The sequence below is a fragment of the Gigantopelta aegis genome, chromosome 6, assembly GCF_016097555.1.
Source record: "Gigantopelta aegis isolate Gae_Host chromosome 6, Gae_host_genome, whole genome shotgun sequence".
Lineage (NCBI taxonomy): Eukaryota > Metazoa > Mollusca > Gastropoda > Neomphalida > Peltospiridae > Gigantopelta > Gigantopelta aegis.
In genome coordinates, this window is record NC_054704.1 from 15963002 (window position 1) to 16084897 (window position 121896).

Consider the following 121896-nt stretch of genomic DNA (forward strand, 5'->3'; position numbering starts at 1 on the left):
TCTGTGTAGTCCTTAACCATATGTCTGACGCCATATAATCGTAAATAAAATGTGTTGAGTGTGTCGTTAAATAAAACATGTCTTTTTTATATATATATATATATATATATATATATATATATATATATATATAATACAAATATCAACAAATAAGTCGCGGACCAGCAAAAAGTATTTGATTTTGAAAATAGACTACCCAATGAATTAACACCCATAGAAATATTCACCATGAACACTCATATTACCCAGCTGGTGAAATTGGTTAAATATCTGTATTGAATCGGTTGCATTATTTAAGAAGGTGCTGGCAAGGTACTTACAAGTGGAAGTAACGTAAAGCTTTTTTTCTCTCGGTAACCATGGTCTGTTATCTGTAAACGGCAACAAAACCCGTAATCTCACTGGTGACGTATAGATATTCGTATCTAAGTCCTCTTTAAAGTTTAATAAGTTTAAATGCTTTAGGCAGAATTTAATAACTTGCTTTAGCAAATTCGTTAGCAGTATTTTAGCTTGGGTGGTGCACGTCAACCCTTTCGTTAATTCTATCTTTTGAATGCTATGGCTGTTAAGTTCATTCGGTGATGGCCTAGCATATGCTTGTGTAACCGAAGCATTCTAACACACCAGTTACGGTGAACATTTTTGGCATTTGATTAATTACACACTTTCGTAGATAATTTGTAATGGTCGATAAAACCCAGTAATAAAGTATATATCCATTATTAGAACACATTAGAATAATAAAACTATAAACATCAGTCACTTGTGATATGTCCATGTATCACACCAAGGTTTGCACTGTAAACTACCTAGTCATGCAGCTTTACTTGTAGATATTTAAAAACAACGAAGATTGGAGTACCTTTAAAACTTAGCAAATAGTTTCAAAATGATTGCTTTAGTTGATGATAAATATATAACGTTTTAATTTCTTTATTTTTGCAGCCATATGTTTATCGGTTTCTATATTGGATTATCGGTGGTAGAAAGTGAATGCTAGAAGTGAATTCCTTGCTACCTAAAACCTTGTATTTTAAGTATAAATTATTTTGGGGATAAAACAGAATGTAAGAAATGGCCACTTCTTACGCTTGGTGTCCGTTTTCCTGGCCATTGTATAATGTTTTTAGAGAAATTTTATTTAACAACGCTGTCTTAATTAATGATACTTTTAATGATTCTAATTCATGCAATAAAATGATATTTTTATTTTCCAACAAAGATATAATGAAAACTTGTGCCATAACCGGCGCCAAGATTTTAGGAAAAAATGAAGTCTATTTATTTTTTAAAATGAGTGATTTTAGTATTTTATTGCTTTCTGATTACTTTTATGATGTCTTGGTTGTATCTCGTATTTCACAACTCGTAATTTTTTTATTGAGCATAGCATTTTTTAACCAGACCCTTGTTTGCAAGATTGTGGTTTCGAGACTATAATGTCATTCTGGAAAGTAATATTCTCGAACCAGGAGACATCAACACCTCAAGAACATCACACGTTAAATTTGTATAATCCCCATTCTGCGGTCCGGCTTAACAGATGATGGCCGAATTATAAAAATTCAAGCAGTGTTGTATGTTCATGTAGACATTTACAACAAAATCCTAACTGTCCGAACACAATCGTTTTGCCCTTTACGCCTGGGTACAAATTTACCCTAGTGAGCAAATATGATGTACGTAAATATATAAATATATTTGGTTTGTCCCGGGCTTATGTAATTCGCAATCGTGTCGTCCTAACTATACCGACTATACAGTTTCGTTTTATAAAATTTAAATAAACAAATCCTGTGCAAGTGGAACCTAACAGACTCATAGACAGCTTGGGTTACCCCCTCCATTATATAATACTATCTACATGTTGTCCGTTTCCATTTCTTAGAAAGAAAAGAAAACTACTGAGACGAGAGATATATGTGCGCTTTGCTTGTTTCTGTTGGCGGGGGGGGGGGTGTATTATTGTTTTTTTTATGATTATGCATGGTTGCTGTTGTTATTTCTTTATTGTAATAGAGCCTCTGGCAAATTAACTTAATGTTGCTAACTAAATGTTGTTGTTATTAAATAAAACCTGTAACATTAAACATTTAATATGACATAGAAATCAGGCCATCACGCTGTACACCCTGAAAGTTCGTTCCACGAGGAAAGCGCTTATTCAGAGCAATGCTATTATATTTTGTCACGTTTTGAACATGACACTGAGCAATCGAAATCCAAAGTGCTTGTTACAGTATAGGAAATGAAAAAGAATGCGACTATACTAAACTATTCCATAGTTTAACGATGATTATTAAAATTCGTAATATGCTAAATTATGCGCATGCATGTTAGCAAATCATTCTGATTTCGTTTTGTATGTAGCCTATATTACGATGATAATTAACGAAATGTATGTCATTTGTAATACTTTGGATATTTGCTTTCATCAAAATTTAATACACAGCAACATTTTATTAATATATCTGACGAACAATCGTAATTATATACTTACAAATGCTATTTTGCCGAGTCATTTTAAACATATACGAGTGCTTTGAATATATGGTAAGCATGTTTCAGTGTTGTCAGGAAAAATGAAAACACGTAACACTTACAGGAAAATAAACAACTAAAATAACCCCTCCTTCAAATTTGAGAAGTGCACTTTTCGCGACGTATTTGAATTTATCACAAGACCAATCAAGATTAGAAGGCAATTGTAGGATCTCTGAATCTCGGATATTGCGAAAAATGTATATTATGACCGTAAGACATTTGAAAAGACAATAGGTTGTTACTATGGTGCCCTTTTAAAATTTCATTGTGCCTTTTTCGTTCTGGAACCCAACCCCTCCAAAAAGGCTGTATCTGCCCCAGAAGTGTTTTTTAAACTTTACACTGTTCCCTAGAAACGTCACATATCCGCCCCTGAAACATTATCTTCGCTAGTAACTGATAACACGGTTATTTCACTGATAAATATTTAAAAGATATTTTACTAAAATATGTAATAAATACACTAACCGGTCATGGTGAAATCCACTCTGCAGATAGAACATGATTAGCCTAGTGAAATAGCCGCGAACCGTTTTGACTCTTTTGCCAACTTTAAGACATTATAAATGCATACCAAGTAATTTAATGTATCCTTGTACAAGTTAAATATGCTCATAGACGTCAAATAGCGACATTGTTTACATACTCAGGGGCGGATCCAGGAATTTTAGCAGGGGGAGGGGGGTCCAGTCTTGAGCCTTTGAAGGCCCCCCCCCCCCCTCGATAGGAAATTTTTATATTTGAAGATAGCTTTAGATGGATTTGAAGTATATTCCCGTTATCAAAATCCTGCTTGTTGGTCACGAGCAGTGTGTGGGGGGGGGGGGGGGGGGGTCCAGATCCCCTCCCCCTGGATCCGCGTCTGATACTTCTAAATTTAAGCTAAATTCGGAAGAATGTACGTATAGCAACTTTGGCGTCCATAATCACATTGAAACGTCATCGTATTGTTGACGTAATAGTTAAGTTTCCGGTAACGTCCGTAATATACGAAAACTACCGATATGCCATTCAAAGTTTTGTTTTTGTTTTTTAAAGTTTGAATAAGAAACCACAAATAAACTGAGGTGAACACTACGCACAGACCTACCTCTCTAGTTTTATATATTAATTAAGACAGGAATATACCCGACACCGCTATAGACTATAGATTGCATAACATTTGGTAGATAACATACTAAAATATGCACACACTAAACTCGGGGCAACGATTTTCCATCTTCTCGTTTTAGAGAAGGGGTTTGTTGCTATTGCTGGTATTATTATTTTTTTTTTTTTTTTTTTGGGGGGGGGGGGGGGGTCGTAGTTTTGTTTATTGCTTAATTTTATTTATTTATATACTTATTTATTTATCATCTTCATTAGGCCTACAACGTTGGTCATGCAGTTTTGTAGAACATAAATAGCCAACTGTCCGAACCGAAATGTTAACAACTAGCCTACGAAAAATTGCTCTCCTACCTTTATTTTTCGTTAGACTTTACTCACATTTTGTCCTAACAGAAATCTAGGAAAAACAATTGCAATGACACAGATTCCACATACTAGATGATAACCATGTCACCAATATCGACTTCGCCGAGATCGCATAGGGCAAAAAAGCATGTAATTTTGGGCCGGCTGCCATTTTGACTTTTTATGGAATATTCTCCAAGAGGGGTAAAAGGATATGACTTAATCTAGCAACGTCATAACATGTTATGATATAAAAGCAAACGTGATGACGTCATATTAATTTTTTAAATTACTTTTTGTTTGTTTAAAAAATCACTAAATATTGATTTTATATTAATTATGTCACATACTTTGGCGGCTTTCACCCCTCTTGAAGAGTATTCCATAAAAAAGCAAAATGGCAGACGGCAGAAAACTGCATGTATTTTGCCCTATGCTATCTCAGCAAAGTCGATACTGGCGACATCGTTAGTCTCACATGTGGAATCTGTGCCACTGTAATGGGGTTTTTCACAAATTGTGTGTGGACAAAATTTGGGGGAAATGTAACGGTAATTAGAGGTAGGCGAGTAATTTGTTTGTAGTTGTTAACATTTTGGTTTTGACAGTAGGCCTAAGTCCTGATTATTATTATTATTATTATAAGCGTCGAGGACGAGACGTAGGCCAGTGAAATTTAACGCTCGCCCGATACGTGGTTGGTTTAGGATCGATCCCCGTCGGTGGGCCGATTGGGCTATTCCTCGTTCCAGCCAGTGCACCACGACTGGTATACCAAAGACCGTGGTATGTGCTATCCTATCGGTGGGATAGTGCATATAAAATATCCTTTGCTACTAATGGAAAAATGTAGGTGTATGACCTCCATAAAACTATAGGTCAGAATTACCAATAGCTAAAGATTAATACATGTACATCAATGTGCTCTAGAGGTGTCATAAAACTGTATTAGGAGTGTTAGAAGTGTCAGAAGTGTGTGTGTGTGTGTGGGGGGGGGGGGGGGGGGGGGGCGGCTCTTTCCAAACTCTGAACCGAGGTGGCCAGAATGTTATGAACCCCCTGGTTGAAAAGTGAATTAGTATTTGCTACAGGCTTATTTCCCTCTTTTATAAATTCAAATAAACAGAATTCAACTTAAATTTTATAGAACAATTTATTATGCACATGCAAACAGAATGTTAGTTCAAATGTATAATTATCACATATGCTTTCTTTTATAATAGTTTCATGTACACTACACCACTATTAACTACATACAAAATATACATCAAGTAGAGTAGCTATTCATCACCACCCACAACCACCTCACATACCACACTCCTTATATTTAATGCATGTACCATGCTCATTCAATTCATACTGGACAGTGTGTTTAATTTTATTTGCATAGCTGCCTTAATAAAAATTAGATGACAATTATTTAAATGTATCAATAGACACTCTTAAATAGTTTTCATTTAATTAGTTGCATATGAACCCACCTGCTAAAAATTCTGGATCTGCACCTGAATAAAAACCTACTATATGGACAGTAATTACAAATGACTACTGATTATGCTGTTTATGAATATGAAATATGCCAATTATAGCAAATAACCACAATGTCTAAATATGTTTATAACATATTATGAAAGAAATACAATATTGGTAAAAATTGTAACAGTAATTAAAATACATGTCGATGCAACATGACATCCTGAGAACAGCAATCTTAATAAAAATCAAATGCAATGGTATTTGAAAGCATCTTGGTATCATAATAAAAAAAATTAAATACACAGACATACATGTATGTAAATAAGATTACAAATGACATGACTCAGTCTAACCACTCAGTTTGCATACATTAAAACAAAAGGTAGCAAAAAAATATATATATGTTTCATATTTAATGGCAAATAATTAAAAAATGTTATTTAATTAAAACTTAAAACTGTGTAAAAGAATTACTGTAAACAAAAAGATTCTTTAACATATAAAAACTGTCTTTGTCCATAAATTTCAAAAGCAAACAATTCATAATAATTTGATCAAATGGATAAATATTTTAAATTTTCAGAATCATTTAAAAATCATACTAACATATGTTAACACATGATTTGCTGTGCAAAATATATATCATATAGAAGCAAATACTTTTTAAATAGAGATTCATCCAACTCCTGAAAAACACCCCGTAAGTCAGCAATCAAACTAAAAACAATACATTTCCATTATTCATAATATGTAGAATATACCTAAAGAAATTAGACTATGTTCTGAAAACTGTCAAAAAAGAGAGCACATTTTCACGATTATCTCATTAACAGCTAGTTTATGTAAATGTTTACCATGATAAATAAACAATTGTCTTTAAAGCTGTTATATTTTTCTGGCATAACTATTTTTATCTTTATTTCAAATTAAAATTAAAATAGCCAAAAGAACAAAAACGGCCATTAAAATGGTTTTACCACCGTGTTTAAAATAATTAATAAAAACTAAGAAACATATGTTAATTCAAGACAGACTTCACAGCTCAAGACTCAACCCATTAAAGGCAACACCCATCTTAAACAATATCTATGCACATTACTAGTAGTCATTTTAACTTACGCCTCATAAAATAAAAAAGTTAATGAGCGTGCTGCCCCACCCACCCCCAAAAGCCCCACCTGAGATTTGTTTTACAATGTAGCTTCAAGTTTTGACACTAATAATTTAAGGGGTGGGATATGGCTCAGCTGGTAGAGTGCTTGACTTGTGTACTTGGGTCAAAGGGTCGAATCCTCTCAGTGGACCCATTCTTTGATTGTTTTCCTCTATCCCAACCAGTGCCAAATGATTGGTATATCAAAAACCATGGTATGTGCTTTTTTGTCTGTGGTAAAGTTAATATAAAAGATCCTCTGATGCTAAAGAAAAAATGTAGCGGGTTTCCTTTAAAGACTATAGCTGATAATTAATTAATGTGCTCTAGTGGTTTTTATTAAGAAAAACAAACTTTAATTTTTCAAGTTTTAACCTACTGCCATGACCAATGTCACTCTTCAAGAACAAAGGACATTGTAGAAATTTCATGGAAGATTTATTCCCTCAAACATCACAATTAAAAACTATTTACGAACATGAAATAGTGAAGAAAGTCATCCTGTTGTGAGTGCATGCTTTCTACAGTATATTCCAGATAGTTTATTTATTTATTTTACAACAGTTTAAGTTGTAAAATCAACTCACTATTAATATGCAAATTAGTACATTAATGTCCGACAGTCAGCACAGACATAACCATTTTTCTGCTGAAAACTATTTAAATTTCTTGTACACAATTTCTTTCTCAATATTTTTTATTGATACTTAGCCTTCACTAAAGGATGATTGTTGATAGTCTTTATTTTATTTTGGTCAATAACCCCCACCCACCCCCAAAAAAGAGAGAGAAAAACGAATTATATTCCCTCAATATTTTATTTTGTACAGAACATTCAGGCTCATGTAGGCTCAGTAAATACAGACTATTTTCAGTCGGTGTACATGTGCCTGTGTTACTCAGGACTCGGTTACTCAGGGTCAAATGAACCATTTGCTAATTTTTATTCTAAGTGGCTACAACATTTAGTCTTTGAGTAATAAAATATTTTTTAAATTAACCACATATTAATAATTTTCAAGGAAATATAACTTTAACAGATGTGTTCCAGGGATCCTAATGAATATATGTTTGTGCAATGTACTAACAGAAATAAAATATTTGCTTAAGAATGATTAAACCTACATAGTAACCACCCACCCACCCTGCACCATTTACTTAATAGGGTACTCATCAACACAATGGAAACTAGGTTATCAACGGAGTACAATCTAATTTTATTGAGTCCACAATTGTAACTTTAAAAATTTTAACAGATTTCTGGCATCTTGAGTGCCAACCAGCACAAACATTCTGAGACTACTACTAAAGCAATACATGTCTCCTACCAGGTCCAAAAATGTTCCTATTTTCCAATTTCAAGGGCCATAACTCTGAAAAAGGGGTAAATTGACATAAAGATGAAAGTTAAACTTCATCTATGATTTTCAGATATGATAAAGCTATATACAAAATTTCACATTAATATCTTGAGACACATCAATTTTTTTTTTTTTTAAATTGGGAAACACATGTTCGTATCTCCTGAGTTCAACGGTCATAACTGTCTAAAATGGATAAATTGTCATGAAAATCAAACTTGATCTGTAACAGTACATGATAAAGATATACACAAAATTTCATCTTAATACAGTGAGGCACACTTGAGTCTGGGAAACAAAATTTCCATATCTCCTAAGTTCAAGGGCCATAACTCTGTCAAGAATAGGTAAATGGTCATGAATTTGAAACTGGATCTGTAGTAGTATATGATAAAGCTATACACAAAATTTTAACTTAATATCCCGAGGCATTGGGGGAAAAACCACATCCAGAAAGCTATATGTAGACAGATAGACGGACGGACACACACATCACTGCCGTACAGACAGACAGAATGACAGAGATAAACATATAGTCCCCTCTGGTTGAACCAGTAGGGGACTAATAAATTATTCCTGATTTTGTATAAAGTTGCAGCCTAATGTTCTTTTTTCTCGTTGGACAAACATATTAAATACATCAGTAAAAAAGATACAATACAGGATGTCCATATGACATGGCTAAATGAATCTGTACAACTGATGCCTTTAAAAAAAAAACCCACATAAATATGACTAAATGAGTATCATACTAGCAATTAGATTAACATAAAGATCACAGGTCTTTTTTTTCTATCACACATTATAGGGCTCAAACTTAACGATGGCACCGATGGCAATTACCGTTGTTGAGATATATATTGCCGTAGGCAGAGATCATGACTGATGGCCATACTGTGCCGGCGGTAAAGCCACTCAACAATGGCAAAATGTATACACCTGGTGTACATTAACTGCCAGTATTTAACATTTCCACATTTGAAATGTCTTCATACAGCAAAATAACCTTTTAATCATGTTTATTTGCTGCAAATGTCTTCTTTTTTTTTTAAATTGCCACAGGCAGGCTCAAAATTGCCATTGGTGGGCTGTTTCACTCATGGAATTCTTTTTAAAAATTGCTGTGGAAGACAAATTCTTAAGTTCAAGCCCTGCATTATGAAATATGATTGATAACTTATCAATACATAAATAAATATGACATCAGGCACCTAATTCACTAACATTTTACAACCTTTCGATCATGCAGTGCAATGCAAAAAGAAACTTAGATATATGCAAGGATGCTGCGCTTTTGCTCAAAAGAGCTTCGTCAATTAAGCCCTTTGCCTGTACATTAACTTTCAACATTCTCTGTCCTGGTCAAAAAATCACTGGTATATTACGCTGTAAGCCTAGTTTTGAACATAAATTATGTAAATCTCTGACTAGAAAACAACTTTTGTAAGTTTGAACAGTACAAATTATTAATTTAAAAATACATGTACATATAAACCATCAATAAATCTTTTGTGATGTCTTTCATAATGGTGCAATATTTTATATGAAATGGATTTTAAAACATATAAACGATTAAGTGTGTGTGTGTGTGTGTACTTTCAAGTTTCATAAACACTGGAATCCTTTAGACCATGCAGGTGACATAGCCGCAAACCAAATAGCTGGGGGTGGGTGGGGTGGGGGTGTTTTGGGCACTGTCTATGAGCCATGTTAAAGGGTGACAAGAAAATATAAAAAGGTGGGGTGTACGAGTGCAGGGAAACAAGGTATGATTGGGGGGGGGGGGGGGGGGGGCATGTATGTACATGTTTAAAGGGGATGGATAAGCTTTTAATATACATTGTGTGCAGCTATAATGGTCTCTTTTACCATTTGGTGAAGGGGACAGAGGCATAACTGATTTTAAAATATAATATATATATATATATATATATATATATGTGAGTATTCTGTGGACTCTTGTAAAGTTGTTTTAATGTGCTAATTAGAGATGTTCCAGCAACTGATTATAATTGAAAATTGATTGGGTTGGGCTCTACTGATCAATCTATTATAAATATCCATATTAGGCCTCTGAAAATTGCGAGTTGGTGACGCTTAAGTATAGTTTACGTAACATATTTTTCGTATGCATTGAGTATATGTCATCATTTACATGGTCATGATGTGTTACGTAAAAACAAAATGGGTTACCTAAAATTGTTTTTGTGTAACCCATAAATGGTTTATGCAAATGTTTAATTCTCAGAGGCCTGCATATGAAAATGTTAACTTAATTTGTTTATACAGTTGAGATGTCTGAACGGGTATAATAATGCATGTTTGGGTATAAAGAAAACGGATACTGAATAGCTATTAAAAGTAAAATGACTGATTTGTAGGATCTGTCCCTGTAACAACTATACATGGAGGTGCATAGTCCTAATACTTCAAATCCTTTTGAAAGTTCATATAATTCTAACTGATTGTATAATCAAAAGTTAATCGGTTGGTGCAAACTGATTTCCCCCTTTTCTATTTAAAAAAAAAAGTCATAATATCTCTAAAATTACCCACTAAAACAAAAATGCATAAAACAATACTGCATGTGGTTCAATGCCTTCACTGTTCAAAGTCTTACACACTAGTAACACACTTTAAAATAATTTAAAATACAAGTCGCTGTCTCTTCAATCGTCGACTATGGAGGTCTTTCTCAGTCTCTCCATCTCTATTATCCTGGAGTAAGTCATTCCCGACATTCTTGCGCTTCCTGGAACTAAACACAAGTTTACAGTCTCCCGTCTTTCTCACCTGCCAAAACATCTTCAGATTACATTTCTGCTGCAACGGAGTCACTGAAACTTTTAACAGCTTCAACTTCGTGTCACTGGTCTTGCGACTACAATAGATATTACTGTTCTCTTTATTTTTATGTTTTACTTTTCTTAACTTCTTTCGGAACTTTTGTGTAAGAGGTACCGATTCCCCATTTCCATAAACCATCTTGAGTTTCAACTGACCAACATCACTTGTAGTATTGTCGTCATGGCAACCTAGTGACAAAATTGGAGTTCCAAGAGACATTGGCAGATCTATGTTATCATGCATTCCAGTGCTGCTATAGCTACATGTTGTACCTGAATAATTCTCTAAATCTCCGGGCACAGTAGGGCATGTTAATGTGGGAGTATCATTCTTCACTGTTTGAAGCTTACATAATGTTTCAGGATGATGCTCTTCAACACTGGAGGTAAGTTTGGTGCTGTCCTGTAATGTCCAGTTTGACAGGAGGTCTTTGAGAACGGTTGATGGCGATTCAGACTGGGAAAAGTCTGAAGAAAACATTTTTGGCCCAGGATCAATGTTCAGAACATGACTGTCAAACAATTTACCACCTGTAAACTCCTGAAGAGGGATGGGTTCTTTACTGAGGGGTTCGGAAGATACTGTTGAGCCAGTGTCTATGTTCATAACATTACTGTCATACAATTTATCACCTGTAACATCTTGAAGAGGGATGGGTTCCTTATTAGGAAACACCAACTCTTTGGAATCAGAACTTGTAGTGTTTGCAGAAATATGACTTTCTATTGTCAGTCCACACATGCTTTCATGGATTGTAGAAGTTGGGTCAGATTTATGGAGCATTTCGACTTCTGATGGTGGTTGATCATTATTGTTTTTGTTATCAACACTGAAGCCACTGCTTGGAACAAACTTTGCCAGGAAGTTGCTAACAGTTGGAAGCTGACTAACAAGGGTGTCCAGAGTAGAGAAATTGTCTTTGTTTTTCACAAACTTCACATGATCAGAACAGTACATGTGTTCCTTTAATGTTCTAGTAAACCAAATGGCACACATTTCACAGTAACCACCCTTTTCATTGGTGAATTTTCTTCCTTTCATTTCTTTGCGTACCCCTGTAGTTTCTGACTGAACTTTGTGCAAAAATGTTGGTCCATCGAAAGGCGAGCCGCCATAGTTTTCGGTGTACAATGTTGGAATATTTTCCAACTGTCTGAAGATAGGTCTGTACTGTTTTGACATGTCTTCATATTTGATAAAGTTTTTATCATCCCACTTCAAAGGTGCAAAACCACTCAAATCTTCATTTGTTTGCTTTTTCCCCACTTTAAAAGCAACTCCAACATTTTTACACTTTCTCAAAAAGTTTATAGCATGTTCAATTTTCAGCCCCATCTGAAATGCCTTTGTAACAGCAGAACTAGTGCAACTATTGAGACCATCCACCGAATTATTGGTACTTTTGGAATCTTTGCTGCTGTTTTCTCGGGCTTTCATTAGAAGGGCCCGTCCCCGACTCATCACTGAAACGTTCTGGCTCCCCACCCCCGAGAAATGCTGACCCTCCGTCCCAGCGGCCGCGGAATAGTTTGAAAGTGAAATATCAGTCGATGTGGTGGCCGTCGTCGAACTAACATTTAGGTTCTGCTTCGCCAAGCAGTTTTGCAAGCGAGAAGTTTTCGCGTCAGTTATGAACATAAATATGTCTTTGGACAAAAAACTTTCAACCGTACCTCCGAGTTGTGTAACTGCGGACGAAACTCTGCTGCGCATGGATTTCGTCTTAACGTCGATGTAGAAAGTTTTGTTTTTGTAATGTTCATCGCAGAACTGTAGCCTTCGTCTCGCACCGCCATCTTCCATTGTTGACGTCCCGGAGTGATTTCTCACAATGATCTTCGTATTTCCCTCTCTCGTGTCACGTGGAGACAATAAATAAAAACGGTGTCCAGGCCCGGCGTATGTCGTCAATTCATCATAGTTTTACTTTTGTGCCAATGAAGTAAATTGGGGCTGGTTAAAATTTACCTCGAGTCAAGCACATAGTTAAAACAACAGAACGATGGATACACTGTAATTCTGTAAACCTATCATGTAACAGATCGCAGTCCATGCCAGAAATGTCAAATCACCTCCAGGCTAATTGAGAGCACTGACGAGTCTATTATTACATACGGGGTAGATTGGTTAAGTATGTAATTATGGAAGTACGTTAAAAAAAAAATATCCCTTTAATATTCTATAAACTAATTCTATTATATTTATATATATTTATAAAAATGCAACAGTTACTACATGTTCTTAATACAGGCGCATACGCGTGTAACATACAAAAATGCGTAGTTCACCCCTATGTGCGTGACGTAATAGACTGTCTCATTCTTAAAGTGTTTATTGGCGGTGTTTATTGCTGAAAAAATCAAAGGCAGCTGCGTCAAGCTCCGTTGGCGTTGAAGCATATCTTTATCTAATACTTTAAACTCAGGGGTTGAATGGGGGGGAGGGGGGAGGGGGAGACACACCCTTCATATATTCTAACAGTATAAATACATAATTAAATCAATCAATAATAATTAAAATAATATATACATATATATATATAGAAATTATAGTGCAGTTCAAATATGTATTTAATTTCAACACAGGTTTTACAACGAAACATTTTTGGAAGTTCTAGACTAATTATAGCCGTTTTAACTTTATCATAAACAAATTAACATTTTTCTTTTTTAGATAAAATTAATTAAATTTCATCAGATACTAAAATTTGTTCTTATTATGTTAACTTTATGTCTTTTTATGTTTTTATTTGCAGTATAATAAGAAAACCACCACCACAGGGGACAGCCAAACCATGAATCAATTTCTACTTGTCAATAAAGACCTTCAGAAATAACAGTGTGTTTGCACCAGTGTGACAGAAGTGTACAACACTTATGAGATGTCAGCTAAAAATAAATGCGACTGGCAAAGAATGCCAACATGTTATAATTTTTAAAAACCCAACTAAAAGCCATCCGATTTCTTCATTATCTTAAGTATTAGTTTGTAAAGAAATGGTTTCTAAGCAAAACAGTGGGGAAATGAATTGGCAGGCGCTGATCCAATGATTTGTGAAGGGGTGAGTGTGTGTGTGTGTGTGGGGGGGGGGGGGGGTGCTGAGCATGGTAAGAGCTTTTTAAACAGGCTTTTGTTTGTTTTTTCTTTGAAGTCGGCGAAAAAGGGACGATGGGGCCATGTGTATCTCGGCACCTCCCTCTGCCTGGATCCACGCCTGGTTGCGGAGACACCAATACTGATATTTTTATGCCTGGTTGATCTATAGTCTAAAGTCAACCGCACACGAGAGATATTACTTGAGCAAAATTTGTTTGTTTTGTTTAACAACACCACTGTCGACTATTGGATGTGAAACATTTGGTAATTTTGACAGTCTTAGAGAGGAAACCCACTATCTTTTTTCCCATTAGTCCAGCCAGTACACCACGACTGGTATATATCAAAGGCTGTGGTATGTACTACCCCATCTGTGGGATGGTGCATGTAAAAGATCCCTTGCTGCTAATCGAAAAGAGTAGCCCTTGAAGTGGCGACAGCGAGTTTCCACTCTCAATATCTGTGTGGTCCTTAACAATATGTCTGACGCCATATAACTGTAAATAAAATGTGTTGAATGTGTCGTTAAATAAAACATTTTTTTTTTCCCCATTAGTACCAAGGGATGTTTTATATGCACCACCCCACCAACAGGATAGCACATAGCACAGACTTTGGTATACCGGTCATGGTGTACAGACTGGGACAAGAACTATCCCAATGGGCCCACTAACAGGGATCGATCCCACCCCGACCATGCACCAAGCAAGTGCTTTACCACCGGGTTACATCCACCCCACCCCCCCACCCACCCCACACACACACTTGAGCAGTTTAGAGACTTCACCATCAGCTGATAACTGGGAAATTGTGGAAAGCATGTATGCCAAGGCCCATACAAGGAGTGTATTTGAAAGTTGGCAGCCATTTCACTTTCATGATCTGAGGTATGAAAATACATGTATTTAAAGGAACAAACCTGTTATGAGGGATTTTGGGCATGCTTCCATGAGAAAATTGTGTACTTTAGGTGTTAATACAGCATTTCTAGCCTTCTGAGAACAGTAACAGGGAATAGTGCATGGGGGTATCCCTTATCCTCACCTCTATGGTCCGTGTGTGTACACACCCTAATCCCCATACTACTTGTCACAGCAGTTTACTGGTAGTCATCTAAACATATCTGGCTAAACATTTAATTGAACCAAATGAGAATTATTCAACAAAAAGTCTCTTTTAGCTTTGATTGTCCACAGCATTAAATTAATTTGTAGAAGTCTTGATAAAAAGTAATGAATCCACCTTCATTTTGAATAGTGAACATTTAAAGTGGACTTGGTCAGGTCAAGCCATCAAGACTGTTAGGTTTTGGGTTCGCATCCCGGTCCTGGCTCCCACTTAGACCACGTTTTAATGACTCAGTGCGCAGGTCTACACCGATTTCTCTCTCACTAACAGGGGCAAGACATAGCCCAGTGGTAAAGCGCTCACTTTGTGCGGTCGGTTTGGGATCGATCCCCGTTGGGCTATTTCTCGCTCCAGCCAGTGCACCACGATTGGTACATCAAAGGCTGTGGTTTGTGCTATCCTGTCTATGGGATGGTGCAGATAAAAGATCCCTTGCTGCTAATCAAAAATAGCAGCCTATGAAATAGCGACAGTGGGTTTCCTCTCAATATCTGTGTGGTCCTTAACCATTATGTCCGACACCATATAACCGTAAATAAAATGTGTGGAGTAAGTCGTTAAATAAACCATTTCCTTTCCTTTCCTCTCACTAACACACTAACCCACTGTCCTGAGGTGTGTGACAGGACAGCATGCTCAAACCTTAATTGGATATGAGTACGAATATAATTATAATTATAAATGAACGAATCTATGATATTTTATATAGAAGTCTTGATAAAGAGTACTAAACCCATCCTCACTTTAAATAGCGAACTTTTGTCACAACGGATCACTACTTTGCGTGATAGACAATAACACTAGAAACAGACCATGTATGTACTTTATTCCCAACACATTTTACAACTATAAACACTGGAACAAACTGCAATAACAAAAACAACAGAACTGCACGCAATCGGACAGAAACAGAGAGGAAGAAAAACATAAACACATTCTACCAAATTCCGTTTTAATCTACAATAAGATGGTTAGAAAGATTGCTTATTATGTTACCAAGGTAATGATCTAAAAATTAGTAAAAAAGAAAAGTGATTTAAGTTTGGTTTTGGACATACATGTATATATATTTGCTTGATTTTCCTCATAGTCTGGTAAGTCAAAGTTTCTAAACATCTTGCTTTTATGAGAATAAGAATGAAAGAAATATGGAAGAAGTTACCTGGATTAGATAATGGATCCCTGCTTATAACTGGACTCTCAAGTTTAATATCAGACGAACTGGATACAGTTAAATAATTTTAGCCTTCAAATTTCAGTTTACACCAAAATTATTAAAGCTACACTCTCGGATATATTCACTTTATTACCTATAACACAGAATCTCCACGGTTACATTTAATTATGTACTAAGCTTTGGTGGCGTAGTTAAAGAATAATTAATTATCTATGTGAATTACAGATTATCTGTCCCAAGCCAAAGTCTCAGGTTTACAACATTAATTTACTAAGGAAAGATAATTTGTAACTGCTTACAGCAAGTTGGTTATTTTTTCAATTACTCATCACTTTTAACTTTTAAAAAAATAACATAAAAACCCTTTGAAATCTGGTGACATCATTACATAACTTTTTTGTAATTATTTTTCTATATTCTAATAGCCACCTGCTTATAAAAATACACCATTTTATGAAGCAAATCGGTGGAAGTTTTTATGTGTAGATTATATAATGTATGTTTAAACTTAGTCAGGAATGGAAAGATTTTATGAATGAAAGTGAAAGTTTCGGCCACAAGGAACAACCAACCAAATGACTTCATTTGTAAACCAGCCAATCGGTGGCTTTAGAATCAATCTGCACACTGCAATTATATATTAACATATTTTTACCATGGATATCTTAGCCATATGGGAAATAAAGTTAAAGTATGACACTTAAAACTGCTAGGTATTCGGTTCAGTACCTGCTTCAATCCACTGCGACTTTTAAGTCTTAATAAAACTTCTTTTTTTTTAATCATAATTAGCACATACATCAATATAGAAAGTGTACATGTTTCTTAACACTGTAGTTGTGTTTGTATTTCACTTTATGAAACAATGTAATATATGGAGATGGTATCTTTAAAAGTTCAACAAGCTCAAGCCCAAGTAAATTAATGATTTTTGTAACCACACAAAGTAATTAAGAATAAATCCAGCAGACACACAACATGGCCCCAGAAACATAGCGTAACAGATCTGTTTCTGTTGCATCTGGCTCTGCACTTCTACAACTTTAAAGTCTAGAATCAAATCTCTATATTTGTATCGCATTAGAGTCTGAGACTATTAGAGTTTAGAGTCTAGACTCTAAAATTGTATAAGGACATTGGAGCCCAATGATGCAGTAATTAAAACAGCTGTTTTATGTTCACACCAACACAGTACTATTGGGAATGCCTACATAATATTTTATTTATAAGTTCCAAACATGAGGTGAAACTAGGCAAGTCATCTACCATGATGATCTAACCCAATGTCAATGGCATCTGTTTTTATTCAGATTAAATCACATCAAACAAAAACATTCTTTGCAATATTCAACTTTCATTGATGGTTTTTCTCAACTTTCATCAAGAAGTCACATCCACCATACTAAGAACTTTGCTGGCTTTCTCTCGAACGTCCCACACGCCATCTTGAGAAAGGGTAGACAACTCCTGTACAAGTTGTTCTCTAGAAGTTGATATTGTCTCCAGTCGATTTGCTTCTGTAAAAATTATAAAAGATTTTAGAAGTAATGACAGTTTTACCAGATATAAAACTCAAGGTTTAATATTATGTTATGCACACTTGATACTTTTTTTTTTAAACACACTGTTTAAAGGAAACATGACACGAGACCATATTATAGCTCATTTTAAAAGAAAAATGATATAAAAATAATATACAAATAACTTTATAATAATAAAATACGTGTAGTTAACTTAAAATGAAGAAATTACGCTAATCAGTATCAAAGTACGATTTATGCATATTTCTTCGTGAGCGTTCGGAAAAAAAAGGGAAGTGACGTCAGAGCCGCTGTACTCTTCCATTGTTGTTAACTGTTTATATATGGAGTAAGGGGCTTACGATCTTTTCAGTCCAACAGTGCCGTACTGCGCGGCCTTTGGGTGTAAAAATAAACACTTTAAACGATCGGGATTGTCTTTTTATGGTTTTCCAAAGGATTGTATCCGAAGAAAGACGCGTGTATTTTATCGCAAAAGAAAAGATTGGACACCAACACCGCATAGTACTTTGGTGTCAGCCTATTTACAGCCCGGAGCCCGAACGTTACCCGGAGACAAATACAGTACTCGGTTGCGAATGCCGAGGTGTACATTGTACATATTTGGCACAAAGATACACCTCAGCATGATGTATTTATATATGTTAAAACAAAAATGTAGAATTTTTTATTTATTTATTTTTTTGGAAAAAAAAAGATTTTTATGTTAGGGCTGTAGGCCTACATAACAAAATCTGTATTCACCGTCCGAAGAAGGAAACGTCAATAAGTAATTAAATATGGCATATACAAACATGGGATTTGGCATGAGGATACATCTCAGTACGATGTATTTAAATATGTTTTTAAAAAACGTGTAGAAAACAATAATAATTTTAAATAATGTCTTTAATCGTCACAAAAACGTTCCTCATCGCCCGAAGCCCCAAAGCAACACGAAGTTCAATACAAAATAAACCACTACTGTCGGTGTCGAAATAACTATTATGTTTCATCCACGGGCTGACTTGAGAATCGGAGTGTTGTTTTAGTTAATTGGTCCTTTCTTTCCGTGGCCTGCACATGTGATTCCTGATTGGCAGGTGTATATTGCAGGGTATCGACCAGGTAAGTGATTACCACGGTCTAGACATACGTACAAAATACGTGCCAGTTTTTTTAAGATCACAGGGTATTGTGGCGTAACCTGTCGCGACTATAGTACAATGTTAATGGACATTATCAGCCGCCCTGCTTCATTACTGTAAATAATGCTGTAAAACCCTGATTAAGTAGACTTTCCCATCTAAAATTACAAAACTGACCAATTACGTAGTACCAAAGAAAAGAAAATTATCACTTGGGTATCGTGAGTGGTCGTTTTTACTCTAACGCACCCAACCAATAGGCCTAATAATATGCTACTTTTTTTTATGAATGAAAAATACTATAACCCCATTTCGTTCTATTGATGCAAATAGAAATATATTTAGTTTAAAAGTTGATTATACTCTCAAGTCATTTATGTTGTTTTACAAGTCAGGTTAATTAAAGTGAAGCGCCTTGTCGTAAATTAGAGCGTTTGTTTACACTGTGCATACAGATTTCATTATGTACAGCCCGAACATAAAAAATGCGATATTTTTTAAAAAAACCCACCCAAAAATGTTTGTCCTACATATATATTTTTTTACATATTTAAATACATCATATCGAGGTGTATCTTTATGCTAAATATGAACAGTATACACCTCGGCATTAGCATCCGAGTTTTGGTTTTGTCTCCGGGTTACTTTCGGGCTCCGGGCTGTAAATTGGTCGACCGGTCTGGTCTGGCACCATCAGTTTCTCCACCCTCCGACTCGCTATCCGTTTTTTCTTCAGTATCACTGTTGTAAGTAAATGTGTGTCTTTCTTCATTTACTAACAGCTCATATTGATACGGCAAAACGTTTTGCGAACGAACACTCATTGTTTTGGTAAGCTGTGCAAGTCTTAGATTCTTTATGCGTGGTACGGACTAATGCTTTTAAGTGTAAGGCGTCAGATCAAGCGACGCGTCTCTGACGTCACGGACCTCGTGATTGCCCTGCTCATTAAAGATCGGCAATTTCCGCTAAGAGCTCGTATCTGGGGTTCTTTTATGGAGATATTTTAAGTAATTAATTTTTTATAATTTTTTTTTTTAGGTGATTCAATTTATAATTAATTGTACATGGTTGGTGCCAAATATGGTTTACGTGACATGTTTCCTTTAAATTGTGTTTGGCTAGTCAATGTGGGTGGGAGGGGATTAATGTAATAAGGTTCAGAAGCCATGTTACAATATAAATGGTTTGGGGGATTTTTTTTTTTTTTTTTTTTTTTACAAAATTGCATCTTGCATAAATCAAATGGCAATTGAATGCATGTATGCAAATACACATTTAGTTGGATTATTTTACCTATAGTTATTTTATAACATGTTGTCCCTCTTTGACTACTAATGTTCTTCTCATTCTAACAGCATCCCGTATACACTTTCTGGTCATCATGTTTTTAAGTTCAAATATCAGCTTTTATCAGCAGTTGTATTAAAACATTTTAAGAACAAACCTGATGCTAAGAGGCACAGTGACTACATATTAATACAGTGAAACCTGTCTAAACCGGATCATGCTGAGGACCTAATATCTATCCAATTCTGTAAGGATCCTGTGTTTAGAGGTTCACATTTTAGAATTTAGAAAATTTGGGACAAGGAAACTTGACAGAATTTCGGATAGTTCAGGGTCTGGTTTAGGCAGGTTTCATTGTATCATGTAATGCTAGTGTTTAGTCTGTATCTAGTAAAGTGTGTGGGGGAGGGGTGGGGGGTTGTGTCAACAGAAAAATTATTTTAAAGTCCCATTTTATTTTAAAAGTGTAATTTTTGCCTAGCAGAGAAGACCCTATATTGCAGTGCCTGAATTGGTTTTGTTATTTGTTAATTTTTTTACTGCTCCCACTAATTATTTTAGGCTACGTATGACTGGTGTGTTATGTGACAGATGATTGAAGACGACACATAAACATACCTGTGAGCTTCTTAAGAACTATCTCTATCACAGCTAGGCTTTCAGAACGTATCACAGTGTATTTCATGTTACCTGAAAAACAACAAAAACAAACATTATTAACTAAGTATCACAGCTAAGTTTTCAAAATGTTTTAGTGTATTTCATATTTTAGAACTTTAACAGTTCACCCCCCAAAAAACCCCCAACAGTATTACTATTAGTATTAGAGTAACAAATCTTTGGGTTCCAGTGTAAAGAAAAACATGCATTTTTTGTTTTCGATGTTTACACTTTATAACTTGAATAAATTTTCATCGGTAGGTATATTAATGTCATGGATGGGTGAAAGATTACTGGTGGGCAAGTATTTGTTATTGAAATATTGCATGTGACAGCAAAACGAAAGAATTAACTTGTAGATATTTCGTTTTGTTTTTCTATGATCGTAGCGTTGTAGATTTTTAAAATGTTGTTTTGACCCTTGGTCATCAGGATTGCATGAAGTAATTTTTAGTGGCCTGAATCTAAAATCCACTGGCCTCGGGCATCAGGCCACCATATTCTAGAACCTCTGGCAAATGTCTCACATTCAATTAATTTTTGTGTCATTAAACAAATAGTTGTGCACAGTTTGCCATCGCGTCCACAATGTAATTGAATTGATCATGTGTTGTGAGCTGTCATGATATAAAAGGGTCAATAAATCAATGTGCTCTAGTACTGTCATTAACTAAAACAAGCATTCTGAGACTACTCCTAAGCAATAACAGGCTCAACACATTTTCGTATCTCCTAAGTTCAAGGGCCATAACTTAGTCAAAAATAAGTAAGTTACTAACAAAGTCAAACTTGATCTGTAACAGTACTTGACAAAGCTATACACTACATTTCAGCTCAATATCTTGAGGCATTGAGAAAAAACAGCCCATAAACTATATTGGGACAGATGGCCAGACAGACAGACAGGCTCCTACGGACTCACCTAGTGACGGTATGACAGCGGCCACAATGGTCTGGATGACCCTTTCCACCGCAGCTCCATGTTCGTTATCATCGCTGTCCAGACCACACAACCTGCACAGCACAAACTCACAGTTAAACCACAAACCAGTGTCAAATGTATAAACACACTGTCCCTAGTTATTAGGCAGTGTAAAATAGTTTGGGCTATTATTCTATAGTTAAGTTGTATAAAACTTGTAACGTATTCCTTAAATGATCAATTTTGACAAATGCAATAGTGGGTGCAAAAATATAAGTCATATAATTGTGAGTCCAAGAAAAGATGGCTCAATATTTACTATAAATAAATAAATACTAAAAGTGTTGTATTTAATTGTGTGATGAATACTTGTGTCATAAAATTAATAAAACTGTAACAAACAATGATCCATTATTAATCAATCAAAGGCCATGACATGTGTTTCCAGGTGAACTTAGAAGACCTCTGTCATTAAAAAAATTACAATCTCGAATAAGCATTTAGAGTAGATCATCTTTTTGCCTTTGTCACTAATCTATGTCACATAAAAATGTATTAATATTTATTTTAAAACTCATAAGCAGGGGTGCTATTGATTGCCTTGAGGATATGACATTAAGTTTATCAAATATGTACCTGTCAATAAACTTGTTGATTGCCTTGAGGATATGACATTAAGTTTATCAAATATGTACCTGTTGACAAACTTGTTGATTGCTTTGAGGATATGACATTAAATTGATCAAATATGTACCAGGGTTCACCCGACCGGGCGAAGTGAGCCCAAACTTTGCTCTAACCAGCCTGACTTTGCCGTACTAGTCACCGTAAGGCGAAATCTGTGTTGCCTTTTTAAAAATAGCCATCACTTGCAATGTACAGAATCACGGATGAATGGTGAAGAACTTGATCTGTTCCGATAAGGCTTTAACATGATCATGTACCACGAAGGTTTCGAGCATGTTCGCCTCAGGGTTCGGCCTTGAACTTGAGGAACACCTATTCACAGATAATAATTAAGTGTGAAGTGTGAGAGTTTGAAGAGACACTGGTGCCACAATATCATGCGACAGACTCGTAGATAGACAGTCTAGCTCAGACAACGCCCGTGTCTGGCACTAATAGTTGGGAGTAATTAACTAGTTTTATGTAGACTTTGTCATAATGAATAAATTCAACATACAAAATAGATGTCAAAATTATAAAACAGCGGTGACCTGTCCTACACACCCAACGGCCACTTAAATTAAATTCTTTAAACATTTTTTTAATTGTAAACAAAAGTGACAAGATGCAGCAGATAAGCAATGTTCACACCTTCACGAATACTAGTACCCATTCAGTCTTACAACTCCACAGTGTATCAATTAAGAAACTGTGACGGTGGAACGGATTTAATTGCCTCTGGGTAATCTAAGCTTGACCATGGTAGATTAATCTACTAGGAAATACTCTGCATATGGAGTAGGTATTAAATGAAATGAGAAGACAAACTTGTAAGAAAATGAATTCTAAACGGTTAAATTAGTGCTTTTCAATTACATTTCATTATTTCTAAAGAAGGTGACATGTGGAAAGGTGATTAAAAACACACCTATAGAGCACATATTCATCAATTAGCAGTACAGACGGTAAGCAAAAAAAAAAAAAAAAAAAAAAAATACAGATTGTAAAAGTTGCACCTGTATTAAGATAACTGTTGTTAAAAACTTCGCCCTCTCTAAAGTTTGAGAGAGAAGTGACTTCGCCCTATGATTTTGACCTCGCATGAGGCCTGTGTACCTGTTGACAAACTTGTTGATTGCCTTGAGGAAATGACATTAAATTGATCAAATATGTACCTGTCGACAAACTTGTTGATTGCCTTGAGGATGGTGACCTGAACTCTCCACGTGTTGAGAGGAATGGCTGTGCAGAGCTCAAGACTGACACCTGTCTGGAACTTTACTGAAAATACACAAAACAACAGGAACAGATGACACACACAGGAACCAACCAGAAGTTGATTAAAACAATATCTGTTAGACATGGAGTCAAAATAAATATTGCTCTAACAATCATACTGTCACATATTTTGTAACAAACAAATTGGACAAAACTTGGATCGTTTTATCTTTTAATGATACTTATTCTGACCTCTTACCAATTGCATATTCCCAATTCCCAACAGACAGTGAAAATGGCTAAACTCTTCCAATGAGCCTGGCCCAACTGATCCGATCATATGACATTTAGTTCCTCGTTTTGGTTTCGGTGTCTTTTTATTTACAATATGCAATTAGTGAGAGATATTAAAAATAAATAACAATATAACGTCAACTGTCAAAGAACTGCTTCTAATATTACAGATACTCTCCACAGTAAGATACTAGATACATAAAAGCATATACTATAGCAAGTATAACTATAGAAAAGACAAATCATGTATATCAAGTATTGGTCACTGGAACCATTTGACTAATTAACTGAAAGAAATGTTTTATTTAACGACACACTCAACACATTTACAGTTATATGGCATCAGACATATGGTTAGACTAATTAACCGAGTCCAAGTTTCATGGTTTAGTACAACCAAATACAATACAAAGAATTTCCCTTCTAGATCAATGGTACTTGATGGACTTATAAATTAACACCATAGCAAATACCTAAACATTTAAATTATTTTGTCCAACAGTCATTTAAAAGTTTTAATGTTCAAAAAACATAAAGTGGTAAAAAGATTTAGAACTCCAAAGTACAAATAACTATTTGATTGATGACTGATCAGTGCATGAAAATTGATGATCAACCACAAAATGTTATCTGATTCCCAACACTAGTAACCAACATACATATAACATTCACAATTTTTATACATTTTTGTACCTAATCATGTTATCTGGGGCGGAACGTAGCCAAGTGGTAAAGTGTTCGCTTGATGCACGGTCTAGGATCAATCCCCGTTTGTGGACCCATTGGGCTATTTCTCATTCTAGCTAGTGCTCCATAACTGGTGTAACAAAGGCTGTGGTATGTACTATCTGTGGGATGGTGCACATAAAATATCCCTTGCTGCTAATTGAAAAGAGTAGCCTATGAAGTGGCGACAGCAGGTTTCCTCTCTCAATATGTGTGGTCCTTAACCATATGTCTGATGCCATATAACCTTAAATAAAATGTGTTGAGTGCATTGTTAAATGAAACATTTTCTTCCTTCCTAATCATGTTATCTGTTGATGATCTTTTATCGTGTTAAAGCCAAACCTAAAAGATGACACACTATGTACCTTGAGTCTCCAGTGTTGTGGGCCACGTCTGTCCCACAGTGGCGTACACGCAGTCCTTCATGGCCTCATTGGTTGCACTGGACATATCCTCATCCTGGTCCTTCGCAGAACTCTTACTCTGGAACAAACACAAGACAATATGTTATAGGTTGTACTATACCAAATAAAATCCCATAGGCGACCATGTTAACGTTTGTGCTTAAAAACACTATACAGTGAAACCTCTCAAGACTGGACCCTCTGTAAACCGGAATTCCCTCAAAACCGGACGTTTTACAGAGTATCTTTTTAAAACAGTACAGAACTAAACCTCCTGAAACCGAATCCCTCTTAATACCGGACAATTGTCTTGGTCCCATGGGTGTCCGGTTTAGAGGAGTTTCACTGTATATATGCAATATATCAACCAAACTATGACCCATAAATATCAGTACTACAACCCCTACCCCAAAGTATTAATTGAAGAAAATGGTACCTTTCATGGATCATTTTTGGTATAACCAGATGATTTAAAAACACCCCTAATTTCGCACAAAATTTGAGTCCTTTTTTGTACGTGTTCCAAGCACACAGCTATTTGACACAGTGGTACTAGATGAAATAAAATTGCATACATTTTTAGCCCAGATGAAACTAATTTTGTTTACAACCAACACACTCACATTTATAACCAATCACAGGACTTGTGGTGTTCACTTCTCTTTGACCCAGCCCGAAATTATTTGGTTTAGTTCTACCTATACTGGGAAATTACACAAGTTTCAGTAATTTTTCAACTGTTACTGTATCAAATGGATGGAAAGTTTGTTTTGTTTTGTTTAACACCACCACTAGACCACATTAATTAATCATCGGCTATTGGACAGCTGGATGGATGGTTGGAGTTACTTTGGAGCTTTTTCATCAAAGATAAAAGACAAGAACAAGATCTGTGCTTATAAAACTTTAGAGTCTAGACACAAAATTTTAATGGCATCTCATGCATGCACTTTGTGTGCTTTGTTATGATGTTAAAGTTTCAAGACCTATTATAGTTAGAGACTTCAGTCTAGACTTTTAAAAGTTTTATAAGCATGGGTCCTGGTTTCCAGTAGCACTAAAATCATCTGGAATTCCATAAAAATCTGGACAATTTTCATCCATATATTATGAAGTTCATTAAAATATAGACTGAAAATAAGGTCTATTGTTATATTGACTGTTTTACGTCTATTACAAACATGGTTTGGATTTCAATTTGTAGTGACATTGTAAATCAAAATTAGTTCATAACTTACCTTCTGTATGATGGGGTCAACGATTTCCCAGACGTCTGCAAATCTGTCTATGTTGTATGTTTCCAGAATCTCACTGAGACACTTCAGAGCTTCAATCCTGTAGGCAGGCTTCTCTTTCTTACATTCTTTTAACACAGCCTCCACAATCTACAAGAGAAAAACTACATTAAACTTGCTTTTCTTAACACAGCATCAATAATCTAAAACTATGAAAACTTTTCTGAACCTGCTTCTCTGTTTTACATAAATAATAACAGATTAACGAATAGAATATCAGCTTCATCATGTAAAGATAAATATGGAGAACTCTGTGAGGACAAAATTCACCATTTGACCCGAACAGAATAAAGTCAACATCCCATGGAATTAACCTGTTATAAAAGTCTTAATTCATAAAATATATTTTGTTATGTTTACCATGACACAAAATGTTATTTTCACATACCATACTGAAATCAATATAAAAAATCCCTCGATAATTCTAATCCGAAGTACACAAGTTGAGTCAGGCTTACGTCACGTAAATTGTTAGCAACAGTTTATAACATTCCTTAAACAGTCATCCTGATTTTTCACTACAAACTGTGGTTGCAGGATAAATTCTTTTAACACAACTTCAACAATCCTGATAAAATGGCCAATAACTAGAAAAGATTACGGGGGCAGTGGTCTTTCTCACATTACAAGAAAAAGTGTCCTTTTTCATTTACATGTGTCCTCTAAGTCAATCCAGTGAATACCGTATATTATTGTGCCCTGATTCGGGTTTTTTTTCCATGACTCTTAGTAATGATACAAACAGCTGAATTAAACCAGTGACAAAACATACCTCTTCTATTGTTGCTTGACCCGCTTGACCTTTTGTGATTGCTTCTCTACAAAAAGAAAAAAGAGTCGAATTTACATATTCAGATGATTTCTTGTTGAAATGTACAACATGGAGATACTTAACATAATCAGTAGATTTGAATAATAACTAAGCTAATCAGCACTTCCTCACACAAACACATGTATGTATAATATATTGGTCATCAAACTGCCTATTTCATTATGTTTTAACATGAAATATTTGATTAAACACCAGTGTTTTAGTGCATAATTACAATATTGAATATTATGGAACTGTCCATTTTCCACATGATTAGGTATTAACACATAATACTTCACTATGGTATTCTCAAACATCAGGCTTTTTGTTAGTCACAGAGATAAAAGCTGTTCCCCAAATAAATGTCCAAATTAAGTATAAACCTGGATACTACTATGTCAAATCTATTCAAAACAACTGAAATATTCAGCCTTTTTTAGCATAAAATAACTTAAAATTAATTTCTGAATATTTACAACCCATCACAAGATAGAAGCATAAATGATCCCCCATTCTCCCAAATGGTAATTACATTATAGGCAATAAAACAAGACTTCACTGTACTCAGAACAAACAAAAATAGATGCTTTGCCCAAATTAGTGATATCCAAGGCAATGCTTGTGTAAGTATCACTAAATATGGTATGAATATTTTATAATATTTAAGACAGTTCACCATTACTGTTTTGTTTAAATAAATACTTACTTGCAGGATGTACAAACAGTAGATAAAGCTTGTAGGAGAGATTCCTTGAAATTAATAAAAAAAATTAAAAAAAATTAATATCAGCATAATGGTTAACAGATACAGATTTACAATAGTCAAAGCTGAGTGTAATTTATACATTAATCTCATCACCAATAACAAATACATATTGACAATTATAAACTGACAGTAACCCATCACCATATATCATAATAAATATATGGATCCTACAAGGAAAGATATATTTTTAAAGTATATAGTTATCGTGGCACTTGGTCTAGTTAATGAAAGAGAAAACCCATTGCTACCACAAAAGCTGCTGTTATTGAATAGTAGCAAGGGATCTTTTTATGTACTTTCTTACATACATGACAGTGCATACTGGGACGTTTGATAAAACAGATGTGTTGTGAGATGCCAAACCTTAGCTCCCCTCTCCCCTCCCTCCCCCCAATGGGTCCACAGTGGGTGACTGATTTTATGCCTACTGCACCTCAAGTGAGCACTCTACCACTGAGCTATGTTCCACCCCTGAAGCACGATTATCAAGCATTTCCAAAATTGCACACATTCTTCCTTTTTCCAATTCTCCGATTAAAAACTCTACCTTTCCCTCCCACGTGCGTCCCTGCAGCCCAGTGAGCAGGGCTTTGAGGACGACCCCCAGGTGTGGAGATCCGAGGTTTGAGCCAAGTTTGCTGGCCACGGTGCTCATGGCAGCCGCGGCCTGGGCCTTGGTGCTCCAGAGCTGCGACTCCAGGGAGGTGTAGAGCAGATCCACGATCTCCGTCAGGTACAGGCGCAGTCCCGCCTCCGTCCCCGGGGTCACCTCCTGCCACACCTCCTCCCACACACTGTCACCAGTCTCAGAACTCTTGTCATCTTCAAATATGACACAGAAAGAAAGAAGGAATATAAAAACTGAACAAGCATTAACTTTTTAGGCATTGTGATTTGAAAGTTTATGGGAAATACCTTTTGGTTCTGTGTTCTGTGATCATTGGAACTAATTGAACATTGTTTTACAGTAATCATTACAGTGGTGATTATGTTACATAATAATGGGAACCAGATTTTTGGTTCTGTGATTTTTTCCTGACATGCTATCAACACACTATTGGAAATGATGATTTCTGTGAAATCTTTATTAGATTGTATATCTGTAGACTATTACAGGGCTTAACTTAGAGAAATTACAATAGTACAAGATAAACATAGAGAAACATTATTAACATTTATTTCCTAAACATAAAATGACCGATATGGCATTAAGATATAAAAATGTGTATGAAATATCTACATATATATGTCTCGGTTGTCAAGCTATTTGAACAGCCTAAATGTCTTTCACCAGTGCTATATTAAATTACATACTAATGAGACTTAAACATTTCTTAAGCACAAAACTGTGAAAAACACATAATAAATGTATATTTATATATCCCACATATTTTAATAATCTCATAAAAGTTATTCTAATAGAATACGTGTATGTCTATAGAACTATTATTATGGAAAAGGTGGCTGCACTGATGCAATCATTACAAACATGTCTATAGAACTATTATGGGGAGATTGGTGGATTTAATAATGTAAATATTGCAAAATTAAATCACAATATTTCACACATTTTACCTTTGTTTACTTTCTCGTGCATAGCGAAGAATGCGAGGGGCATGGCAAGAGCTGCGTGTCTCCGCAGGGCGTCAGAACTGTGCTGACTCATGGCACGCAATGTCAAGCCACACGCCACGTGGAACACTTCATCTGAAAATAAAGTCATCAAATGTTTTAAGGCTATTGCAAAATTTATCATTGGGGAAGGGGAGGTGGTTGGTTGGTCTACTGCATTTTCTCCCCTATGCCACCCCCACCCTCTACCTAACATCCAACCATATTTTAAATGTCAATGACAGCTTTGGTTTTTAACATACAATAAAATTAGATGCATATTGCAAAAGTCCATATCAACTACTTATAAAACTTTAGTCAGGTTTAAAGACTCAAAGCTGTAAGTCTGCACTCAAAAAGACCTTGCAATTTATATTGCACTGAAATGCAATTTTACACACTTTAGTTGCAGAACTTTTTACATCAGTCCTCATATAAATGTGTTTCTTACCTTCTTTTTCCAGGTAGTAGGATTTTAATCTGGTAATTAGTTTCTCCAGGCTGCTGTCTTTGGCAATCTGTCAAAATACAATGTTGTGTATAGAGAGTAGTACATGAGAATGACTCTGATACAAAATTTACAGAACAAGTTTGAAACTTAGCTTAGTATTTCTTTTTAAAAAAAATATTAAGGGCTAAATTTATGAAATATGTTCTTCATAAATGCAGATGTTTAAACATTGTAAATATATGTAGTTACATGTGTTTAAGACAAGAACAGGCATTGTAAAATATGGCCCAAAGTATTCTAGAGAGTATGAAAATATTTCTGTAGTAAATAGGAAGGTCTACCTTTGCAAGGTTGCCAAGTGTTGATGCGTATGCTTTGCGCACAGACAGGTTTCTGTCAGCTAGTCCATGCAGAAAAGCTCCCATCAGTTTACCTTTAAATACAATTCAATATTTATGTGAACAACTTGTCCTAAACATATATTTCAACAGAAATAACCACTTTGTTATTCATAACAATCATGTACTCCAACATTTCAAACACTGACTGAGTTAACAGACAGTGGAGTTACTTTATCTTGTCAGGTACTGACTTTCCAGTGCAACACATATAAAATGGAAGGAAAAAGCATTAATATATTTTAATAATATACCACAACATTGTATGTTCAGTGCTTTTAAGGTCTCTAATATATGGAAATGGTGACAATGGTCTTGAGAATGAGAGAGAAAAACCTGTTGCCAATTAAAATTCATTCTGAATGAAGCCAAAATAATGAGTCTATTGGAATATGAAGGAGTCTGTATTTTCTCATAGAGAGAACAGACCATGCTAAAAATATTGCATTAAAAGTTGTAGTGAAATGGTGTGAAAACAGATAATTGAAAAAATGTAACTTACCTGCATGAGGACTCAGATCCTGCGGACACTGGTGAATGAGAGACACAACAAAACTTGCACAGCCAGCCTGCATAGTTAAAAAATACATTTATTTACTAAAAATCATTGACTGCATTATATTTAACACATAAAAAGTGCATGAACTACAGATACAAATGTTGTACAGCCAGCCTGCAAAAACATCACTGAAAATCATTGACTGCATTACATTTAACACATAAAAAGTGCATGAACAACAGACACAAATGTTGTACAGCCAGCCTGCAAAAACATCACTGAAAATCATTGACTGCATTACATTTAACACATAAAAAGTGCATGAACAACAGACACAAATGTTGTACAGCCAGCCTGCAAAAACATCACTGAAAATCATTGACTGCATTACATTTAACACATAAAAAGTGCATGAACTACAGACACAAATGTTGCACAGCCAGGATATAGACTTAAACACCATCATGATTATATTACTAAAATGACTAACTGACTAATATATATATATTTGTGTTCTGTAAGTAAAGGGCACTGATATTTTGGACACTCTGTGTGCATGTCCCATGTTCTACCAAATGAGTTAATAAGGAAACTGTCACTAGTTACTGCCAGTAGGAACACTTTAAAGCAACACGACTACACACTTACACACTGCCCACTTTGTCTCGAAGCTGTAGGACACAGGCTACATGTCCTCACTGGGTCATACTAATTTTATTTCTTGTATTCTTGAAGTTTGTCTTAAAAACACACAATCCCCACATAGCTCCATATATTGAAGATCAACTTATCACTTATGTATGACTGTCTTGTCCAAAGTGGTTTACATGATTGAAAGGATAAATAAGCTAAGCATAATAAAATTTAGGCAAGTTAACAAGTAATTACTTGAATATGAGTACAAAATAAGATGACTGACCTTAGTTCCCACTCCAATCCCACTCTTGATGAGCTCCGTCAGTCTGGGAACAAGTTCGGGCAGCACAGAGTCATCTACATACTGCACACACTGAAAGTGAAAACAATCTTTGTGAAGTGCAACCAAAATATAAATACTTCACAATAAAAATCCATTCCACATTCCAAACATTTTGTATCAAAGTTTGTCAATTATAAATTGTTAATGTTTAACACTGTTAACCTTTTGGTTGATAATCCAGTATGACTTGATAAGAAAGATATGCCCGGAAACGAAAAGTTTATGGACAAATGGGTATTAAAAACATGTATGAATTTGAAAACATTGTTACATATACTTATATAAATAACATTAATTTTTTTTATGAGATCCTAGTCTGAGGGAGTGAAATGTTTTATTTAACGACGCACTCAACACATTTTATTTAGAATGTGTTATATATGCACTATCCTCAAAGAAAACCATGTGAATGTTACCAGCCCTGCACTCCACAATGAGGAACAGCACATACAGGGATGCACAATATCACTGCAAGCTCAAAACCAACAACAAAGGATTTTGTATTGACTTTAGGATTTCAAAGAATTCAAGATTTCATGATTCTAGTCTATATAACTGAACTTACTCGGTTAATGGTCTCCATCATTGGAGACATCTTGGAAGCAGCGATCCGTGCACTGTCAAGCTGAAAATGAACAAAAAACCAACTAAAATGTAGAAATGCTTGTTTTATTAGGCCTATATATGCATCAACTACATATACTTGAAATCCACTGTGTATCCCAGTACTTAAATAATTATTACCTGTAATGATGTCTTTTATGTTTGATCAGTGGAATTCAGAACGGTGTAGATGAATTGTTTTAAAACAAAGCTATTCAGTGGAACATACATTTATATATTTGATCTTAATAATCAATGAGGACCTTCTTCTATCCCTAAAAAATATGAGTACAAAGTTTACAATAAAAAACAGTCAGCCTTCAATCAATGAAAGCATAATTTTAATATTGAATTGATTTCTAACAGCATATATTGTCAATGAAAACAAACAAACAAAAAACCCTCCCCTCCAAAAAACAACAAATAAAATGTTTCAAATTGTAGAGATTAATATATGTTTGAGAGATTAATCAAGATAAATAAAAGTGTACCTTCAGTGTTATCTGGTTACACTGATATAGTATGTGTGTGGGAAGTAGCAAGTGTCAAACATTATAAAGTTTACCTTCTCCTGTGTTGCCTGACTGCTGACGTGGAAGCTGAGATAGTTCATGACCTGGGGTTCGAGTCCACTGACCGCCTCCAGCAGCGCTGTCACCATGATGGGGATGTGCGGCTTCATCAAAACACCGGCATTCTTACTGATCTGAAGCAGGGTCGACAAGCTGGAAACAATATGTGCACATGTGAACAAGTTAACTCAACACAGGCAAGTCAGTCAGTCAGTCTCAGTCTAAAGTCTCTCTGACCCAGTATCATTCTGTCTCTCTATCTCTGTTAGTCTGTCCGTTATTCTGTATTATATATCTGTCTGTGTATGTTGGTCTCTCAGTGTCCCTATCTGTCTCTGTTCCTTTCTCTTTGTAACCAACTAACCCAATCTCCCTGCCCCCATTCTTCTTTCTATAAATCTTCTGCGACATGCTTGTATTTATATATGTAAATCCATCTTGGAGAGGACTTAACCTTCTGAGTACTGCAGGTGAGATATCTCGCCCGACGTCACGTCAGTCGATATACTGTACACTGTATACAGTGTATTCCCCAATTCATATTTCCCGCCGTTTTGCACACGACACTCACCGGAAACAGAAATATAATTAAAGAAAAAAGTTTTTTTTCAGCAAGTATTTTCGCTTGACAACAATGGCGGTCATTTTCAGGGATCGATATCTGATTGTGACAGCTAATTTCATAATAAATTTGATCGATTTACCAACAACAAAAATTACCAAATATTGCAATATGAATCGTAGTTCGGGTTTAAAAAAAAAATCTGGTCAGAAAACCACTGTTATCGGGAATAATGGATATAGATACTGTAAGTAAATGCAACTTTTTCGATTTTTTGCCTAATTTTAATCACCATTAGCCGATCTAAATAATAAAAAATTACAAAAAAGACACGAAAATAATACTTACCGATTCATATATGAACTTTATTTCATGTATTTATAAAACATTTAAGTGAATATATGTGAGTAAAAATTATAAACTTGTACCCACTCAACGTGGTTTTTGTTAAAAATTAATCCAGTAGTCTAAAGGTTAATAAAAGCAATTCTATAGCAACTGTTCAATATGCTTCCAAATCATTGCATTCAAATTTGATTACGTCTAAAAAGACTTTAAAACAAAACAACAAAAAAACCCAGAACATTTTATTATTTTTAAATTTTAATTTATCTTCACAACCAAATCATACCCCATCCTGTGACTAGCCATAATTTATCACATTAAAACTTTCTTCAAGTTTAAGAATTAAGATAAAACGAAAGCCAGATTCTCACCCGATGGCTCTGACTTCGGGTACAGAACTCTGCAGACTGTTGTTGAGTAGACACGGCAACATGACGCTGGTGGCCTTCTCACCCACACTGCCATGACTCGGGTCACAGATCTTCACTGACACCTGCATACCAAACAAAGTACAACTCTCAACAAAACAAAGTTAAACTCTTTACAAAATAAAATACAACTCTCAACAAAACAAAGTACAACTATTAACAACAAAGTACAATTATTAACAAAACAAAGTTAAACTCCTTACAAAACAAAGATAAACTCTTAATAAAACAAAGTTCAACTATTACCAACAAAGTTCAACTCTTAACAAAAGTACAACTCTTAACAAAACAAAGTACAACTCTTAACCAGGGATGTGATACTTATTTAAGAATAAAAGCTGAAATTATCAAAATGATGAAAACTTTATACCATACATGTAGTTAAATAAAGGCAATTTCTTTAGCATGTCAGATCAAATTCTATCTTTGTGAAACCTATTTTTATGCAAAAAAGATGTATTCAAATAAAAAAAACTGGACATCACATCCCGGATAACAAACAAATTACATACTTTAAAATTTGTATCTAATAACTAAATTGAATAAGTGGAATTTTACTGAAACAGTAGCAGCTGTACTCCAAATACAAACAAGATGTAGGGTTAATAATAAATAATTAACACAACCAAATGTACAGAGGACAAGATTCATGTATTTATGTGAATAAGTGGAATTTTACTGAAACAGTAGCAGCTGTACTCCAAATACAAACAAGATGTAGGGTTAATAATAAATAATTAACACAACCAAATGTACAGAGGACAAGATTCATGTATTTATGTGCAAACGGATAAACAATAAATAAATATATCCTAATTATATGCTATGGTTCTTTCTAGAACAAATAATGCCAAAGGGTTGAACATTAAGTTAACATTAACTACAAGAATTGTTAGAAAACTTCAATTTTTGTTTTAAATTGGTATTTATTCTCAAGAAGGGCATAACAGAAATAATAAACATTTTCTATCTAAATTATTAACAGCCCTACAATGGATTATTATTTTCTTACCCGACTCAAAGCCTTGCATGCTAAATCAGCCGCATTTCTGACAGATTCCTGAAACAAACCAACAAACAATGCAGATGATGTCAAAGCAAATCTTCACAGAGTAGATTATAACTTTGACCACATAAGTTATTTTCTAACATATTATATTTATCAATAACATTTAGGTCTCATCAATTATTAAAACAGAAAGCTTGTGGAGCTTTAGAATGCAAAGCAAAAACACCTCACAAAATAATAAAGTAATCAATGAAAAATTTTTAAGAGTTATAAGAAAGAGAAAAACTTCAACTTAATCAAAGTGATATAAGTGCATAAATGTACTGACAATACATGATAAAGCAGTATCTAGACTTCAACCAAATATCAAGAGTAACTTTAAAATAATTTTAGCTGATATTTACAAAAGACATATAATATATCATGATTATTATACAAGCTTGTGTGTCGTACTGGTTTTACGAAACAAGTGTCAGGATTATTGTATTACCTAAGCGAGAGGTACGATTCACACGCGAGTGTAATAATTTCTTTATTATCCACATTATCCAAAATATTATTTTTGTGAATAACAAGCTAGGACCATGTCAAAACGGTTCAAACGTAACAAAAAAGAACCTACAAAACAACGTAATTTTCCGAAATGACATCATTTTGATAAGCGAATACACTGTGGGAGCCATATTAAGTTATGACGTCGCTTCACAAAATTACATCATTCGTTGTGCACGTGAAATCGTTGACACACGTGGGTCATACTGGTTATATTTCCCTGAATATCTTGAACTATGTGGATAATAAACAGAAATATGCACAAACACAGCTAATCATTATAATGTAGAACCCAGTAAAATTTGCAATAGGTAGTTTATAGATATTCCACCACTATTTAATATTGAACTGTGACTAGTGTCATGCATTGATTAATCAATCACCTTGATGTCATCTCTAACTTTAAGACACGTCTCCCAGAGTTCGGGTAACAGGTGAATGATTTCATCAATCTGACGACCGCGTAGCAGATCTGTCACAGCCAGACAACTGAAACATGGAATTAAAAAACCTAAATTAAACAGGTGAATTGAAATATAACAGGCTCATTCTTGCACCAATACCTCATATAAACAATTGCATGTTACAAAATGTATGCTGCAGCCAAAGTATACTAAAGTCAACCCATGAAAATGGACACTTAGTTTGGTTAACCTACAAATCTGTAACACATCTGGATAAAGTTACAATAGAATGAAACAAGAGTCTGTGACGTTGAAACGGAGAAATACCCTTAAAAATAGACTAAAGCTCATCTCCATAACCATTACTTCTCAGAGGTACGTTTGTTTTTTAAAATATGAAAAATGCATTTCGTGGTATTAGAAAAACACCAGGATGACCAGAAACACTTCACATGCATGGAAATAGATAATCTAACAATAAAAACCGAAGTAATGTCCGATATCAATTATCAAAAACTGCTTTAATAGTGAAAAATATGCTGTAGTGTTTAAAAACTAGTGTCTGTCACTTTATGTTATCATGAATAAAACATTTATTATTTGTAAACAGCTAATGGTTAACCAAACATATTGAAGCTTTTTTTTTGTTGTGTAAAAATATGAGACACAAACCTAGACTCTCGTATTCGCCACTGATTGCTGGTGAGATTCTTTAACAGGTCGCCCATAATTTGCTGGATGTACTTATCAACCTGCAAAATAGCATATAAATATGGAGATAATTAATTTCTAACTTAAGATATGTTTTAATGCGACAACCTGTCACTGTGGTATTGTTGTAAAATATCATAGCAATTTTAGTGGCATTACAATTTGTGAAGGAATCAAAACTACTATAGTCTGTCCCATCTTCCTACAAATTTTGTTTTGGTAAATAATTTCAATTTAGAAATCAATCAACTCAGAAATAAATAACTTGTAGTAAATTCCATAGTATGATTATGAGAACAGGCATTCCCTGTGAGAAGGACTATATAACTCAGCATATTTTATGTGCAATTTATTTCATTCACTGTTAAGAAAGAAACAAAATATCAATATTTAGCACAGAAAAATTTATTACATTATCAATCAGATCTAAAAAATTAAAATATATCTATCTTATATGTTGGATAGTCAAGGGAGATAATTCTGGAGCAGAGTCAAACTTCTTTATATAATTATCTGCTGTCCATGTTGATTAAGTATAAAGTATTTCAGTTGTGTAATATGTGGGAAAGATCTTTATATGGCAATGCCTGTTAACCAATCCCATCTGCTAAACATCAACAGATATAAATTTTGTTGAAACCACATAGTAAGTGCTAGTTTCCTTTCATACATTGCAGCTATGGATTGGTTGTTGAGATAAAGAAAGAAATGTTTTATTTAACGACGCACTCAACACATTTTATTTACGGTTTATTGGCGTCAGACATATGGTTAAGGACCACATAGATTTTGAGAGGAAACCCGCTGTCGCCACTTCATGGACTACTCTTTCCGATTAGCAGCAAACAATCTTTTATTTGCACTTCCCACAGGCAGGACAGCACAAACCATGGCCTTTGTTGAACCAGTTATGGATCACTGGTCGGTGCAAGTGGTTTACACCTACCCACTGAGCCTTGCAGAGCACTCACTCAGGGTTTGGAGTTGGTATCTAGATTAAAAATCCCATGCCTCGACTGGGATCTGAACCCAGTACCTACCAGCCTGTTGACCGATGGCTTAATCACGACGCCACAGAGGCCAGTCCTGTTGAGATAAAGGTCATGGAGAAAAGGGGCAGGCCCGTAGGAATGATACTGGAGTAGGGGGGCAAATTTTTGTAGTGGGATTTTTATAAAGTAGGTAAAAAAACAGAAATGATAAATTAATCTTTTTTGAACGTGAAACATTTTACTGTAAAAAGTAATAGACATGCACATTAGAATAGCAGAAGTCAAGGGTTTATAATCTTATTTAACATGTTCACGGATACTGTCAACATTATTGCATTTACTGCACTTACTGTTTTCTTGTTGTCCTGCACTAGGGCATTCCAGATGCTGCTCATCGCCTGCTGGATCTTGGGGTTGGGGTCGAACTGGTAGCGGTACAGCCGCGGTACGATCTGGGACATGTAGGGAGCCAGCTGCTCACCTGCCTGTGCTGCTATTGTGGTGAAGCCAAACGCTGCTCCCTGGACCAAACAACAAGTTACACTCAGTTTACACAACACCGACTTTCTCATGTCAGGGCTTTAGACTGCATCAGACATAAACACTGTGCCCAAAGTAAGCATAAACATGTTGATTTCTAAACCAATCCCATATTAACTTCAATGACACATAAATATTAATTATCAAAATGCATTTCTGAACATCTACAGTCTTACAGACCCCTGTATCCTCAATTGTTCATTACACTTAGAACAAACAAAAATACATGCTGAACCCAAACTGGAGAGACTTAAAGACATGCAAATTTGTAATAAAGAGAACTAATTTACTCTTAAAGATGGGGATTTGGAAATATTTCAGAATTTTTACATAATAATTGATCAATTCAATAGTATATTTAAGAATTTAAAAACCCAGGAAAAAGAAAGAACTATATAATCAATATATATTTGTGTTTTAAAAATTATAATACTAATATAAAGTCCATGGTTGGCCTATTTGTACATTAATTTAACTTCAGGGCTGTAATTAGCTTAAAATATTGGGGGGGGGGGGGACCATAAAATATATACAGGGTCTTCAAAGGTTGACAAAAGGGGAATTTTAAAACAAAACAGGCCTCCTTTTCATTTTGTTTTGGGAGGGGTAACTACCTCTTCACTAGATATGGCTTGAAGTTTTAATGATGTTTAAATGAACTAAAAGACCTCAATATTTCACTGTCACAGAGATATAAAGACAAGCAGGTACCCGTCTAGAGTTCCACATGGCGTTGTGGTTGGCGAGGTGCATGAACTTGTAGATGAGGTCTGGCTGGTTCAGATCATTAGCGATGGCACACAGTTCCTTGTACGTAGACAAACTGCTCCTATACAACACAAATAAAACCCATATATCAATGTGTTCTACTATAAAACATCTTGCATAAAAATCTTTTATAGATACATTACCTGTCCTTAAGGAGCACTTATTGAGGACAGGTTATGTTGAAAAGAAATATTCCTTGCTCTTAATCATGGTGGTCCATATTGCAATAATATTTCTGTCTGTATGTCTGTCTGTCTCCATCTCGCGATCTCTCTCATTCTTTAATATACTTTTCACTCATTTAACAAACACTGCATTCCTTATCACCACTAATTATAAATTTCTTTAAATCATAATTAATTTTTTTCCTGGTTTTATGTTTGTTTGTTTTTTCTTGCAAACAAATTAAGATTTTTCTGTTCTATAATTGCATTTCAGTTACAGGTAGAAAACATGATTTTTACCCTTCCGGTGTTTTCCCCAGAGCCCCTTCTTGGAATACTTGAGTTTCTCCAGTCACCTCCTGTTGTGGTCTAAAACAAAAAGTACAGTGTAATTTCTATATCCACTAATTAAATATGGTGCTAAGTAATATATGGTAGGCTGAGAATAGATAAGATAAATGTGTAAATTACATATAGCTAAGCTGCATTAAAACAAGAATAAACTCTGAAAATCTAAAATATCAATATTTAACAGTAAATGAATAAATAAAATGAGGTAGGTATCTTTTCCTTTTTTTTTAACAAATAATGTACTCTTTCAAAATTAAACGTTTTTTTTTATCAGGGATTCCTTTTTTATTTATAAGAACAACATGTTGCATTATGTTACACGATTGTGGATAACTAAAAGATGGACTCTTAAGACAGGTGTCTTTTAAGACATGTTGTACTGTAATTGACTTGCATATTAAACAGTGGCCACTTGTCTTAAAAGGCCATTTTTGAGTCTCCCTTTGGTGGCTACTTAACTCAAGTTTAGCTGTACTGTCTTTGCAGTCATGGCAGTAATTATAATGCTATAAAGGGTTTATTTTAAATACAAACCTCTTGCCCGTCATGAGCGTATCCACCAACTCTGACACCAGTGAGTCTTTCTGTTCTGGTGTACACTTCTCATACACCACACCCAAGCCTTTAGAAGCTACATCCTGTGTGATTTCTGGGGGGGGGAAATAATAAAATAAATCCTAATAATCATCATTATAAAATGTTCTCTTGGTTGATCAATAAAAATAATTTGGCATGAAGATCTCACAGATGGTATTGCTTATATTAATCATATTACACACAATATCCAGTATATGTTGGATATCAATTTAAAGACATCTAATTGGTTGCTCCAAATTCAAGTTATCCATTGTAATTAACTTTATATAGAGAGATTTCTACTATAACTGTGCAAATTTTTTTGGAAAACGTGATTTAATTTAAATTTTTCTTACAACTAATTTAACATGTCCAACTAGCTTTCACATGTTATTAGATATGTTTTGAAACTCACAAGATAGATGGCATCTAATGACCATTCATGTATTTTTCTCTGTATCTTTAGAACAGACAAATGCTCCATTGGAAGGCACACTAAACATGTTTAAAGAAACAAGTTATGAACTTACCATCATTTTCAGACAGCAGTCGCATGAATGCTCGCTGCACCTCCTTGATGTGTTGCTGCAAGGTGTCATGGGAACCACACTGCTTGACTAGAGACAACAACCAAATACACGCAGCCTGAAAAATATTACAAAAAAATCCAGGTTAGTGTGTAATTAGACTAGGTTTTCTCAGTGGTGTAGTGTGGGAGGGGCCACCAGGGCGGTTGCCCCAGGTGCAAAATTCTGGACTGGTTGTAGGGACTCTGGGAATGCTAACAGTCCACTGGTTAGGGGGCATAATACTTGCCTTGCCCCGGGCACTGGCACCCATGCTACACCATTGGGTCTTCTTGAACACAAACAATCAGTTCTGTGAGATGGTAAAACGTATGTCGACCTGTAATTCTCATCAGTCTCAATATGTGTTAATCCCTTCTTAAAAAAAAAAAAAAATTCTGCCATAACAGCTTGTGGTTTTTTTGGTGTTCCGTATATTATAAACATACCATACTTGTAACACTGCTACTCTAAAATAGATTGATAATTACCTGTCTGAGATGAGGATTAGCATGACAGACGTAGGTGCTGAGTAGTTTAGTCAAATACCAGTCCACATCATCTTGAATTCCCTGCACTGTCATCTGCAACGTGTAAGTAACATCTTTTATTACGTGCATCAGACCTCTGAGAATTGAATATTTGTGCAACCCGTTTATTTTTGTGAAAATCATCATGACCATGAACATGATGTCCCAAATATAGTGCACACTGTGTAACAAGTACAAATCAATATTTGAATGGTGACCATTATTCAAGTGAACTAGTCAACCGATTGTGTTTAATAAAATCAAATTTATCGGATTAAATTTTTATAATGTGTCATTAACTATAATTTCTTTCATCAACACCATTTTATTGAATAATATCTGATATGCCGACGTTAAAAACACAGGTTTAGAATTGAGATTTGTTTGTACTTCCAAGACATGTTTTAATCCATGCATGTCAATGTTCTAAATAACCAAATAATTCATAATTCATATAAATAAATACATTTATGCTATTATTTCATTCATATATATGGTAAATTAAACTGCTAATTACAACTTTTTTTATTAATTGCAAAACCTACAGAAAAAAATATATTTAACTTTTTAATATTAATAAAGACAAAACTAAATTAGTGACAAAAGTGCTCAGGTTTTTCTGCATCCTCAAACTATATTCCACTGATTCATGTAACCATAATTGTTTACTAGTAGTTAAAAGTGTGTTTCTTTTGTTTGATGACACCACTAGATTTATTAATTATCAGCTATAGGATGTCAAACATTTGGTAATTTTGACATATCTTAGAGAAAACCCACTACATTTTTCTTTTAGTAGCAAGGGATCTTTTATATGCACCATCCCACAGACAGGATAGCAGATACCACAGCCTTTAATACACCAGTCGTGGTGCACTGGCTGGTACAAGAAATAGCCCAATGGGCCCACCGACGGATCTATCTTAGACCGACCACACATCAAGTGAGAGCACTTTACCACTGGGCTACGTCCTGCCCCCAACTGCCCATCAAGTGAATGCTTTACCACTGGGCTACGGCCTGCCCCCAACTGCGCATCAAGTGAGAGCACTTTACCACTGGGCTACGTCCTGCCCCCAACAGCTCATCAAGTGAGAGCACTTTACCACTGGGCTACGTCCTGCCCCCAACTGCACATCAAGTGAGAGCACTTTACCACTGGGCTACGTCCTGCCCCCAACAGCCCATCAAGTGAGAGCACTTTACCACTGGGCTACGTCCTGCCCCCAACTGCCCAGCAAGTGAATGCTTTACCACTGGGCTACGTCCTGCCCCCAAATGCACATCAAGTGAATGCTTTACCACTGGGCTACGTCCTGCCCCCAACAGCGCATCAAGTGAGAGCACTTTACCACTGGGCTACGTCCTGCCCCCAACAGCCCATCAAGTGAATGCTTTACCACTGGGCTACGTCCTGCCCCCAACTGCACATCAAGTGAATGCTTTACCACTGGGCTACGTCCTGCCCCCAACTGCACATCAAGTGAGCACTTTACCACTGGGCTACGTCCTGCCCCCAACTGCTCATCAAGTGAATGCTTTACCACTGGGCTACGTCCTGCCCCCAACAGCGCATCAAGTGAATGCTTTACCACTGGGCTACGTCCTGCCCCCAACTGCGCATCAAGTGAGAGCACTTTACCACTGGGCTACGTCCTGCCCCCAACTGTGCATCAAGTGAGAGCACTTTACCACTGGGCTACGGCCTGCCCCCAACTGCGCATCAAGTGAACGCTTTACCACTGGGCTACGTCCTGCCCCCAACTGCACATCAAGTGAACGCTTTACCACTGGGCTACGTCCTGCCCCCAACAGCGCATCAAGTGAACGCTTTACCACTGGGCTACGTCCTGCCCCCAACAGCGCATCAAGTGAACGCTTTACCACTGGGCTACGTCCTGCCCCCAACAGCGCATCAAGTGAACGCTTTACCACTAGGCTACGTCCTGCCCCCAACTGCGCATCAAGTGAGAGCACTTTACCACTGGGCTACGTCCTGCCCCCAACAGCGCATCAAGTGAACGCTTTACCACTGGGCTACGTCCTGCCCCCAACAGCGCATCAAGTGAACGCTTTACCACTGGGCTACGTCCTGCCCCCAACTGTGCATCAAGTGAGAGCACTTTACCACTGGGCTACGTCCTGCCCCCAACAGCGCATCAAGTGAACGCTTTACCACTGGGCTACATCCTGCCCCCAACAGCGCATCAAGTGAACGCTTTACCACTGGGCTACGTCCTGCCCCCAACTGCGCATCAAGTGAACGCTTTACCACTGGGCTACGTCCTGCCCCCAACTGCGCATCAAGTGAACGCTTTACCACTGGGCTACGTCCTGCCCCCAACAGCGCATCAAGTGAGAGCACTTTACCACTGGGCTACGTCCTGCCCCCAACAGCGCATCAAGTGAGAGCACTTTACCACTGGGCTACGTCCTGCCCCCAACAGCGCATCAAGTGAACGCTTTACCACTGGGCTACGTCCTGCCCCCAACTGCGCATCAAGTGAATGCTTTACCACTGGGCTACGTCCTGCCCCCAACTGCGCATCAAGTGAGAGCACTTTACCACTGGGCTACGTCCTGCCCCCAACTGCGCATCAAGTGAGAGCACTTTACCACTGGGCTACGGCCTGCCCCCAACTGCGCATTAAATGAACGCTTTACCACTGGGCTACGGCCTGCCCCCAACTGCGCATCAAGTGAACGGTTTACCACTGGGCTACGTCCTGCCCCCAACTACGCATCAAGTGAATGCTTTACCACTGGGCTACGTCCTGCCCCCAACCGCGCATCAAGTGAACGCTTTACCACTGGGATACGTCTTGCCCCCAACAGCGCATCAAGTGAACGCTTTACCACTGGGCTACGTCCTGCCCCCAACTGCGCATCAAGTGAACACTTTACCACTGGGCTACGTCCTGCCCCCAACTGCGCATCAAGTGAACACTTTACCACTGGGCTACGTCCTGCCCCCAACTGCGCATCAAGTGAACGCTTTACCACTGGGCTACGTCCTGCCCCCAACTGCGCATCAAGTATGAGCACTTTACCACTGGGCTATGTCCTGCCCCCAAATGCGCATCAAGTGAGAGCACTTTACCACTGGGCTACGGCCAGCCCCCAACTGCGCATCAAGTGAACGCTTTACCACTGGGCTACGGCCTGCCACCAACTGCGCATCAAGTGAATGGTTTACCACTGGGCTACGTCCTGCCCCCAACTGCGCATCAAGTGAACGCTTTACCACTGGGATACGTCCTGCCCCCAACCGCGCATCAAGTGAATGCTTTACCACTGGGCTACGTCCTGCCCCCAACAGCGCATCAAGTGAACGGTTTACCACTGGGCTACGTCCTGTCCCCAACTGCGCATCAAGTGAACGGTTTACCACTGGGCTACGGCCTGCCCCCACCCGTGCATCAAGTGAACGCTTTACCACTGGGCTACGGCCTGCCCCCAACTGCACATCAAGTGAACGCTTTACCACTAGGCTACGTCCTGCCCCCAACAGCGCATCAAGTGAGCGCTTTACCACTGGGCTACGTCCTGCCCCCAACAGCGCATCAAGTGAACGCTTTACCACTGGGCTACGTCCTGCCCCCAACTGCGCATCAAGTGAACGCTTTACCACTGGGCTACGGCCTGCCCCCAACTGCACATCAAGTGAACGGTTTACCACTGGGCTACGTCCTGCCCCCAACTGCGCATCAAGTGAATGCTTTACCACTGGGATACATCCTGCCCCCAACCGTGCATCAAGTAAACACTTTACCACTGGGCTACGTCCTGCCCCCAACAGCGCATCAAGTGAGCGCTTTACCACTGGGCTACATCCTGCCCCCAACTGCGCATCAAGTGAGCGCTTTACCACTGGGCTATGTCCTGCCCCCAACTGTGCATCAAGTGAACGCTTTACCACTGGGCATTCACTAATAGTGTACATACAGCAAACTCCTCCTCCGTCTGTGTCCACATGCTGCGAGCGGCTGGAGACCGACAACCAAGGGCCGCACACACAAGAGAGTCGGCAATGGTGAAATGAAGCTCCACCTGCTTGTCCTGTAATATAAATCAAGAGAGGTCATGAGAGGTCACGTATTTATAACAAACGAGAGTCGGCGATGGTGAAATGAAGATCCACCTGTTTGTCCTGTAATATAAATCAAGAGAGGTCACATATTTATAACAAACGAGAGAGTTGGCGATGGTGAAATGAAGATCTACCTGCTTGTCCTGTAATATAAATCAAGAGAGGTCATGAGAGGTCACATATTTATAACAAACGAGAGTTGGCGATGGTGAAATGAAGATCCACCTGCTTGTCCTGTAATATAAATCAAGAGAGGTCATGAGGACACGTATTTATAACAAACGAGAGTCGGCGATGGTGAAATGAAGATCCACCTGTTTGTCCTGTAATATAAATCAAGAGGTCACATATTTATAACAAACGAGAGAGTTGGCGATGGTGAAATGAAGATCCACCTGCTTGTCTTGTAATATAAATCAAGAGAGGTCATGAGAGGTCACATATTTATAACAAACGAGAGAGTTGGCGATGGTGAAATGAAGATCCACCTGCTTGTCCTGTAATATAAATCAAGAGAGGTCATGAGAGGTCACATATTTATAACAAACGAGAGAGTTGGCGATGGTGAAATGAAGATCTACCTGCTTGTCCTGTAATATAAATCAAGAGAGGTCATGAGAGGTCACATATTTATAACAAACGAGAGAGTTGGCGATGGTGAAATGAAGATCCACCTGCTTGTCCTGTAATATAAATCAAGAGAGGTCATGAGAGGTCACGTATTTATAACAAACGAGAGTCGGCGATGGTGAAATGAAGATCCACCTGTTTGTCCTGTAATATAAATCAAGAGAGGTCACATATTTATAACAAACGAGAGAGTTGGCGATGGTGAAATGAAGATCTACCTGCTTGTCCTGTAATATAAATCAAGAGAGGTCATGAGAGGTCACATATTTATAACAAACGAGAGTTGGCGATGGTGAAATGAAGATCCACCTGCTTGTCCTGTAATATAAATCAAGAGAGGTCATGAGGACACGTATTTATAACAAACGAGAGTCGGCGATGGTGAAATGAAGATCCACCTGTTTGTCCTGTAATATAAATCAAGAGAGGTCACATATTTATAACAAACGAGAGAGTTGGCGATGGTGAAATGAAGATCCACCTGCTTGTCTTGTAATATAAATCAAGAGAGGTCATGAGAGGTCACATATTTATAACAAACGAGAGAGTTGGCGATGGTGAAATGAAGATCCACCTGCTTGTCCTGTAATATAAATCAAGAGAGGTCATGAGAGGTCACATATTTATAACAAACGAGAGAGTTGGCGATGGTGAAATGAAGATCTACCTGCTTGTCCTGTAATATAAATCAAGAGAGGTCATGAGAGGTCACATATTTATAACAAACGAGAGAGTTGGCGATGGTGAAATGAAGATCCACCTGCTTGTCCTGTAATATAAATCAAGAGAGGTCATGAGAGGTCACATATTTATAATAAACGAGAGAGTCGGCGATGGTGAAATGAAGATCCACCTGCTTGTCCTGTAATATAAATCAAGAGAGGTCATGAGGTCACATATTTATAACAAACAAGAGTCAGCGATGGTGAAATGAACATCCACCTGCTTGTCCTGTAATATAAATCAAGAGAGGTCATGAGGTCACATATTTATAACAAACAAGAGTCAGCGATGGTGAAATGAACATCCACCTGCTTGTTCTGTTAAGTAAATCAAGAGAGATCATGTATACTGAGAGAAACAAATGATGAGGGTTCTCTTTGCTGTTAGTGTTGGTGTGATCCCTTATTTCGTTTTATCACTATATTTATAAGAAACATTTATGTTGCTTCTCTCTATCCTTCCCTAACTTTGTTATATATGGGCATAAGGACAAGCTATCAGTACAAAGAATGATCGGGGGAGTGTGTGTGTGGGGGGAATTATAATTTAAAGTTAAAACCATGGCACAAGAGAGTAATTTCTTGCCTTTCACCTCTGTCATATTATATAATCAAACAAGTGACATATAAGTTCCTTTGTACGAAGCTTGATTTATACAAAGAAAAATGATGTATATTTAAATGCAAAAACATATATCACATCATTAACAGAAGATACACTTGTATCTCGACTATTGCAACATTTGTCCTAAACTTTTTTTAATATTATATACAGTAGACCAAGCATAAAATTATAATTATGGTGTCTCCATTCCCTCCGACCTATCTGAAGAATTTTGGAAGACCTCTAATTGAAAAGTTACAACTCCAGAAACCCAAAGACGTACCTGAACTGCATTAAGCAAATCCTCAATGATTTTCCTCCGGTGAGGAAACTCTGGGTCTCCTACACACATGTAACCCAAGCATACCACCGCTCTTTCTTTCACCTGAAATATCGTGCAAAGTAACATCATTCAAGTTTGTATTTAAGGAATTGTATGAAAAAATTATATTCCATTCAAATTAATGTTTAATGAATTACTAAGTATATGTCAATATTCAACTTTGTTTAATTTATTAATTTGTTAAATCTAGTACTAGTACCAACTTATTAATTCTTATGTATCGCAGTGGTGTGCAGTGCACCTTTAATTTAATTTTGTTGTATGTTGCTTGTTGCAATTAATATGACTACACAAAAAGGTCTAGTCTGTGAGGTCATTCCAGCACAGACATGAAAAGGTTAACAACAATATTTTTAATTCTTAATAAACTTTAAGTATGTTTTCCTATAGTTTTCTGCTGCTCTTAGGTGTTTTATCACTCACAAAAACAACATCTGATCCTTTACCTTTGCAGTTTCTTTGCTTGTTTCAATAACATTGATCAGGTTTTTCACCAGGGACAGCTTGGTTGGAGTCTTTTCCTCATTACTATCACCATTTGGGAGCGGCATGACTCCATTCCGACAGATTTCACCCAGTGCTACACAAACTGACGACAAAAGACTTTGTTCACTGGTCTTAACCATAGATGCTGGAAAAACAGTTAATTTTTTTTAATTCATCTGAAGAAAAGCAAAGTTACTAGTAATTCGAAATAAATAGCAATGGGAGGCTTTTTATTATTATTCAGTCAGTTCCAGTTTTTAAGTATTAACAATACAGAAATCAGTTAACTCAACAGTTTACAATCAGTTATTCTAAAACACATTATACAGGGCTCAAACTTAAGAATTTGTCTCCCACGGCAATTTTTTAAAGAATTGCCATGGCTGAAACAGCCCACCGATGGACATTTTGAGCCTGTCTATGGCAATTTTTTTTTTTAAAGTGACATTTTCAGAAAATAAATATGACTGAAAGGTTATTTTGCTGTATGTAAACATATTTCAAATGTGAAAATGTTAAATATTGGCAGATTATGTACACCTTGTGTATATGTTTTTCCATTGTTGAGGAGTTTTACCGATAGCACAAAAGTGCCATCAGTAATGCTCTCTACCTATGGCAATTTATATCTCAACGACGGCAATTGCCGTCAGTGCCATCGTTAAGTTCGAGCCCTGATTATACCTTAATTTAGTGCTCTACTACTGAACAATATCCTGTTCTACATAAACATCTAACCTCAACAATTTACAATCAGTTATATTCTGGACTTACCAATCGTGAAAACAGCCGTGTTAATGTGTGCCTGCAGGACACTGACCGATCGCTGGTCAGCAGAGTCAGTTTCCATGTCATATGACCGTCTCCTGATTAAATGACCAATCAGATAGCCAAGTCCTAGCAATGAACCATGCTGCTTCACCACATTCTAAAAGAGAAACAAAACAAAAAACTCATATCTTTTAAGATTTGCATTTAAGGGCATAAAGTAAGATAAACCCCCAACTATCTAAATCTATATGTACATATGGAGTGAAATACTGGTGTCACCCCTCCAGCAGCATGTTCAGGGGGCCAAGCACTCACAAATAATTTCACACATACACACCGTAGCTCAGTTCTTTAGTCATTTAAAACTGTATGACGCATATTGTTTAATTGAGATGATCTCTTTTTATACCATACCTAGCCTAGCATAACTTGGGGCAGTAAAAAGAAGGTCACTGTAATATAGAATTTTTATCAGGTAGACGAAAAGTAGCACTTCTGTTTGCTCTACCACAGCAACTCTCGCACTCCCTCCTACTGAATGGAAACAGCTCTGTTTACATCAGTGTCCCTCACTGACTTTGACATTTACCTTACTGTTGAGATTTGAGGTAAACTCCTCCAAGGCCTGCTGAATCAGGTCGTCTTTTCCACAGTACATGATGACAATAGCAAAGAGCTCAGCCGCTGGGTCACGGATGTCATCTTTACTTGACGAAATGAAGGTCTTAAAATATACAACAGAACATTTATACGGCCAGTGACTTGACCTGCAACACAATTATGAATACAATCAACACATATCTGACAAATCAATCCATTTTCTTGTGAATACTTAAAAGTCACAATTAATGATGGAAATTTGGACTAGCTGTTCGTAACAGTCAACAGCTCTATATGTAACCAGACATAACATCACCTAGACATTAGGAGAGCTCACCTTGATCCAGTTAGTATGTTCCACAAAGTTTGGAGCAATATTATTCGCAGCTACAGCAACCACTTCCAACAAACAGTACATCACTTGGGGAGCTGAAAACATCAAGTATAAATATTTCTACACATTTGATGTGATAGTAAAAATATAAATAAGTCCAAATAACACGCTCGACAAATCTGAATAGAAAGTCAGATCTAAAGTTGAATCTTAAAACAAAATTCATCCAAGGAAAAGAAAGGAAAGTTTGTTCTACAACAGATCAGCAAATGTAGAAACACAGTCTTTCTGTGTCTATATGACGGTTGTTACACCTGGTCTAGTATTGAGAAAAGAAACATGCTATTGTTATATAGGCTACACCTACCAAAGAGTGGCACAAGTTATTTTGTTTTATTTCAATGTTTTTTCACTTACCAAAAACATATAAATACTGAAATGTAAATGATTAATGGACTTTGCTCAATATTGAACTAATAATTATTTTAATGGGAGTGAAGCTAACCTATAAGAACTGCACCCAAGACCACAGACAACTGCCACTTTGTGTCTGCCCCATACTAATTTCAAAGAAGAGTTTGAAAATAATTTGCAGAAGCAGTGTCATATGAATCCTAAGCCCTCCCAACTAAAAAACCTGTATACAAATCCCTTTCGAAGTCCATCCCTTGACATAACATGGTGAGGGGGCTGGCATGCCTCAACGACTTAAGAGAGCTATGCCAATAGGACCTTCAGTTTCTAAGGACACCCAAACTATATTGGTCAATGGGTAAAGCCTAGAATAAAATGAGGTAACCCTAAAATGTACTGGGCTGCAAGGTGCACTATGACAGACCACACTCTCTGTCATCAAAAGCTTCTACAGAACGGGGGTTTTGTCTCTCTTTTTTTATTTATTAAGATGACACCACTGGAGATTATATATTTAAAAAACCACCAACATCATATACCAAGAAAGGTACTAATTAACATAAATCCAATATGGCCACCAACACCAACTTTGAGTATTTTGGATATAATATTAAGAGGGGGTCATCATAACAATATCAAACAAAAGCATATTCTGTTACAATTTGTTCCAGGTTCAGCGACATTATTACTGGATTACAAAGACTACTGTACAAACTAAAAGGCCCCACTCACTGGTGATGGACGTCAGCAGGTGTCTGAGCATAGCCACGTATCGCTGGATGGGTCCGCTCGAGTCCGGGTACTGCGTCATCAGATGGTTCACATACCTGGAGATCCTGGGAGCCTGGCTTTTCATGGTCGCGCCGTCTTCATCGGGTTTCACTCTGGCCGAGTGCAGCAGACACTTACGTAGATACAACATTGTCTGGAATACACGTTATGAATTTGTAGAATATCATGACAAAAGAAGCTAAAGGAATAAAGAAAGACATCCTCACACAGAAAAGAGTATTGTTTAAGATCTCTCAACATACTGATAACCATCATTTTTCAACTAGCAGCAATGTGTCTTTAAAAAAAAAAAGAGGTTGTTTTGGTTAACAACACCACTAGAGCACATTGATTAATTAATTGGATGTCAAACACTTGGTAATTCTCATATGTAGTCATCAGAGGAAACCTGCTACATTTTTCCTAATGCAGCAAGGGATCTTTTATATGCACTTTCTCAGACAGGAAAGCACATACCACAGCATTTGATTAGTTGTGGTGCACTGGTTGGAATGAGAGAAAAAACCAATCAGTTGAATGAATCCACTGAGGTGGTTCGATCCTGCAATGCAAGCATCTCAAGTGAGCACTTAACCGACTGACCTAAATCCCGCTCCATGTTTTTTATATATATTTTTTCGCACAGAGCAGCACCTAATGCTGTTATTGCAACTTAATGTCATTAAATGTTATATTATAGATACAGTGTAGTGTCCAGAGATAAAAAAAACAAGTTTGTGAAGTTTTGTGAAAAAAGGAAATTCACAAACAAGGTTTCAAAAAATGTGTGATAGATTAATTGTTTTATGATGTAGAATTACCTAAACACAGATAATTACTTTTTATTCATGAGCGTGAAAACCTTCAATGAGGTTGTCAAACTGAATCTGACCGAACAATAAACCAAGTGCATGTTAAGAGTTGCAGTTTTTATCGTATTCTATACTATCACATTTAGTTAACGTTAGGCTCCAAAACATCCTGGCGAGCAAATGCAAGCAAATAACTTCCAAAACATGCTTAAGATGACAAAGCTGTATGAGCAGTCTTAATAATAAGTGTTATACCATAGTTTTTCCACCATGTAATTGAACCATATAGCTATGAAGTGAGTGAATGAATGGTTTACTGACAAAGGCAATTTCTGTGTGACAGAGTACGATGCACTCACCTCAGCGTAAGCAGTTGGGTTGAAAGGCAGGACTTTGTTTCCAGACACGTATCGGTGAGGACTCTTCATCCTCTGATTAGCCTAAAAATTAAATACACGATATGTTATGGGGTGTGGGGGTTTTCCTCCCATCAAATATGATTTATATCTCACTGTGAAAAGTCTGCAAAAATATCACGAGCTGTACTTGATCATATTTTACAAAGAAAATATGGATAGATAGAGGCTATTTCATGGGTTTTTTCGAATACGATTTTTATGTCAACGAGTGATGTGTGAAAACCATATTTTCACGAATTGCTAAGCAATGAGTGAAAATATGGTTTTCACACATCACGAGTTGACATAAAAAATTGTATTCGGAAAAACACCATGAAATGGTCTATTTATTACATAGAGATTTCCTGATTTTTGACAATAACTTTCGCTTTTTGGTAACATCTTTTGCTTATCCTATTGAAAACACGTAATGTCATGATATATTTCTTCCTTTGGAATTTATACTTTTAAAAAGAAATTTGAATAAAAATTCTCTTTATTAACATTTATTTAACAATACTGCGGTGCAAACATACCTGACAACGCGATCCTCTAAAAACTCCCACAAAAACAAAACGAGTCGAACGCCGTTAAATTCTTACACTTACACTCGATGACACTACATTGTGTCATCATTATGCAGCTTCGTATTCAATTCGTTTTATATATTTTGTCGTAATTGCACTTCGTATCCCTTTTTTATAGGTGCAGTTGTTTAAATTACATTTTTCATTTTTTACATTCGGTCAGATGCATTGGTAATCATCAGATTTAAATACGAAGAACCGAGACAAAGGGAGATAATTTAATCATGCACTTTTACAAAAAAGTAAATACGATTTCTACATTTTCACTGTAGCTAAAATACAGTGAAAATATGACTTTTCACCGGATGACTTTTATGGTTTCCATAGATCTATATATTTCATTCTATTCTATAAATTAAATAATTTTTAGCATTTTACTATATTTTAAAAAACACACACAAAACCCCCACCACAAATCCATTATAAACCATGAAATAAACCAATGACATTATTTTCACAAGTGACGAAACTAGTAGTGTTACCTGTTCATGAAATTAGAACTGTGTATTACCTGTTCATGAAACTAGAACTGTATGTTACCTGTTTATTAAACTAGACCTGTGTGTTACCTGTTTATTAAACTAGACCTGTGTGTTACCTGTTTATTAAACTAGACCTGTATGTTACCTGTTTATTAAACTAGAACTGTGTGTTACCTGTTCATTAAACTAGAACTGTGTGTTACCTGTTCATTAAACTAGAACTGTGTTACCTGTTCATTAAACTAGAACTGTGTGTTACCTGTTCATTAAACTAGAACTGTGTGTTACCTGTTTATTAAACTAGAACTGTGTGTTACCTGTTACCTGTTTATTCATTAAACTAGAACTGTGTGTTACCTGTTCATTAAACTAGAACTGTGTGTTACCTGTTCATTAAACTAGAACTGTGTGTTACCTGTTTATTAAACTAGACCTGTATGTTACCTGTTTATTAAACTAGACCTGTGTGTTACCTGTTTATTAAACTAGACCTGTATGTTACCTGTTTATTAAACTAGAACTGTGTGTTACCTGTTCATTAAACTAGAACTGTGTGTTACCTGTTCATTAAACTAGAACTGTGTGTTACCTGTTCATTAAACTAGAACTGTGTGTTACCTGTTCATTAAACTAGAACCTGTTCTGTGTGTTACCTGTTCATTAAACTAGAACTGTGTTACCTGTTCATTAAACTAGAACTGTGTGTTACCTGTTCATTAAACTAGAACTGTGTGTTACCTGTTCATTAAACTAGAACTGTGTGTTACCTGTTTATTAAACTAGAACTGTGTGTTACCTGTTCATTAAACTAGAACTGTGTGTTACCTGTTCATTAAACTAGAACTGTGTGTTACCTGTTCATTAAACTAGAACTGTGTGTTACCTGTTCATTAAACTAGAACTGTGTTACCTGTTCATGCAACTAGAACTGTGTGTTACCTGTTTATGAAACTAGAACTGTGTGTTACCTGTTTATTAAACTAGAACTGTGTGTTACCTGTTTATTAAACTAGAACTGTGTGTTACCTGTTTATTAAACTAGAACTGTGTGTTACCTGTTTATTAAACTAGAACTGTGTGTTACCTATCTATTAAACTAGAACTGTGTGTTACCTATCTATTAAACTAGAACTGTGTGTTACCTATCTATTAAACTAGAACTGTGTGTTACCTATCTATTAAACTAGAACTGTGTGTTACCAGTTCGTAAAACTAGACCTGTATGTTACCTGTTTATTTAACTAGAACTGTGTGTTACCAGTTCGTAAAACTAGACCTGTATGTTACCTGTTTATTTAACTAGAACTGTGTGTTACCTGTTCATGCAACTGTGTGTTATTACCTGTTCATGCAACTAGAAACTGTGTGTTACCAGTTCGTAAAACTAGACCTGTATGTTACCTGTTTATTAAACTAGAACTGTGTGTTACCTATCTATTAAACTAGAACTGTGTGTTACCTATCTATTAAACTAGAACTGTGTGTTACCTATCTATTAAACTAGAACTGTGTGTTACCTATCTATTAAACTAGAACTGTGTGTTACCTATCTATTAAACTAGAACTGTGTGTTACCTATCTATTAAACTAGAACTGTGTGTTACCTGTTTATTAAACTAGAACTGTGTGTTACCTATCTATTAAACTAGAACTGTGTGTTACCTATCTATTAAACTAGAACTGTGTGTTACCAGTTCGTAAAACTAGACCTGTATGTTACCTGTTTATTAAACTAGAACTGTGTGTTACCAGTTCGTAAAACTAGACCTGTATGTTACCTGTTTATTTAACTAGACCTGCATATTACCTGTTCGCGTATGTAGGCCATCATGGCGGTGAACTCAGGTAGGCTGATTGATTTGTCTTCTCTGTGTTCATCTCCTGACCGTGATTGTCCATGCAAACCTTTCAGCGCCTCACTGTGAATGTCCTCCTTTCTGAAATCATAAGCAACATTTTAATAACAACTACCTGGGTTGGTTACAAAACACAGGCAATTTTACACTATCATAGACTGTGCAATTTTTAACAAGTTTTTACCTTTTTATTTTCATAGCCTAAACTTCAAAACAACTTAAAAGATGATTATCATAACAAAAGGCTGGTAGATTCCAATTCAACAGACAAAAGTTTCAGTTTGTTTTGTTTAACGACACCACTAGGGCACATTGTTTTATTAATCATCGGCTATTGGATGTCAAACATTTCAACAGATAAAAGATTTACTATTTGACAAACTGTTTGATATGACATTTTCTGAACAGTTCCACCTCTTACAAAATAAAGGCATAAAAACTAGGTTCTGTAAGAAATGCACCGCTAGTCAACCGGCCTTGGTAGTGTCGTGGTTAAGCCATCGGACATAAAGCTGGTAGGTACAGGGTTCGCAGCCTGGTACTGGCTCCCACTCGGAGCAAGTTTTAATGACTCAATAGGTAGGTGTAAGATCACTACACCCTCTTCTCTCTCACTAACCACTTAAAACAAACTAACCCACTGTCCTGGACAAGACAGCCCAAGATAGTTGAGGTGTATGCAAAGGCCTTGAACCTTAATTGGATATAAGCACAAAAATAAGTTAAAGAAAGAAAAAAAAGTTTGTTTTGTTTAACGACACTACTAGAACACATAGTTAAAGAAAAAAAGAACAACTAGTCAGTGTCAAGTTGTACAAGTGCTAAGAGAGAGAACTTGTGTAATACATACAGGTCTCCAGTTGCGAGGAGCAGCACATATCGTGATGGGATATGATCTGGTGGGAAGACGACCACAGCGTACTGCACTGCTACAAGACGAGCCTGAGGTTCCGGCTGAAAAAAAAAAAAATAAAGAAAAATATCAGAACTAAAACAAGCAATCTGAGAGTAGTTTTAAAGCAATACATGTCCCCTACTGGGCCAAACAAATCCAAAGTTCCAGGACCATAATGCTTGAATAAATTCCCATGAAAGTAAAACTTGATCTCAAACTCTAACCTTTACACAAAATTTCAGCTCGGTATCATAAAAAAAAAAAAAAAAATCTGAAAAACTATATGTGGGACAAACAGACAGACAGACAGACAGACAGATGGCCAGACATATAAACAAAAGGATGGAGATGAAATCTACAGTCCCCTCCAGTAGAACCAGTAGGGTGCTAAAATATAGTTTGAAGACTATATTCAGAAGAGAAAGAATCTATTACGAGTGGCTTTGGACATCTGTGTGAAAAAGTAATAACCCGCTGTCACATAAAGACTTTAAGCCAAATAAAATCACTTGTTGTAAGCCATGAGCTACTGCTATAACCAAGATTAACATGTCACCTTGTCTATGCTTTGCATGATAAGCGCCTCCATGAGTTTTTTGTTTGTGTCGTCCAGCTGTTTGAATGCTTCCGACATCATGGACAGTGCCTCCTGCACAGCTAGCCTTGTTTCAGAATCTTCCTGTTAAAGCAATGTGCCAAAATAACCATATGTTAGACACCAAATAGCCCTATATTAAAATGTGCTGAGGTATCATTAAATAGTAATTTTTTTCTATAACAAAGAATTGAAATAACTATAATTCTATGTTAGTCACTAAATAGATCTACATTAAAATGTGCCGAGGTGTAATAAAACAAATATTCCATGCCTTTTCTATTAAAACAAAGTGTTGAAAATAACCATAATTCTATTTTAGATACTAACTAGCCCTGTATTTCAGTGTTGTTAAACAAATACTCCCTGCCTTTTCTATTAAAGCAAAGCCATGATGGATTATTCAATAGATACAGTTGGCATGTTCGCCACACATTTTTGATTAGACTGCTGCTTCACATTAAACAGATTTTCTGAAATATTCTTCCTAAAGCTGAAATTCTAAAGAACATTCACACAATGTTCAAGTAAAATAACATTTAAAATCCATTCATAAACTTGGTTCACAAGCACCAGTTTGTATATGGACAGAACTAAATATGTAGTCTAAAAAGAGCAGAAGGGTATAGAGCTTTACCAGGGATAAATAAACAGCAACAAAATACAATTTAAAAAACAAAAATGAAATGTTACGGAATATTTACTAGAGTTTTAAAGCAGAAATTTCAATGTTTTGCCTGTCATGTATTTCTCACACAATTCTGACATACATTCATTGTTCCATCTTATCACTATTTCTATCTAATGGAATAAAGCATTACGTGTTAGTTTTAATGATAATGAAAAATACAGTTCTCCAACAAACCTGACACACTGCGTTAAAAAACTGTTGTGCCAATGTTATGTCTTTGGTAACTCGTTGAGGAGATTTCCGTGCTATTTTACCAACAGCTCCATATGCTAGACTTCGCAACTTTGGGTCCTGTGAAAAAACAAAAAAACACACAATTTACTTTTTCACTTGCTAACAAAAGAATTTTACTAGACATAAAAAAAACTTTTTTAACGTTTTGCTATAAGCTTTCTTCAGATAGTGAAGAAACAATATAAACAAGCATATTACTTGTTTAAGTGGTCTATATACATCTCAAATAAATTTTTATAAATTGATAACAATTCAGCAACAGCACAGGTAAGTTTGAATTTGGCAAAAACAAATATTAATTTGGTTAACAGCTGTTTTAAACTTACTTGTGCTGTGCACACTAGTAAGTAACTATTTATTAACATGTTAACCAACTAATATCAGAGATAAGAAAAAGATGTAATATGTAAGTATCTTTTTAACAAACCTACTTTTTAACATTCAGTATATTATTTTTGAAATCGGATAAAAAAAAATATTTTAACATGCCAAGAAAATAACATAATTCTGTAGTGCAATAAAATTAAATAGAAGCTTTTTATTTGTCATTTAGCAAAATGAAATGAATGAAGCTATTAAAACTAGAATAAATCCAGTTGTTATTAAAGGAACTATTCTGACGTTGCTCCCATTGTAATATGTCAATTATTATCAGTCTTTTCTATTACTAAAATTACACATTTAGCAGTGTTCTCATTGGGTGAAAATTAAAGGAGGGTGGCCCCGTGGCACCACGCCCATTAAAAAAAAAGTACCCCCCAACCCCAAAAAAACACCCAACAACCAAAAAGCAAAAATAATAATAATAAGTTAGGATATTTTCTTGTTTAGAATATCAGTGTCTGTATAAAAAGGTGTTTGTTGTCATCCTAATGTTTGTAGTAACTCAAACCAAGTTTACCTCCCAATAATTTTGTGTGTATCAAAAAATATATATTACGAAGTAAAATGAAGAATGACTATTACAAACATTAACACATTACCACAAACACACCGGATACACTGGTATTCTAAACAAGAAAATGTATTTAATGATAAATTTAGTTGCCAAAAAGGCTCTGTTAATCGGCAACATCTTATAATGGCTGCAAACTCAGAACTGTCCTTTTAATTATTAACATCCACTAACTCTAACATATGGTGAATTGTTATTTATTTACAATCCTGAGAACTAATTATCAAAACATGTTTTAAATTTTTTTATAGGCATTGTATGTATTGTCAAGACATTCATAAAGCTTCAGCTACAGTCATTTTCAGAAGCAGTTCACTATGAATCAACTGAATGGACAAACTAGCAAATTAAAACTACATACTGATCCAAGCAAGCTTCCTAAAGGTGTGTGTTAGGTACACAGTTTTACTTTACTTTTCAACACATGCATCTTTAAATGCAAACGGCTAACATTTTTGACAAACTAATTACAGACAAATAAACTGGAATAACTATACTGCAAAAGCACTGGTTTAAATCAGTTACTTGTAAAAGGAAATAAAATAAGAAAAAAGTGGGAATATCTCAGTTGAGTATATATGAAATATATATTTTTTATATTAATGAATACCGGTAATTGTATTTTTAAAACTTTTATTAAAAATTGTAATGTTCACCATTTACTGCAAATGTGTTTTGAACATCTGAATAAAAATGTAATTAAAATAAATAAAGTAAAAAGAACTTTGAAAAGATTATAAGTAAATATTTTTTTAATGTTGTTTTTAAAACACAATATTTAAAAACAATTTTCATTAATTATGATTCATTTTCGTCACCTAATAACTACATTTAATAACCACCAACTATCCGCATTTAGATAAATCTGAATAAAAACATGATAGCCAACAAGAATATCAAACACATCAATGGAAGATGTTACAACAGCATAATTATTATACCAGCAGAAATTCATATTTATATTTAACTTGATCTAAATTGTCCTACACATTTTAAAGAAAATAATTTGTTCTGAAGGGGAATGCAACAGGCTAAAAAGTAGTTTTTCAGCAATGGTGGACCTAAAAATACTAGGTTACAGTTTACTTGAAAACCAATGCTTGAATAAATTTGTTATGGACACATACCAATGCAGGTGGAATGAAGGACATACATGACAAATGGAAGGATGGATGATTCAATTCAATTCAATGGGGATCATTTTTCTTTTCAAATGACTGGGTACAAATGTCTACATGTACATACATAACAATATTTTATATACTGTGCATTTAAAAAAAATAAAAAAATATATATATACATATATATATATATATATGTATATATAAAATAAAATAAAATAAAATAAAATAAAATAATTAATTAATTAAAACTTGTTTTACAGCAGTTTTGGATCATCGTTAGTTGACGCAAAACATATTGTACTAATGCACACCACTGAGGTGCTTTGAACTGGAAGTGGATTTCATGTCAACCATTGACACACAGGCCGAAAAAGCATGTCAAAGTGAACTGGCATGCATATAATAAATAGTTATGATACATCAGGAGGGTCCTGTTGCTTTCAAATAATGTCACAGCTGAGACTGTATCATTGCTTTTGTACGAACTGATGTCATAAACTGAAAGTGAATCGAACCGCATTCTCTCATTCATAGATGACACATAAAAAAATACAACCACACAGAACCGGAAGTGTATTCCAACTTCCACATATGGATTTGGAATGGGTTGAGAGTGCATCGATGTGCTTTATAACTGAAGTTTATGTAGCGACAATTGGAAGTAACCATATTCAATTTGCATCTAAGCAAATTAGGTGTTTGAAGAGTCAACTGTGTATCACTCACACATTTACTTACTCACACATTTACTTACTCACTCGCACATTTACTCACTCACACATTTATACAATTCACAAGTTTTGGTGAAGTGATCTGGAACTGCTGTAACATCTATATACTTTAAAAATGACATGTTACTATTATGTACAAATGTCTCTTGGGCTTTCATGTACGGAAATATGACTGTGTATATGTGGAATAATGAAATATGACCATGTAACTTTACTACAAATGACCTGTAATCTTCTGCCTGATAAAGTAACCTGCAACAAATCAATAACACTGTAATTAATTTTTAATGAGTAAACTCAGCACTCATTATGAAGCCATTTCCTATTTTTATAATTTCTGTTCTTAATAACTATCCCATAATGCTTTACATATACAAATGAACCCATTTCAGGGAACGATATTTTACATAAACCGTCTGTATGTTCATGTGACAGTTACGCAACATTAAATTAACACAAACTGCCAATCACTTATGTGGTGAACCTTTATCTTCTAAACTGAAAAGTTACAAACTCCAGAATAATCCAAACTTTATTTGCTATGCAATTATAACTAGTGTAACCAAACAATTGGTTATCTAGGTAAAAGAAATTGCATGAACTTTGTTCCAGTTACCTAAGATTTTGACTGACAAACATGGGTATAACTGAAAACAGTATGGACCACATAGTGTGTATTTTTGTAGTGGTCTTTCATAATAGTGTGCTGTTTAACCATGCAATTGTTGTAACCAGTCTCAGTGGTGTCATGATTAAGCCATCAGACATAAATAAGGCTGGTTGGTACAGGGTGCACAGTCCGCTACCAGCTCCCACCCAGAGTGAGTTTTAACAACTCAATGGGTAGGTGAAAGGCCACTACACCCTCTTCTCTCTCACTAACCACAAACAATTAACAACTAACCCACTGTCCTGGACAGACAGCCTAGATAGCTGAGTTGTGCGCCAAGGACAGCGTGCTTGAACTTTAATTGGATATAAGCATGAAAATAAGTTGAAATGAAAAACAATGTTGCAACCTGTCTTTTGTCTATAAATAATCTATCATGTCTGCATATCAAACTGGGATATAAAACAGTAACAGTAACCCCATATTTGAGAATAGTAATTAGTCACATTTATGAACTTTAAAAAAAAAAGAGACTGATTAAAGGTAGCCACACTATTTCAGAACCTCTGAGTCAAATGAGTATGGGGTGCACAAATAAGGTAAAGTGTGGTATTTGGAACATCGAGTGAACAGGCAGTGGGTTGGAATTGTCTGCGTTTGTCCATGGTCAAGCAAGCCATGAAATAACTAATGACACGTTCTCGGGTATCCTGCATGATAAAAGGGGGACCACTGAGGCAACACTCCCGAGCATTTCTGATTTTCACTGTTACTTGCCTGGTACACATATCTACGCCTCTGTCTTTTAACCTGAAATCAATGTTTTTTAACAAGCAAGATAAGCAACTATGTAATATGTAAAACTATTTTTCAAATGAATTTGGTGTTATTTTGTCTACGACAGAGGGAAAATATCTACAACTCTCGTCTTTTAACCCGAAATCAAAGTTTTTTAACAAGCAAAATAAATAACCATGTAATATGTCAAACATCTTATAAACAAAGCTGGTGTCATTTAGTCTATAATAGAGGTCCGTGTTTCTCAATCAGTATATACTGTGACATTAACAAAGGTTTGCCACAACAGTGCTTCTTATACAAATTTGTACTTCCCATAACTAAAAACTTACTAATTACTACACCGTTTGATGTGCCTCCAAATTTGAATTTATATTTTAGTGTTCCCTTTTTTAGCAGAAAAGGTTGAGAAACACTAACCATACATGACCCATCAATGACTGTTATATCTATAGGGACTAATTAAATTCAACATAAATAATTCAGTCACATTTGGTTTCTCATATGCTGTGGTGGTTAATTAACCACCACAATTAATTAACAATTAATAGATGTGATACATATTTTGTTTTTTAATGAAATAAAAGAATATGTTTCTAGTCTTGGCAATTAGCTGCTGGAGATGCATTACCATGGGCCTAATTTACTAAACTCTCGCAACTTTGCGATCTCGCAGTGCAATCCTAAAAGACTTGCAAAGATGATGCTTTGTTGTCTAGCAGAGTCTAAGAGAGCTTTGTGAATTAGGCCCCATGTCTACTCTGACCAGCTCATGATGGAAACCATAAATACAAATTACATAACATCTGATAAGTCACATAGTTCAAGGAATAAACCGTCATATTGTATTATTCCACAGCCTTTTTGGTTCCGAGAGAATCCTACCTCTCAGTGCTAATATATAACATTTTTAATTCTTGTTTTTTATTTGTTAATTTTTAAAACATTTTCCTATATAGCACTTTATAAATAGTGACCTAATCCATGTTCATTTTATTAGTGGTCCTTTTGGAGGAAGGAAGAAAATGGTTTATTTAACGACGCACTCAACACATTTTATTTATGGTTATATGGCGTCAGACATATGGTTAAAGACCACACAGATATTCAGGGAGGAAATACGCTGTCACCACTTCATGGGTTACTCTTTTCTATTAGCAGCAAGGGATCTTTTATATGTACCATCCCACAGACAGGATAACACATATCATGGCCTTTGATGTACCAGTCGTGGTGCACTGGCTGGAGCAAGAAATAGCCCAATGGACCCACTGACGGGGATCGATTCCAAACCAACCACACATCAAGTGAGCGCTTTACCACTGGGCTACGTCTTGCCCCTGGTCCTTTTGATTACTGGTTTTCCCCTAAAAAAAATTCAACACTCAAACAGTGATTTTTAAACTTAAACTTGTTTTATACTCGACAAAATGAATTAAAGGCACGTAGACTTCTTGGTCAGTTTTTGCTAGTGTTATATTATATTACCATGTTTTGATGACAAATGATTTTTAAACATTGTTCAAGTACATTTTGATCAGTGATGCATGAAACAATTGTGCACAGTGTAGGTTTTTCAAATTTTGTGCAATATAAAATGCTAAAAATATCTAGTCCATTGATTAATTTTGTTGAGTATATTAAGACTGCTACACTGAATCTAATGACCATATAACAATATAAATAAAAGTGGATATACACTTAATTTGCTAAATGTTAGTAAAAATACCACTGCTCATAACATTTAATGTCCAGTCAAATTTTGTGTTATATGCAAAAGAAATATACCTTAATTGTCCATCATTGCTATCAGTGTACAGTACCTCTTTAGCTTCATCAATTAATTTGATCATTCCAGACAGGAGAACTGCATCAAACATCTTGAACTTTACTACATCACAACTGGAAAGTAAAAGAATTGGAAATAAAAAGTACAGATGACCTAAAGCCATCAAGTTCTAAAATATTATCAAACAAAACATAATATGGCTGGTTATTTCAGTGATGTTATTGCCACATTATTAACCATATTGAAAGAAATCAACTAAAACTACCATTGGTTTATATTGAGACAAAATAAAATAGGGTGCACTTAATACTGTAGACCAAATTTCAGTCACTATTAGCATTGTAAAGTGGAAATGAATGCCAGTGATGTGAGACTGAATGTCAGTAACATAGTCAATTGAGGCTTTTGGTTACAATCACTCTCTTCTGTTAGTGTTGGTGTGATCCCTTATTTTTTTCCATCAGTATTTATCAACAATATGTTTTTAAAAAATACACTTTCCCAGTGAATAGGAGAGCTGTAGCCTTTAACAACAGTTACAGAGTAATGGTGAGAATGGAGCAACATCCAAATGTCTCTGTTGCACACATATGAATAATCTTTATACTGCATCATATTTATAAGTAACTTTGGACAATTCTTGGTTTTGAACAGCAATTTACAAATAAGACATACACCATTTGACACTGGTAACTGACAGTAAATGTACGCTTTTAATTGTGACAATGCTTGTGTGGAACTATGGCAGTATTATTGTTTTACTGTTACAGACGTTTATGACAGTGTTAATTTTTAACACTCACCATGTTATTATAATGAATAATAATACATTAAATATTTATGTGGATATGCAACCTTTAAAAAAAAAAAAAATGTTTTACCAACCTGAAACAAATATGGTGCACAAACTGTACTGCCATATTTCTTAGTTTCTGGTTAGGATTGGTACCGAACAAACAGTCAAACACCACCTGTAGATAAAACACAGTTATCTTAAACTATACTGACAGAGCAGATAAATGAAAACATGATGCAGATTTGTATACAATCAGATCCATATCCCCAAAATAATACAATTAAAGTTTCAGCTGTCATTCAACAATTTACCAAACTGAATTTTAGAAAAATCTATATGTTTTACAAACTAATCAAACAGAAAATCGCCAACTACATCTTTTTTTTAAATGTTGTGCTATCGAGTTAGAATAACCAAACATTGCCAAATCTCTAATACTTGTTTTGATCCAGCTCACACCTTGTTAAATTATGTTTTGCAAAAAATAAAATTTTATGTGCAAATAATTTCTTCTTACAGTTAGCCACAGATCCAAGTTTCAGTCTGTGAAAATAACTCCAAGTTACAATAAAGTGAAACAAGAGTCTGTGATGCTGAAACAGGCAAATATCCTCTAAAGTTTTACTAGAGTTCAACTCTATGACCGTTCCTTCTTGGAGGTATGTGCATTTTTAGAACTATGAAAAATGCATTACAAACACCGGAATAACAAGGAACACTTCAGATGTACAGAAATTAATAATTTAAACAATAAAATCTAAGTAATGCCTGTTTGCAATTATCAAAAATGACTCCATGAGTAAAAAATATGCAGTTATGTTTTACAACAAGTGTCTGTAACTTTAAGAACACAACACTGAATAGTACTAGCCCTCATTAAACATAATATACAAAGGTTACAACCTGAATGCATGCTGGGAATGTGTTGGCTGCTTCAGTGGACTTGAGGAAGATAGGAAAAATCTTTAATCTGATCCGAGTGCATGCTGGAGCTCTCCGCTGGTCGGCCTTTACTTCCTGCAAACAAAGTGACAAGCGGCCAAATATCAATAGAAACATCAATTGGGTCATTATGTCACACTCGTGATTTTTTTAAACTATTAATATCAGTAGACCCTCAGTATAAAATATGTATTTTTAACCATGTGTTGTAAAATATTATGTTTAACATAGCAGGGCTATTGTGGCACTAAAACATTCATTTAAGGCGTGTTAAAACATAGAACTGATACCCTTCATAGTAAACCGGTTTGATTTTTACCTAGTTTTGTGTCCATCTTCTACATTTGGCATATCAGCTACACCTACTGCCATTTATGAGAATCTTTTGACAAAACTCTTCAAAAAGAAATTTTTTTTACCAAAAGAAAGTTGATTGATATACTTTCTTAAAAAATAAAATAAATTAAAAAACCCACACCATTATCAACATTCGAAAAAATCTCATATGCTGTTATTTGTATTTAAGCTAATAGAGTATTTGCTGAGATATAACTATTATCCAAACCTTGCCCTTCACTATAACAGTTCCTTGGAACACATGGAAGAGCTTGTTGATTATTTCACGTGAATTCCAGTCAATGCTTCTGAAAACAAAAAAAATTAACAATGTTATTTTCAAGTTATTAACTGTTATTAGAGTTATTAGCATTATATAACAGACAAAAAGGTTTATATTATCCATATCATTATAATTTAGAACACTGTTGGCCATAACAAGATTGTGTAAATATGTGCAGCTTTTTTTTAATAACACAACAATCCCAAAAATGTAAGATGAAAAATGTCAGAATTCAGCAGATTCACAAAGGATTCTTGTCGACCAGAAATTGTTCTGAAAACTATGGCATCATTCCCATCAACTTTTAATTTTGACTGAAAATGTTGTTTAGAATTCAGTTACAGCAATTACATTTACGGCTATATGGCGTCAGACATACGGTTAAGGACCACACAGATTTTGAGAGGAAACCCGCTGTCGCCACTACATGGGCTACTCTTTCCGATTAGCAGCAAGGGATCTTTTATTTGCACTTCCCACAGGCAGGATAGCACAGACCATGGCCTTTGTTGAACCAGTTAGGGATCACTGGTCAGTGCAAGTGGTTTACACCTACCCATTGAGCCTTGCGGAGCACTCACTCAGGGTTTGGAGTCGGTATCTGGATTAAAAATCCCATGCCTCGACTGGGATCCGAACCCAATACCTACCAGCCTGTAGACCGATGGCCTAACCACGACGCCACCGAGGCCGGTCAAAACCTATTTCTGTTTCTTAACAAGATTCGTTTCATGGCCTAAAAATGAGTCTGGTTTTTATTTGGTCTAACCACTACACCACTGAGGCCGACCCTTAGCATGTGAATTTACAATATCAATATGGTAATATCTTAAATGGCTCCCCATAATCTAAGTTAGGGAACAATTAATCACTCCCCTCATTTTGTTTTCACAGCGAGGTCTGCAGCTAATAACACTCACCCTGTGATTCTCTTCAACTCCATGTCAGCTTGTGTGGCAACACTAGAATACAGTAAATAAAAACAATGTGAACACAATTTTTTTTTTAATCTCCTTTTGAAAATGTGAGAACATAATACATGTATGGTAGTAATTTATTGATCAGTCACACTTGTTTTTAAAGACCACAGTGTGAAAATAAAAAGATACTGGGAGGCTATTTAAAAAATGGATTTATATTTTCACAATTATCTCCCTTTATTAATTAACTAATTTTCAGAACCAGCTACAAGATATACCATGTAAATAAATAAAAATACTGTAGCATGATTATAACACAAGCATCTTTGTATCCAAACAGCATTCCACTGGTTAAAATATCAGAATCCTCTTTCAATAAATCCCATACAATGGACATTATTTGGCAAGTTAGATGGTCCTATTTGAAAAATTACTTTGTAAATGTCTTTATAACTGTGGCATCTCTCAAAGTTACTTTCCGTTCATGTCAGTTTGAAATTAGAGTCTGCATTTATGTTGAGCTAGAACTGTCAAATCATCACAGGTCGACAACCTCTCTAAGGGTTGAAAATACCCAATACATTCTGATGATCTTTATTTTCTGGTAAATGCTATCTTATCTGTAACATATACATTTCAATATCTGCTTCATAATTGCCTAAAGCTGCTAATTATTAGGTAGTGCAAAATGTTGAAAGCTATTATAGGTTTTTTTTACTATTATCTTAAACATTACTTACACTTCTTGACATAAATTATAAATTTTGGTAATTAAACGTGTTTCTGGTTGTCCTGGTGTCTGCAGTAGCTCAAAATTAATTTTGTGTTTAACAATAAAAAGTATGTACCTCAGAAACTCAGTGGCTCTAACAGTGGCTTTAACAACACATTCCATCTGTCAGTTACCTGTGTCTGGTGTCGGAAGATGCAATCACATAATGACACACAATGTCGTGTTCAGGGAAAATGTTGGCACCGAGGAAATTAACAATGCCCAGTTTGGCCTTCTCCAACGCATCCGGCGTGAACGGATTTTCTCTCAGCCTCTTGAATGCGTGTTCACTTAGACCAGGGGGAGGCTTGATGGGTGGGGCTCTAGACGCTGGGGCTGAGGCTGATCTCTGTGACTGGCTGTCAGATTCGGTCCTTTCTATCGTGGCTACATGTGAACTGAAACATGATGATAAACTTACACGTGAACTGAAACATGATAAACCATACACATGAACTGAAACATGATGATAAACCATACACGTGAACTGAAACATGATGATAAACCATACACATGAACTGAAACATGATGATAAACCATACACGTGAACTGAAACATGATGATAAACCATACACGTGAACTGAAACATGATGATAAACCATACATGTGAACTGAAACATGATGATAAACCATACACGTGAACTGAAACATGATAAACCAGCAAATTAAATAACATGATTTCTCAGAGAAAAAAATACATTATAACAGACGATTTAGTGCTGTTTATTTTTGTTTCAGATTTTTTTTTTCACTCAGCAAATAGAACTATTTAAAGAATTACCTTGGAAAGTGAACAAATAAATAAATAATGTTTTTAGAAAACTTGGATCATTTTCTCTTTTAGGGATACTTAGCCTGACCTCAAACAAATGGAATTCCCCCTCTCGATAATTGACTGGTCCAAGGATATCATAACAGCCAATGGGATGGTTTAAAATCTTCCAATGAGTCCTCTGCTTCCTGTTCCTGTCACATGAGATGCTGCTCAGTGGAAAGATGGAAGCTTCAATCATGTGACCAGAACAAGAAGCAGAGGATTTATTGCAAAAATTTTGCCATCCCATTGGCTGTTAGGATGTTTGGACCAGTTTACTATCATATGGGTAAAATGCAATCTGTTTGAGGTCAGGCTAAGTTGAAAATAAAATGTAGTAATATTGCAAATAGTGAGACCAACGGTTTTGACAGTCTCTATATATTAAAGTTTGAAAAAACAGGAAAATGTTACAGAGAATAACAACAAAATTATATTTTTTCACAGATGTGGTCAAATATACACTGTTTTCAAAACTCTAGCATTGTGGGTACCTGTATGTAAGAAGAAGGACATCCAGCATGTAATCTAAAAGAAGTTTGCTGATTTTCGGCTTATCTCCAAAACCAAATTTAGCGCTGCGCTCCTCCACGTTCTGTGGCATTTTCAAGTGTTGGAGGGCGGGAATCAGCAACTGAAGTATACTGAAACAGAACACATACTGGTTTATAAGCTACTTGATTACCAGGATAAATATGTATTTAAAATCAATTACATTATGTCTAAAACACTGATTGGTAACACAAATTAGTTTGTTTTATCTAAAAGTCTCTTCTCCCATGTCTGACAGCTCCACATAAAAACCAAAGAAATAAAGCACTGTGGATACCATATTAAAATACATACACATGCAAGAAATATAAGCTTGTACAATTCTGTCTTCTAAATCATTTCAATTTGTTCAATCCTACACCAATCCAACCAAAAAGCATTAAATACTAAATATCATCCAAAGAACTCAACAAGATTTACCACTGTCCCTAACAAAAAAATATTTTTAAAAATTTAAGCAGAATATATATGAAATTTACACATCAGTGACTCTTCACTTAGGTGGAGGCTAAATAACAGTTCTATATTTCATGCAGACTGTTGTACAAAGATATAATACATGAAAGGTCTCATACCCAGTTTAGTTTCTATGAACCGAATCATTCTTCATTTTTTAACCCAGTGAAGTGTAACTTTATTTTATCCTCATCCTAGTCAGATGCATATGCTAATATTTTTAACCCAGTGAAGTGTAACTTTATTTTATCCTCATCCTAGTCAGATGCATATGCTTATAAAATATTTAATGTCCAACTTACAATCTTATCAAAATGTCCCACATACCTCTGTCTGACATCTCACAGGCAATGTGTTTTATTTGTTTCTGCTGTTTTTTCATTCGTTTATTCATTAATTTTAACTACCCATTGGGCTATTTCTCATTCCAGCCAGTGCTCCACAACTGGTGTAACAAAGGCTGTGGTATGTACTATCCTGTCTGTGGGATGGTGCATATAACATTCCTTACTGTTAATCGAAAAGATTAGTCCATGAAGTGGCGACAGCAGGTTTCCTCTCTCAACCATATGTCCGAAGCCTTATAACCGTAAATAACATGTGTGGAGTGTGTCGCTATATAAAACATTTCCTTCCTTCATTTTAACTATTACCTGTCTTGGTGTTGCAGAGGTCTGCCATCGAGACAGTTAACGAGTATTGGAAGCAGCTCGGCTTGTTTTTCGGGAGAAAGTCGTGGATAGCCCATCTTAATATACAGTATCGTAAAATTCTGAAAACAAACATAAGAAAATCACTGCTGGGCTAGCTCCGGGTGATCAGAAAATTTTGCCAAATTATTTCAAAAATGCAAAACCTAAAGCTATTTCCCAAAAAAAAAATTCGCCAAATTAAAATAATTTGGTGATGGCAGAGCTAGCCCTGCACTGGTTCGTTTAATACAACACAAACATAAAACACCAGCATGACCCATGACAACAATTAAAGTATATTACTTGTATATGCACAATGAAAAGGAAAAAGGACACACTGGCATGACCAGAAATGCAATAGTTATAAAAATAGTCAAATATTTTTAGCAAGAAGTAAACATATTGGAATTTTATTTATTAAAAAAATCTACACTGGCCAACCTCACCCTCTGCTAAAAAAACTAATAAATAAAAATTTAAAAAAAAAACCCACCCCAAACCAAACCAAACTTGCCACAATGGCTACAAACTCAGCAGTCTATTCACAAAAACAGCTAAAAATAAACAATTCAATGTGCACGTCTTACTGTAAGAAATGGCGTGGCCTGTGGATCCTGGTACTGAGTCATCAATGCTTCCACCGGCAGCTGAACCTTCGGTCTGCTCTTCAAACGCTTGTTCACATGGACAAGCAACTCCATCACCTAAAATATGAGAAAATTTTCTCCCTTGAAACAAAATTCAATAAATGACTATATGTGATGAGGCTAACACAAAAAAAGAATTGTCAGACATGACCTGCCCAACTCTATTACCTAAATTTACCCAATAGTACATGTACTAGTAAAATAACAAATATTACAAGTTTACCTCTAATTCCAGTTTTTAAGAGTCCCTGAGACTCACTCATTTGGAGAAATAGTAGTATATACAGAAAAACCTTACAATGTTTTTGTTTTTTTTAATCTTGAATTCATTTGACTCGAAGTGCTGGCAGAAATACCTTTTTTCTGATTCCATCTTCTTGACTGTTTAGTTTAATAAGAACGGGTGTAAGGAACTTTCCTAAGGCTTTTTCAAGCTGTTCATCTGTTTCTGCTGATCCAATTCGTAGAAACACTCGTTCAACTAGGACTGAAATATATAGAAAAATATAATGAATAGAGAAATATAAAACAAACTACAGGCACTGCAAGATACAATCAACAATTACAACATAACACAAGTCTGTAAATGTTACATTTGAATGGTTTCATTATTTTTCACGGTATCATACATGTATTATACTGTGTGTACTGTAATTACTGAATCATATTCAGTGTTGCATATTAAAGTATCATCCAGACATGACAATCACTCCCCTGAGACTAGTTCAAGGAGAGTAATTTTTAGCTCCATTTGCATGTGAATGTATATGGGAATAATAAGATTATTATGAATACAAACTAACTTTACAAAAAGATAGCAAAGTTTGAATTAAACCTTCCCATAGTGTTGATAATCTGTTGGAATTTCATCACCAACCACTGGTAACGGTTTCTGCCAGAGGGAAAAATGGGTATGACGCCATACCCAAATTTGTTTGCAGATTATTTTTTAAAAGTTAACCGTTTAACAAAATTAATTACAATAATCATTACTGTATAATTTTCTTAGCACCAACTCTAAACTTAACCCATTTTCTTTCTGGGGGAGCCCCCCCCCCCCCCCCCCCCCCCCCCCCCCCACCCCCTGTTGACTGTGGTTGCATTCAATTCCATAGCGCCATACCCAAAAATTTCCTTCTGGCAAAAACACTGCTGGTTATATAATTAGATGACCCCAACTGACTAATTTTCAATTATACAATCAGTTACAATTATATAACTCTACAAGAATTTGAATTATTATATCCATGCATTTATTGTTGTGTTAATCTGGATAGATCCTGCAAATCACTCATTTTATCTTTAATAGTAATACAGTAACTTATTCAGTATCGGTATTCTTTTAAACAAACAAAGCCCAGCATATTTATTAATTTAAAGCAATTGCATAACCTAAACTGTAGGACTGGCCTCGGTGGTGTCGTGGTTAAGCCACTGGACATAAGGCTAGTTGGTACTGAGTTTGCAGTTTCTGTAACAATTGATTATGGACTTTTATAGCTCAAGCCTCATCCCTTATTGATATGTTGTAGGGGAGGGCTAGAGGTGACATGAAGAAACCAGATGCCTCAATGCAAAACGAACCTGCCCTGCACTTTCTTGTGGTGACACAGAGCAAAGTGTGTGCCCACGTGACATGTCGGTACTGGTTAACAGGTAAATTTAATGTCATGAAGCTCTGTGGCATCAGATTTAGGATTTTTTTTTTTTTTTTTAGATATAAGCGGACTACCATTTGTTCATTGATTGCCGAAGTACTACACACAGTCCTCTGTAGCCCTTCCATAAAACATATTAACCTTCTGAGTACTGCAGGCGAGATGCCCGACGTCACGTCAGTCGATATACTGTACACTGTATACAGTGCATTCCCCAATTCATATTTCCCACCGTTTTGCACACGACACTCACCGGAAATGGAAATATAATTAAAGAAATGTAGTTTTTTTTCAAAATGGTGGCTTTTGTTTTGATTTTTTCAATTGAAAATACCTTGAAATTTTGAGTTCAAAAAGTGGTTTTCGGCAAGTATTTTCGCTTGACAACAATGGCGGCACATGGTGGTCATTTTCAGGGATCGATAGCTGATTGTGACAGCTAATTTGATAATAAATTTGATCGTTTTACCAACAACGAAAATTACCAAATATTGCAATATGAATCGTAGTTCGGGTTTAAAAAAAAATTCTGGTAAAAAACCCACTGTTATCGGGAATAATGCACATAAATACTGGACAGCTGGCCACAAATGCCCGTAAGTAAACGCAACTTTTTCTATTTTTTGCCTAATTTTAATCACCATTAGCCGATCTAAAATAATAAAAATTACAAAAAAAAGACACGAAAATCATACTTACAGATTCATATATGAACTTTATTTCATGTATTTATAAAACATTTAAGTGAATATATATGAGTAAAAATTATAAACTTGTACCCACTCAAGGTGGTTTTTGTTAAAAATTAATCCAGTAGTCTAAAGGTTAAGAAGGGGAGGACTAGAGGTTACTCAAGCTAGGATTTTTATAACCAATCATCACATCTGTAGTGCCCAACCAATGAATTTGACAAATTAAAATCAATCATTCGAACATCACAAAAATTTACTGATTGTTTCTTTATTAAGTTGACGCATACTCTAGTGAAGGTGAGCGAGCTGTTGATCACTCTCCTAAAATGGTGTTAGACGAGCAATCACATAAAAAAAAAAGTGGAGTGATCACACTTGCCTTTCCTGGAGCTAAAACTGCAAGCCGTTGCCTAAGTAACAGTGCTGTCAAGTCTTACGCATTCGGCGTGAAACTCACGCATTTGAACGTTGTGTCACGCTCTCACGCCGGTACATGATCTTCTCTCGCATTTTAAACATTATAGCAAAAATATATATATATATATATATACATATATATATGTTTTGTTGTTCATTCGATCTCAACGACCGACAAACAAGCCTGCGAAATCTGACCGGCCCGGTTAGGCATTATACGGCATTAAAATCATATAATAGGTGTCCACGTTGTTTATTGGTCAGAATCTCGAACCGTGACCAATTGTCAGCACGCTTATTTCCTGCGCCGGTTTATTCAAAGCGAGCGGACCAGACAAAACTTCACTCCCTGCAAAAGTTCCAACTTGTGAGCTCTAAAATAGTAAAGCTGACTTTGACAGGGTCTTCTGTTCCTGGAGTATAAACTGAAGTGTTGGCTAATGTTTCCATTACAATACAGTAATTAGCGTTGCTCTGCTCGATATTGCAGCTTTAACTACAACTGAACTGCTTCAGTGCTTAGCCTTATCATTTATGCCCACTCAGTTGCCGAAAAGTGGATAAAAAGCACAATTATGTGACAATATTCTAAAAACAAAACATTTAGGGCCTATATAAAGTTTCCATTTTAAAAAATAAAATAAAACGCACTGCGTTCATCCTGACTGGAAGCCGACCCTGCCATTTGGAACGTGTATTGACGAATCTTTTAAAGTTTATGTTTAAACGGGAGTTTGGCTATGACTTGTGTTTTGCACTGAAATAAACAAAAATAAAATTAAAATTGTGGATTGACAGAGTGTGCGAAATAAGGCTAATAAATAATTTTGAATACTATATTTAAAAGATATATCCTAATATTAAAAAGGGGAAAAATAGAGAAAAAGATCAAATACGGTTTGAAACACACTATATGTGATTTACACGTTCAATTTATGTACACTACTTTATGAGACCAAAACGAGGACTACTGTTATGTAACGTTTATTTTAAAGACGCAATCTCGCGTATAAATTTGTTTGTATTTAACCATTCAGAATATATCATCCACATATTTTCCCCCTTGTAACACACTATTGTCCTTTGAAAAGTTAAAGTTTGTTTTGTTTAACAATTAATCATCGGCTATTGGATGTCAAACATTGGTCATTTTTTAAAGTAAACTCTCTACATTTTTCTATTACTATTAGGAGCAAGGGATATTTATATGTATTTCCCTACAGACAAGACAGCACATGCCATGCTTTGATAAACCAGAGAATGTGGCCACTGGGGCACACAAAACTCAGGTGAGTGCTCCAGATAATGACTGAGGGCTCTAGATCACGCCACACACGAGTTTATTAAGATCTATAATCCAGTACTTGTTTGTATTTTATCCTCTGCTTTTTTTTCTGTGTTTGTTGTTTGTTTTTGGTTGTTTGGTTTTTTTCGGGGGTTGTTGTTGTTGTTTTTTCGGTGGATTTGGGGGTTGTTGATATTTTGTTTTAGGGTGGGTGGGTTTTGGTTTGGTATTTTATGTTTGTTGTTTTGGTGGTTTTGTGTTTGTGTGTGTGTGTGTGTGTGTGTGTGTGTGTGTGTGTGTGTGTGTGTGTGTGTTTTTTGTTTTTTTGTTGTTTTTTTTTTGGTGTTGTTTTTTTGCTTTTGGGGGGTTTGTTGGGGGGGGGTTGTTATGGGGGAGGAAACGGTTTCAACGATCAGCATTCGTATAATATTTTAATTTCCATTTTATATGTACTAATATAATTTGATTGACAGTTGTCGTAAAGAAATACGCAATATAATTTCAGATATAATTTGGTCAAAGATAAACATATAATATGACTTATACAATAAATGAAATGTTAATTTCGAGCAATATTTGTTTTTAATAGATAACAAGATTTTACGACTATCGTGTATAACAAGATTGGAGGAGGCCGATTTTATTCGGAACACATCGGTCGATTACGGATCGCAGTTCCTCAAAATTTTTGTTGTGCCCTGTACTCGGACCCAGAAGTATGAATGTTGCTTTCGCTTCCGCTTCCTTACCATGAGGATATTGAAATAGTCAGACTGGAAAGTAAAACTAATAGGTGTTCAAATTCAAGCATCAATGTTGAATAGTTCAGCTTCAAAGACATCAGGTATACTTTGCATGAAATACTGGAAGGTGCAGTTTGGGGTGGGGCAGGGGCATACAACAATTACGTAACAGTGTAGAAGGAAAAGGGTAACATGGAAAATGGAAGGAATATTTGTTTAAAAACTGCTTTCTTAGTTTTGGCACTGTCAACAGTAACAGAGAGGAAACCTGCTGCCACCACTTCACTGGCAAATTACCAATAATGCAGCACGGCATTGTTTTATGCACTTGCCTATAAACAGGACAGTACATACCGTGGCCTTTGATGTACCAGATGTAGGGCTCTGGTTGAGACAGGGAAAATAACTGAGTCCATAGTCTGGCATAGAGCCGGGTGATTGATTCTGCAACCCATCACACCTCATGCAAGGACTTGTGTCACTGCATGAGCTAAATCTCACCCTGAGTATCATGGGATGCGTCATGGAACATTATGGGGGAGGGAAGGATTGTTTGTTAAGAGTTACGTCTCCTGTTCATATATATTTATAAAGTTAAAATCAGCAATTCATTGCTGTTTTGAAATGATTTTCTATCTAATTTAGTTCTTACCAAGGAGATGGCCTCATAAGTTATGTTTTCAGTTAGCCAAACAATCAAAACTAATTAAAATTTTAATCCAATAATATTCAAAGGAGAGGACAAAGGGGGTTCAAGTGCCCCTTTTTTAACAATTTGTTTACAGTTTTCATTTCACAAATGTGAAGCATTTATTGAAGAGTTATTTTCAATAGTTGGACTATGTTCCCTTTTGTCCTACCCTAAAATATTTCCTGTGTCCACCCTTGATATTGGTTAAATTAAATTATATGATAGTGACAGGGTAGGTGGGGGAAGAGGTATTAATGAGCATTTCATAATTTTAGAGGGGTGGAGTACACTTTTTGCATACATAATTGTTCAATGGCCCCTTAATAATTACTTTTCACAGCAATACAGAGTTTGAATGTGATATTAAATGTTTTCCAGCTCTGCCAAAATTTGCTAATTGTAAATTTTAAAAGCAATTGGCAAATTTTATTTTTATTTGGCGATATAAATTGATGTTAATATTGATAATTTGCTAAAAAAAAAATAATAATAACTTGGTTTCTAATGAAGAAAATATCATCAAGTGCATGTGCTAGTCTTTGAAAATTAGTCAAAGTGTTCGCTGGTCACTTTCATCAGTATCCTGTGTCCGGTCATGTGATCACATACTAATTGTTTCCTCTGAGCAACCAATGGAATTCAAAGCACTACAGTTACATTGACAGAAATATTAATTTCATTAGTTTTCTATCCATTTTTAATGTATTAATTATTATGTCTTTAATTAGTGTTGCTGAGCTCTGTGACACTAACTTAGTTTTTAAGATCATATAAAAATTTATTAGGTCGTATATATTATGAAATATGGTTCAGTTTCCACATGTCATTACTTTATATGAGTTATTGTTATACAAAAATCAATGGGTCTGCACAGTCCATTTTGAAATAATTTGAGGAGAATACTAAGGTTATATACATGGTATATATTAATTAACATACAGAACATATAAAGTATTGTTAAATTTTGAAAGCTGTGATTGATTAAACAGTGCTGTGGTGTCATTAAACATTCCTTTCCTTTAATGTCGCTGAATACATTAGTATTGTAATGCATTATATAAGGTGGGACGAATAATTAATAAAACATTTGGTACAGTCACATGTTTTTCCTTTTCATAAATACTTAAATATTCTCTTTACCATATCATTATATAATTAGTTGATGGTATCAGTAATTTTTTTAGAACATGTACGGTAGTGACATATGACAGTCATGGGACCTGTAACCAGAAGTCAGTTGAATGTTAAGGTATGTGGGCTTGCACTGCAGGTCACACATACTGTTTAATACCACTGACAGCAGACAGTGGAGATGACTGAAGTGTGTCCTAATCTGATGACACTGATTATCATAAGAGGGTAACATCACTGTTAACAGGTAATCATAGGTTTCATAATGTGTATCAGTAATGCATGAGGAAAAGGCGGATATTGCTAGGATAAGACATCCAAAAATTGTAAAGAATGACAGATGTGATGGATCATACTGATTTAAAAAAAAAAAAATCCCTTACAAATGAATATGCATATACTGCAACGACCCAGGAAAACTGGGTGTCTGGTAAATGGTCAATTTACTAATGAAGGCAAAAGATCACCAACAAATGTTCAACTTCATCAACGTTTATTAATAATTAATTGATTTTAACAGGTTAACAACTTGTTGAATGTATATGTATATGTCTCCCTTAGTAATTAAATAATCAATAATAGCTATATACTAACACTAAATTATTCCAGGGCTAAATAACTAACAATATATTCTACTCAATGTATTTAACAAGTCAGGTGATGACCTTAAAAGACTTGAGTTCAATCATCTACTAATCTATAACTAATTAATTAACGAACTCGACAGACTGAGTCTAAAAAAATACAGATAATGAATTTTGTACTCAAAAATCCACCAACGCTTCACTAGAAAAATACTGTAGTTTACAAACAATATCTCAAGTTGTTTATGACAAAATACTATAGTGTTATCGGAAATAGAATAAAAATTATTTTCGTCGATTATTTCTTACATATTGAACCGAAAAGTAAATCTTTTGTAAATATCTATTTAATTATAGTCTACCTAATTTAGCATTTACTTGTTTTTGCTCTCATTGATGTACAAGGTGGTGTTTACTCTTGAAATTAAAATTTTGGTCAACATAAAAAATATGATGTCAATTTCATTGCTGTTACAATATGTGAGTGACCCTTTTTGATGATGGTTTACCCCTATTCCTCTCCAAAACAAAATATTTGTAGACATTTATAAGTAACTTTTGAGCAAAACTGTCACGAACCATTTTGAGCTTGTGATCTATTTTCCGGTATTAAAGGTGCTATCTCAAAGTTGCATTATGACAGCTATTGCAAATCATGTTTTTATTAAATTTTGCTTTAACATTTAAAGACTACACCTTTAACTATATGCCCATAAATGATTATAGGAAATGATTTTATCTACTAATAGAAAATACATTTTTATTGGAGAATCTTTATCACAAACAGATGCATACATATAACTTCTGATGTAGCACCTTTAAGTGATTGCAAGATTGTGTAAATTTCTACGGTATTTATATTGAATTTATATTCATTAAATATGCTGGTCATAATTAATAATTTATGCTGCAGTTCAAAATAATCAGTTATCTTGCAGTTATAAATTAAAAGTTTGTTTAAGGGTAAATGAAACTGACACATCCATCAAGCTGTGTTATAGTCTGTTCTAATAAAGGTCACAAATCTCCTGTCTACGGACATCTTTATTTTAATTTCAAGAGTAAACACCACCTTGTACATCAGTGAAAGCCCAAACAAGTAAAGGCTAAATTAGGTAGAGTATCATTAAATAGGTATTTACAAAATAGTTACTTTTCAGTTTAATATGAAAGAAATGATTGACGAAAATCATTTTAATTCTATTTCTGACACTACTTTAGTGCACTTGCACTTACTTCACTAGTACAAAACAATACAAACAATCCGTTTACATGCATAAGCCTCATGTGTGCACACTCTGTTCTTGTAATTGAACTTGTCAAATAAATATCCACAATACCCGGGACCTACACCTTTATGTGCTGGGTATTGCTTACTCTATTCCCAAACTTAATTAGAAAGAAATGTTTTATTTAACGACGCACTCAACACATTTTATTTACGGTTATATGGCGTCAGACATATAGTTAAGGACCACACAGATTTTAAAGAGGAAACCCGCTGTCGCCACTACATGGGCTACTCTTTCCGATTAGCAGCAAGAGATCTTTTATTTGCACTTCCCACAGGCAGGATAGCACAAACTATCGCCTTTGTTGAACCAGTTATGGATCACTGGTCAGTGCAAGTGGTTTACACCTACCCATTGAGCCTTGCGGAGCACTCACTCAGGGTTTGGAGTCGGTATCTGGATTAAAAATCCCATGCCTCGACTGGGATCCGAACCCAATACCTACCAGCCTGTAGACCGATGGCCTAACCACGACGCCACCGAGGCCGGTCAAAACCTATTTCTATTCTTAACAAGATTCGTTTCATGGCCTAAAAGTGAATCTGGTTTTTATTTGTTATACTAAAACATATGCTAAATCTTTATTATCAATTACTACAAACCCACCTAATGGGACGGAATACTGACAACAACCTGACTGACTATACTATGACATGATTACAACCACACTAGATGACGCGATTGACCAGACTCAATAAACAGACCAAACATTTTTGTTTGATTCTATTAAAGGGTGCATTATCTTCCAATACGAACGTCAACAATAATGCAGATATTATTTATAAAATACACCACTGGTAATGTCACACATTACCAAATCCTTACATTACAGTGATACATGTATACTATTTAATATTAGTATTTTTATGCTATCTATGTAACAGATAAAAATCAACCTCCACTGAGAGGATTCAAACTTTAGACTCTTTAATACGAGAGTCCAGTGCTCTACCAATTGAGCTAATAGAGAAATTCCCACTAGCTACTGCCAGGAGCACTTTATACCAACACTACTACATCTATATATCCATATATCTGTCACATTTGTATATCATGTGTTATATATTATATCTGTCTTTTTTATAGAATGATTCAGTATCCGTCTATGGTAATGTAAAACTTTCCATCATTAAACTTGTTCTACATGGGCTAGGTTTCCTTGACAAGTCGTCCATAACAAGGATGTAGAAACAACAGTGACATCTTTTTTCGTCAAATTCCATTTGTTGGGAAGCTGGTTGTGTTGGTGATGATGATAACTAGTTTAACGTGCCCATATACCACTAGGGTTTCGAACATGCCCATCCCGAGTCCGACCTCCGATAAGATCGGTGGGCAGAATTTTGAAAATAGCAATTAGTAAAAAAAAGTTAATAGATTAAATAAAAAAAATAAAAAGGTTACAAGCCAAAAAATAAAAAAAATTGACTGCTCAGCCGAATATTTATATAATTTGGAGCATTTTAGAAGGACAGTCCAAAATTAAATAAGAGAAAGAGGAGAGGATTGGACTATTTAATAATATAAATAAAAAAAAAGTAATTTCGACATAAAACTTTGAACGCAGATCTAAAAGTTTAAAGTCCGATCGATATGTCCACGCGAGTGGCCTCGTTAAGGCCGTTTGGGTGCACATCTTAAAGGGACGAGATGGGTTGCATCCCGTCAAGAAAACCCCTAGATTGACAGTCGATAGACGTTGAAGGTGTAGTGCTGTGCTGAAATACAGATCTTGAGAAGCCGGATCTGTCTGAACGAGAGGGTATCAGACTAGGGTATAGTCCAGTCATCATGGGTTGGTATAGTGGTGTGGACAGGCCTGACTCTGGAGGATACGAGATGGTATCACTATAAAGCAAGGTAAAGTTTAGAAAAAGAGTAGTAGGGGCCGATCCTGCTTCCTATTTCTTCTTAGAGTGGGGCGGTCAATCCTAGTGTAGAGACTAAATGTGAACAGCCGTGGCGTTCTGCAGAATGGCCGTCATACGAGTCACGAAAAAAACTAGTCGATAGTCAGACGGAGAAATGACGTGGAGGCAAGGAATCTCGCTAAAAAAGAATCCAACCTGGTGGTGCAGGCTGTCGAAACGAGAAATGTTCCAGCGTTCAATCAGTTCCAATGGCCGCATGTGTTGGGGGGGGTTTTCAGTCACAAGTGAACAAGAAACTTGACCATATAGATAGTGAATGAGGGAAGTTGTCAAGTTTGGAAGGGAAATGAAAGGAATATTTTATTAATGACACCTCAGCACATTTTAAATTATGGCTATGTGGTGTCTAACATATATGGTTAGTTAATAGAAAGATTTAGGTAATCTGTTTTTGCCAAATAGGTTACTCCTATTGGTATTTAAAGCAGTAATGGATTTTTTCATATGCACTTTCCCATAGACGAGGGGTGGGATTTATCTCAGTCGGTTGAGTGCTCCCCCGAGGTGCTTCCATCGCAGGATCAAACCACCTCGGTCGAATCTTTTCAGCTGATTGGTTTTTTTTCTCTCTCGTTCCAACCAGTTCACCACAACTGGTCAAAGGCCGTGGTTTGTGTTTTGCTGTCAGTGTCTGTGTCTGTGGGAAAGTGCATATAAAAGATCCCTTGCTGCTAATGGAAAAAGGTAGCAGGTTTCCTCTTTGGACTATGAGTCACCATTTTCAAATGTTTGACATCCGATGATTAAGTAATCAGTGTGCACTAGTGATGTCATTAAATAAAACCAATGTTAACTCTTCCCATAGACAGGACAGTACATCAGACCTTGTGATGAAAAATTTTGAGGATTGCGATTAATGCTTCTCTAACTTAAGATATTACCTTAATGATACCATATCAATTCACATGCTAAGGGGAACTGAAAATTCCTTTCCTTGAATTAGTCTCAGGGTAGTGATGGGGAGCAGAATATTGTTAGCTGTTCTTAAATGGCAAGAATTGGTCTTTGATGTGTCTGTAATATTTGGGTCTCTGGTTTGGATGGAAGAAACCTGAGTCCATTGAGGGTGATCGATCCTACGACCCATCATTCCCAAGGTGAAAATACGATCACTAAGGTACATTCCACCCCTTTGTCAACTTGTAACAACAGAATCTCAAACATTAAGTTCCAAACTGGTTGATCTTTTTGGACCAGTACAAGTATGAAAATATTAATTGCTTGGTGTTATTGTGGTACCGGCCTTGGTGCCATAGTGGACTTGACATTAGATTCAAGGCTGGTATTACTTGGTTTTGTATTTCATTTGAAGATTTAGATTTTTGTTGCTGCTGTTGTTGTTGTATCAGTAGTGACTAATGCACAGCAAGTTTACAGACTCAATGACTCAGGTACAAGACCACAAACATCAAATTTACAGATGACTGTACATATATCTTGAGTGGAAGGAAAGAAGGAATGTTTATTTAAAGATTTACTCAATACATTTTAATGACGTTTATATGGTGTAGAGCATATGGTTATGGATTACATATAATGAGAGACGAAACTCCCTGCTGTAATGCAATGGGATACTCCCTCTGATTAACAGCAAAGAATCACAGACAGGGTAACACATGCCAACGACCTGTTACACACTGGCTGGAATGAGAAATAGCCCAATGGGTCTTGATCCTAACCTGATGGCACATCAGATGAGCACTTTACCACTGTGCTACCTCCCACCCCTCAAAAGTGGAAATAATTACAGCACTGAAATAAAAATTTTTAAAAGGATTTAACATATTGAAATTATAGATTTAGAAGACGGTGGGAACATGGATCAAATTGCTATAATAACATAACTTTTAAATATAATATGATGTAATTCATTTCTATAAGAACTAGAATAATCAGTTTGTAATAGTCTTATTCAACTTACCGTACTAGCACAACAACAATGCTATACGACCCTGAGTTATAACCTCCACTGCAGAATTATCTCCCCTTGCCGGATGTATAACCTACACCCGCACATGGGTTGACCGTATATCCTCGTTTTTGATTCTGCAGTCCTCCATTGTTATAAAATATTTTTTTTTTTTAGAATTGGATAACATGGCGAGTGTGGAAAGAGTTGTAGGCATCAACTCCGCTGAACATTGTGATGGGCATCATGGTCACCATGACAACATCATTCCAGACAATGACGAGACTCCCAGTTTGTGTGCACCTCTCACCAGAGTTTCGTCATTCTACACTCCGTCAATGGAAAACAAACTGCAGCGGAAGCTCAAGTTCTTCTTCATGGATCCATGCAGTAAATTCAAAGCGAGACGCAAAATACCATGGAAACTGATCCTGCAGATTTTGAAAGTTATTGTTGTTACCGTACAGGTAAGTTATGTGCTTAGCTACATGTAGCTCTGGGTGAGCAGAACATTTCGCCAATTTATATTTTAATCTTACAAAATTGCACAAACCTAGTTATTTTCAAACAATATATCAGTTATTACATTAAATTATTTTACCAAATTAAAATAAAATTTATCAATTGTTTTTAAAATTAACAGTGGCGAATTTGCCGAGTGCTAAAGCTATCCCTGGTTACATGAGAAATACCTGAATATTGTCAGTAGCAGTTCACAATTGTTAATATTTTCACAGTAGGTGCCATATGACAGGAACACAGTGATGTTCATTACTGTAAGCATGAGAAGTTGGTTGAGTTGGACTGTGCAGTAGTTGCTGCCTAGTGACTGAAGTAGTGGCTGCCTAGTGACCGAAGTAGTGGCTGCCTAGTGACCGAAGTAGTGGCTGCCTGCTCAACGAAATAGTGGCTGCCTGCTCACCAAAGTAGTGGCTGCCTAGTGACCAAAGTAGTGGCTGCCTACTGAGCGAAGTAGTGGCTGCCTGCTCACCGGAGTAGTGGCTGCCTGCTCACCAAGTAGTGGCTACCTGCTCATCGAAGTAGTGGCTGCCTGCGCACCAAAGTAGTGGCTAGCTGCTCATCGAAGTAGTGGCTGCCTGCGCACCAAAGTAGTGGCTGCCTGCTCACCAAAGTAGTGGCTGCCTGCTCACAAAAGTAGTGGCTGCCTGCTCACCGAAGTAGTGGCTGCCTGCTCACAAAAGTAGTGGCTGCCTTCTGACTTAAGTAGTGGCTGCCTGCTGACCGAAGTAGTGGCTGCCTGCTCACCAAGGTAGTGGCTGCCTAGTGACCAAAATAGTGGCTGCCTACTGAGCGAAGTAGTGGCTGCCTACTGAGCGAAGTAGTGGCTGCCTGCTCACCGAAGTAGTGGCTGCTTGCTCAACAAAGTAATGGCTGCCTTCTGACTTAAGTAGTGGCTGCCTTCTGACTTAAGTAGTGGCTGCCTGCTCACTGGAGTAGTGGCTGCCTGCTCACCGGAGTAGTGGCTGCCTGCTCACCGGAGTAGTGGCTGCCTGTTCACTATAGTAGTGGCTGCCTGCTCATAAAAGTAGTGGCTGCCTGGTCATTGAAGTAGTGGCTGCATGCTGACTGAAGTAGTAGCTGCCTACTGACTGAAATAACTGTGCTCAGGACCGACAAAAACCCCCACAACATTTTGCCTCCGGTTTCTCCTTGGGGTTTTGTTCTGTGATGTTTGTCAAGTATTTTCCTCTTTTAACAGGTCTATTTGTTCGGGCTGCAGCGGTACAGCATCGTGGAGTATTTTGAGAAAAACCACATTGCTCTGAAGCACCTCCTACTTAAAAACTGGGATCCTTCCTTTGAGACGATGCCCTATCCACCAGCAACTGGCGCATACGCCATTTACACACGACAAGAACTTGCTGAATATATCAACTTTGCAATGTATCAGGTAATACTTAAATGTATATTTCAAGTTTAAACAATGCAATGTTACAAATTGTGCTGGTCTTAAAAATAATATTTGTCAGAACCCAGATGATACATACAAATTGTTTTTACTCTTTCTTTTTTTTACCTCTGGGTGTGGGTGGGGGTAGGGTGGGGTGATCTAGCCCAGTCAGAGGTGCTTGGGTTTTAGGATTGAACGTCCTTAGTTTTCTGATTGGTTTGGTTTTATGCATCCCAACCAGTCCCACGACTGGTATATCAAAGGCTGTGGTATGTGCTGGCCTGTCTGTAGGATTTTGCATATAAAAGATTCCTTGCTGCTAATGGAAAGATGTAGCGGGTTTCTTCACAAGACTATATGTCAGAATGATCTAATGTGCTCTTATGGTGTCATTAAACAAAACAAACTCACTTTTTTTCTCTTTAATCATAATTTCTGTTCTTTCATTCCTCATATAAATTGTTTAAAACTGATTTTTGAATCAAAATTTATAAATTACAAACTAAATTACAACAAATCTATATTGTTTTTGTTTAAAGATATCTTTCGGAAAAATAATTATTTGCAAAGATAAGTATGGCAGAATATACATTACAAGTCTTTTCCATTTTCATTTTATTGTTATTCTAAATGTTTCAATAACCCCTTGAATTTCAAATTATTGAATTTTGACCGAGTGTCCGTTTTCATTGTTAAACATTTTTCTTTGTTTGTTTCAGTATTATCACACTCCCAACATAGCGCTGGCTTCCTTTCGATACAGAACACAAAACGAAACTTTGATACCTCCCATGGAATTTTGTCAGCAATACTACAACACTGGCAAAATATTTCCAAATGGATCATTTATCATAAACCCAGAAATAGTATTTCGTATGTATTACACTGGAATTATTTTATATTCTAAATGCACTAATGAGAAATTAGAATTTGTTAAATAAAGTGTTTATTTAGCTGGGGAAAAAGATAAAAAGTACAGTGAAACCTCTTTTAACCGGACACCCATGGAACAGTTTTAGAGGGTGTTTGGTTTAGAGATGTTGTATTCTGTAGTGATATTTAAAAAGTTATCACGAAAAACATTCAGTTTTGACGGAATTCTGGTTTATAGAGGGTCCGGTTTTGAGGGAATTTTGGTTTATAGAGGGTCCGGTTTTGAGGGAATTCTGGGTTTATAGAGGGTCCGGTTTTGAGGGAATTCTGGTTTATAGAGGGTCAGTTTTTGAGGGAATTCTGGTTTATAGAGGGTCCGGTTTTGAGGGAATTCTGGTTTATGGAGGGTCCGGTTTCAGAGGTTTCACTGTATTAGTAATTTGGTAAAGTTTGTTTCATAATGGTTTGTAAAAAAATGTAGGATTTTTGTTAGCAAAACAAACTGTGGAAAAATAAAACATCATATGAAAAAAAAAACTAAAGTGACACCCCCTAAACCCCCACCCCCAAAACCTACCCCAGACTTCTTAATTCTATATCATAATTTTATATATTTCTGTAGGGCTAATTAGTCAACTACCGGTCCAACCAGAAGGGACTATAAGTTTCATCTCCGTCTGTGTGTCTTGTCTGTCCGTCCGTCCATCCCACATATAGTTTTTCAGATATTCAGGGATGTGAGAGCTAACCGGAAATGCATTAATGCACTTTTCCATTTCATCTAAAAAAACAAAAACATGATTTTCAATATTGTTGACCACACAAGGTTCATTTGCATGTTTTCACGGTTTATGATGTGTGCCTTATATTATAAGTTATAACCAGTTTAGATTTGTTAGCATTGAATGCAATTTTTGGCAGTTCCAGGGGTTGCAAACAACAATTTTCCTTCAGGGGCTCTTGAGCGGCCCCTGGACCCCGGCCGCAGTAAGCTTTTTTGTTCCAGCCCCTCACATCCATGTATATTAGGCAGACATTTTGTATATAGCTTTATCATGTACTATTACAGATCAAGTTTAACTTTCATGGTGATTTACCCATTTTTGACAGAGTTATGGCCCTTAAACATAGGAGATATGAAAACACATTTTCCAGACTTTTTTTTTAATGCCTCACGATATTGAGCTGAAATTGTGTATATAGCTTTATCATGTACTGTTAAACGGACCAAGTGTAACTTTCATGATGGTTTACCCATTTTTCACAGAACTTTGGAGATTTGTTGGACCCAGTTGGGGACATGTATTTCTTTAGCAGGACTCTCAGAATGCTTGCTGTAGTTGACATTTATTTATTGGTTTAAAACCCCTCTATAATTGCATTTCTATGAGATTCAAATCTTTCAGAATCTCGGGCATAAAGAATTTCTTACTTACTTAACTTTGTTTTTATTTCTGTTTCTTATAGATTGTTTTGATCTATTTCCTATTGAGTTCTGGAATACCACAACAAACTCCACAGACTTCATTTTTGACATTGATCAGGTCATGAAAAAAACTAATAACTCTTTTGAATGGGACAGGTATGTCCTATTTTTGTTTATGTTTCCATGAAAATTGAAAATTAATTTAGTTTTACCTTATGACATGTTGACATATACTGCCTATCTCATTTCATTGCTTCTCTGACAAAAAATTGAATGTATATACAGATTTTTTGTTACATAGCATTATTTATCCTATAACATTTACCATAATATTATAAAATCCTCAAAAATTAATCAGAATTGCAAAAAATACTGGTCTGCTTACCAAATGAGAATGAAAATACTGGCAGATAAGTTTAAAAATATTACCACTAATGACCTTTTTCTGACTAAGCAAATTATTTTTAGTTGGGTTATTTTTCTCAATACTTTATTACTCCTATTTCATTCATTAAAATTAATAAAATATCAAAGTTAATCTGCAATAAAATGGAGGTTTTAACATGTTTTGTTTCAATTAATGAGCATTTGAAGTTATTATTAGTCTCCTACCACTCCAACTGGAGAGGACTTTAGGTTACATCTCCATCTTGTCTTGTCTCTCTGTCCATTCGTCTGTCCCACATATAGTTTTCCTAGTGTTTTTTCACAATGCCTTGAGATTTTGTGTATTGCTTTATCATGTTCTGTTACAGAGCAAGTTTGACTTTCATTGCAATTTACAACTTTTTCACTAACTTATGGCCCTTGAACTTGGGAGATATAAAACTTTGTATTCCGGACTTCTTTTTTTCCCACATTGCCTCATAATATTGAGCTGATATTTTGTGTATAACTTTATTAAGTACTGTAACAGATCAAGTTTTAACTTTCATTCCAATTTACCCTTTTTTCAAAGAGTTATGGCCTGTGAACTTAGGAGATACAAAACATTTATGGACCAGGCTCCGTATTCATAAATGTAATAATACCTAAATACATACCTAAAGTACATAGATAAGTATTATACATTGACTTAAGTACGTCTATGAATACGAAACCTGGGGCCTAATTCACAAAGGTCTCTTAGGCTCTGCTAGACAACAAAGCATCCTCTTTGCAAGTCTTTTAGCATTGCACTTTGATATCGCAAAGTTGCGAGAGTTTAGTGAATTACATCCCTGGTATGGGACATGTATTGCTTGTACTCTCAGAATGCTTGTTCTTGTAGCTATATTTTATTGTTCTGTAGGCTAGTGAAAATTCTGGTGGCCTAGTTTTGTTTTTCGCCAGTACTGGTAACTAATGAGAGACTTTTCATTTGTACGCTCCTGTTACTTAATTAATTATTGCAGGTTGCTGGAAGTTGACCTCAAGCTGTCGTACAATTCTTACCACTTGAATCTGTTTGCTGCTCGCTGGGGCCCTGCCTGCTTCAGTCTTAATATTACGGTGAGATATTTTGGCCTCATTTTAATATTTTGTAAAAGAATGTGGTATACACATATGCTAAAATTATCAGGGTTCTTGTTCTCAAAGCCTAAAGCAGGTGATCATTGAAGAACTTTAAATAAAATTTTGAACATCCGACAACATGTATTTATTTTAAACGTTTGAACATTTGAACAACGAACACTCCAGAAACCTGAAATGATGTAAAAACAAAAACTCCCGAGAACTGAGTGTGCGCAAGTCTGTCAGTGGTCTCACAACAGTACTGTTGAAATATTTCCAGCAAACTATTCTTTTAACAATCATGATTTAGGGTACAGCAGCTATTAGAAGGGTAATGATTTGGCGATTCAGTATTTTACTACATATCCATTTAATCTTACTATAAAGACAATTCAGACTGTGCAATAAAAAAATATTTTGTTGAACATATGTGTGTTACAGAATCTCGCATGTGTGGTAAGTGTTCACCCAAATGACGTTATGTTCCTAGCCAGGACGTTCAGCGTTCCGTCAAATCCATACAATTCAATCAACTTTGCAGACAAAATAAATTGTGTTATTTTACTAAACTTTTGTTAATCATAATATAGAAAGGTTGTATGTGTAATAAATACTAGTGGTTTGCACTCATTTATAGTGGAGGTGGGACGTAGCCCAGTGGTAAAGCACTCGCTCGATGCATGGTCGGTCTGGGATTGATCCCCGTTGGTGGGCCCATTGGGCTATTTCTCGTTCCAGCCAGTGTACCACGACTGGTATATCAGGGTGTATACTACCAAATCAAATCCCATAGACGACAATAGTAACATATGTGACTAAAACTCCTACCTGCAACGTATCAACCGACATAAACGCCACGGATATAAATACTACCACCCCTCACACTTAAAGTGAATCAGAAAAAAATGGGGGTGAAGCTGCTCGTTTCTGAGATAACGGGTAGCGTCTATGACTACCCTAGTTCCGCACAAAATTCGAGTACTTTTTTTTACAGGTACCCCATACATGTTTCAAGCACAAGGCTACTTGACACATTGGTACTAGATGAAATAAAATTGCATTTTTTTTTAACCCAGATAAAACTATTATTTTTTACAACCAACACACTCACATTTATAACCAATCACAGGACTTGTGGTGTTCACTTCTCTATCAAAAGTTCGGTGCACCTCCAAATTTGACCCAGCCGGAAGTTATTTGGTCTAGTACTACCTATACTGATAACATACATTTTTCAAAAAGTGTCCAGCTATGTGTCTTTATGACAACCAGGATCTGGTGTATTCTGACATAAACTGACAACCTCACTGATACTGTTGTTTCTACAGTGCAACCTAATATAATGTACACCTCAAAAAACATATATTGCATATAGTTTTGTACAAATGCAATATGTCATATTAAACAACAAAATGTTTTAAAATAAAACTCCTGAAGATATTTACTTTCAGTTGGGTTTGTGTACTCAGGTATATATATAGAGACAACAAAGATAGTCAGAGTACCTCTACCCCTTTAAAGAATTCCATTAAAACACATGCACATGATTGACCCCTAGATTATGAAGACCTTAACAGGCACATCAAAGAAATATCAGTATTTAAAAAATACACTGTCTGAGGAAGGAAACACAAACATGACTGTACCTGTATGAAGTAATGACTTAATGTCCTGAACATTAGTGTTGGGAGGAAATCCTGTATGCTGGGTGTGGGTGTCTCCAAGTTACCAGGTGTTGGAATTTCAAATCCATCGGCCATGCTGATTTTCATAATGAACCATGAAAACCATTGGCAGCCACCAATATTCCTGACTATATTTTATTTATAGCCTACTGTAGTTGGAGGTTTTAATAGTTGTGATATCTGGAATTATCATGCAGCTTTCACACATTTATTTTTGATTAATTACTGAAAAAAACTATTTTTAAATGACAAAATTACCCTAACATCTATTTTCTTGCATTATTTTCTAATCTGGATGAATACAATATGTATATTAGATGTATTCCTACAATCTGTAATCCAGCATTTTATTTAGCTAGTAACATTAGGTAATACAGCTTTAACAATAAAATAAATTATCAACTTAATCCAAGGCAGATAATCAAATCTGAAAAAATTGGTTCTGAATCTAGTATAAACTCAAAATGCTTTTCATGAGAGCTAACTAAGTGATTATTAAGAAAAAAAAATTATCTGGAGATCTAAGTATATGTTTAACAACCTTATTGTTATGTACAAATAAGAATAGAAGGCACAATAGTGAGAACAAATTTAATTATGTTTTTGGTAAAGTTTTTCTTCAAATTTACTTACATTTTTTTCAGAAAACTACTATTTTTTCTAAAATATAACTTAGCATCCTATAAATATGTCAAAATGACAATAAAAATCAAGTTCTTTACAAATTTGAGTTTTCAGAATTTCATACATAAAAAATTAACAATGTTAATGGAAACTAAAGACATTAACCCACTATTGGCACATGTTATTTTTAATATAAAAATAAATTGCTATTAAAATCTTAGTTCAGGTTGCCTATATATAATACCATATTTAAGAACAGTTGTACGGTATATGGCAAGTCAAATACCATGTAAAAAGAAATTATTGAAATCTTTACAGTATGAATTATAGGCCAAAACCAACTTTTCTTCAGTGCTAACTTTGATTCAAACTCCATTCAGAGCCATGTACAGAGATTATTGTCAAGGTCAAGGTCATTGTGAACTTGCATGGTCGAGTGATGGCTAATTAATCAACCAGTATAGTTTAATTAAATAAAATGACAAAATCATAATATTTTTTATTATGCACTGAATATGTGCTATAGGGTGTATACTACCAAATCAAATCCCATAGACGACAATAGTAACATATGTGGCTAAAACTCCTACCTGCAACGTATCAACCGACATAAACGCCACGGATATAAATACTACCACCCCTCACACTTAAAGTGAATCAGAAAAAAATGGGGGTCAAGCTGCTCGTTTCTGAGATAACGGGTAGCGTCTATGACTACCCTAGTTCCGCACAAAATTCAAGTACTTTTTTTTACAGGTACCCCATACATGTTTCAAGCACAAGGCTACTTGACACATTGGTACTAGATGAAATAAAATTGCATTTTTTTTTAACCCAGATAAAACTATTATTTTTTACAGCCAACACACTCACGTTTATAACCAATCACAGGACTTGTGGTGTTCACTTCTCTATCAAAAGTTCGGTGCACCTCCAACTTTGACCCAGCCGGAAGTTATTTGGTCTAGTACTACCATCAAAGAATGTGGTATGTACTATCCTGTCTCTGGGATGGTGCATATAAAAGAACCCTTGCTGCTAATCGAAAAGAGTAGCTCATGAAGTGGCGACAGCATGTTTCCTCTCTCAATATACATGTGGTCCTTAACCATATGTCTGATGCCATATAACCGTCAATAAAATGTGTTGAGTGCGTCGTTAAATAAAACATTTCTTTCTTTCTTTTTTCATTTATAGTGCACAAGATTTATTCTTGCGCACTATAAAATCCTTTTTATTGCAACTCAAAATTCATTTTATGCAAACCAGGAAAGGTACATACTTGGAAAACTAGGGTCAGTGACTTTACGACACATACATGTATATTTGGAAAACTAGTGTCAGTGACTTTACAACACATATATTTGGAAAACTAGGGCCAGTGACTTTACGACACATATATTTGGAAAACTAGGGCCAGTGACTTTACGACACATATATTTGGAAAACTAGTGTCAGTGACTTTACGACACATATATTTGGAAAACTAGGGCCAGTGACTTTACGACACATATATTTGGAAAACTAGTGTCAGTGACTTTACGACACATATATTTGGAAAACTAGGGTCAGTGACTTTACGACACATATATTTGGAAAACTAGGGCCAGTGACTTTACGACACATATATTTGGAAAACTAGTGTCAGTGACTTTACGACACATATATTTGGAAAACTAGTGTCAGTGACTTTACGACACATATATTTGGAAAACTAGGGTCAGTGACTTTACGACACATATATTTGGAAAACTAGGGTCAGTGACTTTACGACACATATATTTGGTTTAGGTTACAATAAAGATAGGGGCAGGACGTAGCCCAGTGGTAAAATGGTCACTTGATGTGCGGTCGGTTTGGGATCGATCCCTGTCAATGGGCCCATTGGGCTATTTCTCATTCCAGCCAGTGCATCACAACTGGTATATCAAAGGTATGTGCTATCCTGTCTGAGGGATGGTGCATATTAAAAATCCCCTGTTACTAATGAAAAAATGTTTCCTCTATAAGGTTATATGTCAAAATTACCAAATGTTTGACATCCAGTAGCCAATGATTAATAAATCAATGTGCTCTAGTGGTGTCGTTAAACAAAACAAAAAAAACCTTTAACAATAAAAGTATTAACTGTACATTTATTTTTATTATTAATTAAAAGCACTTCATAAACGCAGGAAAATACACTTCATATATTATAAATCCATTTTATATTTTGCAGGTGGCTTTTGATAATCGCAATAGAGATGGGCAGATGTTGATAGCAGTGAATATGGATGCCACTGAGATAAAATGTCATAACATGAATCAACGTGAGTAATTTAAAAATGCAAATCTATAATATTGAATTAGTTGTCAAAACTTGGTATTGCCAGGGTAATGGTTCAATTATTGGGCCATTACTGTGTTTGTGTGATCTGTACATAATCTCTGTGACTAATAATAACCTACTAATTCATTAGTCCCATACTGGTCCGACTGGACGGAATTATAGGTTTTGTCTCCGTCTGTCTGTCCGTCCGTCCGTCCACCTGTCCATCCATCTATCACACATAGTGTTGGGAATCGGTGCGGAATTCCATCATTGATCATCAGTTACGATTAATTTGCTCAACTTTAGATTGCACAATCAGTTAGAATTATATGAACATGACACGGATTTATACATTAGGGACCTTACAAATGGCTAATTTTACATTTTGTATACATAAAAATATTTATCCTATAACTTACCCAGGATATCCATGTCATAAACCCATGTGATAATTTTAGTGTATTAACCCGGTTAATAATGGTATGCAAATTTGCAAGGTCTTTAGGCAGTGTCTGCGCTTAACTTTTTTTTTGAGTTGCCATCTGGGCAAGTGGTGACAGCACTTTCACTTGCCCGGATCTATTTTCACTTGCCCGAATAATATTTTCAAAAAAAACAACAATATTGCACAAAAATAAATCGGTCGCCAGGAGGGCAACCTTACTGTGGGTTTTCAGTCGCCCGTCGTCATTTTCAGTCACCAGGGGCAATCGGGCGACCGTTAAGTTTGAACCCTGTCTTTAGTTAATGTGTTGCTGTGAATAGACCTCTTTCACATTCCCATTGCGCACATGCGCAAAGAGTACCATCTGTTGCCGAATTGGACGGTATCGAGGCTATATACAAATTGGGGGGCATAATCGACAGTTGTCATGAGCGTCGTGAGTAGCTTTATAGGAGCTGTGAATCTCTAGCGACTAACGTACATATTTTGTAGAAGATGTTAAAATGGCTGCAAAAAACGGTTTACATTGGAATAGTTTAAGACCAAAAGCAGTGAAACATTAACTTACACGAAATCTTTGGAGCCGCCTGTCAAGGGTATTTTAACAACACAAAATTAAAAGATTCATACAATAAAATTAACTTTAGTGGAATGTGTTTTTTCTTTTAACAATTAGAATTATAGTTAAATACTCACGCGGATTTCCAGTGATGTTTAATACTCCACATGTATCAGTATTTAAAATTTAATAAAATATGCCTCCCCTTCCCCCTAAAACCCCCCCAACAAAACCCCTAACTCACATAAACCTTTATCATAGCTCTATTTTCCCCTTATCTTTTCATTAAAAAAAGACAGTCGTACAACTACTAATCAGTGTTACATGTCTAACCACAAATTATTTATTTATTTATTTATTTATTTACTTATTTATTTATCTTATTTTATTTATTATTTTATTTTATTTTCACTATCATTTATATCAAATACATACAACTTCACTTGAAATAATATCTGATATTTACGAAGTTTTAAAACATATATGAGCCGTCACACGCGAAAACCTACAACTTAGCATGACGTCAGAAACCGAGTAAATGCAGCTCAAAGTTTGACATCACATGTAAACGCAGAAGTAAAAGTTGAAATGCTGTTTGCGTTGTTTGTTTTGAAGAATTTAGAAGATGACATCTTCTTCTTTACATGAAGATCAGATTGAAGTAAACTTATATTTGTATGTACAATAGTGTTTGGTTACTATTTTGTATTTTGTACCTGAGAACATTGGTCGAGATCATCAGTGATACCATCAGCACTTTGATACACATTTACAAGTATAGGGAGAAGTCCTATATATCGATATGGTATGCAAGTATCACATGTTTTTATAATGTACATGATTATACATAACAAAGTGCAGCAACCTTTCCAGGGTGGTAGATTCATGCAACCCGATACGATCCTAATTTGATGTTTGGTCTAACTTATGATAGTGTATATAACTTTAGGCCCATAGCCAGCATGATTAGCTGGGGGGGGGTGTCGAAATTTTATGTAAACGGAACTCATCAAACGCAAGCGCCGAAAGCGAGGAGCCGTAGGGGGGGGGGGGATTGGGGGGGGTCCAGATATATATAGATATGGGGTAATCATAATCAGTAATCATAATCGATTACATATTTTCATGTAATCGTAATCGTAATCGATTACTCTGTTTGAGAATACCATGTAATCGTAATCGTAATCGATTACATCGCTAATGTAATCATAATTTATGATTACTTCCATGATTACTACACTAGGATTAAAGTTTCAAACTGTATGAACTTGCACCTTTTTTTTTATGATTATATATTAATCATTATTATAGCATTCTTCAAAGTATGTAAGTTAGGAAAATATTTATACAAAATAATAAGAAGGCATGAATCTATGGTTACTTAGTTTTAAATAGAGTTCTGTACACATATTATCATATTCTCCTTAACTGTTTTATACCAACACCTTCCATTATGTCTGTAAATGATGTTATTATGTACCATGTTATGTACACCTGGTAAGCTATAAAACTTCAAAGGAAATTAAGAAGGAAATGAATAAGTAAATTGAATATAACGTACATAATCTTATGAAAACATGCCTATTATGGCTTTTTACCTGTCAAGTGAATCAGTTAATTTACAAGTTGACTGAAATAATTGATTCTCCAGAAGTCACGTGGCAAGAAAGTGCTGGAGCAAAATATTTTCTGAACTGGTAGAACACTAAAGAAATATCCTATTCTTTTAATATTTTTTAATTTGTGGGTTATATTACTTTATACCAATGGTTACCTAAAATTGTAACGATTGTAGTGATGCTTTGGAGGGATGGGTTATATATGTTAAATAACTTATTGCTGTGTGTGGATTTGGCTGCCCAGTCAAGCTTACAGACAAGAGATTAAGGTTGTGTGCTGTCCGTCTGCAGTCATTAAAGGTAGAGTAAACTCAAACAAGAGATTTATGTGTAGGAAAGATGCATACCCGGACCATCAACACATACTGACACTTTAACACATGAAAAACGCATAATTGTTGAGTTAATAAAAAAACATGATTATTCCTGCTAACTGGGAGCAGCCATTTTGTTTTGTTTTTGTGACGTCCGGTGGTATATGACTTGTAAAACAACATAAATGACTTGATAGTATAATAAACTATTTAACTAAATATATTTCAATTTGCATCAATAGAACGAAATGGAGTTATAGTATTTTTCTTTTTTAAAAAATCCAAAGAAAAAAACCCCATATTATTAGGCCTATTGGTACATGTATGCTATGTTCGAGCAAAAAAACGACCACTCACGATACCCAAGTGATAATTTTCTTTTCTTTGGGACTACGTAATTGGTAAGTTTTGTGATTTTAGATGGGAAAGTCTACTTAATCAAGGGTTTTACAGAATTACTTACAGTAATAAAGCAGACGGCTAATCGATTACGATTAGAGGGGTGTCCGTATGGTTAACACACAGTACCCTGTGATCTTAATAAAAGAGGCACGTCTTTTTAGTGTGTCTAGACACAGTGTCTGGGGACTGTCTAAATATACACCTGCCAATCAGGAACCACAGGTACAGGCCACGGAAAGAAAAGACCAATTAACTAAGAAAACACTCCGATTATTATTTCAGTACATGGGTTAATTTATGTACAAACCATAATACAGTTATTTCAACACTTTGACAGTGGTGGTTTATTTTGTATTAAACATAAATATATAATTGTTGCTGGTTTACTGGGATGACTATTATTACAGAATATTGCAATGCATCCACAGAAATCAGGTATATTTTGTTTTATCAGTTTGAAGACAAATTCCTGACGTGACACGTTAGGTATTACGTAACCACCAGCTCGCCAGAGGGCGTATTCACTGGGATGATACAAAATGGCTGCACCCGTTATATATAATAGCCGTCACATTTAATCGTTTTATTAATTAACTATACGATTATGCTTGTTGATATTAAGCAATAATGTGTATTATATATCGTTGAATATGCATACCAGGCCAAATGCCTTAATTGTCCCTTCCTTTAAGACTAACAAAAGCAAAGAGTCTGCCACAGTACAACTGATTGCATGCAACACTTTTGATGTATTTTGTTGTTTGATGTAACTCGGACTTTTGATAACTGTAAACTATATGTCTTGTTTTATGTAACACTGAACTAGAGCAGTTCGGCGATTAAAGGGGCATGCTTTGGTTTCTTTTAGCAGCTTGGGGATTAACACACACGTAATTAGGTTTTGTCATTAAATATAATATGTTTTAAATATTCATGTAATAAGTAAAGTTTGTTTTGTTTAACGACACTACTGTAGTACATTGATTAATTAATTATATAATAAAGAGACCATCCTGAGTTTGTAGCTATATTATCACGCTGTTACCTAGTCTAATCTGTTATAAATAAAACTTACATCTTTCTTAGGTTAAATAATCTTGCTTTGAATTTAAATAGCTGTATATGCAATACAGTTACATTTCTGACCATTCTCAGGTTGGTAGCAACCAAGAAGTCGGAGGGGTGGGGTGGACTATAGCCCCACTTTTATAAACCCGGTTTAAAATATGGCTTTTTGCCCCCCCCCCCCACCTCACCAACTAAACTGTGTCCCTCCACTACAGATTGTGCCCCCTCCCCTCCCCCAACTCCAGATACCATTCCTACGAGCCTGATTCTAATGTTTTATAGCTCAAATTTCATATGTATCATTTAATTTTATTGCAAATACCGAACAAAATTTTAAATCCCGACAAGAATCCTGAATGTATTTATTTGTATAATGCTGTATAAATATTTAAATTATGTTAAATACAATAAATATCTGCATACATACACGCGCGGACACATTAATATTATTTCAGCCCATATCCGATATTTATTGCGTATGAATCCAAACTGATGGTTTGTCGGGCATTGACAACAAAATATTTTTTATTTTGTGATAAGCAATAATTCATAAATGTCTCCAATAAGTTTTGTTGGATGTCGACAGAATTTTTGGGTTCCCTACTGATAGAATAATTAATCATGGAGATATTCACATTCCTATTGCATGGCCTCCCATTCTCCATGCCCCCCAACTTGTCCACAGGTCTATTTTTGCGAGATCTCGCGTGAGTTCGCAGTTTGCATCCTCGAGTTACCAATGGCGGTGACTTTAGTACTGTGATTTACTAAAAAATTGAAATCAAATGTTATTTTAGAAGTGTTAATGGATAAATAGAATTCGCTACTGGTGTTTTTTAATATGTAAAATATTAACCTCGTCTAGTTAATCGGTATTTGTCAAGGCTCGGTTGATATTTTCCATATTAAAAAACACTTGTGACGAAACCTCTATATACCAAACCAAAAACTTGCAATGACAGCAGTTTCAATCATTTTTTTTTTTTTTATTGGTCCCCAACCAGAGGGCACTATAGGTTTCATCTTCATCCGTCTGTCTGTCTGTCTGTCCATCTGTCCTACATATAGTTTTCCAGATGTTTTTTTTTTTCCCCGGATGCCTTGAGATATTGAGCTGAAATTTTGTGTATAGCTTTATCATATACTGTTACAGATTAAGTTTGACTTTCATGACGATTTACCGGCCTCGGTGGCGTTGTGGTTAGGACATCGGTCTACAGGCTGGTAGGTACTGGGTTCGGATCCCAGTCGAGGCATGGGATTTTCAATCCAGATACCGACTCCAAACCCTGAGTGAGTGCTCCGCAAGGCTCAATAGGTAGGTGTAAACCACTTGCACCGACCAGTGATCCATAACTGGTTCAACAAAGGCCATGGTTTGTGCTATCCTGCCTGTGGGAAGTGCAAATAAAAGATCCCTTGCTGCTAATCGGAAAGAGTAGCCCATGTAGTGGCGATAGCAGGTTTCCTCTCAAAATCTGTGTGGTCCTTAACCATATGTCTGACACCATATAACCGTAATTAAAATGTGTTAAGTGCGTCGTTAAATAAAACACTTCTTTCTTTCTTTCTTTCTTTCTTTCTTTCATGACGATTTACCCATATTTGACAGAGTTATGGCCCTTAAAATTAGGAGATACAAAAATTTGTCGGGTCCGGTAGGGGACATGTATTACTTTAGCAGTGCTCTCAGAATGCTTGTGTTAGTGTTGTAAAGGTGGAAGTACAGACCATGACTACATGAACAAGATGTTAGTGTTTGTTGTTGTTGTTTGTTGTAGAGAATTCCAATGGAGGTCTCAGCCAGATTGTGTTTGATGGTTTTGTTATTGGCGTGTGCATCCTGTCATGTGCACTCTGTCTACGATCAGTATACAGAGCTCAGAAACTGAGGAAGGTACTTGCTAAACAATTAGTTCTGTTTAGTCATTTATTTCTTTAAAGCTCTAATCTTGAGTGTATTTTTAGTATTTAAGCATTTGGAATAGCTTGTAATGTTGTTGTGGGGGTTTTCCTGTGACGCATCATTCTTAAAGGGGAAAGTCCTGAGTTTGGAACCATTATAACATTCTTATGATTAACAGAGCTTGTTTGATCACTGAAATTAAATATTAAAGATATTTTTTTATTTAGAATATCAATGTCTGTATGATCACGGTGCTTGTTGTCATTTTATTGTTGTAGTAGCCCAAACCTGATTTTACCTTCCAGTAATTGACAATAACAGACAATCCTTAATTTAATATGTAATTTTATTCACCACACAACCTGTTATACGAAAACATCTTTACAATGGCTGCAAACTCAGGACAGTCCCTTTAAATAAAAAATACTCTACAGTGTTGTAAGAGAAGAAACAAGAACTTTATCAGATGTCTAAATGATTTCAGGAAACAGTTACATAATATTTTTCAGCAATTGTTTCGACAACTCGGGACAGTCCCTTTAAATAAGAAATTATCTACAGTGTTGTAAGAGGAGAACCAAGAAGCTTTAAGTCGGCCCTACAAAAATTGGAACGTATAAGACTAAAGTCGTCCTGTTTAGGTGTTCTCACAGTACGATTCGATTGCATGCGACAAGTTGGTGAGACTAATTTGCATAATGAGAACGCCCCTTTAATGGATGTCTAAATGATTTCAGGAAACGGTGATATTTTTCAACAATCGTTTCGGCAAGCAGTTGTCCATGTCAGACAAGTCTGAGTTCATCAACCTGTGGTATCTCCTGATCATCATCAATGACATCCTCACTGTCACGGGTTCAGCCTTCAAAATTCAGCTGGAGGACCAGGTATGTGGATTCTGTTAGCGTTACCAAAGTGGTGTTTAAGAAAAACACAAACAACTCGGCAGGGTTTAGGGTTTATTAGAACCAACCATCAGGTGGAGTTTAATATCCTATTTATTACCCATAATCAGTCTTAATTTATATCCTTCAACTGTTCGAATCTATCTTTTGTTAGTGCTATGAAATCGTAAAACCACTGTTGGCCATGATTGTGCAATTCTGTTATATGTTAAACAATCACAGAATGTAATGAACGACATAATTTGCAAGTAATGACTGGATTTATTCGGTGGATGACACAGGGCTACAATACCTCGTGTTCAACCCAAGATGACGACATCGAGATCTCATTCTAATATATGACATCATATCGTGAATATGAATTGTGTCCCACTAAACACCAGACAATGAAGATTAAATAACTATATGATGAAACATCTCCCTCCTTTTAAAGTTCAATGTCGTTATCAAAATGTTTTTATATTATACTATATGTATGTTACATATTGAAATACTCTTCACTATGAAGATTAGTTCACTGCACAGTTCACTGAAAATAACCTTGATTTAATTAAATGTTAAATTGTATGTTTTTCATATTTGTTGTTTCTTTTCAAACTATCCTTGTCCACTATATGTTAAAATCCAACTACCGCTGTATTTTGTATACAACAGTAACAATACTAACTGAAAACTAAATCTGTCCAGCAATCCATGTTTACCACAACTTCAAACATGAGAGGTTCCACAGGTAGAGCATTACAACTTCTGTTTAATAAACTTGAAACTAACACTTCTGTCACTAGCCTGTGATAATTTTAGAATGTATGTAAATAACTAATATGAAGACCATGCAAAACACTGCAGCCTTCTTAGTAAAAGAAACTTTTCATAATTCGAATTTCACTTTGCTCTGCTTTTACACAAATGGCATTAACACACATTGCTCTGCTTTAACACAAATGATATTTGTGCCATTAACACACACTTTGCTCTGCTTTTACACAAATGGCATTAACACACATTGCTCTGCTTTAACACAAATGATATTTGCGCCATTAACACACTTTGCTCTGCTTTTACACAAATGGCATTTGTGCCATTGACACACTCTTTGTTCTGCTTTTACAAATGGAACACACTTCATCCTCTCTGACACGAAGAGGTCGGGGTGCTTTGTAACTACACAAAGCTTGTGTCTTATGTGTAGTAGGAATCCATGGTACATCAGTATCCTTCGAAATTTATATCTTCAAAATTGTCGTCCTTTGAACTGAATTTATGTGATGACTGCGGTGAATGATCAGAAGTAGCGGACTGGAGTGGAGATGGCACTTGTTGTAGATGTTTGCTATTACATCTTAAAACACCAGTAGGCGAGTTGATTAGGTAGGTATGGTTATCTGGGTCTTCTGTGACAATCGTACCCGGTTTGTCCAAATGTTTTATCTCCATCTGTTTTTATCAACAAAGGTGTAGCTCCATGCCTTCTGTTATAGTTGAACTTGTAGTGAGCTTTAGCTTCCTAATCTGCTTTCCACATGTCTGTATCACTAACAGGAAGTCTGGGGATTTTGGTCTTGAGTTGTCTCCCCATAAGAGCAACAGCTAGACATACCACAATAGTTCTGTAGTTGAGTAAAGCTATCGCTAAAGACTACGGGCTGAGAAGTTTGTTTGCTACCTTCACAGTGCCTGTGGGAAGATGGAGTTACTTGTCTGGTGACGAAAATCAAGTTCTTATGCAAAATCTCTGAATTCAGCACACTGAAACTGAGGCCCATTGCCATGTATAGCGAATACATGCGAATGGAGAATTAAAAACTCCACAGCAATTTCCACGGCATTGCTGATTACCATGGGCAATTGCATGGGTTGCATTATTGTCAGATAGTCCTTGCCCTGATGTGTACAAAGATCTGCTCTTAGGTTTTGCCATGGACGTTCTGGTAATGGTGTAGTTTGGAGGGGTTCACTTCTCTGGGAAGGTCAATGATCACGGTACACTTTGCAGGTGTCAGTGAGGTCTTTAAGATCTCTGCTAAGCCCTGGCCACCAAACTGCTTTTTAAGCATTTTGATGATACTTGTGAAACCGTTGTTGTGTCTCATGCAGCTTCTGAAGAATATCGTTACGCTGACTGCTTGGAACGACAATCCTGCCATTATAGACCAGCTGTCCATTGATGAGTGAAAGTTTTCCTTGAGCTTGGTCATATGCCTGGAGGTTGTCTGGGGACCAGTATGGCCAACCATTTAGGACATACTTGATAACTTGTTGCAGTTTTGGATCATGAACTGTCACTGAACGAAGACGTTCTGGACATCTTGTTGAGACTGGCCAGTTTGATTCTATGCCATCAACAAAAGCTGTCATAGCTTCAGAAGGTTCCACATCATTGATCATATGTGGTACTGGATTTCTAAACAAGGCGTCCGTGATCACCATTTCCTTGCCAAGGTACATGTACAAATTCGGTATTTTAATGCATTAGTTGGATCAAAAGTCTCTGACAGTGCACAGGAGCTTTATCAATGTCCTTACATTTGATAAGAGGCACCACTGGCTTGTGGTCAATCTTTAGTTGAAAACTGTCTAAACCAATCAAATTTTTGGCAAATATTTCACACGCCCAAGTCGATGCCAAACATTCTTTCTCTATTTGTGTATATCTTCTTAATGTTCTAGAAGCATATGCGATTGGAATGAGTCTGTCTCCATCCCACTGCATGAGTGTAGCACCTAAACCATATCTGCTACTGTCTGCACTTAATACAGTCTTCTGGTCCGGACAGTAAAACCATAACATTTATGAAGAAGAGAGTTTTTTCTTGATTGACTCAAAGGCCTGTTGAGCTTCGCCCAGGTCCATGCAGTATTGTTCTTCATCAAATCAGTAATAGGTTTTCAGATTGAAGCCATGCCTGTTGCAAATCTACTCAAATAGTTGAACATACCACAGAGTGTTCTAAGTTCAGTCAGTGAGGTGGGTGGTGGCATTTTCGTGATAGCTTTCACCGTATCTGGATCAGGGCAAACTTCATCTACATTGATGATATGCCCAAAATATCTCACCTCCCTTTTCTTGAAGTGACACTTTTCTTTGTTTAACTGTAGTCCGCTTTGTTCTATGCTTTTGAGAACTGCATTCAAGCACCTATCATGCTCCTCTTCAGTACAACCATACACAATAGTGTTATCCATTATTGCATTCAACCTTCCAAGAAATCTAGCATCTCTGTCATTTTTGTTTAAAAACACTCAGGACCTAGTGAGATTCTCAATGGGAACCATTTAGAAAGTGAAGTGACCGAAAGGAGTGATGAATGTTGTCAACAGTGAGTTGTCCTCTGATAGGGGTATTTGAAAGAATCCTGAAGTAGCATCAAATGTTGTGAAAAACGTGGTACCTGACATATGTCATCCAAATTTGGTAACATGCAGCATGGTCTCTTCACATCCTCATTCAACCATTTGAAATCAGCACAGATCTGCACAAGAACAGATAACAGATAACAAGAGCCATTGGTGCCTCCTTCACTTCCTGAATTATACCTGCCTTTTCCATGCATTCCAGCTCTGTTTTAACCTTCTTTTGTAGAGGAAATGAAAAGTGCCGTGCTGTCGTTACACATTATGATTGTATCCCTTACTTCATAGTGATGCATACTGGTTCTGTTTTTAAAAGTCTTGGTTTGTCAAATACATTTCCATGAACTTCATCCAAACATTTCACGAAGCCCATTTTCTCTGCGACTTCTCTGCTAAGCAGATTATTACCAACTCAATTTGTGACAACTATCATGCGTAATCTGAATGGTTTGTCTTTGACCATGGTCTTGGCAAAACAATTCACCCCTGGTGACATTGGCACCTGTATCAATTTCGAACTGTATGTCTCTTCCTTGGATTTGTAGTGTGGTAGTCCATGGTTTTGTGTTGTCTGTGATGAGAGTATCGAGGAAAACTTCACCTTCATCTGTATCAACTTCCTGAGAGTCTGCCTCAACTTCTCTTACACTATTGTACATACATTCAAAATGTCCTTTCTTGTGACATTTTCTGCATATCTGTCCTTAGCTGAACAGTGCCCATCTTGAGCATGATCTTGACTACACGTACCAGACTTTTGGACATGAAGATTTCTAGAGTTGTGATAATGTGAATAACCACGAGCCCTGTGCATCTTCTCTCTTTGTGTACTGATATACTGATGTACTGACCTCTGAATGTTTCTCTCCCCCTAGATCTGCTCTTCATCTGATACAATTTCTCCTTGTTGTTTCATTTGTAGCTTTATCTGCTCATGTTGTCTAGCTATCTCTAAGGCTTTGGACAAATTAAGTTCATGAATTAGTTGCAGCTTTTTTTTCAACCTGCGGTTTATTAGGTATATAGTAGATCTATCCCTAACTTGATCTTCAGTGTCACAATGAGCCACAAGGGTTCACAGAGATCTATAATATTCCTCAATGGTTTCAGATTCACTCTTGCTTCCGTTCTTGAAATTTACTTCTCTTGTGGATAATGTTTCTTTTCACTTGAAAGTACAAATTGAACTTGCTTACCAACATTTCGAAATCTGTGTCGCCTTCTTGCACTTCTCTTGCCTCTGTGCCTTCACCTATCATCAAAGTTCCAAACTGAAGTATTTCAAAAATCTTCTCAGACTCCTCTCTCATTATGTATAGGAGGGTGTCCCGTTGTGTTTTGCTCGACTCTGTTTAATTTACTAGCATTCTGGTAATGCCAAAACTGTTGAGCCATGCGGACCATTCTTCTGGTTTGAAAGAAAACGTACTTGGTGGTTGTAAGTTTGACATTCTGTCACCATGTACAGTTCTGTTGTTTAACAATCACAGAATGTAACGAATGATATAATTTGCAAGTGATGACTAGATTTATTTGGTGAATGACACAGGGCTACTATACCCCGTGTTCAACCCAAGATGGTAACATCGAGATCTCATTCTAATATATGATGTCATAATGTGAACATGAATTGTGTCCTACTAAACACGGCACAGTGCAGACTAAAGAACTATATTACTAAACAATGATGTCACTATAGCCATAGTGAAGTCATATACAATTTCGTAGCACTAAGTTTGTTTCGTAAATATGGACAAGGTTTTAATAAAGCTACACCCATACAAATAGCATGCAGTTAAAGTCTGGATATTTTGCTGATGTCTTGAGTCTGGACTTTAAAGTTTTATAAGCAGGAGCTTTGATCTAATGACTCAATGAGGTATGCAAACATTGTATGGTATCTTCCAGACTTCTCATCTCACATGTATTTGACACACAAAACATTGTACTTTGACTTTGAGACGTCAAGCTTTCACATGGCATTTCAGTTGTGTAGCCTTGTTTCTATGAATGCTTTGGTGTGTCAACAAGATTATTTTATGTTTACCAAAACATTTTTTTTTTAAAGTGGAAGCTGCAGTTTCAAAATGTCCATTGTAAATCTGCATTTGAACAAGCGTTTTTAAGTTCTCAATTCATGACCAATTTTAAAATGGTCATGTTTCAAATTCTGTACCAGAGCAATGTGGTCACAATACTGTCAAATTTCTAAAATAGTTTATTTATGCAGTTTTTGAAAGTGTAAATTAAAAAATAAAATTATAATAATAATAAAAATGAATAAACAAAAACAAAAACAAACCTCAATTGATACCAAAATAGCTGTTATTCTTGACAAACAGCCAACATATTAATAGAAAACCAATGCTAAATTTGGCTCTGTCAGAGGTCTCAGCCATTTTCCTTTTTGAAAAAAGTAAAGTTTGTTTTATTTAATGACGCCACTAGAGCACATTGATTTTTTGTCTTATCATCGGCTATTGGACGTCAAACATATGGTCATTCTGACACTGTTTTTAGAGGAAACCCGCTGTCGCCACATAGGCTTCTCTTTTTACGACAGGCAGCAAGGTTTCCTTTTTGAAGACCCTTCAGAGAAGAGTTCCTAAAGAAGGTAATGTTGTTATTAGTAATCATGGTGATTTAGACACTATGTTTCCAGTTATATATTATACAATAGTGTAAAATATTTGAAAGCCACTTGTATGATTGTTGATGGTTTATCACTTTTCAGTTAATGACGTTTGATGCTTCAGTTGGAAGACAGGTATTATGTTGAACGTACTAACCTGCATGTGTCTCTTATATACCTGTATATTATGTGGAGGTTTTACGGTTTTGGTTTTCAGCTTGCATTTGACTTGTGTTATTAGTTTTATACATTTTTCACGCCTATTATTTATAGAATTATATATTTTAGCTTGTTTTGCTGTTATATATCTTTTTATTAGTATTTATTTTTTGATATTCATTTCATCAAAAATTATAAACATCAATAGTATATCAATTTAAAGTAAAACATATCAATATTTTATTTATTTTATCCTCTTGTTTGAAGAGCATGTCTAATTGTTAGGGTGGCAGAATGGGGTGGGGGCACAGTGGTATTCAGCCCCAACTTTTGATTATAACAACGTAGGTCATGGTTGAGTGAACTGCTAATCCTATACCTGGTACCTAGTATGTAATAATGGACTCACCTTCTATTACACAAATTATATATTTACCGGTACTAATGTTTGTAGCTGATGAACTGTAAACTGGAATAATATTGCTAACGGCTTCAGTTGTTAACAATTAAGACCATTTTAGAAGTAAAACCGTTTATGAAGTAAAACAATTCGCTTGGAGTTTTCAGTTTAAACACGCATTATTTTCCCGATTTACAGTATGCATATCAATTTACAAATGCATACATGTATTATGTACCAATGTCATTGGTTTGATGGAATAAAGTTGAATTGAATTGAACAGTTGAATTGGACTAGACTGTTCCACTAAGGTTATAGGGGTGTGCTTAATTAGTCCCTAAGCTGACTATGCAAGAACTGGGAATATGCAGGTGTGTAACAAATGGAAGACAACCTTCCCTGTTAATGTGCTCAGAAGACTGGAACCCCTACAATTCAAAGTGTTCTCAGGGGACATGCACCCGTATCAGCCATAAAAGATTCAGGGCTGTCAAGCTTTCAAATTTCTATTCCCCAAGCTAACACACTGACAGTGCTTCTCTCCCCCCCCCCCCCCCCCACCCCCCACCCCCAACACACACTTATAACAAAGAATTGAACTTGATAAATCTATGTTACGTAATATAATAATATTCAATTTACAAACATGGTATTAAAGCAGAATTTAATTTTTGTACTCTTTTTCACTTGTTTGGTTTAAACAATATTTATTTCTGTTTATATTAACAGATGGGATTGGTCAACAGGCATAACCTGTATAAGGACCTTTCCGTACATTATACAATTGAAAGTGGTCAACATAGAAAGTTCAAAATATGCATTTAGTGTTGAAGAATATAAAACTGTTGTATATTTAACCTGTCAAAATATAAATATTTGTATAGATAAATTAGAACAGAGAGATAAGAAGAATAAAGGAGAAGGTGAATAGTTTTATCAGTCAAAAGTTTGCTTTCAGCAATGTAATTGTGAATGCTTTGCAGATGAGACTAAGTAGAACTGGCGCTTTCTATTATATATGTTTGTTTTTTGCCCTTGGTTTTTATAACGTGCTTTTTGTGTTGCAACTTTTTCGTTTTTCTTTACTAATAGTAACGTACATTGTACTTTATTAATTTTTGTTGGATGGTGGATTGATTTAAGGTGAGGGTTATTTGTTTTATTCGTGAAGTCTTCACACTTTATTTTTTGTTATTTATTTTAATTGATGTAACTAGATGGTACTTGAAATAATGTTATATGTGGGCATAAAGTATAATATATACCTGAATAATTTAATACAAATTCTGATTATTTTTTGTGTCCTATTGGATATTTTGTTTGCAAGCTGTGCATAATGCCAATCAGTATAATGATTTTTTTCATATTTGGTTTTACCAAGTAATCATGCACAGCCTTAGTCCTATAAATATAACCTTAAACAATCAAATGTCAACTTGCTGAATATATCATTTGATGATGAATAAAAAGGTTGAATCCCCCCCCCCCCCATACACCTGAGGTTACAAATGCATTATTTTATTCACGTTGTTTGTTTGTAGTTATTTTTTGTTAATTGTCCATATTAAATAAGAGAACAGAATACAACAAACTTTAAACCTTTTGTCTGTCTAAACTCCTGTTTACAAATCAAGCCAGTTTTTTGTTTTTTTAAATCAAACTACTTAGCCAATTTCAACCAAATTTTATTTGAATCTTCCTCGACACAATGAGAAACATATTTTTGAATTTAGTCATTATGACCCACCCACCCCCACCACCTCAGGCTCCAGAAAGGGAAAATGTAGGTTTTGCCCTTTGAGATGAAGATGACATACAATATTTATTTATTTCTGACTCACCACAAGTATTTGTGAATGTTGGTAAAATGACATGTTTCGGTGTCTTGTTGTAGAAATTCAAAAGCTCCTCCCAGAACTATGATGTTGGAAGTCTGATGCTGGGCGTTGGGTTGTTGTTAGCGTGGATTGGAATTCTCCGATATCTCGGCTTCTTCAAGACCTATAACGTGAGTCAAATAGGAAGACAACTTAGACTGTAAAATTATAGGTAGTTAACATAAAATATACTCTTCTAAAAAAGTAGGGGAACTTTAATAAGAATTTACAATTGCCAAAATTGTAAGGTATATTAGCTGTGGGGAATGGTTATATGATAATAGTGAATTAATTGGGCAAACATTACAACCGGTAGTTCAGTATTACAGTACCACCAAAGATCTTGAAGGACGATTGGGGTCAGAAGTGAAATTTGAAAGTTGACGTTTTTTTATCAGTAAATTGCAAATTCAAACAATAAAAATTATTAAAGGGACATACCCTAGTTTTTAAACACTAAAGTATATTTTTTACTATCATAAGCCGGATTTTTGTAACTGAAATCATACTTTACTTTTTGTGGTTTAGTGGATCAATTTCCGTACATTCGAAGTGGTTTTTGTCATCCTGATGTTTCTAATATCACAAAATATATTTCTCATATTTTTTAAAAACGCATGCGCGTCTGAGAAATAACAGTTATGGAGTCGAGTTCTAGTCTATTTCCAGAGGGTATTTCACCATTTCAAAGTCACAGACACGTGTTTCACTCAATTATGACTTTATCCAAACGTGTTTTAGGTTTGTAGATTAACTAAATGTAGTGTTAATTTTCACGGGTTGAAACTAGGGTCTGTCCCTTTAAAACCAAAACAATAACATCTGTATGATCAACAGAATGAAAAAGATTGACAGAAATAATGTTTCACATTGATTAATGGACCTTCCTGGAAATTGTCAAAATCGAGAATGACACCCCACGCACGTGTACGGGGCAACTGCGTGATGCATGTGCAAACTATGGAATGTGTTTTGGTGTGTTGATAAACAGACCTGAATGTTCTTTACTAGAATGTCTGTGGTCCAAACATATGTTTTAATATTTCAGGTTCCCCTGCTTTTTTTGAAGAGTATATTTAACAAGATGTATACATTTATTCATGTGCACAATATTATAGTCCCGTCCCATCTTCCTGCAAAAATATTTTTTGTAAATAATTTCAGTTCGGTTTGACATACGGTAAGAAGAAAAGTAAAAGTGTTTTAAAAATAACAAAAAAAATACTATTTTGATGTGCAATTTAGAAAACAATCTGCTTAGAAATAAATAACTTGTAGTAAATTCCATTGTATAAAAAAGTGTTAATTTTATGTGTTTAGTTTCATTTCTCACAAAGTTACAAACTCTTACATTAGTGAAACTTAATATATACTTGCACTTATGATATGTTTATCACAACTTTTATAAGTTTTATTTCATTTCATTTCATCTCCGTCCTTCTGTCTGTCTGTCCATCTGTTCCCCATATAGTTTTTCAGAATTGTTTTGCAATGCCTCAAAATATGGTGCTGAAATTTTGTGTATAGCTTTATTATGTACTGTTACAGATCAAGTTTGACTTTCATGGCGTCTTACCCATTTGTTTACAGAGTTATGGCCATTGAACTTTGGAGATACAAAGAAATTTTGTTGATAGATTTATCATATACTGTTACAGATCATGTTTAATTTCATGTTGATTGACCTATTTTTCACAGAGTTATGGTCCTTAAACTTAGGAGATACAAAAATATGTTTTCCAGACATTTCTTTCGCAATGCCTCAAAATATGGAGCTGAAATTTTGTATATAGCTTTATCATTTACTGTTACAGATCATGTTTGACTTTCATGGGGATATATATCTATTTCTCTTGGAGTTATTGCCCCTGAACTTAGGAGAACATTCTCTGGTTCATGGTGTGAACACTGTGTATGTATTTTGTTTCAACTATTTTAGGTTTTAATACTCACTCTGAAGGCAGTGTTCCCCAATGTTCTCAGGTTTTTAGTGTATATATTTTGTTTCAACTATTTCAGGGTTTAATACTCACTTTGAAAGCAGGGTTCCCCAACATTCTCAGGTTTATAGTGTATATATTTTGTTTCAACTATTTCAGGTTTTAATACTCACCCTGAAGGCAGCATTCCCCAATATTCTTAGGTTTATGGTGTATATATTTTGTTTCAACTATTTCAGGTTTTAATACTCACTTTGAAGGCAGCGTTCCCCAATATTCTCAGGTTTATGGTGTATATATTTTGTTTCAACTATTGCAGGTTTTAATACTCACTCTGAAGGCAGCGTTCCCCAATATTCTCAGGTTTATGGTGTATATATTTTGTTTCAACTATTGCAGGTTTTAATACTCACTCTGAAGGCAGCGTTCCCCAATATTCTCAGGTTTATGGTGTATATATTTTGTTTCAACTATTGCAGGTTTTAATACTCACTCTGAAGGCAGCGTTCCCCAATATTCTCAGGTTTATGGTGTATATATTTTGTTTCAACTATTGCAGGTTTTAATACTCACTTTGAAAGCAGCGTTCCCCAACGTTCTCAGGTTCATGGTGTGTACACTGTGCATGTATTTTGGTTTTGTCTTCTGTGGATGGCTGGTTCTGGGACCTTATCACATCAAGGTAAGATATTTCATCACACTATAGTCACTGCATATCTATAAATCACTATACATAGTCCTCAGTAACTGTTTAGGTTTCTTCCTTCATTTCATGAAAATAATTATGTTTGTTAAATTTGTTTCAGTTTTTTTTTATTATATATATATGCCCGTCTACGATGGGTCGTATTATGGTATGGCATTGTCTGTCTATCTGTCCATCCATCCGTTAACTTTTTCTTGTCCGGACTATATCTTGTATACAGATGCATACAGAACCATCAAACCTCACATGTAGGAACAACTTGGGATGGTGGTGTGTCACATACAATTACTAGATCACTGTGATACAACTAACTGGCGTATCATGTACCTCACCTTTCATTTATTTCATTGTTACATTTTTTATTTCAGTTCCGAAGACTGAGCACAGCCTCTGAGTGTCTGTATTCGTTAGTAAATGGGGACGACATGTTTGTTACGTTTTCGGCAACAGTGACAGACAGCCAAGTGATCTGGTATTTCAGTCGCACGTATCTGTACATCTTCATCAGCCTGTTCATCTACGTGGTCCTCAGTCTCTTCATAGCTCTCATTATGGATACATATGAGACGCTCAAGGTGGGTTCACGTCTATAGTCCATCCCAACCCCCATGAACAATGTGTTTTTGTAAATAATTACAGTTTGATTTGACATAAGAAAAAAAGTAAAAGCATTTTGGAAATTAAAAAACTCCACTAATTTTGTATGTAATTTAGAAAACAATAGACTCAGACGTAAATAACTTGTTAAAAAAAATTAAATTGAAATAAATGGGGTTTTTTAAATAACAAATACAATAGTAAGTTATGAATTGAGAGGGGGTGTGGGGCAGATGTGCCAGTATCCTTAGTCTGTTATTTAAATTGACACATTGTTTTTAACAACTTTTTTTTTTCTTTAAAAAAAAAAATGTTCTAAAAAGTACCTTAAAAGGTGGTAAAATATGCAGGAACTGCATTTATGAGACTCAAAAAGTCAACTCAGCAGTTTATTATTTATTTTTTAAAATATACTTTGGAGATTAAAACACTTTAAAATGTTGAGTTTTCTTAATTAATGAATAGTGTTTTAAATATATTAATATAAGTTAAATTAAATTTTATAGTTTTCTCCAACATACGTGTAACTGTGTGTGCCGCTACCTGTCCATATTAATGTATTAATTCATTGCACTATGTATCATTTAAGCATCATTACGAAAATGGTTTTCCAAGAAGTGATTTGTGGAAATTTATAGACCAGTGCAAAGATAGTCCGGACTCAGAGCTCTATCGTCGTGACAACAAGGGTTGTAATTTATTTGACAAGTTGTTCTGTTGCTGCAAAGAGTGAGTACTTTATAAAAAATTTCTCTTAATGTATAAATATTTTAAGATTAGTTTGAAATAACTTTGAAAGGTAAATATTTTTTTCTCATCCTTAAATATATGGGACAGCTAACCATGAAAGACAGCTCAATAAAATATTTGTGATTATGCTCAACTAGGGGAGATAACTATTGTTATATCTGTGGACATCAAATAACAGTTTCAAAACTGATATTTTGTGAATAAAACTTGCCTTATGAAACTTATCTTATTAATTTGTAGGGTTAAATTTTATTTAACATATCTGGGGGGGGGGGGGGAGACATTGCAAATATGATGGTGTAGTTTATTTATAATATATCCAAAAAAGTTATTTTTTCAGCCACCTTTGCTTGTAAAATAATAGTTTATTTATGAAAGAAATACATATCATATGCCAGTCATTTGGGATAGAAAAGTACACACTTGGTGTTGTGGAAATTTCGACTTAGAACTAGGCTGTACTTTTTCTATCCACATGGCCATATATGATGGATTCTTATATTCTTTTTATATATTAATCTTCTTGCTTTAGGTTTTATAAAATAAAAAAAATAAAAAATATGTTTCATTACTTCAATACAAATAAAAAAAATTTTAGTGACATGTTCTAATTAATAGTGCTATGTGACTTTTCCAAGCCTACATATCATTAAATATACAATGTCATGCATTTAAAAAAAAAAAAGTCTTATTGTTCAGTTGCCATCTTTGGTAATGTACAGATTATGTGACAACAGAGTTTTTCTAGTTTTGTAATATACAGAACAACAAAAAAAAAACATATTTGTAATATATTTCTTAAATTCCATTATAAAAATTACTTCAGTAAAAATGACTGTCAAAATGGCAAGACAATGGTACTTTTTAATAGACACAAAAACAAATGGGATTTAAACTGAATAATGTAAAATAAATTAAAGAAACCTAAATTAATATTCACATTTCTTTTGTTGTTATGTATACAATGTGTAAGAAATCATTCACTTGCCATATCCATTATAGTTGATTAACTATTTCTTTAACACATGTTTTCTTTCTTCCAGTGATGACCCTGATAAGCCAAGTGAACGAAAACACCTACTACACAGATCTCTGTGAATCAGTTTTGTGGACCTAAACATTTTTGTTAAGACATTTAATGAATAATACTTCATTCCATTAGTGCATTTCATCATATTAAAGCATTAACACTGTAAACCAATGTGCATGCATTTTCACTGAACTGGTGTAGAAACTGTTCATATAGTTTTAGCTGAAGCTGTTTCACTTTATTTTAATAGCTCTGTTGTGTAAACAGCTAAGTAAAGAATACTCACTGAGTGGCCATTATAGATACCATTTATCTCTCAACAAGTATCTAAGGAACAAAAGTCAGTTGTAAGATAAATGGTATCTTACAGTCACAAATGTAGTCAAATAAATTTAACTGCCTTTTTCAACTAAAACCTATTTTCAACTAAAACATTTGTTGTTAACTTATATTTGACAGACAAATCTATTTCATGTTAACTTATATGTGACTTGATCTCAATTGAGTTCAATGGATGGTATGGCCTTGGCTACCTGGTCATCACCTAGGAGCAGCCAGTCGTATCTCTTTAAATTGTTATCACACATATGTGTGTAATTAATGTGTTACCAAAAATAACTAATGATGTTTTCACCAGTTTCAGATGTTTGTAGATTGCCAGTATGAATCTGACACTAGTCACTGTTAAAGAACCAAAGAATGTTCAATTGTATAATTTAGTTTTAGCCTAACCTGTTGGTCTGTTCCTTCAAGATTTTACAAAATGTTAGTATTATATAATGTTTAATTTGGTCAGTCATTCAACATTACGAATACTGGTAAATTTAAGGCCCAAAACACCAGGTCTGGCAGGCTTTCTGTTAGAAAATAATTTGAGGGTACATAATAAAAACAAAACAGACCAAAAATGCCCCTACTAGTTTGAATTTTTTTTTAATTGGACACTGCATTTTATGTACTTTAATAAATTTAAACATTAGTTCTCTTACTATAATCTTTCAAATTTTTTAAAATAAATATATCCATTAATTTCCAAGATTTTAGGGTACATAATTTTACCCTCTGGCAGAACCCTGTTTGGGTCTGGTGAGAATGGTACCAGTTGAAAAAGAAATATACTGAATAAACATATGACAAAACACTGCAACTGTGCATGCCTCTGAAAATTGTGAGAACAATCATTTCGTTCATGCATAGTTCACACAAATCTAATTTAGCGTAACCTATTTCCTGTTTGTGCATTAAATTTAGGACATTATTTATATGGACATAACAGGTTACACAAAAAGTAAATGGGTTACCAGAAATTTTTTTTGCGTAACCCATAAATGGTTTATGCAAATATTTAATTCTCAGAGGCCTGCTGTGATGGCACGAACTACAGAGCTGACAACAACGTGTACCATATTTTGACAGCGCCAGACTTGTCAGACCCGGACTCATCTTCAGTGTGTTTTGGGCCTTAGCACAATACTTGCTTCAAGATACAGTTCAATGTCACCTTGACCGTGCCGAGTTCAAGGTCATCTGGTCATCCAGTGTTTTGTTCAAAGTTAATGAATGGCATGTACTGTAGTTAAGTGGTTAAGAATTCTCAGTATTTGGCTGCATATTAGTTTCACGTTGATATATATTTTTTTTCATTTTTTTTTTCATATAAATGTATGTATCTCACATATCTCAGGATGAAATACAGGAATTGATGGTTCTTGTTGACCATGTTTATAATTTTGTTTAAATTATATATTGGTAAATATCTGAAAATGATCGTTTATGCAGTCATATTATTTCTATGAAATAGGAGTGAAGTCATGAGAACATGTAGATGATAACATTCCATGATTCTGTTGGTGCATTGGTAGACATGTGTTAGCACTTCATTCATTCTTTCATTTCATCTTACTTTCAGGCTTATATCCAATTGAGATTCTAGCACACTGTCCTGGGCACACACCTCAGTTATCTGGGCTGTCTGTCAAAGACAGTGGGTTAATTGTTAGTTGTTAGTGGTTAGTGAGAGAGAAGAGAGTGTAGTGGCCTTATACCTACCCATTGAGTCGTTAAAACTCGTTCTGGGTGGGTGCTGGCACCTGGCTGTGAACCCAGTACCTATCAGCCTTATGTCTGATGGCTTAACCACGACAACACGGAGGCCAGTTGTGTTTGCACATTGGTAGATATGTAATATATATTATGATAGATCATGTATTACAGTTTTGTCATTCAGATTTAGTGTACCAATGTTTGAGAAATAAACTGTATGTAATAAATTAAATATGGCATTTTAACACTGAGTGATATGTGCAAAGACAATTAAAGAGTGGCATTACATAAATTGGGAGGTACTTTCACACTGGTTATCCAAAAATGTTTTAAATCTCTTAATATGGTGGATATAAACCAATCGTATATATTCAACAAAATTAATTAACGACTTGTGCATAATTTTTATATGCATTTCCTGTCATCAGAATTTACTTAAAGTATATTTAGAAGTCATCAGTGATGAAAACTTGCTAACATAACACCAGCTAAAAGTGAAGAAAATGACCTGGCCCTTAATTAATTTTGCTGAGTATACAAGAAGCTGTCCTTGAAACTTAAAACCTTTTTCCCCATATTTCATGCACTTAACAAGTTTTGTAAACATATTCTTGAATTAGCCTACGTTAACATTGTGTTTTAACTATTGCATTATTACTGAGGCTAATCTTAAAATACACCTTATTTGCTATAAACTCACAAAAATTAACCATCTCATATTTTTATTCATGTATCAGGGTTTTTTTTGTTGGTTTTTTGTTTTGGGTTTTTTTTTTATGATTGTTGCTTTTTTGGGGGTTCTTATTTTAAAAATATAATATGTTACAGCAAACAAATTATTTGTTAAGAAAGGCCTTAATAGCTAACAAGTTTTTGAAATGTCATTGACAGTTATTAATTTCTTCATTATATTCTTGAAGTTATTTAGTTCGAAAAGTTCATTTGCTGCATTATGACTACTTGACTTTGTAAATGCTTGTGTATGAAATATGTTTGTGTAAATTATAATTATAATGCATACTAGTGCTATATCAGATGTAGCTAACCCTGGTCTTTCATTTTAATAATGTCCAGTATGACAGCTTTGTATATTACATTGTACAGTTCCTCTATTAAAATGGTGTATTTTTCTTATCAAGCCTCCACCCATCCCCAATCAGAGTAGCCTATGTGGTGCAATTTCTAAATTAAAACATTTAGTCCGAATTATTAGGGTGTTTTGAGGTTATGAATAAAATCTGTTAAGAAAAAAATTGGCTATGACTGACTTTATATTTTTCACAATTGAAAAATGAAACATTGTATAGAAAATGTTAAAGTAATTTTAACAAACACCCACATTCCCACCTAACATTATGTAATGTATGGCTAGCTCTGGCACTCACCAAGTTCACCAACTGCAAATTTTAAAAACAATTAACGAAATTTATTTTAATTTGCCAAATACATTTCTTGTAGTAATTGATATTTTATTAGAAAATATCTGGGTTTTTGTAATTTTTAAAGTTTAAATAGATGATTTGGCAAAACTTTCTGATCACCCATAGCTAGCCCTGTAATGAGTTCTCTTTGCACCCAGAGTATTATTTCCCACCCAGAATACTGTGTAAGTTTTGAACAGTCCCTTACTGCTAGAATCAGTTTATGGTAGTTTGAACCTACTTAGCAGTCACTTGGCTTTAAGAAACTACATGTAGTTTACTAGTTGTTTTTAAAATCTTCTGGGCCCCATAGTCACTTAAGGTGATTTTACTGCTAAGATTGCTTCGGAAAATGAGGCCTTGGTATATACTAGCAAAATGTAAGCTGGATCCAGTATATAGTTAAAATATGTTTCATTTATTTAGACAAGTGAAATATTACAAACTTAAGACTCTTGAAAAAAAAAAAAGTATTTATTTAATATTTTTAATTAGCCATTTGGCAATTTAATAATGAAATATATTTGACAAATTCAACTTTAACATTTGGCAATTTCGTGAATGAAATGTTCCTGTCTTCCGACGTTCAGAGGTTAGGCTTTGATGGTGTTTTAGGTGACTGTTTAACACAGGTTGGACTGTGAGTGGTCTGTTTATCATTCACAACACTACCAATTTGTAGTCTCTATAGTTTGTCTCGGGGCGGGGCGTAGCCCAGTGGTAAAGTGCTAATTTGATGCGCGGTCAGTTTGGGATCATCCCCGTCAGTGGGCCCATTGGGCTATTTCTCGCTCAAGCCAATGCACCACGACTGGTACATCAAAGGCTGTGGTATGTGCTATCCTGTCTTTGGGATGGTGCATATAAAAGATTCCTTGCTGCTAATCGAAAACAGTAGCCCATGAATTGGCGACAGTGCGTTTCCTCCCTCAATATCTGTGTGGTCCTTAACCATATGTTCGACACCATATAACCGTAAATAAAATGTTTTGAGTGCGTTGTTAAATAAACCATTTCCTTCCTTCTATAGTTTGCCTTGTTTCAGCCTGTTCACCACGACTGGTATATCAAAGGCTGTGGTATGTGATATCCTCTCTGTGTGATGGTGCACATAAACGATCCTTTGCTACTAATGGAAAAAGACCATATGTCAAAATTGCCAAATGTTTGATGTGTAATAGCTGATTATTAATAAATCAATGTGCTCTAGTGGTGTTGTTAAACAAAACAAACTTTAACTTTCTATAGTTTGTTGCTTCAGTAAGGACGGTTCATGTAGTTTATATACATGGTTTTAGGATTAGCTTTTATAAAGCTACATCAAAAATGATTTAATTTTTAAATGATGCTCATATGGTTCAGAAATCTTGGTACTGTACGAATCCCAGATACTATTGGTATATGGAATTGATTTGCGTTAAATATCCCAGTGATAGTGATACAGCCTCTGGGACATAACACTTTTTCAGGACATCACAATCATTGGATTTGTACATAGTTGTCAGTCTCTATTCAGTGGTATGGGGTGGGACGTAGCCCAGTGGTAAAGTACTCGCTCGTTCCAGCCAGTGCACCACAACTGGTATATCAAAGGCCTTGGTATGTACTACCCTGTCTGTGGGATGGTGCATATAAAAGAACCCTTGCTGCTAATTGAAAAGAGTAGCCTATGAAGTGGCGACAGCGGGTTTCTCTCTCAATATCTGTGTGGTCCTTAACCATGTCTGATGCCATATAACCGTAAATAAAATGTGTTGAGTGCGTTGTAAAATAAAACATTTCTTTCTTTCTTTCTATTCAGTGGTACATGTATGTGCTGTCCTGTGAAAAAGTGCATTTAAAAGATCTCTTTTGTTTTATCAGTCAGAGTAGCCTATGTGGTGCAATTTCTAAATCAAAACTCAAAATTATCACATGTTAAGACACCAAACAGTAATAGTTTTAAAATGTGCTGAGGTGTCGGTAAACAAATATTCCTTTCCTTTCCACTCCTTATAACAGTTTCTGTAGTCCACATTTCCTGCCTACCTTGTTTACAGACTTCATTCTGGAGTAATAAAGAGGATATTAAATCACATCACATAGAGGGTTGGGTTAATTTGTTAAATCTGTATATAAACTTGCTTGTAAATAAAATCAAATTTAATGTTATATACACATATGAACTGACATTGTCAAAACCACAATGTGTTGGAAATGGTAATAGAGGAGTTTTACTAAATCTTATGAACTGCTACCAAATCAAAACTGTCAGGTATATTGTATGTATAATTTGTCATTTGTAATGAAACTATTAATTCTTTTGAAATAAAATATTAACAAATTATAATTGTTTTATTGTTGTGTGTATTTTATTGAATATTCAAATGTATATTGAAATATGTGTGAGAGAGTCCTGAACTTGCTGACAATATTTCAAGTGACTAGTTTCTTTTAAAATTAACAATTACATAATAAATATATATTCTTCTTTAGAATATCGTTGTTTGTATATTCTTTGTGTTTTTGATCATGCTAATAATTGTAGTACTTGAAACTTCATTTTATAAATTTCCTAATATAAATTTGTTCCTTTTGAGGGCTTCTAGATAATGGTAGCTCCACTCCCATGGCTAGTGATAGTCAATGTTGGGATAGTAAATAACTACTATTGCCATGCCTGATGGCTAGTGACATTTTTTGGTCAAATGTTGCAGTTACGTCTATTTTGTAAATATGAATATCCTGCCCTCTCCCCAACCCCCAATGTTAGTGTATCTTCCTGTTTAGGTGACATATCTAATTATTACTATTATTTAGGAACATTTTATCAATTTAACTAGACGTAGGACTAATGAATTTTTAATCATTGCTAGTAAATTTTAAAAATCACTGATCCCATGGCTAGTGGATTTTATAAAAATTCTAGAAGCCCTGTCATATGTTCAAAATTATTGAGAGTTGAAAGAGTTTGGGCTGCTATAAACATTAGGACGATTAGAAACATTGAATATAGCGAGACTGATGTTTGAAACAAACAAAAACTGTATTTAATATTTTAATTATTGAGAGTTGAAAGAGTTTGGGCTGCTATAAACATTAGGACGATTAGAAACATTGAATATAGCGAGACTGATGTTTGAAACAAACAAAAACTGTATTTAATATTTTAATTATTGAGAGTTGAAAGAGTTTGGGCTGCTATAAACATTAGGACGATTAGAAACATTGAATATAGCGAGACTGATGTTTGAAACAAACAAAAACTGTATTTAATATTTTAATTATTGAGAGTTGAAAGAGTTTGGGCTGCTATAAACATTAGGACGATTAGAAACATTGAATATAGCGAGACTGATGTTTGAAACAAACAAAAACTGTATTTAATATTTTAATTATTGAGAGTTGAAAGAGTTTGGGCTGCTATAAACATTAGGACGATTAGAAACATTGAATATAGCGAGACTGATGTTTGAAACAAACAAAAACTGTATTTAATATTTTAATTATTGAGAGTTGAAAGAGTTTGGGCTGCTATAAACATTAGGACGATTAGAAACATTGAATATAGCGAGACTGATGTTTGAAACAAACAAAAACTGTATTTAATATTTTAATTATTGAGAGTTGAAAGAGTTTGGGCTGCTATAAACATTAGGACGATTAGAAACATTGAATATAGCGAGACTGATGTTTGAAACAAACAAAAACTGTATTTAATATTTTAATTATTGAGAGTTGAAAGAGTTTGGGCTGCTATAAACATTAGGACGATTAGAAACATTGAATATAGCGAGACTGATGTTTGAAACAAACAAAAACTGTATTTAATATTTTAATTATTGAGAGTTGAAAGAGTTTGGGCTGCTATAAACATTAGGACGATTAGAAACATTGAATATAGCGAGACTGATGTTTGAAACTAACAAAAACTGTATTTAATATTTTAATTATTGAGAGTTGAAAGAGTTTGGGCTGCTATAAACATTAGGACGATTAGAAACATTGAATATAGCGAGACTGATGTTT

The 121896-nt window shown here is 35.4% G+C and overlaps 3 protein-coding genes across 4 annotated transcripts; 1 reads left to right on the top strand and 2 right to left on the bottom strand.

Moving 5' to 3' along the window:
• Positions 1-9809: 9809 nt before the first annotated feature.
• Positions 9810-12899, bottom strand: LOC121376225. The gene has a single exon (XM_041504041.1). The coding sequence runs from the start codon at positions 12640-12642 to the stop codon at positions 10639-10641; it is 2004 nt and encodes a 667-aa protein (XP_041359975.1). The 5' UTR covers positions 12643-12899; the 3' UTR covers positions 9810-10638.
• Positions 12900-15872: 2973 nt separating this feature from the next.
• Positions 15873-74629, bottom strand: LOC121374259 (proteasome adapter and scaffold protein ECM29-like). Its single transcript, XM_041501287.1, has 49 exons — positions 74525-74629; positions 71463-71593; positions 71047-71163; positions 70421-70539; positions 69254-69403; positions 68080-68343; positions 67174-67215; positions 66200-66278; positions 65596-65709; positions 64782-64867; positions 63931-64009; positions 57830-57946; positions 56926-57048; positions 56325-56428; positions 55426-55555; positions 52511-52591; positions 51301-51493; positions 50158-50249; positions 49810-49944; positions 49224-49377; positions 48410-48594; positions 47904-48005; positions 45520-45633; positions 41536-41628; positions 41009-41123; positions 40437-40551; positions 39852-39920; positions 39331-39448; positions 38430-38600; positions 37049-37128; positions 36356-36461; positions 35424-35471; positions 34355-34476; positions 33070-33229; positions 32467-32526; positions 31842-31931; positions 30926-30992; positions 30367-30458; positions 30026-30092; positions 29539-29670; positions 28511-28785; positions 27904-27947; positions 27159-27204; positions 26330-26476; positions 25053-25170; positions 23622-23727; positions 21781-21872; positions 20817-20888; positions 15873-17757 (listed from the first exon to the last, which is right to left on the bottom strand). Exons 1-49 carry the CDS (start codon positions 74556-74558, stop codon positions 17621-17623), a joined length of 5487 nt encoding a protein of 1828 aa, XP_041357221.1. The 5' UTR covers positions 74559-74629; the 3' UTR covers positions 15873-17620.
• Positions 74630-75823: 1194 nt separating this feature from the next.
• LOC121375696 (mucolipin-3-like) lies at positions 75824-116414 on the top strand. 2 transcript variants are annotated; one of them, XM_041503287.1, is made up of 15 exons: positions 75824-76002; positions 83617-83906; positions 85160-85351; positions 86071-86224; positions 87692-87806; positions 89045-89141; positions 93672-93762; positions 99953-100068; positions 100815-100964; positions 107068-107100; positions 109419-109532; positions 111901-112023; positions 112416-112622; positions 113234-113373; positions 114438-116414. In XM_041503287.1, exons 1-15 carry the CDS (start codon positions 75972-75974, stop codon positions 114490-114492), a joined length of 1908 nt encoding a protein of 635 aa, XP_041359221.1. In that variant the 5' UTR covers positions 75824-75971; the 3' UTR covers positions 114493-116414. The 2 variants fall into 2 exon arrangements, with proteins under 2 accessions (XP_041359221.1, XP_041359222.1); XM_041503288.1 differs by lacking the exon at positions 75824-76002 and adding an exon at positions 77854-77970.
• Positions 116415-121896: the final 5482 nt, after the last annotated feature.

Excerpts from the sequence above, each read along its gene's own strand:
- LOC121376225 (XM_041504041.1), bottom strand. The coding sequence starts at position 12,642 with ATGGAAGATGGCGGTGCGAGACGAAGGCTACAGTTCTGCGATGAACAT.
- LOC121374259 (XM_041501287.1), bottom strand. The coding sequence starts at position 74,558 with ATGGCAGGGTCGGCTTCCAGTCAGGATGAACGCA. Across the intron at positions 68,344-69,253 it reads GTCCTTCTTCTTACATACAG|TTCACATGTAGCCACGATAG; the intron begins GTACCCACAATG and ends ATCATGTTTCAG. Across the intron at positions 41,629-45,519 it reads AGACGGAGGAGGAGTTTGCT|ATGACAGTGCAGGGAATTCA; the intron begins GTATGTACACTA and ends TACACGTTGCAG.
- LOC121375696 (XM_041503287.1), top strand. The coding sequence starts at position 75,972 with ATGTTGAATAGTTCAGCTTCAAAGACATCAG. Across the intron at positions 76,003-83,616 it reads TTCAGCTTCAAAGACATCAG|AATTGGATAACATGGCGAGT; the intron begins GTATACTTTGCA and ends TTTTTTTTTTAG. Across the intron at positions 100,965-107,067 it reads AAATTCAGCTGGAGGACCAG|TTAATGACGTTTGATGCTTC; the intron begins GTATGTGGATTC and ends ATCACTTTTCAG.